General features: G+C 41.1%; 1 protein-coding gene across 1 annotated transcript; it reads right to left on the bottom strand.

Annotated features, from left to right (window-relative positions):
- Window positions 1-28,505: 28,505 nt before the first annotated feature.
- On the bottom strand, window positions 28,506-103,321 carry pcdh1a (protocadherin 1a). The gene is made up of 4 exons (XM_061086502.1): window positions 102,518-103,321; window positions 99,457-101,643; window positions 49,321-49,540; window positions 28,506-28,879 (listed from the first exon to the last, which is right to left on the bottom strand). Exons 1-4 carry the CDS (start codon window positions 103,310-103,312, stop codon window positions 28,506-28,508), a joined length of 3,576 nt encoding a protein of 1,191 aa, XP_060942485.1. The 5' UTR covers window positions 103,313-103,321.
- Window positions 103,322-144,179: the final 40,858 nt, after the last annotated feature.

A 144,179-nucleotide genomic window follows, 5' to 3' on the forward strand; every position in this document is an offset into this window, starting at 1 on the left:
GCTCAAGGACACTTGGACACACGGAATGGAGAAGACTGGTATTGAACCACAGCCGCCGACTGTGCCACCAACTGTTTTTCGACAAACGTTCCATTACACCCAGTTATCCTTGGTGAAATAGGGGGCACAAATACACACTAAGCAGCATCTTAACTCGGGTTCATTAGGCAGCGCAGAATAAAGACGTCCTCAAGGTTCCATAAATCCTGTGGGAGGTAAAGTAAAGTTACATTTCTTTGCTGTTAGACTACATCACCTTCCCGAGATGCTTCTGGCTCAGTGGGAGATAAACAGCTAGAGGATGTGAGCAGGTGCTTAACCTTACATCCTCCATCCACTATAGCCACAGCCAGTGTTGGGAAGGATACTTTCAAAACGTATTCTGTTACAGAATACAGAATACATGCCCAAAAATGTAATCTGTAACGTATTCCATTACATTAACTAATCTGAGTAACGTATTCTGAATACTTGGAATACTTCCGGTTTGTATTGCATTTTTTAAGTGTATGATTGCGGCGTTGTTATAGTCAGTGGAGCAGCAGCAGTTTAAACTCTCTCTCCGGCGATGCTGCGGGCCCGCTGGATGTCCGGCTCCCATCCACTCTCATGTTAATCCTCTGTGCGGGTCCTACCGGAGGCTGAAGCCCCGCGCTGCGCCAAGGCTGCCTCCCGCCGTGCAGCGATCGTTTCGGCGTCGAGTCTATTTTTGTTTGCGCTTGACGCGAGCGTATCGCTCCAGGAAACACACTGAAAAATGATTTTAAACGATATTGCTGACACTTTATATGATATAAATGATAAAGTATGCATCCAATAGTTTGTATTCCCCTTCTGTTGTCCTGGAGTTTTAATTTGACCAATTTGACCAATCACATTATTAAATGCCCCCCTCTGACCATCCATACAGACACACAAGCAGTCATAAAGATAAAAAGAGAGGGGGGGGGGCTTGGCTTGAGTGGAGAATACGTAATTTACCCTCCACACCCGACATTGAACGGAGCAAACAGCGGAGAAGTTCTTGAAGATGGATGACATTAAATTGGGACGCTGTTGCAGTTAATGTTGGAGCAACAAGTGACCATATGCTTTTATACTACTGGGTCAATGGGTGATATTATTAGCGCTGCCCGGCGCTTCAGCGTTCGGTGTGAACCCGGCGTGCCACGCTGGTCTCCTGCAGAGCCATGACAGCGGAGCTCTGGAAGCGCAGGTCGGTCTTCTGTCACCAGGCGCAGGAAGGGCAGCTTGCGGATCAGCAGCTCCGTAGATTTCTGGTAGCGACGGAACTCTCTCAGAGCCACGGTCCCGGGCCTGTAACGGTCCCGGGCCGGTCGAGGTGAGGCTTCTTCAAGCCGGAGGGGGCCCGGGCGCTCTTACGGCAGCCCTGGTCTCCAGCTGCTTCCTGGGGGCTTTGCCGCCGGTGGATTTACGAGAGAGTGAAACAGAGAAGTACCTTCATGTAATCCACTGATTTCAACAATGTAACTGTATTCTGAATACCATCTATTTAATTTGTAACTGTAACGGAATACAGTTACTCATAAATTGTATTCTAAATACGTAACGCCGTTACATGTATTCCGTTACTCCCCAACACTGGCCACAGCCACCCACTAATATGCCCTCTACACGTGCAAAACATGAAGAACAAACCTCAAGGGATTGATGTCATCTCTCAAATAAACAAGTTAAAGTATGTCCCACCTGCAATAATGTCCTTCCGTTGCCTCCCAGGAGATTTAGCCACATGTTGACACTCCAAAATGTGACTCCAAAAAAGTCAGTAACCAAATAAGTGACACCAACGGCCTTGAGGACGACATCCAGGAGGTTAAATACCAGACAGTGTCCTCACCAGACAGTCTGAACTGTAGTAACCTTATCACATTTCAAATTTGAACCAAATATTAAGTGTCTTATAACCTTGGACTAGGGGCATTGCAACAGGGTAGGAAAGTACCAAGGGCCCAAGCTGAGCTGGGGCACCCAAGAACGGCTGATTATATTAATCTACAGCAACAACTATGTTGTTAGAGCCCCCTTAAATTGGATGATTGACCGTGTACAGGTGGCTGCACATGAGACGAGACAACACCAGGTCAGGAACCATCTGACTAGGCCCCACACGAGCTTTCTGCTAAAAGCGTCATAACAGCAAAGGTTTGCTTGAAGACTAGAACATCTAAATGTGCGTGTTTGAAGACCCTGGGATGGTGGTGGGAGTTCGCACTTTTAATTTACTGAGCTACTATAATTATTGTGTATGCACAGTATGAAATATATGTATAATTTTAATGATAAAACAACAATTTTAAGATTGGAAAAGATGTAGGATGTTGTCATATGTTGGTTTGATGCAAGGCCCAGATCCCCTCTGCCTGGGCCCCTATGACCCTTGAAACCCTCCCGCCTTGTACTATAAATTGTGTGTACAATTTCGCAACATGAAAAAAAAATACTTACTTCAATAGTTCAGCAATCGTGTTGCAGTAATATTAGCACATAACCTTTGAGTATGTAATTCACATATAATGTTAATTTCTCAAGATTAATATTTGATATCTTATTCTGTATTTTCCGTTTTTTGGCAGCCCTGTCTCAATAAATAAAAGAGTTAATAAACCGCAACACCAAATACTAAATGAAGATTAGATTCAATTTATTTTTGCATGATAAGGTGTTCATTTACATATTTGGCAAGGCACGAGATGCTGAATGAAGGTAAAATGTTTTCGCAGACAGCGCATTTGTATTCGACCAAATGCAATAATTAATATAACTGTTTCCTTTAGGATGAGTGCTTTAATATTTAACTATGAACTAAGTGGTGTGTCAGTTAGGGCAGATGAGTAAGGGTTTAATGTTTTCTAATCCATTATTTTAATTGGGAATACTTTGAAACATTAACACAATTGTCAAAAATACAAATTGAGTTCACTATTGAAACATCAGACAAGGCAAACTCACCTTGGTCATATTACACAGCCCAGGATGAGGATGAGGCCTCCACCATGCGACCAGCCTGGCCTCTCGGTTCAGGAAGAAGTGAGCCTGGCTTCCTGTATAGCTTGTGGAGGTGAGCTACAGGAGGAAGTGGTTGGTCCGATAAGGAAAGAAGGGGAAGTAGAGCGTGAATAGCAATATTCACCTTGTTGTTATTAATATGAAAAAGACTTCACAAACACAAAATATTTACATTTTAACTTACATTACAGTTTAATTTTACATTCATTCAAGTAATACAGAAATGTAATATCTCTCCACTTTCTAATACAGTTATATATATATAGATTACTACTGCAGTCTATCTATATATTATAAGTATAAATAACCTCAGTTCCATATTTACAATGACCTAATTTCAGGTTATGTAATATTGAAACAAATATTATTTAATCTATTTTTGCATGCCATACATTATTCAGTTATTTTATTTCTATTGAACCAAATCATAGGTTATGTCATTACACTTGCAGATTAATGTCCAGAGTTTATGATACAAATGTAACAGACTTGGGGTGAGTTGAAAGGAGAGAATTGGGGAGATAGGGGGACACTGGGGGTAACAGACAGTTTTTCAGTATTCCTTTGAGAGAGGATATCTCCGATGTTCATGGTATTCTCAATAACTATGGAGAAAATATGATATGATACCTAACTATTCCTCATCAGGCACATTTGTGTCCCATATGTCTCAACCAACTAAAGAGAGGACTCCTGAGAGGGAACCAGAGCCGTCTGCAGCAAACGAGGCGAGGAAATAGACGAGATGTTGAGATCTTAAACATCAGAAGGAATATAGGCATGATTCCAAAAAAACGCTTCAGAGTCGCAGGGAGGAAGGAAGCAAACAAGCGAGAGAGCCCTATTAGCCGGGAACTGAGGTGAGAGGTGGGCTGAAGGAGCAGAGAGAGCGCTGAAAGCCCAGGCACGGAGACAGTGATATTCAATTACCGATTTTCTAATTCACTAAAGACATGAATGTGGAGGGAGAGAGAGGTGAGTTTATTTAGTTTGGAGCAGATGGAAAAGGGAGAGAGTGAGACCTTTATTTGACGAGTACCCGACACATGAGGTGAGTGGAAGAATGAGAGACTTTAATTAGACAAGATCGACAGTGAGAGGTTGGGAAGTCTAATTAGGTATGTTTGGGGGAAAAAAAGCAGTTTTGAAAGTGAGATCACTCAACTGGATGAGAGACTTCATTAGAGCTGAAAAGAAGCAGAGGGGGCGAGAGAGGGATGGTTGTGTATATATTATGTTTTTTTTGATTCGCTGCGGGCAACATTTCAGATAACAAATGATAAGCTCTTTTGTCTGTTTCATTAGCGGAAAATGTCCCGTCAATCTGACTGCCGTGGTACTGAGCACCCTAATTTGGTACCAAAGCAGATCAAGCTCAGTGACCTTGTAAAGTGACAAGTCCCTTTGGACACAAGCAGGTGTTTTTCCTGCCTGCACCCTTTTGGTATAATTCCATGGCCCGCCGTGACATTAGCAGTTACAAAATAAGTGGGGGCGCACATTAAAAGGAAGTGTCAATACAAATTGGGCAATTTGGCATTGCACCCCGACGTCTCGGCACAATGGCTTCCATTTTGTGCTGTTTCTTCAGCCGGAGCTGGGGACGGCACAGCATTACACGGTGATGTGGAAATCGACTTCTCAGCTATTTCTGAACAAATTCTCCAAATAGCTGCCATATTCACTCAAACGTCAAACATGTTTTACACTGTTAGAATAATGTTATGTTCATCCATCCATCCTTTCATTATCCCTATAGGGTTGCCGGGGAGCTGCACGGAGCCAATCCCAGGTGATATTGGGCGAGAGCCAGTTTACACCCTGGACAGGTCGCTGGAATATTGTGGGGCTGACATATAGAGACAAACATCCATTCACGCTCAAATTCACATCTTTAAGCATGTCAGAGTCTCGGTGTCTCCTGCTTGTATTTTAACTGTGGGAGGAAGTCAGGGTGCCCAGAGAAAACCCACTCAGACACATAGAGAAATTGGAAACTCCACACAGGAAGGTTGCAGCTGGCAGGGTGATAATAGTATGCAATCTCCTAAACTGTTAATAATAAAGTTCTCCCGGCATAGCATACGGATCTGGGCCACTCCAGGCAATGATGTGGCACATCTGGCCTTCTTGTGGCCCAGATAAAATAAACGTGAGCCTCAAATTGCCCAAATGTTAATTAGCAAATTTGGCCTAAATATTCAAAAACAAACATGGGTCACTCTTGGCAAACATGTGGTGCTCTGTTGAAGCTGTAATCTGGATGTGAACCTGAAGCGGTCCATGGCCCAAAAATTAAATAGTCTGGTGCTGCATCAGGCTCTTTATCATTTTATATTAGCAATTAACCAACTATTGCCATTAGTGAATGTGCATCCATTTTAATCAAAAGTAATGTTATTTAATCACTGCCATGGTTTGCATTTCATTTGGACATGTGTAACAATAATAGGAACAAAAACACAGCGGTCCACGTGAGAACAACAACGGCAAGGACACCGTCCTCCACTCAAGAGGTTGTTATGGGCTAGTATCAACAAAAAAATCATTATTATTGACTTTAAAGGTACAATAGGAAACACACAATTGATTTGAATGGATGTTAGCAGCTAAGGGGCAGGACTCATCCAAGGCCATGCTATGCACTTGGCCTTGGATGATAAAGGTTGATAAAGAAGATTGAAACAGGCAGCCAATTATGTCTTTGGCCTCTTTGAGGCAGCTGACACAATTTGTGAACTGGAAATCCACATAGAGACTCTAATTTCAATTGATAAGGCGATTTATTTTAGGAACAACATTACCTTTTATTTGAAGCATTTCTCTAGCTTCCAGACGATCTTATGTCCAATATGGAGCCTCTTTTCTTTGGCCTCCCCAGATCTCGGGGGAATAATCTGTCTCTTAAGCTGCTAAATGCTCCCCTATGTCCACTAGCTGATTGGTCTGTCTACCATTTGATGTTTTGCACATTGTGTACAATGTTTTTTTTAGAAATCCTTACCCAAATCAGCTGCTTGCTGCAAACACAAACAACATGTAGTGAGAAGGAACCAAAACAGAAAGTTAATCACAAATGAAACCAATGAGCTTAGAGATGGTAAAAGAAGCTCTACAGAGACGGGGGAAACTGCAGTCACGTGATCATTCCCTGTGGTTTCATCACCACCAGCGACTCCTTTGACATTACAATGGCATTTGATCTATTGTTACTGATTATAGCCACGTTAAACTCATATCCAGCTGATCATAATGGCACTCTGACCTGTGCTGCCTCCTGTGGAGGTAACGCATTGACAGGATGGATTTCCTCACACAGAGAAACAGAGTATGGATATTTTGAATTCAAGGCCTCGCCAGCGAACAGAGATTCCACCCGAGTGGCCTCCTCGCTTTGGATCCTCTCTGAGATTGAGTCTAAATAGTTTTGAAGGAGTCTAACAGAAGTGGCTAATGATTTCAAAGTGACTGAGAGTCGTCGTTATCTCCCTTGAAACTATTTTGGAATTCTTATAAGTCAAAGCAATTATTATCTGTAATTGAAACATTGAAATCTTCCCCCCGTAGTGATTTCAAAGCAATTTGTTTTATAAAATTGCTCACAATAGGAGAGCAATATCAAGCCAATCAATATTTTCTCCTCACGCCGGAGCAACATTTACCCAATGGTACTTCATATTAGTAAATCTGGAGATCTACCTTTGCTGATTAACCAGCATTTTGTATTCTGGACAGATTTCCTCCAAGGGCGTCAAGGTATTGCTGCCGTATAGATCTCATATCTTTCCCACCAGAGACGTCAACCCCATCTCCAATCAATATGTAAGCAACTGTTTGCTTCTCTCTCTGCATTTACAGAGCTGACTCATCCTGCCATGATCCCACTCCGCTCCCATGGCTCCATTCAATAATTGCATGAGGGTGTCCTACTCAACCTGATTTTACAACCACAGCTCACTCTCTGCAGCAGAACTTCTCTCTGCTTTTCTATTTCACAGGCTCAACTGAAGGCACTTGAAGGCCCTCACACATTTATGGGACGACGCAGGCCCAGTTTCTGGCATGAGGTGACGCACAGATGTTCATTTACACTCTAGGATGACGCCCAAATATTTAGCACAACCACTGTTTCGCGCTCTGTTTGGTATTTACGACCAAGACGATGTTTCCCCTCACATCGAAAGAGCCCAAAGCCAATTAATAAAGTCGGGCAGAAAATGGCTGCGGTGCCGCAAATCCACCCCGGTGTCCTTGAAACCAGTCGTAAACCACTGACTGCAGCACCAGAAATACATTTCTGACCACGGGACCAGAAGTAAACAGCTGACTACACAGCTGGAAACAAACAGGCAGCAATGAGACCAGAAATAAATGACCGACCCACGGAGGTGGAACTAAACTGGTGATCACAGGAGAGTAGATGGATGACCAATTATCAAGCGATGAGCAGGCAAAGCTCTGAGGGTTTGACATGTCTCTGTGTGCGTGCGCCTCCCCTCCCCCGCCCAGCAAAAGCCAGTGCCCTTTCAGCTGCCTCTTAAAAGACTTGGTCTCCATGAATTTGCCGTCTGCATTGACTGTCCCCGAGGAGACAGGTCGGTTCCTCATAAAGGTTACGCTCTGTCACTTCAGGGAAGAGGGTCAGACGTTCACAAGGACTACAACCAGCTAGTGATTACTGTATAGTAGATGTGTGTGTGTGTGTGTGTGTGTATGTGTGTGTGTGTGTGTGTTTGTGTAGAGATTTCTCAGAGGGAGAGAGAGAGATAGGTAAATAAAAAAGTTTGTATTGGGAACTTTTAAAAGTTGAAATACTTAAAATATATTCAACCGTGTAAAATGCTTAATCATGATAGGAACAGCATCAATATTTTCCTTAGGGTGAAACTCTACTGCATTAAGTGTGCGAATATCATCTGAAGTGCTCTGAATAAACTGATAATCTACACTTTACCAGTGTCTTGTATTGATCCATAATGAAAGAGCTGCTCAGCACAGAAAGTACCAGTCGATAAATTATGGACTTTGTTGATAAAAATGTTCAGAAAGTGTAAAAACCCAGAGCCTCCAAGACTTACACAGCCCAGAATAATCATTGCTTACCGTTCAAGTTCGGACTTATGTTGAAGAAAATCAGCCGTATCTAAACATTGCAGTCAGCGGGTTATTTACGAGATCGGTGAGCACTCACAGATTAATTCGGCAATAAAACCCACCGGTGAAATAATAGGCAGCCGCAACCAAACAACGTCAAGTGTTACACAGAGAAAATATGCCGTTAGGATAATGAGCCAATCAATTATTTGGATCTGCTAAAGTGACAGTTGGCACTCACGGCTCGGCGAAGTTAACTCGCTGGCTGCGTAACGTCTCTGCAGGTGCCACTATCTTGCATGAGATTCTGCCGCCACTTAAGACCTAAATACCCCCCGAGAAAAGGGGGAAGCATAAAACAGAGAGCGAACTACAACGTCTCCCTCCCCGAAGAAAGTGAACCACAACCAATTATTCTATCACCCAGAGGCCTCTATAAAAGGTTGACGAATTGCATGAGGCAGGTGATTAGTTTTAAGTGTCAGATGATTGGGCTGTGAACTCTGCACTCTAAGAATTGTTACACACGCTAATTGAAGAAAGGCTAATATTCCTCAAAAACTCCCCTAACAAGCATTCGCTTACTTATTTTTTTTTTATTTTTAGTTTAAATATATATAATGAACCACTTCAAATGTTGGAACAGCTTCCTCTGTCAAACACTGGAAAGTCTTTTTTACACTGCAGTTGCTGCACCTGGCATGATGATGCCTGAGAGAACAGAATAAGTGCTATACCTTTATTGGGACAGTAAATTCTACTTTTTCTTTTTTCTTTACAATAAAACACATCCCAGCACAGCGGGCTTTACTCTGGGACACAGCGACATCTTCACCAAGGAAGATTCCGCTAATTAGACTTAATATTTAATTACAAATCACGGCCTGTAAAAGATAATACGCCAGGACTATCTCCCAACAACAGACTGTAATGTCCTCAGGCATTACAGTGTTCTACACATAGCTCTTGTTTAACATTTCATTTGCTGTGAGATTTCCTCTGTTCTTACAGATGGTTGTGGATGTGTCATGCTATTTCGCTCGCCCGTGAATGTTGAATCATAATGAATAATTACAGTCTGATACGGTGACCTATATGTGATTTGTTTTCTTCTGTTTTTTGAGCAATAAGGAAGCAGGCTTAAGACTCTTAATTCAAATCATACGGATAATATATATTTATTTACCTATTTTGTATCTTTATTGATATCTTGTTTTTGTTCTTTTCCTTAGGACTTCCTTCATTCTCTGCTTCTGTGATTCTTTGCAGCAGCTCATTTAATCGGTTGCTGGACTGAACTGGGGGTAACATCATTCTCAAAAATGTTCCCTTTTTTTTGGTATTTGCACTTGACAAACAAACCATTGGCCCAAGTAAATGTTTATTGACTGGTCTTCTTGCGGAGCGGCGCTGCTCCTCGGAGTGCAGTGCCACCGTCGCTGCTCAAGAGGCACGAGGTTCTGGCTCACACCCATCCCCACCCAGGTTGCAGAGTGTGTAAACGCCATGATCGATTTCAAATTTGGTGAGAGCTGCGAGGAATGCTGGTGGTGTTTCCCCCAAGCTTTCCCATATAGCCACGGAAGTTAAACTCCTCTCCCCCGCAGCATCGCACCGGGCAAGATACTTTTCACTCTGCATTGCTCACATATTCTCAGTCCCTCTGGCAACAGCAGCTACAAAAGGCAGAGAAAAAAAGAGTAGAATGTGTATTTGTGTTTGTAAGCGTGTGCAGCGTGTGGTCTTGTGAGCCTGCCTACTGTAGATTAGTTAACTTGTGCTTATCAATGTTATGTAGAAAGTTTTCAACCAAATTTGAACAAAACCATGAACATCATGTCAATTTTTTTCAACATAATTAGCTAGAGTTCTATCATCTCACTGAAAAATAGAAAAATATGCGACTCACTAACAAAGCAGTTTATGAAAAAGTCACAGAATTTAATGTATTGATTAAACAAATCTACATCCTTTTTATAGTGTTTTTTTTTCTTTCTTCAGGATTACCATAGAACGAGTTGCAAAGATTTGGTCCAAGCATCTTTTCTTGAACATTTTCGAGATAGGGCCTTTTTTGTTTACATTTTTCCCGATTTCACAGGGAATAATTCCTGCTTCTTAATGGAAAACACAGTCATATTTATGGGGCTGATGGGGACTGTTGTGCTTTCCTGAGAGCCATTATAGTTTGTTGGTTGGTTGTTTTATTTATAAGCAAAAAACGTGGTTCAGGATTCAGATCTGGTGGCAGATCCAAAAGATTTTAGAATGAGATGGAGCTTTTATTTTACATTCTCACTGATTTCCAGGGGATTTTGACGAAAAAAGAGTGTGAGAACTTTTGTGCAGCTGGATTGAATTTAAGGGGAATGTTGGGCATGCACTCTACTGGGTGCCATTCTATACGTCTATGTTTAATATCTTAGAGCACTTGGGATAGTTCAAAGAAAAATGAAAATTCAATCATTATCCACCCCCACTATGCCGATGGAGGAGTGGGTGAAGTGTTTGAGTCCACAAAGCACCTCTGGAGTTTCAGGGGTAAACAGAGTTACAGCTTAATACAATACAATTGAAGTCAATCGCGACTGCTTCTTAGACATAATAAAAAAACAATACAGCTTGTGTGATGTCATCCAAGTGTCCACAAGCCCCAACATTCCTATTCAAATGCCAACCATCAGTCAAATCAAATCAAACTCCTGTATGACTCCACTGAATGTGGCCCTTTTCAGGTGAAACACAATATATAAGTAAGTTGTGCCTGGCATCTTGGAAAAATGGAAACTTTGTGTCCCATCTAAACAAATTCATTAAATTTCCACGACTATTTCAAGAGCAGCTGTGAAGAGCGGGTTGAAATGCCACCGTGACCTCTGAAGTGAGGAGCCTTTATTAGTTGTCGCAGAGAGCAGCAGATATTGTAAATGCGCAGCTTAGGCCTCTAATGGAAACGGGAGAAGGGGAGAAAGTGTGAATGCAGCGCCGACATCTGAAGACATCTATGTGTACGCAGAATATATCTTATGCAAATGCACACTGTGTTAATCCATTTGGACCTTGTAGTGGCTGCTTATTAGATTACAGCTTAAATGTCATGTTTATCAGGTTTAGACATGTAAATGGAGAGCATTAAACATATCCTTTAAGGATACAAAGAGGTAGAAAGCCAGCGCTCCCTGCCTAACGGAGAGCTTGTGCAGAGTTCTGGAACAGAATTTGTGGCTGATTTAATCTAATACAGATCGTTACTTGCCCACAAGCCTTTGAGGATGTGGGTGGTTTGCATTAAACTAAATGAATATTTGGTGCTCCACTCGGCCCAGAAAGTATTTGGACAATGAAATACTGTTTGATTTTTTTTTTGGGCACCGCTCCCTGCCTACTCCAGCGGTTCAACCAGATAATTCTAATGAGGTTAGTTGGTTTAAATTTCAACGTGTCTTCACACTCTAAATTAATACTGAATGGAGCGCACGTTCCTTTCTTTTTTTGATTTTACAGTTAGAGCTGTCGTGTGAATGCGGCGCCCGGAGACATGAGTGTGCCCTCCCGGAACAAGGGGCTTGTTGTGAGGGGGGGCCAGCGAAGCACCGACGCACCCGCTCACCTGTTCGTTCCTGATGGCCAACTCCTCTCTGCTCTGCCCCTGCCAAACTACACCGTGACCAGCTGGTGGCAATCTTCAGTTACAACACCTGAGCCACATTAACTAGCCGGCGCCCCCGAACCCTGGAGGACAGCAGGTGGGTGAGGGAGAGGAGCAAAGGCTCGCTGGTACCCGTGGACAAGGCCTGGCTCATGTCAAAGGGAAAGGAGATTTGTTTTGCTGGTCGACTGTGGCATAGATTTTTGTTGTCCTTTTGTGGAAATTGGAGCTGTGCTTCCGAACAATGGAGCTACCTGCTTTAAAACGATGTGCCTGGGAAAATGCATCTGCAGAACAGACTGTTAATGTTTTACATTTCACATTAAAATCATAAACCGTGCATGAAATAGGACTTTACAGCTTATGGTGTAATAATAATCATAATTGCAGCATAACACAGTTCCCATTAACGTAATAGATGCTGCCTTCCAATGATGTGGCGAGTTTCATCCTGTCACTGTAGCAAATTAGATGTTATTGCCAAATTATGTATTTCCGTATTTTCATGAGTATGCAACTTAAAAAGCTAAAAGGTTTTTATGTGTATAAAACAGAAGTGACGCTGTCAAAAGACACAGGCGGCTTTAATATATTTGCGGATTTTGCACATTTGCATTTCAAACAGAGAAAGGGATGATTTTGTGGGATCAGACATATAAATCAGTCTGCTGTATGGTTTCGAGTATTGATGGGATTGTTTTGTAGGGAGAAAATCTTCAGGAAGAGCAGTCTGTTCTCTTTATATTACGAACCACTTTCAACTAACATGGAGCGAGAGTCAAAGAGCAATTCCCACAGGAGTCCTCGGGGAGAGCAACATGCCTGGGAAGAAAACAAGATGCTCAGTTTTACCAGCTGAGAACGTGCACAGGAGGATTTCTGACCTGTTATCCGACGAGTTATTTTTTGAAGCGATTAAAACGTAGCCACAGTGCACCGAAGAAATGGTCTTTTTTATATATTGATATCCTTGATTAAACTAAACCCTCTCTTCTTTAACCTCGCAAATAATTACAACCCTAAAATCCAGTCTCACTTTTGTGGCATCATCAAGTCCTCGATCTTGATGACAGCACGGCTCGTCGCTCGAATTAATTTTAAAACACTCTGCCGGTGGCCTCCATTTAAACAAAGATTTACTGAAGTGAAGATATGAACAGGGGAATGTGTTTTCTAGTATCTTCTTTTTTGCGGAGCTGAGAGTGACAGCCAAATTTGGCACTGTGGACGTTGAACAACGTTTATATTTGTAAGGTAGATTTGGCAGAGAGCGAGCGCGTCTGCTGTTATGTGATGGATTGATTCCGTTTATCTATAGCAACAGTTGCTGAAATGAGAGACATAACCCCCAAAAGATGGGTTTGGGTAAATTGTCTTTGAGATAGATGTGGAGTGTGTTTGCGGAGCTTGTTGCTGGATTACTGAAGGTCTGTCAATGCAAATGGATAGCTTGTAGGTAATTCAGTAATGACTGAGTGGGTGCTCAGGTGGGAGGTAATAGAGTGTTAAATGAGCGATGCAAAGACTCACTGGCACAGCTGAGTGGGGAGAGGTTGCCCCAGCTGCTTTAAAAGCAGCCTGATACACATACAGTCGTTTTTTTTGTCCCCCTTTTGTTTATGTTTGAGAGGTACCCCCGGAAAAGATCATAGTAGCAGTGACGCTGCACGTGAAATACTGTATGCTGAGTGCAGTCCTCAAGAGTACTTATTCACTTAAAGCAAATGTCCTGTGATGATGATTCACTTACATTGACTTCATCACTTTTAATGTGGCAATAATATCCTCGGTTAATCAAAGTCAAAAACCTGGGGTTATATAAATCGCTGAGTGTGATCAGACTTAAAGGCTTGTGACTGCCATTTGTTCCACCTACATTCCTGTTATCATTCATTTATATAGGAATGGCCTTGAATGAATGGATGAGCACAACAAACGCTCTGTGCCCCCCCCCCCCCCCCCTCAGGAGTACTTGAAACAATTGTGCCCGAGTGAATTGATCACTCTGGCCTTTTTTTCCCACTCCTGAGAACAAATTGCGACGATGTCTGGGATATAGTTGTTTCTTTTTGCGTATTTGAGCACAGAGACTTGAACAAGCATCACGAGCGACAAGGCGGCGTTCTGATCCGTGTTAGATTCGTATTCAAGGTGCTAAAAGACATGGATTTTTGAAGTCATTCATCGGTACAGCAGCGTACAGTGCAGGCTTTTAGAAGCATAGCTCCCAGGTGCATGCTTTATTATATAGAGAGCAGATGTAGCTCGAAGAAGCATTGCTATTTGAAAGTATTTAATTGGAGACTGCATTTCAAGACAGCCAGCCCTGCCGCTGGTTTTATTCTAATTGCCGGCAGCAATGCACTTAATGAAGCGAGCTGTGAAGAGTGTGGGTAAAAGAGTGAGAGTGACCAGGTTTCCTAGGCAACAGCAGCGGTAGCCGAGTAGTGTTTTCATCTTGAGGAAAAGGCTACAAGAGAGCAGTGTTTCCCCGCAGTGCTTCCTGCAGCTCTACAATGAATAGCTATACACTAATAGATATATACTCGGGGAAACGTTGCAGACCGGGGGAAATCGCACGCAAACCTGTAGAGTAAGGTCAGTGCAATCCAACCGGATGAACAGTTTTCCTCGAAACCTCAGGACCAGACATGAGTACTTCTTACATGAGCCAGTGAGAGAGCTCTGAAGCATTCTGTCGTCAGGTTGGAAAAAAGAAAATATATATTTAATCCGGCTTATCTCACAGCATTTTTACACATAGCAGTGCAACATCTTTGAATCCAGAAGGGGTCCATTTGCACTGTTTCCACCACAGATGCCCGTGATGGATCATCATTACTGTGCACTACACAATAAACCAAGCCCGGTGGCCCCAGAAAAGTATCACAAATAACAGGTCTGTGGGTTTTCAGCCTGGGGTTGTGTTAAGGTTTTTTTTTTATTTGTAAGATACCATTACAAAGAAATTGCCCCTTTTTTTCCCCCCCAGTGGTCTGAATCCACATGTGGCGTGTGTTTCAAGTAGGACACACTACGCCCAGCAGGAAAGGAGAAAGACAGGCCAAGCGTAGCTAATGCGTTGTATTTGCCTTACACTTAGTAATGGATACAATAAAGGAGAAGAAAATAAATAAATAAAACAAACTTGATACAGGGGAAGTCTAAAAATCCCCAATTATACAAGGAAGGATTCTTCAGTAGGTGCAATCTTGTGTGATCCAAGATTATGCGGGTAAATAGATGTGTCAAGTACAGCCGGGTAAGACGTGCAGACTTTAAACAAGCTGTGATCTACAGCAAGGACTGGGAAAATACAACAGCACGAATTTGTTATCAGACCTCCCTAAGCAACATTAAACAAACTACCTAATTAGTGTTTAGTTTAATTGATACAATAAAACAACATTTAAATTACATTTTAGACACATTTCAAGCAAGATGTTTGTTTTGTTGCTGCAGTGCTTTATACTGAGCAGAATTAGAACTGAAAAGTTGTGAAATGGGTCGAAGATTCTGTTGATTGTTATCAGACCCCAGAAGCAGTGGACATGCACTCTATGGAAACACAACACCAGTTGAGTCAATCATTCAAATCTGTGTATAAACCACACAAGTAAATAGAAATAAAAAACATTCACTCTCATTTTGTGGAAACACATTGACACTTCAAAATCTTCACTGCAGATAAACCTGAACACTAAGTTTTCAACTTCACTCTGCACCATAGACTGTTTATGAAAAGCTCTGCCAACAACAACCTGCACACAAATAATAGAAAGTGACAGTATATTGTGGACGTGTTTGAGGAGAACTCACTAATGACAAGGGATAATTATTGAGTATTAACGCAGGACAAGAGAAAAGTGCAGAATAGACTCTGTACTATTTTTACTATTTAGGCAACAGTGTGCGTTTTCCAATCGTGCATGCAGGTTTTAGATGTCAAAGCTTACACCCCAGACCGTCCACTCCGCTGTGTGTCAGCCAATCGGCTTGCTGCTCCCTCACTGCGAGAGACACCTAGCCACTCAACATAATCACAACTATTTTTCAGTTGACATCAGGACAGCAGAAAGTCAACACATCTTCCGCTGCAGACTAAAGACACATCTCTTCCGACTACACCTTGGATAAAAAAGTGTGCACTTATATGGCACTTACATGTAGCACTTTGTAGTTTGGCTTTTTTGAAGTAAATTGTACTCTCTTAGTTTTGGGTTTGTGCCCTCACGGTTGAATGCACTTATTGTAAGTCAATTTAGATAAAAGCATCAGCGAAATGAAATGTAATGTAATGTCAAAGATTAAGCATTAATTAAACAGAAATTATTTCATTAATCTATTTATAGTTTGTCTATTTTGTACATTGACAAAAAAGTTTTGTTTTTCATTTCATCATTGCTCTGATTTAAATTAGCTTTTTGTGACTCTTTGGTGATAGTCAACTTAAAAGACCCAGAACAAACTGGAACCAGAGACTGCTGTATCAATATATATATTCTTTAGTACTATGCATGAAATAAAATTCTCCATTCAATTAAAACCGTAATAGTAGGCCTGAAGGCAGAAAACAATACAGGAGGGATGGGGTAAATTGCACAAAACAAAATCTAATGTCATGTCATTATGAAACAGCAAATCCCCACAACAGTGTCGGGCCGCACTGTACCACCAGGAAGACTGGAGTAGGGTAAGACAAAGGTGAAAGTGTCAAAATGTGTAGGGTACACTCAAACCTTGAACAAAACAATGTAAAAATATTTAAAAGTGTTTCTTCAACATATTTGCTCATTTATTGAAAGCTAAGGTGACTAAAACCATGCAATACACATGGAATATGGTTTCTGTTCCCTGATAAAACCACCTGCAACAGGAAACAAGGTCCATTCAATAGATTAACTGAATGCATATGTCTTTGTTTAATAACAAAAAGAAACGGGGGATCATTAACACACATTAGAAAAGTTAACAAGCATTTTAAAACAAAAACAAAATCTGTGAATATACTCTGCTAAGCTGGAAGAAAGTTATTTTCCCCAAGTGACTATATGAATCCATATCTATATGAATTCCCATGGTATTAGGGACTAAAATCTATTTAAAAGAATTTCCAAACTGCTGAAGCTCACCATGTTATTTGGCTGATAAGCTTTAACAAGTCATTTAACATAATTAATTTTAATTTTAAAGTTTGGAGAATTAAACTTTAACTTAAAAGGAAAAAATAATGCCTGCCTAGATGTATTTCAAATGACCATCATTTTGCATAAATCTGTTTCCTATCGATCAAACGCTTTGCCATGGGGCCGATGTGACCGTGCAGGGGCTGAGGGGACAGCTCAATGATGGATAGATTAATAAAGAATATTTTTATTTAAATATTTAACACAGTCATTTTATATTTTGTATTTACCATTTGAAGTGTGGTGGAACCAGGCCTTGAATTTTGAATTATTACTATGTTTGGATTTTCTCTCCCTCTCTCTCTCTCTTTTGGTTCATCTTTCTCTTTCCCCTGCCTTCTCCTCCGCTGCTCTCTTCTCCTTCTCTCTCCTCCTCTGTGGCTCCCTTAGCTTTATCGTCCATCCCTAATCCGTCCTCCGTCTCTGTCTATGGAGGTAAACAAACACTCAATAATACATGAATTAATATATGGTGGTTATTTTTCTGAGACAGTTTGCCCGTCTCCAGCTCTTAAACGGCCGCTAACCAGCACCTGAGTGTCTGACGGAGACAAAGAGTTTCTGTCCCAGCTCTGTCATGGCACAGAAACATTTACGCCGTAAGCAGCGGCCACGTCCCTTTAGTCAGGGTTAGGGTTAGGTTTGATGTGAGGGGTATACGGAAAGGGAAGAGAGGAGAACTTGGTCATGTCTTTGCGACGCTGTTTACATCTGGTCAGTTTTGGAATGTGTCTACTCGACATCGATTGGTTTGGAGACGTGCGTGCGTCTGACATTGGCGAGTTGTCAATCCAGCTGCTGTATTTGCTCACTTTTTAGATTAAAGAGCAATAGAAAAGATAGAAATAGAAAAATCATCTTTGATTGTTTATTGATGTCTCAACCTTCTGCAGTTGGTCCAAAAGCTCAAACTGTGTTCACAATGCAAACAAATCAAATCACGGTTCAGTGTGATCCGGACAGAGACCACCACATTTGGTCGGACAACATTTTGGTCCACTGTTCCAAGGCACCTTTCCCACCTGTTATTTTGGTTTCAGCCAAAACTGAATAGTTTGAAAGTTGAGGACCAAACAAGGAGGGTGTGAGAGTCTCTTTAGAATACAGAGAGATTTTTCATGACTAACTACCCTTAATCTAATGTTCCATTATGAGGAGTGTCTTATATTTCAATCTGTGATTATGATGGATACTATACTATATCTACAGTCATTTGTTTTCAACAGCTGTTTTTTGTAATTATTAGTATTATCATGAGTATTGTGTTATTATTATTGCTATTATTAGTAGTATTATTAGTAGTAGTGTTATTATCAGTATCATTATTGTCATCATTCCTGATGGTACTAAAGGTGCAATTTAACGTATACAGTGATAAGATGCCGTCATCATGCCTCCATATAGTTGCAGGCTCTTGGCAGTTGTCCCCAGCAACGGAAATGACATCATCATGCAACTGACGTCAAGCCACAGCAACAGTTTAATCACAGTCACAGAATCAACTTAACTCGTATGTGTTGCAGTGATGCATGTTTGTAATGAGGCAGGACTATTACAGCAACCAGCAAATGAGCTATTATTTCTATTTGCCAATGTATATTTTTACTCTCATTTGGCGTATAGCAGGTGCTTTTTACACCCCCTCCACCGATCTAACATCTACGAGGTCAATTACATTCCTGTCTGCCAGAAACTCTGTTTATATACAATCAATTTATATCATTTATTTACAATGTATGTTTACAGTGCACATCCGCTTCAGTGCATGCTTCTCTGCAGCCTTGTTATTCTCAATGCATTTTTATAGAACATCATTATTGCCATTCAGAGCAAATAAGTGTAGTTTTAAGGACTGATGTGTATTACAGTCTCCTCTACCACCTCACAATGTGTTTGTGTGGATCATTAAAATCTATTTCCAGTGCAAATGAATGAACTACCAAAGATATACAACCTCTAACATGAATAAATATGAAAGTGGCGCAGCATTCTCTGCACCTTTGTTAATCACAGTATAACTTTCTAAGGACATCATCTTCCTCCCTGTGCACCAGTGTAACATTAATGACTGCCTGAGCAGTGGTCTCTGAAGCACTAAATCAAATTGAAAAATGTAATTGTACACTCCCATCCCTGGAAAAGTCGTCTGAACGTATTTAATACTAAGCGATGCTACCTGCCCACTCATGACTGACATTTGGTTCTGCCTCCTCCGCCAGCAGTAAAGCGGTCAACTAGCTGCTGTAGTTCAAAAACACTTATTTCAATTATATATGTTATGTAAGACCCGTAACTAGCATACATTCTTTTTGATGCTACATTCTACATTATCAAGCTTCAAAATAAAAGGTGTCACGGGGTGCGTGTTTCCAAGGCACAGCGTACTTATGGTTTAGCACCGGTCCTCAAACAACACGCCTCGCATTTCTTCCTGGTTTTCCTCTGATCATAAGCACTGTTCTTTAAAGTGGTTTGAACAAACAATAAGCAATTTCTTTATCCGTGAGGGAGATGATGGAAAGATGGTCTATTATCATTAGATAGTATTGTTTAATGACGTGAGTCACTTCTAGCTGCAATATGAGTTATTTTAATTATGTTTATGTAACTTACTGTATTTGGGCATTGGCAAATATAAGACATTGCTGTTTGCTGTGTTTTTAGTTTTACATAGTTTTGGGTGTTCCTAGATTAGATATTAGTTATTATTAATAAAGCATAATGTCAGGTCAGTCTCAAATCTTAGATTTGGTCATATTAGTCAGACTCATGGGCCAGTTTAGGGCCTCACTCCTACACCTCTGTTAGGGGGTACAAGCAGCTATTTTAAACCCGACAATAAAAAAAGGGAATATACTCCTTTGCCATTGCCAGTAGAGGATTCCACCCCCCACCCCCCCCTTGAAGAAACCAACACTGTCTTGCCAGAGTTGCATCTCAAGATTTAGGTGTTGCATGTTGTTCCCAAGATGTACAAAAAAAAAAAAAAAACAGCCATGGCTTGTTACATGCCAATGACCAAACGCTCAATGAAAGACATTGAATGACATCATGCTGTTAAAACTGCAGAGTCACTAAGGAAGAAGAAGAAAAAAGGACATAAACCCGGGTGTCATGTTTCCCTTACTGCCTATCGGAGCCATGGAGCTTATAAAAACTTTGAGTGAATGCAGATTGTATCCATTCTAATTGCAGACAATAGATGTTAATGGGTTTTTTGAGCAGTGGAAAAGTGACTTGATTTCAGTTCAAACCCTTGAACCGACTTTCTTTTTGGTTAAATCGAAATGCCTCAGTTAGTTGCACATTTTGTACACTTTTAAAACAAGCTTAAATGATACAACAGTTGATGGCAGCCTGCCACAGAGTAAAATAATATGAGCTCTAAAACTGAATTATAAGTCAGGCTGCTCATGAGATATGTATGGAGTTATTGACTCAATTTAACATCTTCAATTTATCATCCTCCTGGCTTCATCTTTATTGCGTTGTCAATTACCAAATGGTCTCGGGTCTCTCCCGCCCAATTGTGGGCGACTCCCCTGCATAGAGAGACACTTCCATGAGTCAAAAGGCAGATAATAACCATAATACTGAGACAGCACATCCCTCAAGTAAGAGGGTATCCGGCAGAACATAGACAAATTAATAATTGATAGACAGAAAGCCAGCACTACATTGCAATTCTGAGAAGGCCAGTGGCTGCCACAGGAGAAATTTCCAGCAGCAAATAGGTCTTGAAGGTGCCAGTTATGTCATCTTTCACTACAACAGTGAAGCGAAATGCCGAGTGGATCTAATAGACTAATAAATTACAAAATGGAGCCCCCTTGCCCTGAGTAACAATATTCTGTGGCGACCAGAAATAATGTAAAATCTCAGTTACTATTTCGCCTGTGTTACTAACAAATCACAAAAATAACAAATAGGAAAACAACTACCTTCAGACACGGGCAAAACTTAGTTAAAGTAACAGGTTTGTATTCAGGCAGATAGTTAGTAGCACATTCTGTAATATCTTGTTATTTCCATACTGGGTACAGTTGGTTAGTGGAAGATATGGAATCGCTGCAGCATGTTCTTCAGTTAATAGCATGAACTTGTTCCCCTGTTTCTATCACCGGAGTAGATGGTGATCTTTGCACAGCAAGCTGGCTGCTTCATGTCCGCATTTAAGGTTACATGTTATTGATAATATTGGCTTTCTCTCACTCGCCAGGAAGCAAGGCAGGCTAAAATTAGCAGCAAGTTAAGCATGGCATCGGAGCTGATAAAGTCAGTAAAGTTACTCATGCAAGTACCGAGGGGAGTATTGAACCCCCGAGGCAGACAGCTGTGTCTCTTTAGCTCTTGCACCTCCATACAAATGCCTGTGGATGTGTTAGCGCTTCAAAATTAAGGGTGCAATTGTGTGAGTAATGCAGCAGACGTATGAAGAATCAGTTTATCAAACCTGTGCAGTCAACTGTATTTTCTTAAGATTTTGGTCTGCATATATTTCAATTTTCAACAGCAGGATTATGCAAAAAAGTACTGGGCAGATTACCACAAAACTTGGAGGACATATGTGGTATGGGTCAGGGAAGAAACCCTTCAATTCTGGAATGGATTCGGATCAGTGAGCGAATCCGGGATTTCTTTAGCATTCCTTGACATTGTGGGCGACTTGATGAAAAGCCTGTTAAGAGGACTAATTCGTATGAATCCGTGCAATTTGGTGCAGATCCACATAAAAATCAGGATCTAGTGAATTCAAGGTTTCATTAGGGGCTGTTGGGCCTTGACAGAGGTATTCGCTCTCTGAGTACTCTACTCTTAAGGGACTCCACTGCACACCGCATCAGTCCAAATATTCTAAATGGTGTTAAAAAATAATTTAAAAAGATATATTGTTGCAGCTGATTCACAAGAATCGGTCCAGAAGGTGAGAGAATGGACCAGTGCTGTGCCATGATCAGGAAGAACCAATCTTCCTTACATAAGGAGAGTTATCCCAGTACCAGCATGGTCATTCAAGCTTTTCATTGACCAAGCTCCATCGCACAGGGGCAAAAACAGATATTGCAAAATGACTTGCACTTGTTATGTTTGTAAGTCGCAGGACCTAAATGTAGGTAGGTACAACAGGATACTTATAAGGGTCCAGCTTACAAGACGGGCACGAAAAATCAAGATACACAAAAAATAACTTGCAGAAAAAACATGGTAACATAGGAAATCAAGTTTGAGCTAAAGTGGAACTAAATGTGCAAACTGAACGATAAAGTGACAAAGACAGAGGGCAACGTTGAGACTACTGGGCACAGCTGTGACACTAAAGGACAGGCGCACACAGTCACAGGAGCAGGAAACAGGACAGAAAACAGGAAGTAAAAATGAATCCAAATATACACATTCAAGGAGATTGCATAAGCCAAAAAACCAAAGACAAATAGCAAAGAGGTCACTAAGTCAATAAATCCAAAATGAGTCCAACACAACGTTTCACAAAAATAAACCCATCAATAGTTCAAACCGGGGCAGAATCATGATAGTCATTCAACAGATGCATCACATTGCAGCAGCTCTCTGCTATTTTGTCAGAGAAGCTGGTAGAGGGGCTTGGCGTTTGCATTTCACAGGCTTGTGTAAGGGATCTTTGCTTTTAAATGCCAGGTGTCTCTGGATTTCTCTGAAGGAACTCTATTACATTAATCTGCATCAGCCCGTACTAAGAACTACCAGGGAGGCCGGCAGGAGCAAGAGGCCGAGCACGATACCCATATCCAGAGATAACGTGTGAAAAACAAGCATAATATTACTGACTGCTCAACTCTTTATATAACATTGCCATGCATTGACTGAAGTCTAAACCATAATGCTCACTGCCAGCTATGACGGAGGACGATGTGACTAATGACTGTAGATTAACCGGCTTATACAAGGGAGATTGTTGCCTTTATCTATTTCCAGACGAGTTAATACCTCCGGTTCTGTTGCTCAGCAGTCTCAGGGTGCGCATTGCACATGTTTGATCTCTGCAGCAAATGTAATATAGGTACAGTAAGCTGGTCCACTGGTACTAGGGTAGAGGCAATTCTAAAAGTCAAAATGCTGGCTGTTCTATACACTGTTGTTTTATTTGTGTTTAGACTTGCTAGCAGCATGGTTGAAGAGATGGTAATGTAATCCAAACAAAATCCATTTTGGACGCACTACCAAGCGGTTTGGAAAATATAATAACAATTTCAAAAGTCAAAATTATGGATTTACTATACTATTGAATTTTCAGTTTTGGGCTTACAATGGACATTCATTGTGTTCAGAGGATGCATCTAAATGAAAATGTTTGAAGTCAGTACTAAACCGTAGGGTTTGGTAAAGATAAATGAAGATTATATGAAGTTTATGAGCAATTACCTTGAAGGACTTTGACATTTCCATCAGACCAAGCTTTATTGTGTGCTTTGTGCTAATAAGCAAATCCCGTGCTCTAATATGCAAAACTAAGATGAGTGATAAATATTGTTGAAAACACTAATGTGTGAACAATCGTATCGTTCATATACATATATTTATAACATATATTTAGATCGTTTTGCATATTTGCTTACCCTCCATATGATAGAATAATAAGATCTCACACGTGACTGAACATGTCGACCTTTCCGCTAACAGCATTTTCAAATTAACTCATACCGCGATGCACATTTAGTTCACACTTGTATGCCCACAACACGATAAACCTCTCCCATGTACTGTATATACCAAAGACTTTTATTCTGACACATTACCCAGGCCACTACTTTTATTTCATCAACTTTCTAAAATTAAAAAAAAGTATAGTGTCATAGCAGATAGCATGGGTAGATTATAAAAGACATATTTTTCTTGCCCTTAAAATTCTTTGGAATTTCTTTATTTAGAAAAAAAATGTTCAAGGCTTATTCGTATGTAGCCTTATATTCTCTCTCATCATGTGAGATGCTATCTAGTAGGGCTACGATACTAATGAGTGTCTTAGATAATGTTTAGGAAATAGGCTGAAAATTCATCACTCGTTATATAACTGCAGTTCACAGATTGTTAAATAATATGGTATCTGTGCAACAATGATTAAGTCAATTAAACCCACAGCTTATGTGCTAATGATGAAACCGATAAATATGCAAGGAGTGTGAACATGGAGACGTAGAAAGAGCTCCCCTCTTTCATCGAAGGCTTTCAAGCGAAGCTCATTGTCCAGTGCACAATTTCCATTCTCTGACGTTGAGCAGAGGCACTTAGACGTATCAAAATTAACATCACAACACAACATTCTTGTAAGCTACGCGCTAAATGTGTAGCAACGGGCAGCTCATCAATGCTTTAAAGAAGTGTTTTTGTAGTAAGCTTAAGTGCATGATGGAGACTGTGTACTTCTGGCGCATTGTTTTTCTGAGTTGAAGTAGTGAACACAGGTCCTGGGACTCTACTACTTCAAGTCCTGGAATTCCGCCCTCTCAATATTCTGGAGCTCCCTGACTAAGAAATGAGGCGCTGTTCCCCCACATGACAAGAATCCTAGGTCCTCTTAATGAGCCTGGGTCCTAGACTGAGACCCATTTTACACCGTGTAGCTCCAAGGCTGCAAAGCCTCTTATGAAAATGTAACAACGAAAACCTTGTTTAAAGCTGAAAAGTGATGAATAGTAATAGAAAGCAAAGAAAAACACTGACAGCCTTCGTTTTTTTTTTTCCCTGAAGTGATTTTTATTACAAAGTTCATGAGGACTTACAGTATTACAAGAGAATTTGTCAACATGCGAAAACAGAACGAAGCAGAACACAGGAGTTTAACAAACTGGTAAGATAAGACGATCCACTGTTCACGATAAACATAAAAACTGATTAAGTCCTCAGGAGGTGGGAGCCGGTGAATGACTACAGTGCAGGCATAGAACAGCCACATTCACACTGACTCAGCAAAGGTCAATCCAACCAAGGCAAGATGTGCACATCTCAAGAAAAACATGTTACAATTTTTATATGCCATCGGCTTTTCTCAGAACTTTTAGAAAGCTTCACTTGTATGTACATAAAACTGTACAAAAACATGGCATCACAAGCATTTTTATCCTATATAAATATACCAACAATTAGGATAACAACTAGATTTCTTTCTTGCAAAGACATATTTTCAAGGCAATTGTCTTTGTTCTAGATGAACAGTGAAAAAAGATGAAATGTTCAGTTAATTTTTCAGTTCGTTTGGGAGAGGGCTTTTTGAATATGAACCAGCACTGACATTTCTGAGAGTGAAATCAAAAACTGGGGAGGAAAAAAACAGAAGAGTAAACAGTTTCTACCAATTATCTTTGGAATTCATGCTAAAATCATCGCCTGCCTGACAGCAGACAAATGGTTGTGGAGATCTATTTACACTACACCACCGACGGATTTCTTTATTTTTTCACACAACCAGTTTGCTAAGAGTCTTTGATAGGTACGGAAAATCAACAAAAAAAAATAACCCTTGCCAATTTCACTATAGTAATTTGTCCATCTGTCCACAGAAATGATCACCGTACGATACACACCACAGAGAGGGAAAATATACTCAAGTGAATTCAACACCAAATCAATGTTAAGTACAAATTAAACATTATTCAACATACTTTTTGAGAGTGTTTTAGGTGCTTCATGACGTCCTCCTGGTTTCGGTCAAGAAGGACCGATCTGTGTTTGAGAGAGAGAAGTAAACACAGTTCATTCAGCATGAGTTCGAAAGAAAGGTCAGACCCGGTGATATATTGTTCCAGGGGTGAGTAGCGGGAGGTCGTTACCGGCCGGATGAAAGAGTCCGACTCATCAAGAGAGAGCGAGGGGGGGCAGGGAGGCAGGGGGGATGGGGGGGTGGTGGGGAATAGGCTCAGGCTTGTTTTTGTTTTGCAGCGGACTTTTAAATCAGACTCCCGTCATTCCGTTCGGTGCAACAAACCGACGATTATGACTTATCTGCTGAGGAGTGAAGCTCGTTTTAATTAATGAACTGGTGATCAAAAAGACAAATCTGAAGATGCATCCCAGATTCACTAACACGATAAAGCGCGCAACAGGCTGGAATCAGGTTAAGACTTAACGCCGGAGATAAACCCCAGGATTGCGAGAGCGGTTGTGAATCCGAATGGAGTCAAAAGCCTTTAAATAGATAAAGTTATGATTGCGGCTACGTGACATTGGTTTTATCACTCGTCGCTATCTTTCTCACTTGTCATTAATTCCAGGTCAGCGGTCCTACCCGGTGCTGTCGGCTGGCGAAGCGGCTATTCTCAGCACTGAGAGGGGCGCTCGGGGGAGCCGTGGGGGGTTTAATCACAGTGTATCATGGCTGTTGTTTGAATTTTATTTCAGTCGCTAAATGGCTTTGAAAACGGCATAATGTTCTTTCTCCCCCTCAAGGCAGGATAATCGCCCACCTTATTTAATCATGGCCGTGTCTAGTAATTTCCATATGTTTTCACTTTAATTATTCTAAATGCAGTTTTCAATGGTGGCGTGATGAGGTAAGTGCTGATAAAAATACCCCTTTTAACTGATTGTAGCTCTGCGGATGGATTTGCATTATCTGGTGGGTGCCTTGTCCTGGGGGTGCGCTCACACATGCCCCAGCTCAGGACTCATTACTCACCCTAATTAGAGAAATGTCCATTTTGGGCTCTTCCAGCCTCACTCAGAGCTGCAATCTCACTGTGGAAACACTCCGCAGAGGTGAAAGGTATCTACAAATCTAATCAAATCAATGTTTAATTCAAAGAGGGTGGCTGGGCTCCGCGATGTTGTACGGCAGCCTAGTGTAGCCATCATTAACATCCAATTACTGACTAATATATAGTGTCCTTCAGACGCATCCTTCACATTCGCCTGGAAAATCTTTGTAAAGGAAGGAAGCCCACAGGCATGCCCTATTTTTTTATTCTGTGTTCAGTAGCCAGGGGAGAAAAAAATGCCTGATAACTTATTAAGCATGTTGTCCTCAATACACGGATAATCACCATAACTGGAGTTGAGGTAAATCTGGCCTCAGTTCCGTTTTCCAAAGCTAAGTTTGGACTCAACATTTGTCTACTCTTGCGGAAAAATATTTACTGACACCAAACAAATATTTATTTTGAACTCCTTCACCTTATTGACATTAATTCTAAAAAAGTTCTTAAAACCTTCTATTGATAAAAAAAAAGCACATTATCGGCTAATCCAATTGTTCCAGTGAGTGCGTTGTGTGTTGAATTCACCTCTGAAGAAGTATATATTGTATATATATATATCGTGAGAAATTACACTTTGAAATACAACGACCTACTCCGAATGCAGAGCACTCGTCTAGGTTACACTAGCGTGATATCAACTTTTAGAAGTACTCCGTCTCTGCAGTGGCTCTCACCACTCAAGTGCCCTTTCATGTAAATAAGTCATGCATTCATCAGATCTACTGATGCACTTATAGATCACGAGGGGGAGAGGACTTTCGAGCTCGAGAGGGAAGGGGCCGCCAGCCGGCACGTGGAGCCCGTCTGATTGTCACAGTAGAGGAAAGCGCTCCGGAACCGACACACTGTCATGATTTAATCGACGGGGTGAGTCACAAGCTTTTATAAGAAACACCAATCAGAACGTGTCTGGTGAGCACCCTGCGTTTGGTCACTGTGACTCCGGGAGTGCTGTGGCCAAGTCAACCGTTTTCATGACGAACGATAGGTCACAGTGCTGAGAGTCAGCGGAAACACAATGTCAGCTGGAATGCTTCCACATAGCTTTCTCCACCAGTGGCAGAGCTCTACAGGGAGCAGAGGTAAAGGCCATTCTGCTATGATTAGGGGTCGAAGGTGTGTGTGATTGCAGGGAGCGGATAAATGCCTTCCACAATCTCGAGCTCCACCTCAGGAGACGGTTTCAATCAAGTTTAAACAGCAGCAGCAAAGAAAAGCTTAAATATGCTAGAATTCTGAGGCAAACTTTTTTTTTTTTTTTTTTTTTTTTTTTAAAGCCGGACAAAAATATATGTAGAACACACCATTCAAAGGTATTTACAGCACTGTACATTAAGAGAGACCGTTTCATTTGATTGTTAAGCCGTGCCTTTTGTTAGGGCCTGACTGGCTGTCTATGAAATAATAGCTAATAATGGCACAAGAGCACTGATCACAACTTTCAGATTTAAAGAGATCACTTCACAGAATGGGAATTGGCTAACTACAACAATAACCACTTAGTACTAAAGTAGCAATCACCATCTGCACTTCCTGTGGATCTGTTGAATTGTATCCTTCAAGATTTTGTATAAATAAATGAGTGAGTGAGTGAGTGAGTGCATCAATTAACTTTGTGGATTTCTTAATAAATATGCTTATAAATTAATAATTTAAGGAGGAAAATGACAAAAACAAGTTTTCATGCCAGTGATTGAATGAGTCACAGACTATAGTTTCCTACAAAAACGGGCATTGGCTTTAGTGGGCAGCCTGTTTCTCCTTCTGATAGTGGGCGTTTCTTTCCTCATTTGTGCACCAATCAGACGATGATTAATCTCACAGGTAAATTTCTCTTTTCGGAGTGTGGGCAGACGGGGAGGGGGTTGGGAACTCGGAGGCTGCGCTCAGGGGCATCTCCTCTAAGGGGCAGTCCTGACTGGCGTCGTGACCACTGTTGGAATAGGCACTGCGGGAGGGCGGAAGGCGCGACCGGTGCTGCTCCTCGCCACCCAGCCTGGCACTCCCGTTCGCCAGGCGACCCAGGCTTCCTCTCTCCTGGTAAGGCACGAAGGTGGAGAGTTTCGGGGGGTTCCTGGTCTTGCGCACGGGGGAGGGATGCCCGGGCATCCAGCAGGCGTCTGAGTGGCCCAGCTCGCTGCACTCTGGCGTGCAGTTTCCGGTCATCGCCACGTCGGGGAGGGAGCGGATATCTGTGTGAGAAAACAGCACCGTCAGGGCGAGCTTCGTCGCGGAGAAAGTCTGAGCAACAATCATGAAAGAAGAATTCATGAAAAAGGCATTTGTGAACAGAAATGGTGTCATCTAAAAAACCCCATGAAAGCCACCCCCCTCCTTGAGGTCTTTGCAGCTGTTGCTAAGCAGTCAGCAGCAGTTGCTATGTAGCTGTTGCTATGCACTGTGTAATGAGCACTACTGTGTGTGTGTGTGTGTTTATGTGTGTAGTCCACTAGCCGATGTGATACATTCAGGAGATAGCATGCTGTGTCTATGTCATTTACAAGTATCTAAGAGCACTTTGTCTGCTGCTTTTTTATAAAGTATACCTCTGTATTGTTAATGTGTTCTGCAGCAACATATTGATTTATATTATGTGTGATTTGTAAGCAGTGAATGGTGCACGGAACATGTGTCAACGTGAAATAATGACTGCAGGAATAGACCAAACACCACACACACGCACACCCACATACACACTCTGTAGACATGCAAAATTTGGTTACAAAGAGAATGGCTAAGTCCCTTTGGGCAAAACCATTGCTGAATGAGTTATTGATTGACAGAGCTGAAATGAGTTCCCTGCCCTTGATTATCATCCATTTTTTATTCAGCGGCTCCTAATTAAATAAATGGGTCCACGACCCAGTGACCTCATTTTAATGTACAATCTGGTAAAGCTCCAAAATAAGTTTGCTCTAACCATCACTCAAGTACATCACACTGTGTCTGAGAGTAAACTTGTGCCAGAGGAACCCAGCATAATTTGTTTACCAGAAACGTTAAGCTGTCAAAAAATGGACTTGTTAAGCAGCCCACCTGTTGACAATCTAAACATAAAGCCAAGATTAAATGGGAATACCAGCAGTCACTTCATCTTTCTTACGCCTTCAGTCTCAGACAGCGGCAGACAATTCTATGTCTGTGAAGAGAGGAACAGACGACTGACAATCTTTGATGTGCCCGACATGTAAAGTTTGGATTCCTCTGATAAACTGTAGTGTCACAATGAAAGAAGGCGTCCATCACGGAATGCTCGGCGTCTCGTCTCGCAGCTGCAGGATGAGAGTCCGAGCGAGAGCAAATGTATTCACCGCTGCACATGAGACGAGCACAAAGACGTTGCTGCATGCGAATGATACAACCGCAAGAGATGACGTATCAGAGGTGGCGGCGGCGGCGAGAGTTCGCAGCTCACAGAGAAAGGCCAGCTTGACAGTAAGCCTGTGAGACGCACCATCAGTATTGTGCTCATGACCACTGGCAAGATAATTATCCCACATAATGTCAGACCTCTGAGGCTGGAGAAAGAAAAAAAAGAAAACCTGCATCTGGCCCACCAAGGCTTCAATCTATCAGAAGGCAAAGTGAGACAGCTCGTGTGTGTGTGTGTCCTCGGCGCGACTCTAGATATTAAACTACTTAATAAAAATGAATGGAGGTTTCATTATTCTACATATTTATGTCTCAAATATTAATTTCTCCTGGATAATCCCCTACACAACTGTCCCATTGTTTCGATAAATAATAATAATTGGAAAAGAAGAATGCACTGCGTGATCTATTGTTGCAGTTAATCTCATTGTTCCTGTAATCCTAACTAGCTAGATGTTTAGGCTATTTAATACATTTACTTCACAATTGAGCAATGTTCTGCCTTATTCATGCTTGATTATTTCATTATGCTTAAGTGGCAAAATCTTCTCTCTGTTTACGAGGTCGATGAATGAACTACATTTTTACGCCTGATTAAGGGAGAAGAAACTGAATTTGGAGCTCTATGAAACGACGGGCAACCGAGTCAAGTGTGTGTGTTTCTGTGTGTATGTGTGTGTGTGCGTGTGTCTGCACTGCCTGATGCACAATAACTGGAGTTTCATTTTCTCGGCTCCGCTAAGAGCATTGTCTGTATGCATCACTGCGGTGAAATGGACTCTCGCTACCAAACATGTTCACGGGGGAGAGCGGTTTGAGGAGTGCGCTCCTCAGCAGAAGCACAGTCGTGGAGGCATCTACTCCGACAGGATTTCACACTTGATTAAAACCTCTCCACAGCTTCCAGGAGGTTTACGCCACACCAAGCGGGCCTCGTGTAAAAAATTTGGCGTTGCTACACAAATAAAAACCAGTGTGTCGGAAACGAAACAAAAAAAAGGTACGCTTACACAGGTTTTCTAAAACGCTTCACATGTCACAAATGGGGCCTATTTCCTTCTGTATGAAATAGAAATGGCCATAAAGTGTGTGCATGTCATAGGGTTCGGTGTGAACCCATGCACAGAAAACTCCCAGTTATCCACATAAATTGACAAATGCTCACATTTGCCTATTTAACGCGTAATGCAAGCATAGACTCATTCAGGCTTGCAGACAGGAGATAAAAAGACATAAAGGTTAACGCTGAGTGTCACATCTTTGCTGTCACTTAGGTTGTTAATTTACTTTGGGGAGACTGTGTTTTTTAGAAAACGTAATTATACTTATTTTATGGAATGCCAAGCGAAAGAAAACATGCAATGTAACGTGATACCAAGCACTGGTGACAGGTCTTAAAGCACATTCTGAACCTCGCTCATCATCATCAAGGGCCAGAAAATCAGCATTGACAGCTAAATGCGCCGTCTGGCCTGCCAAAGTCTGCCATTTTTCTTCCAGCGCCGCCAACGCACATAGTCGCGCGTCATCAAGAGAAAGAACATAGACGCTCTCATGCCAGTTATTTTAGTAGGCCATTACCTTGTCTGTTAATGTTTCATCTAAATTTCATGAGCTTTTATTTATGAACTACCTTTGGCATTTTATCTATATCTACCAGGAAATGTTGCAAACGAGAGGCCTAGATTCAAATGTAGCCCGTCACATCAGAGTCATTGTTGCTACACGCTATCATTAGCATAATAGTGAATACAACTTTCAATCACGCAGGTCAGATCACCAGTTATCTACATGTAATTCAAATAAAGTTCATCTGTGTTACGACAGCATGCTATGATAAGAGTCCAGTTTGTTCATTTACATGCACTGACCTTTCTGTCCCGCTCAAATCTATATCTACAAAGAAGAACTCAATAGTCAATACTGATTCTTGTACTTTTGTGTCTGCCTCTTATTGTGGCCATTAGCCAACTGTAGCTGCAGTGCCCATGTACATTGGAGCAGAATACTGTCTGAGAAAAAAAAACACGCTCACGCCTCACTGCAACAATCGACGCCTGAATATTTGATGGACACGGGCGAAGCAAATGAGTCAACCGTGAGGTGAAGGAGGAGCCAAAGGCACAGTGGGGAAATTGGTATTTTCTCGCCCTCTCAAAGCTGTTTTCTGCTGTACCCAGGACCTGAAATAAATCTGCTCGCACTCTGGAAAAAAAAACTCCTTTAGAGTTTATAGTCTTGCATGTCATGGATGGAGGGCTAAGGTGGACAGTGGAGAACAGATGGGCAAACCACAGCACTATTATGCCAGTGGCTGGAACAGGTTGACTGGATTTAGAGAGCTTGTGATTTGGTTTTGAAGAGCAATGACTCAATGACATGTCCACTTCCTCCCTGCACACCACATTTCTTTTCCTCCAGTCTTGGGGGGAAAGATTGCACCTGCAGCTTTCTCCTTCTATACTGAGACAGTTCCATATGCTTGCTTAAAGCAATATCATGAAAAAAAATGAAAAAATGAAAAAGCAAAATAGTAATTTCCACCTTCTACCACCTTCGGTACCACATCAGTAGCTCTCAGTGACGCTTAGAGAAGCTTTGCAAAGCACCTCCAATAGCAGTAGCATAGCATGCACTCCACAGTGCACTTACAGAGTGGAGGTACACATAGAGCTTAACCCCCCGGCTGGCAGATACATGTGAGGGGTGGGTTTGCATGCAGCTTGCATCAGGGTGCCAATGGGAGGTGCTGAGTGTCTGAGGCAGGCTTCCTCATCGTCTGATCCCCTGCCCACGGGCATGGGGGAAGCTGCCTCTTCCTGAGATTTCACACTGCTCCTCTCTGTTTGATTGCAGCCTCTCCCCACCGGCTGCTTTCCAGTGTGCGCGCCACACTGCTATGATCGATGGCGAACAAATATGAGAGACCCACAGCTCGTGGAGGGATAACAGGGAAGAGCAGGGACTATCGTTTGGGAGTGCATGTGCGATATTAATGGTGTATTTGTGGTCCCTGCAAACAGTTTATGTGGTAAATTACTTAAAAGTTCAGGGAAACTAAAATAAATAGAAGAAATAACCCCACATCTCTGCACACATTAGAGGCTGGTGTTGGTTCTCAGTATAATAATTGTGCGAATGCATTCTGTGGTTGTCATCCTCCATGAGGAAAAACAACAAGAAACCAGGGTTTTGTATTTCTTTAGCTATGACATGTCAAGTCTTGTTATTCAGGAGCTCAGAGCTCTTTCTCACAGTAAGCAGAAGCATCCAAAAAACAATCCTTTCTTTATCCGGAGGTGCTTTTTTTTTTTTAAGGGTAAAACTTGCCATGAGCACACAAACACAGTGTTGACATGCACATTTCCCTTGCTCGTCGTAATGGAATACAAACCATAGACATGCACTTTCACATCACACCAGCAAAATTACAATGTGTAGGCTTGAAGGCTTTATCACTTTCTCTTTGCAGAAAGTAAGATGTGAGATAAAGCTGCAGTTAACCCGCGTAACAATAGTGCGGTGGTATTCTGCAGGTAATTGATATGCATTTATTCCAAAGCATGTTCTGTGGACCACAGTTCACCTGCCTCCCTTGGATGAGGTTATTTATAATCCTATCATAAATGCATTGCTAATGGATATTGCCATGTTTTTTCATTGTGTGCCAAAACTAAAAGGCACGTTGATAATTCGTAACGTTAATCGAGTGGCGGGAACAACTTAAATCGCGGAGTTAAACTGTCGACAGAACGTGACGCCCAGGTGAGAATCGATGTTGAAGTGTGAGACATGTATCAACGTCTCATTCACAGATTTGGTAAGGCCCCGAATTCACGGCTTCTTCTCCAGCAGGCGAGCCCTCTTGCTGACAACGGCTGATGAGTGGACATGTCGGCCAGCGGCCCGTCAGGAGGAGCCGCTGTAGATGGTTCAGTGGGTGATGGTACACCTCCTGTCAGCTATCTCACCATTTTGTCTCGGAGTTCCTTTATTTGAAGACTGCCTTTTGCATCACTGCATTTGACAAAGCCTTAGCACCTGCTGACAGATCACACCATGCACCAGCTCCTCCAATTGAGAAGTTGATATGCGGTGTGATATGTCAACCAATTCTAAGGCTTTGTCAAACTGTGACACGCGTGAGGCGTTGTAGGATCAAATAGATTCGAGAAACCTGGCTGAGGAATGCGAGGAAACTGGACTAAATGATTACATAGTCACTTTTGTAAGTAATATAATTGTTTCTCTGCTGGTTCGCGGAGGTGTTTGTGTGGAGCTTGTGTGGAGAACGGCTTCATGCCTCTGCCCACAGCAATATGTCAGGGTTGCTGGCCAATTACTGACTGGAAATTGCATTTTGAACTTTACAACAGAATATTGATCTCCTGCAAATGCAATAATACAAAAAATATGAGTCATAAACATAAGAGACTGAGGTTTATGATTATCATGTAAACAATACATTTTTTTTGCAATTAACAAAATGGAGCTGCAGGGAAACACCAAATACACTAAATGTGTTAATACTAATATTGTTATAAAAACGAATAAACAACCTATCCACCCGACCTACAGTGTCATTTGCCTTGTCCTTAGGTATATTGTTAAAAGTACCTTTGCCTTGAGAAGAATAGATGGCCACATCATCTTGCCTGAATCTTTAATCAGAAGAGTCAGCTTGGATAACAAACAGCATTTCTCTATATGCTGTGTTCTATCTCATATTCATGTAGAGAGGGCTTCGGGGACACTCTCAGTAGAATGTGCATGTTGAGTCTAAAACGCATTAGTCAGACATCAGTACCTAAATTTAGAAATTTGCATTTGTTCCTTGGGCCAGGACAGGTATTTTATTAATGCTGCTCATTTAAATCTTTATTTTGGGCCAGGCCACAATTGATCCAGAATAAAATCTACCAAGCAGAATTTAAATGGGGTATTAGTACAGTTAATACTTGATGTATATGTTTATGTGTCTATTAAGATGATTATGGACATATTGTTTAGTGCAATATTAATAATCTATCATATGACATGAAAAATGTATCATAATTTGTACTATATCAACATGTAATTGATCTAATTTATTTCCAGAGAATACAATTCAATGGTTTTATGGCGGTAAAGACTCAGGTGTGGAAACTGCCATAGTGAAGTTTAGACAGCGTTAAGTTTGAGCGCCGCTGGCGTCCATTCACCGGGCCAATCTCCGTCAACAAACTGGAGGAACTGGTGCTCATCAGGACAAACTCTGACTTTTCACGCTCGGCTGCCTTGTGCTTCACTGAAAGCTGCCTCGGCGAGTCCAGCCCAGACAGCTCATTACAGCTGCCTGGTTCTCATCTCCACTGAGTGGACTGCACAACAGAGCAAAAGGTGGAAAAGAGTAAAGGTGGGATCTGCTTTTACATTAATAAAGGTCGGTGTGGAGATGTAACTATGTTGAGAAAATAAGACGAGGAATTCAAACTTAGAAACTCTCATCATGAACTGTTAACCGTCTTATCCTCCACGGTTCCTGCAGGTGTTTACCTCAAACACTCTTGGGCCTGTGTGAGTGAGGCTGTGCAACGCTTGGCTGACCTGATAACTAGCATGGGACATAAACATGCAGACCGCAAAATCAAGTATTAATTTTTCCTGTTAACAAAAATGACAGGGAAAGTAACATTAATAAAAACATCAACAAACGAAACTACAGTCTTCTTCTGACTAAATAATTATGATTAATAAAAGGCGTTTGTCAGGCAATAGGATAACATTTCGCTTTTAAACTCGTTAATAAAAAGTTTAAACCATATTTTTGTAATGGATGCTAGAATCCTGCGCACAGGTATATACGTGTATATGTAACATCTGACCGAGGCGAGTTCGCATTGTCTCCGTTACGATGTCACACGTGACTCCTCCTCCTCACATGCACGTGTCCTGCTGCCCTGGAGAGCAGGTCCGCTGCAACAAATACTGAAGGTAGTTTTTTTTTCGGGCTGTTACGGGTGAAGTTCTCCCGAACTTTTTACTTTCTGGTGCGCGATGCTGCTGCAGCGGAGGCCGGCATTGCTCCGTGTTTTGACGCTATTGCACATGCGCGACTTTCAGAGATAGGAAGGGAGCGAGATGGCTCACTCCTCAGCTGCTTTCATCAGCACCTCCGGTAAAACGACGTTTAGTTCAACTGCACGGCACGAAAAACACTTGCTATGACGTAACCAACGAATCATCGACTAGTAAATTCGTCGGCGACTATTCTTGTCATCGATTTTTGTCGACGACGTCGACTAATCGTTGCACCCCTATTCGGGACTCCAATCTATTTTTCATTCATGTTCTCCTGACTCACACAGAGAATCAAACCAACAAATCCTGCGGCAGAGACTGTGAGGAGATGGATCAACAAGGCGAAGCTGGAGCTACAGGCCTGCGTTGACTCACTCACACTGACAATTTTTGTGACAACATAAACTCCAGCTTACAGCTAAACGCATGCAGGTAAGTCACCGAGGAGGCCTACAGAAGTGACAACTAAAATGAATAATGAACTTTATTTATAGTGCACTTTTCAAAACAAAGTTACTAAGTGCTTTACACAGTTCAAACTAAATAAAATAGCACAGAACAGAGGGAAATAAAGCAGTAAATAAAACATAATTAAAATCAATTAAAACAATATCAACAATAATTTGGGATTTATAGTAAAGTGAAACAGATAGGATCTATTAAAAGAACAACGGTGAACTGGAATTTATAAGTAGGTTTCCTGAAAAGATGCGTTTTGAGAAGGGATTTAAAAGGAGGCCAGAGACACAGAGACTCTGTTCTTACCAGGCATTAAAATGCTTCTTGGGTCCCAGCACCCAATCACAAGTGGACAGGTCTTCCTACACAAGTTCACATGTAGCATTAGAATGCATCTCCACATGTGTCTTGACTGACAACTTGTGATGCGATCTTGGATTTCTTTCCCCACTCTATATGCAAATAAACACATCATTTCCATTTGCGAGGACCAAATGCATTGCTGTTTTTAACCAGTGAAGGCAGGAATTAACTCACCATGCCTGGACTGTCAGAAATTAAAAAGACAAAGAAGCAGAAAGGAAAACAACACAGGCCCCGCTCTACACTTTGGTATGTTCCAGATAAACTAGGAATTATCAGGCAGATTACAGTTCAGTGTTCAAAACTATCATCACAGAAATCCCCCTCTCCAAACTCCCCCAGCTCACGGTGCTAGCCTCTAGCTGTCAGTGGATCTGCAGCCTCCTGACAGGACGCAGCAGGTGAGACTGGGGAAAATCACATCCCGAAGCTGGACAGCCTGCACCAGGTGCCCCCAGGGATCACTGCCTTCCCCACTGCACCTAACCAAACCTGTCTGTTAACCTTTTTAAATTTGCAGATGACAAAACAGTCATCAGACCTGTGCTTGACAGTGACGAGCCTGCATACGGACAGGAAGTGAGGGAGCTGGCCCTCTGACATGGTCACGATAACACGCTTTTTAGAACCGGTTATATGACTACGTAGCACTTTGTTATCTGTGGAATTTATCTGGTACCTGGAGATCCAAAGTAATCCAAAAATTATTATTAAGGGATGTGCTTGCACCATTGCAGCATTTCCACACTACAGTCACTTAGTAGGTTCTCTGTGCTTCCATTACTGTCTTTTGACTGGGCCACTAAACAAGACAAGTCAAGGCTACAATGGACAGTTAGCGCTGCAGGAAATGCCATTAGTACCTGTGCACCTCCAGAATCAGAAGTGTCCAAGAAGCACCACTGCAGAATTCTCACACCTTGGATTCCACCCGTTCTGACTCCTCCTGTGTGGTTGGTGTTGAAGATCGGTGAACAACAATACGGCCAGATGAAAGAACAGTTATATAAAAACAAATTATATCAGACACAATAACCCGGTATTATTAAAACATTCACTTATGCGATTAACTTTAAACTCACATTATCCAAAAGTACTTATTTAGTTGTTATCACTTAATAATCACTTAAATAGAAGTACAGTCTATTTATTGTACAAGCACTTTCTCAAACCTTATATCACCGTTTCCTACTGCTTGATTTGTTGATTGTATGTTGTGTCCATGGTCCGTTGTACTGGTTTCTAGATAATTGCCGTGTGCTTGTTTATTTACCTCAGCTCAGCTTTGTTGTTCTTGTTCTTACTGCATGTCAAAGTGTATCTCCCTTTACATTATTATCAGTATAATGTACTGTGTAATTACATTGAGAGCCACTGGAAACAATTTCCTTCTATGCACAAACACCCGGTCAACAAAGCATTCATTGTGTGTAGAAAAGGAAATATAAACTTAAATCCTGTCATGTTGAGTTGTGTGTGGTCGCTCAATTAATCTTTTTTGTTTGGACTCCATTGTTACTCCATTACAAATTCCGTACATCTAAAGGAAAAAACGTTTAAGAACTGGTGACGGCTCTGATGTTAGAAATTAGGACGGAGCTGTGAATACAAATTGAACAGCAAATATGTTTTTTGTCAAGTCTGTGACCAATTTATTGGTAAATGTTGTCCTGATAATTAAACAGCTTGTTTTATCACCCAGCCCTTCTCCGATTACTGCATGACATTTACTTGAGGAGTCACCAGTCTATTCTCGTCTCACACCCAAGCTTTCTATCTACTACATGAGCACAAAGGAGATGTTTTCTTTTGTAACAGCAGAAATGGTCCGACTGTTCATATTCATTGTATTTTAATCTGTTTAATTTTTCCTTACACTAAGAGTAATGGACTTTTCTACTCAGGGCCCAAAATGGTACAGTTTTTATCTTCGTTTCTCGGCCACATCCTGCCTCCATTCAAGCCCTTTCAGTGATTCAAGTATAACATGCTTTTTCTTTTGTTTTCACAACGAAGAAAGATGAATGAATTCAAAGGGAACTGACATTTGGACCGGACGTTAACGAAGCTCAGCGAAGGTTCAGTAAGGAATAATGTCTTCTTCCGTATGCCTCCTTAAGTCATGCCCAGTTCCCGAAAAAACTCTTAGTTCTACAAACTCATTCCCTCTTTTCATCCAATCACGACCTGACACTCTCGCCCTGAGTCAGTCACTTGTAAACTGTCAAACTTTAAAACGTTCTGCTCTCTCTCCTGTCATTCAGCTGTCAGTTCAGTACAGCAATCAATGAGTGACCCACCCTTTACCCCTGCACCCCCTCAACTCTGAATACCCAGGCATCTCCCTTTAAACTGTCCAACTAGAAACCTTCATGAGACTTCCCAACTTCCTGCTCCATTCCTCATTATGTCCATTGGGGTTCCAACCCGGGTGGGAACTCTCCTCTGTATCGGAAACACCTAATTCATAGCATTGCTACTATGGTGCTACTACTTCCTGCTTAGGCATCAGCACCACCGTCGATTCCTGTTGCTCATGATGAATAAGATGTTAGTCTTATTTACTCATTCTTATTTAAAAGGGAAAATCTGATTGATTTTGATTTATTTTTAAACTAACAGGGAATAATTGTATTTACACAGTAAAAAAAAAAAGTCTTTTCAATTGCATTTGCAAAACAGAATGAATTATTATTTTATTATTATTTTCCTACTTGGACTTCATTCCAATGCACCACTTCCTTGCTCACTATCTCATTGATGTTATTGACATGTAAAACGGATGTCTTCCATGATCTATGTGTTGCTCTTTCTCCCCTTTCGATCAAGACATTAGCTCTTCGCTAATTCTGCCTTTGATCTTCACAGGCTGCAGTGTGAGGCCTGGTTAACGGACACTAGCTGCTTATTATCTTTTACCTGCATAAACGTCCAAACAGAAACTTGAAATGATCAACACGGCTTCAGAGAGCTCCTCCACTCTGTATTGACAACATTCTCTGTATCTTGTGGGCTGCACAGCCTCGCCTACGGCCGTGTTTGTTCTAGCACAACTTATCATTTGATCATACATCGTATCTTTTAACACAGCTGTGCAGTTTGGATGCATTCCAGGCAAAATACATGCTTGCGTGATATGAAGAGATAGCAAAAGGTAATACACAGAGATTTAAATAATACAGTCACAGGAGGTGCATGGTTTTCATGCCAAGTGTGGCCAAACACCAATGTAATCTCACAAAATCCGATCTTTAGAATCATGTAAGCAGTCCATGCAGCGGCTAAATCATGACCCTGCAGAGGCAGAGCTTTATTTGACCGTCGTCTGTAGATAGAGTTGCTGCATGACTGACAATTCTCTGGTGGAGTCAGCATACTAAAGCAGTCAGATGGAAAAAAGCTCTCTTCCCACAATGCTCCGAACAATACAGCTATGCATTTGTAGCAGGACAATTCACATATACAACATGATGAATAATGAAAATTGCCATTTGTGTAGCAGAGAGGCCACCGTGGCAATCTGCCCATGCCGCTCTACCCATGTATATCCTGTGCCAGGCAATAGCTGTTCTGACAAGACTTTTGATTAAAGGAAGGGAAGAAAACATCACATGGAATCAAGAGCATGATTCAATGTACGGAATAATTATTAAGGGAAATCGCACATGTCCGTATTTAAATACCGACTTAAAGAGGAATGCAAAGCACAGAAGGCAGCAGGGGGTCATCATGTTGGCTTCTGAGGCCAGCGTGATTCCGCCGTTTCCTGTTGTTCTTCACTGATTTATTGCTTTCAGACGCTTGTATCTGATTGACTTTTAGAGGCTTTGGCTTGATGTAGAAAGAGTCTTGTTCTTTGAAGTTGTCAAAACCCACCGGCAGGATTAATCATCAGCACAATAACACCTTTGACCTGATATTTGTTTAGACGTGTGAGTGCGTGTGGGGGAGGGGACACTTTGGCATATCTGGGGGCCGCCTATTTTGGTTGATTGAATGAGGACCATACCTGCACTTAAGTGCCGTCTAGTGTATTAAAGGGGCATAGAATGGCAATATAAATGTTTTATCACTTTAAAATAACATCAATGGACAGGACATATACGTCATTATCATATAATAAAATGAAAATTTAATGAACTGATGGCTAAATGAGGTCATGCACACAGCGGAGTAGTCTGAGCATGTCTGCAGCCCTGGATGTGCATGTTTGGCAGAAAACAGATCTTTCAGTGATTTTCTTTTTTAACAAATTGGCTATATTCACTGTGCTTTTGTGCCATGTAAATGTGGCTGCTGATGAGCTACATCGGGGCAATCAAGTGCAAGGGAGCCATCGCAATAACAACAACAAAGTGGGGAGGCAGTAAGAGATGGAGAGCAAAAAATAAATACAGCAAATGCACATCAAGAGTAAACATTGCTGTCACTTTTTTTTTTAGGAAAGTGGCAGCTTGCGCCATCTGTTTTTTCAGGGCCTTCGGTGGCTGCATGTTTGGAGCAGTATCTAGCCTGAAGATGAGGTACACATGGAAGTGGACACTTCATCAAGATGAGTGACAAGTGCTGGGGCCTTGCAACATGACCATCTGAAACAGAGTAACCCAAAGGTGAAGGGAAAATATGAAAAAACATATGATTGCTTTAGGTAAAACGGTGACCAAGGATTCGCCCGATGATTGATGTCTGTGGTTGCCGCTCTGTATTCTCAAAGTGACAAGGAAATCTCAAAAATGAAAGTTACATTTTCACAATGGAGTCAAGCTCGCTCTCTAATTAGAGCACAAATGCAGAAACAAGCCACATCATCATGCAGTATTCTGTCAGAATTACTCTCCTTTTGGCTTGAGAACAAGGGCTCTCTTGAGACGCCTCGCACCAGAAAGTAGCTTTAAAAGTGAGCGTGGAAAGCCAGGAATTTTTAGAAGTTGGGAGATAATTATCAAGATGTGGTTTTAAAAGAAAAAAAAAGCTGTCATGTCCTTGTAAAAATGTGTCTTTGTCTAGAAGTGAAGAAAAAAATCCTCTTCTGTCACCTAAAATGAGTAACACTTGGCCGTGAGGTTAAGCATGACAGAATCCAGTGATTTTCTCTTGGCTGAAGGCACGCAGGTTATTGACTGCATGATATACCATGTTAACACAACATTGCAAATTAAGAGTTGATCCTCTCACCAGGAGGATATGTTCATTTCTAAACAAACGGGGGAAATGCAAACACAAGCAAACAAACCCAAAAGTATCGCTGCACTCTATTTGGTGTTGGGAGGTAATGTCCACTTTAACAGGATGTATTCCTCACTGAGTTTGTAAAGTCCTTAAACGGCAACAAATTCTAAGATATCCTCAACTGACTGTGAGAAAGCCTTAAAGCTAGAGCGGCTCCATTCCTCTGTGACTCACTGGAAATAAGGAAATGCATGTCAGACCCATACAGTACAATTCCAGTCCCTCAAGTGCCATCCATCATTGAAGGGCAGAACACTAGTTAGAGGGAGGTTCAGCAGCTCTCGGTCCCCATCACACTATGATGGAGGGATGACCCCCGGGGCCTTTCTCTGATGCCGGCTTCAGCTGCCCGACCAACTGAGGCTAAAGTGGATCTGGCCCCCAGCCAGCATCCCCTGCCCAACGCACATCGCTCTACCTGCTCTACGAATCACGTCTGGGGTGAGACTGGGTAAGACCCACTGAGAGAGACAGAGCCCCACCGCCACTTTCTATTTCTGCCTCCATTAAAGTTTCAGCTCGGGATCTTGTGGACCTTTACGAGTGGACACTGTTAAAAGGAGTGTCTTTTATGGCTGTGACTGACACCGGGCTAATTAAGAAATTTTTCTTCTGCGGTGTCTTTATAAACTTGTACTTTCAAGCCGGAGTTTCTCCCATTACAACCTCCAAACCTGCTGCTTCAGCATGCTGTTGCCCAGACTCGCTGGCATGGCAAGAGAAGGCAGTGTACTATCCAATTTTTGCCTAAGTACAGAGAGCCATCCACTTTTGTTAGAGTAATACATGAGCACATCTAAAGCTTAGGGATCCTGGCTTAGGCACACTGGCTCGCTCATTCATTTTACAAGCTTAGTGCTAAAACTGGAGATTGTGGCAGCAATGGCGTTAAAAGCACTATTTATGGAACCTAATGTGCGCTTATATGTGTGTACTTTACTTTTTGGGCATGACTCAGAACACTCATATGGGTTTTCGTACATGCAAATTGAACAGAGTGGGTTTTGTAGACCTCAATTAGAGTGGAGAGCAAAAGGGAATCTGTGCTGAGGAAATCTTCCCCCAAATCTCTTATGATTTTTGCTTTTCTCTTTTTCAAAAATTATTTAATACATTTAAATTTCTCTTTTAATATTTAACATTGGAACTTTTTTTCTGTGATATAAAATACCCAAATGTAAACCATACATTAACACGGCAGGTACCCAGGCTCAAGTACACAGCAGGTCCTGATAAAATCATGCTATTACCAGTGAAGATTTCGACTCAGATGGTCACAATGATGAAAGTGCAGAGAAATCATCTTTATGTGCAAAAGGCCGTGATATGGACTTGAATGTAAGAGGTGGATTCATGGAGAAAATAGGATTTCTGCTCTGGCTCCATCCAGATTTCACATGTAACTGCGCAATAAGAGACAATAAGCAAACTCCTTTCTTTGCGGCAGTTAATGGTTTGAGCTGTGATACCATGTCTTTTCTTTCATCTAGCCCTGTTCAAATGTCTGGCCCGGCTGAGATCCTTTGACAAAAGCCGTAATGTGCACCCAAAGTTTTGGGATGTCGGTCGTATTGTTAGTGACCACACAAGCGAAAGCACATTTTCAGATTCACATTGGGTGATGGGAAATCCATGCACGTTAAAATCTGTGACAAGTTGACATTTCATCAGTTCCATTTTGGATTAAGCTGGATTGTCCTACAAAGCCACCACTGCTACAGTAAACCATTGTTCATGGTGTGAAAGCCGTATTCAGGTTAGAGAGTTTAATTCTGCTCCAGTAAGGCTCGTCCATTGACCTATTTGTTCCAAAATAAAAATTACAAACAATCTCGGTGATGGGGAGGCAAACAACGGCAGCTGATGTTAGCGTGTGCAACAATAAGCTCGGGATATAGGCGGATTACTCATGACAACTTGCCTCGAGGGAGCACTTGTTGGGACTCTTTCCCACAGAAGCGTCCACAAAACTGCCAGTCCCTTGACCTTTCACTTTTACGGGTTGCAGCGGCTCCATCAGTAGCTGGCACATCGGCCGGTCTGCTGGTGCGGGACTGGCATGGTCTGCTCCACTCAAAAGTACAAACAGACAGGGACTCTGACAGGGAACATTGACATCTGCTTGAGGAAACCCACACCCTTGCATCAGTATTGGTGCCCGGGCAAGGGCCCAAGCCGCCACTCATGGGACAAACAAGCCCCATTAGGCTGATGCTACGACTCTCAGTTTCTGCAAATGCGTTCCTCACATCTTTTTCTTTGTTTGAAATATTTCTCTCGCTGGAACCTCATTATATTATAGCAGTGATGGCTAAAAATGGTGGTCCCATGTTGGATAGCGATATGGCACAAGCTGAAAGCAGAGGGGACCCTTGACTTCAGTTCCAAAGAATAAATACACAACATTACATGCATCGTCAAGACGATCTAAGGCCGGAAATACAAGCATTAATAAAGAACTTCATTATAATCTAAATGCACATTTATTCAATTTTATCTCAGCCTTCTCAATAGCCCATATGGCGGCGAGTCCGTGCAGAGGGAGACGCAGGCGGACCTCACACTGGGCAACCGGCCACATCAAAATTCCTCCATCTGTGGCCAGTTGAGTATGTGTGTGTGGGAATGTGTATGTGTCTGTGTTTGCACGCTGGTACCTGTCTTCAATCCACCTGTGTCCTATCAGAGCTGGCCCTCATATCACAGCCAAGATGCCTAACAACTGATCCCCAGAAGAGTGATTATTATGTGGGTTGGACTGGACATGACAGGATTGCTGGTCAAACTTGTGTCCCAAGAAAAGAGGGGAGGCCTATCATAGGTCCCGGATGAATCATACCCAGGGTTCTGGGGCAGCTGGAGGTTAAACCGTTTCTGAGCGCTGGAGCTCAAAAATACACACAGTGGCTTGGGCAAATATTGATTAAAAAGTATGTGGAATATAAGTTTTTATCAGTTGTTGTGAAATATTGACTGCTGGCATCGATTGAATAATAATAGTTTCTTTAACTTAAGCCTCCCTAAGTTCCATACTTATGTTTCACCTCGTGGGGCGACATCCCTTCTTCCCTACCCTCTGATTGGTTGAAATATACCTGCAGCCTGATGAAGCCCTGCAAACACTGCAGGAAAAAAAAGTCACACTTTTAAATATCAGTCTATTGGCTATCCTATGACTGTAAATTAGCCTCCAGGGGCAAGAGCCAATATTTTGGGGCTTCTGGTGCAGACAGCAAATATCCAGGGCAGTTTTGTTTATCACACTCGTCAAACGTATCTCCACACAAAACAAAAACAGCGATACCTGCTATAGGTGTTTTTGGTCCAGATAACACTTTGGCTGATCTTTTTCAACAGCTATCTGCATATGAATGCAGATCAATATAAAAGCCGATAACTGATGCTTTTTGTTCAATGTGTTGTGCCTCTTGGTCAAACCACAAATGCTAGATACATTTAAATATATAAATGCAGGATACAGCATCTATTTAGAGTGCTATGTTGATTTAATAGCCATGAATGGGACTAGTGACAAACACTCAAATTACTTTGACACGGCCACTATTTGCAATCTGATCTGCAGAGTCTGAGACACAGAGGATGGACAGATTGGACAAACCAGCCTCCTTCTGATTTCACTGAGGACGACTAATCATGCATCTTGACGGCGAGCAGACATACAAGATAAGCAGTTTTCATGCTGTCTACAGCAATCAATTTAAAGAGAATTACAGAGCTCAGTGATTATGATGAGAGTCTATTAAAGTAAAATAGCACTGTAATCAAAATGATTTAGCGATTCGGGGTGCGGTGCAACACCAACCAATAGGAAGAAAATACACGCACGCATGAACGCACGCATAAGCACAGGCATATATGCACGCACTCACGCACACACATACGCACACACACAGAGTCATGTCCATGTTTTCAAAGGACAGTATTGACTTAAGTTAATTTCTTAGAGATTAATCTAACATTAACCATAACTACTACTTGCTTAACCACAATTAACATAAACCTCTTTCAATAAGGACACGCACACATGTCCCAATACTGTGAGTGTACGAACAGATTTAGGTCCCCACAACATAAGTAATACGCAGACCACACACACAATCCTGGAAGCACATAATGTGAGCACACACACACACACACATACACACATGCACGTGCCCCTGATGAATAAACATTACCGATGAGATGAACCAACAGTTGAGCAATGCAACACGCGTGAACATGAGAGTGGAAAATACACATGGGGATACTGAAATGGAGTGCACTCTAACACTAAGCCTGAAGATAGGAATTAAAATTAAAAAAAAAGCAGAGGGTGGGAAAAGCAGCCACTCAGGCGTACGGGAAAAAAGGAAGTCCAGAAATTAATTGCTACAGATCCGGCAGCATACATGTCATATATTAGAAATTTCATTACGGTTGTTTGAAACTACTCTTAATTCCAAAGCCAGCCACCATAGGGGATTTCTACATCAGTGAACCGGAAAGTCTGATAGAGGCCAAACACACTTTTTTTTCTTTCAGCAAAAGTATAATAAGGAATATATACTGTATATAAATCAATAAAGCCCTCTATCATCTATACTGTTTATACTTTAAGAGTTACTGGGGTTGCGGTAGCAAATCCCAATTCACACTGGACAAGCCGCCAACATCCAATATGGATCTGTCTTTGGACTGTGGGGGGAATTGGAACCAAGAACATTTCATTTATATACTAGTCTATAACTTTTACATTTGAACATCTTGTATAAAGATATTGCATATAAGGGGATGCCCTTCCAGTGGGTGGTCCAGACTCATGCCCGTACAGCAGTTGACCTCATTGCAGACAAGGAAGGTCTGACTGATGCCATATTTTCACCAGGCGACGAAACTAAAATGGATCACAATCTATACATCACGCTCTGCTGTAGGCCTTTGACACTCACTCAACATGCAGATTCAGCGCTGTCAACCCACAACAAAACACACGTCCACGTCAATATTTCTCGGGCCAAGCGATGCAAAGACTGACAGTCTGAGGTTCATATATTGAGTTTTATCCAACTTAAACGGAATGACACATCATGCTCACCTCCCCATTTTTCGCCTGTCACTCATCTGCAACTGCAATGAATAAAGCTCCGCACCAGTACATCCTGTCACCCTGTCACTCAAACCCCTAAAAAAAAAAAGACGTTGCGTCACTGTTCAGGTGGAGCCGGGAGAGAGTCCTCTGTTGGGTTTGATTTTTCTGTCTAATCCCTCATTTTATGCAGGCTCTCTGTTATCTCCCTGACGTCGGAATCACATTTTAATTAGGTTTACCTTCAGTTAGTGGCTCATCTTATGCATCTCCCTGCCCTACGTGCTCATCCTATGGGCTTTGCCTCCTTGTCGGAGTCTCTGAGTCCCCGCTCGCTCTCGCAATCTTACATCTCCCCCCCATCTTGTGCCATCTTTTCATCCTCTAACTGCTCCATCTTCACTCACAATCTTGCTCTCGTGCTGCTGACAACAAAGATCACCTCGTCTGACAGAAACCTGTGTTCGGCAGATAGCAAGAAAAGCACAATAAATACTTACAACAATAGAAAAACGTGGGGGGGAAAAGAAGAAAATGCATATCTGACACACGTTGTCGGGAAGAAATGCGGTCGACAGCTGGCTTCTGGGCTATAAACATAAAACTATTCATTAAATGGGATGTTAAGAAATCTCTGACCTCTGCAGAGCCGGAGGGAACATTGACAGGACCTACACACCCACCACCCCCGCCTGCATTTGAAATATGGTGTCACTAATTGACATTCGCGAATAAACAGTAAACATTTGCAATAGAGATGAATAAGCCAGCTAATGAGACCCAGCACACTTGTCGAGGGAAGAGGCAATGCATCACAATGCAAGACACCACTAATAATAGAACTTTGTCGTCTGCTGTTTTGGCGTGACAGTGACACATTTTAGCCTTTGATACCGCAACACTTTGCTACTGGGAGTGCTTGAGACTGAAATAGGATTTTTTTTTTTCCCCTTCTCTCATCACTTTCAAAAAAAAAAAGCCAGAAAATCTTTCCGAACTTGGAACACACAGTCCCATTGACAAAAGATAAATCTGTGTCTCTTTCACTCGGACAGTGACAAAGTAACTGTCAGTGTTGATCAACAGCTCTATCAAGTCCATGCTGATACATGCCGCGTTTTGCACAGGGCAGTGAGCGCCTTGTTACGCACCTCCAAAATCCATACCCTATGCTCGTGGAAAAAAAGCAAGAGTATGCATTAATAGAGCAAACTAACACACTAGACAAATATAGGAAGAAAGATGAAAGGTGAGCAGCGAAACATCACCATGTAAAAGTGTCTAATCCAGAGAGCCGGGCGATGCAAAAAATACTATAATAACTGGAAATGCACCATGTGAATCACTTATCATAGTGTGTTACAAGGCAGGTAATGAATTATGTTTGGCAGCTTAAGGCGGCAGGAATGGCTGGCAGTTGCCTGGCAGCTACGGCGTTGGCTATGAATTTTTTTTTTTTTTTTTTTCTTTCTCACCCTAATATGGACCTGTGCTGAGACCATCAGTGGTCACCCCATGGATTGATGGCTGCTGCACACCTAAGTTGCAGAACAACTCGGGTCCGACTGGAGGTGAGGTGACGCTTGGAGTAAACACAGCGTTGTCTGCACAGATGTCATGGTTCAGATTTATTTAGAGGGCAAACGCTCCATTAGTTGGGCTTTTTTAATTAGCACACTTGTGAGGGAGGGTCATTAAGGATGTCTGACAGAGGACCTGCTGATGAGGAGGATGAAGGCACTGCTAATTCTTGCTAGCCCTTGATACCACACACACACACACACACACACACACACACACACATGCACCTACACACATGCACACACAAAGCACCTAGCCAAGCACAGGTCTGCTTAAAAACCAATAGCCCCTCACACAGTCATCAACAAACACAGCGAGACAACGTCACAGGCTTCCACTCCAAAAATACAGAGCACAAACAAACCTCACAGAGGCATCGCACGACAACACCGCCGCGGACACACAACAGGACGACAGCCAATTAAAAGCCATTGACACTCAAATACATATTCATGGAGAACACGGCTGGGATTGTCGTCGTACCATTTTCCGGGTGTTCGGTCTCTCCGATGCTGCCATCTGGAGTGGTTCTCTCGTAGTGGTCCTCGGGCAGGGTCAGGGGTCCGATGCGGGGACCAGACGACGACTTGCTGCTGGGAGTCTCAGATTCCTCCAAGCCGCTGTCATAGTAGCTGTGCTGGGAGGCGTCCTGCAGGTCCTGCACGGGGTTGGCGGTGGAGAAGGTCACTCGCCGATGGGGATGCTGGACGAAAAGAACGAAATGTGACAACCTATTAATGTCTTTAGAACGAGGGAAGTATCGTTTCAACTACACTTTCTGTCTATCTTTGTTTTATTGACTGATGGCTTCACTGTGCGCGTGTGGCAACAGGTGCACCTCGGAAGTCCACAATTTAAAGCTGCCGTCTGAGCATGTTCTGGCCTCCAAAAGTTCACTCTTTAAAGTTTGAAAACAGTATTAAATATTCAACACTCTTAAATATTAAATAGCCCTTTTGCACTATCATTATTCTGAAGATTATATAAGGTGGAACTATATGAACAGAGCGAGGCTATGGACTCCAATAATAGGAGTGCGCAAATTATCCGCAGCAGAAATTGAATAAATTGAGACAAAACACACACACAAGCACACAATTAAAAGTTAATATACCACAATGTAAATATCTCAAAATGGGGCATGTGTTTGAATGTTCTGTATGATTCTGTCCTGCATGTGTAAAGGATGATTCCAATTTGTATTTTATTATTTGTATGCGTGGTGTACAAAATAAACACTATGAGTTTATACATTAATGTCTTTACAAAAATGTGTATTTTTGTAAAGACCTTAATCTGAATCCTGGCACGTTGATACATTATCTAATATACTAAATTAGCAGGTGTTGATCCACGGCACAGAATGCAAAGACATGAATGTATGTTATTCATTTTCCATCTTATCATGAGCTCCAGCTGGAAGTGGCGTGGATAATGTATTGGAAAAAAGAACACCCCATTTTTCAGTAATTTCCTCAATAACATTTGTTTGGATAGAGGCAGAGTCTGTATATAGATGTATAAACAGATTTCTATCTCCTGAGGCAATGAATAATTACATGTGTGCAGACGTGGAAGTAAACACTATAGGTACATATCGAAGGGAGTCTTACAGTGTTGTTAAAAAACACTTTTCTTGCTGTTATTACCATGATTATACAGACAAAAGTTTCATTTCCTAAATCCGCCACTGCCAAATGAATTCTGATGACAATGATTGGTACACTAATCAGTTGCCCCACTGAGCTACTTCCTATCTCCATATTTTAATATTTCCCTTTTCCACAGCTTTTGATGTTTAACCGAGCAGAAAGCTAGACAGTATTTATGCAATTTAACTATGAACGAATCCCAAGGAGATCTAAATAAGGGTAACTGAATGAAGAGAGGAGGGAGACCAAAAAAAAACAGAGCACTGGAATTATGGTTTGTGACAGTCGCTGTTTTGCAAACATTAGAATATATCATTGGATCTGCTTTCGCTGTTGCACACTGATGAGATCTGATGAAAGAATGAAAGGGCAAATGAATGAATAGAAGCACTGATGAAATCCAGAATCGGATAGCTTGAAGACCCAGAAACAGTGCGGCATTATAATAAATCATTCAAGATCGCACCCTTTATCAAATTGAATGGCTTGTAAATACAGTTAGGAGACCATTAAATTTCCTCTTCCGAAGATCAGTTTACTAATGGCTACTTACCACCGATCCACAACAGAAAGAAGACTCCTCGCGGTGCACATGCGACTGCACCCCCCCCCCCCCCACCCTCCCCCTGACACCCCCGCACGTCAGCAACCTCTTGTAAAAGTCAGGAAAGCACTGATACAGCAGAATGGGGGGCCTGCCTCTGCTGCACGAGCCCATCCGGATCGATACCGCGGGTCCGTGCTTTCCACCGTTCAACCACTTTTCTGGCAAACAAATCCATGCTAGAAATCATTGGAACCATCAGCCTTTTAGTACAGACACACCAGATATTGAGAAATGCTTTTAGAGCTTAGGTTAGAGCTCTATGGGTAAGAGCTTTCAACACTGTGGTCTTAATACCATTAATAGGCTTCAGAATGGCTCCAGAAACCCATTCATCTCTTCATCAGCTAAGTCGTGTTTCTTGTCTTTCTTTTTTTTACAGGAAAGATGCATTTCAGGGACTTTCATCTTAATAATGGAATCTTAAGATCTGGGCTGCTTCATGTGTTATTGTTCTTCCCGCGGTGATTCTACTTTAGTCATAATGAAATACTGTCTTGGGTTTCTTAGACATGTAAGGAACTTGTGTCCAAACTTCGAGGAGCGCATCCCGCTCAGGCCCTCTTTGACATGGTCCCATTTTAGTTTAAATTTAAGTATATTAGGTCTAAGTTTAAGTTTTGATAAAAGCAACGGAAAGCATCTTGGACTTAAAAATCCTTGTTTGCATAACAGGAAGGTGCCTGCTTCGCGGCATCTTTTTCTTTTTAATGGGAAACACTTGCTACCTTTTAGTAAATGGATATAAAGCAGCGCTCACAACATGGCGCAGATGGAATGCTCATTTGGTTTAATTTGAATCTTGGAATATTTGAACTGTTTCCACTCTTCATATTGGATTGGATTTAAAGACGTTGACTTGGAAAAGAGAAACCCCATCCCTTCTACCGTTACCCATAAGTCAAAAAAAGAAAACCAATATCTGCTGCCTGAAATTAACAATTACAAACACGGGCTGCATATTAACTTTAGCTTCTGCAATGGTTGCCACTAGAATGAGAAAAGAAGGAGATTTTTTTAGGAAATATGCTCTTTGATTGGTGCATCTCGACTCGGTTACAGTGGGAATGTGTTTATCAGCTACGTGCTACGCTGAAAATACTAAATAATAACTAAACATGTATCTTTCATTCAAGGATTTACAACAGACTAATTGATATATTTGAAGTGTCACAGTCTGAGAGAAAGTCTGAGCAACTCCTCCATCAAAAGGAAATAACACAGACTATGAGTTGTTGCTCAGTCGCTTTCGTGTTGTTTCAATAAAGTTGCCTTTGACTCATGCGGCTGGATATTTCAATGGTGCATTATTAAACATATGATCGCAGGCTTCTGAGGCTCCGCCACTATTTCAATGTGAGAGGGGGGGGGGGGGATTTAGTTGTTTAAATATGGATTCTTGCTTAAACTTCTCCTCAAGGCATCACTCCAGAGAGTCAGCATGTTTCCTGGGTATGATAACTAGCTGGGGCTGCAGAGATGGGAAATAGATTCTCCTCTTAGTCGGAGCACAAATCCTTTGCCAGGCCTTGGGGGGCTGCAGAGATGCGGCAAGACGGACGGTTGCAAAAGGGGAAGCTGAGCGAGGAGTGGGGAGTTGGTCAGGCAGACACGGACGGCGCTTTGGCTGGAGGGGACAAGCAGAAGGATTAGATTCTGGGAGACTGGAGGCGGGGAGAGCGGGATTGTTTGGGCATTGTGGGTAGGAGTAAGAAGCTACAGGGCGAGGAATGAAAGAGGGGACAACTACGGTGACATCTGAATTCACAACCCCATTTAGATCGGGCAAAAGTGGCCTAATTTATACGCCTAATAGTGCAATGCTAAAGCAGATACAGCCGGATTCTGTCTTCACAATGGGACCAAGACATATTTTAAAGTGAAAAAAATTGCAATCATCCACTGCCCACCTAAAGTTCCCGCAGCACTTTGGAATCCGGATTTTTCTCTTGGACTCCCGGAGAAATAAAACTCCAGCTGCACATGCTGAGAGCTGAATATTTCAATCGATTGTAGCAAAAAAAAAAAAAAAAAAAGCCAGAAAAAGCAGCTACTGATTTGAAATGGATGTCTTCTTTCTGGAAATTAATAACTATTCACTGTATGAAGAGCATCTCATGGTCAAGTGTAATATGAAAAGTAATCAAGTTGGCTGTAATACGAATTGGGTCAATTGTGTCCCCTTTTTATACAACAACAAACCATCTATCCTCCACTGCATTAACTTATTAAAAATAGCAGCGTCCCCTTAGAGCTAGGATTGTGCTTCTTTTACTCCCTTGAACATAATGCACTTGAAAAAAATAGCACACGTACTTTACATCCACTCTGAACATGGGTTCTCTGCCTTTATTCCCCCGTCTGCAAACTTTTGTGCGGAATTGTGATGCTTCAAAAACCTTGGGTCAGTACCTGAACCAGTCAAAATAGTAATTACATGAGCCGTCTGCACAAAAGCAAGTTCATCTCATTTCCTGTATTTGAATATAACAATAAACGGATGAAGTAGATATATTTGTTTTTCATGGATCAAAGAAAATCGTCTCGATGTCACCACCGTTAAATCTTCTTTTGAAACCATTGAAGCTTTGGTAACTTCTGCAGCAACCTGCACACGGAGAGGCCAAAGTGTTGATGGTGATAGATATTTCCTTCTACATGTGGACACAGCGACTTGCATACATACCCTTAAATTTCGCCCTATTAGTGCTGTCGCCTCTTCTGCATTTTTAGGTGACAAAACATGAAATTAAAAAGCCGTCACGGAAAACAAATATTCTTTAGGCACTCTCAGGCACAGCGAGGAGGAAAGGAAAATAACGGCGCATTAAAAGCCTTTTGATGTGCTCCCGTTTGAGGTTGTTATGTAAGATGAGGGGAGTCTTTGTTAATTAACGGAGCTATTGATGTAATATAAAAATAAAAGACATTTGACTTCATAAGAGCTGGACCTTCTCACCCTCTCATCCTTCAATTGATTTCTACAAGTCAACATAAAATATAGGCGCACGCATACAGTGCACATGCGGAGGGGGGGGGATTATAAAACGCACTGCAGTTATTAGTTTCTGCTTGAGAGTTGCCACATCAGATATAGAAACCACAGGGTAGCTAAGGCTAACAACTGGTTATGGTTAAAGTGATAAGGAGGTAATCAGAAGTGATGATCTGAGTGAATTAAGTTTAAGGCATGAGGGGAAAAAAAGAGACTTAAGAGTGCAGTTAAGGTAATGTAGAGACCGACGATCAGATTTTTGGCCTGCTGAGACAGAATGAATATTTCATTTATCAAATCAGATTAAAAAGAAGAAGAAGAAGAAAAAAAAACATTCATGGGTTGGTTTTATATCAGATTAAAAAAAAAATTGGCTTCCGTACTGCCCTTTACATCAATTGGAAGCTGACATATTTGGTTAAAGTCGTGTCCAGAGAGCTGTTGGCCCCGTTAGCTGGCTGCTGCTGCTGCTGCAGAAAAACATGTTTCAACCGCCTCTGTCACTAATGTTGTCTGCTGTGATGGAGGACTTCTGCACCCAGACTAGATATTGCTATGGTGTGAAGAGTACGAGGATACATCTCCATTATTCACCCAGGCCCGCGACTCGCCGCTTTGTGTCTGTATTGGAAAATATGTGAATTTGTCGTTTCCACAGCAACTGACACAGATGGGTTATTGTTAACGGTTATATCTAATCACTTTCGGATAACGGCGTGGACAGTCTGTCCTAAAGATTGGATTTGAAATCAGAAAATAATGCATTTGCCTCAAGCTTGAATGAAGGCATAAAGAGGGGTTCCCGGGGCGGATGGCTGTGCAGAAGCAACAAGGGCAGAGCGTTTCGGTGACTGTGGAGCATCTCTGTTGCCTCTGCTGATTTGCACCGCTGACTCCTGATGGGACAGCGAACCCCGTGCTACGCCTCCCGCAGCAACCAGACTTCCCCTCCGGTCCATTGTGAAAGCCCCGGGGCTACCTGACACCACTCTGCCGTCAGGTGCCCTGTCATCAAGCCAAGCCTCACTGATTGCCAGTGCACACGGCTGCTGGTACTTATGCAGATGGGAAAGCTTTTCCATCTCCTCTGCCACTTTCTGATCCGACTCCTAGCAGAGTCGCAGGCAAGTTAGATTTGGTATTTGAATTTCTGCCTCCTGCTTCCAAGCCATTTTTTAAAAATATACCTCAGAAGATAATTGTAATACTCAGACCACTACTACTGCTACTACTAAAAATAATAATAATATAGCACATTTTTCAGATCTAACTCAGAGGATGATTCTATTATTACAATTATACTTCTACTACTCATAACACTAATCATTTCAATAATATGAATACAACTGCCAGTTAGTACAGGCTACTACTACTGCTTATAATAATAATACTCGTAAAAATAATAATAAAAATGGTTATTCTACTCTCAACCTCTATTTGATATGAATTTTAAAGAACACTACATTGTTTATTACCTCTCAACTTCAAACTAAAAACGAGTGATTCCATATTTCTGCCAATCTGTTTGCGTCTCCAGTTATGCTTCCCTGACAGCTTGCTAAAATATATCTAGGTCAAAGTCAAACTGCATCGTTTTTTGTGAAATAATCACTAAATAATCCCTTTTAATCAATCCACTTATCCATTTTCTTCTGATGACAAATACAGACATGTGGTAGATCAGTGCAGAGCGGTAAAAAATGGATGATGTGCTACTTCGAAAACTAATCTAAAACTAATCTCCACTCTATTTCATTGTTATGTTAAAATGTAATTTTTCCCAAAGCTGAAATAATCAGCAAGTACCCTCGCGCTGCATCTAAGTTATATTTCATTTTGTTTTCCAGTCGGTAACAAGCAATTTGTCACAGTTAGTTTGGAGCCAAATGGTTTTACTTAAATCTTTTATTACACAGAGGTATTGTTTAAGCTGAGTCACTGTGGCCGAGCGAAACATGCTGAATATTCAGAAAAATTCTGTTGGGTTAGCAAAGCACGACGGCTGGGTGTCACAACTTTGAAGAAGACACATGAATGGGGGATAAAATAGGATGAGCTAGGGGTGCAGGCAGGGTGGCCTATCTTTTCCTCTAATGACTATAAAGTGGTGAAATGTTAGGCTGCAGAAAGGGAAGGATAAAGTGTGTATGAGTGGAGACAAAGGAATCTCGAAGGAATCAAACCCGAGCTGCTTTTTAGTTAGTTTATGAGGGAGTGTTTTTCACCGGTTGGGAAGCCAAACTACTCTGTGGGAGTGCCCCCAACTTTCAAAGCAGAAGGAATCCTATGTGGCCCTGTTTATCAATCTTTGAGCTGAGGTATATCGTTTGTGTACTGGAGCTGGAAGCCAGACTTTTTCCTATTGAATCACAGTTATGTGTCTCTCAGATATTATGAAATGGGTTTTCTGCCCATGTTAAAGGAAACGGCTGATGTCTCAGTGCCCCTGTGATATGAAAAATTCAATTTAAAAGGATGAGAGAAAGAATGGTGCACGGCCTATTTTCATTCCCCCACACTGAGAGATATGAGAATGATGTTCTATTGTGTGGAGGAAATGATGCCAATCGTACTGCGGAGAAATTCCTTCATAATTCAATTCAATTTCGTCTAAATCCCAGTGGCAAGCTCCTCTGCCAAAGAGCGGCGGAGTGACGGAGACGAGGAGGGAGGGCTCGAGACCAAGATGGAAGGAGAGCGACTAAAGATTGAGACTGAAACACTGGGGGGAAAATAGAGGGAGTCGGCTAGACACGCTGAAAGGTAAGAGTAGGAGACGGTGATACAAAGTGGAGGGGAAGCAGATGGAAGAAAAATGTTTTAGTAATGATTTTTTTGATCACGGTGGCATTTTAAGTACAGCCAACTAATTTTCTCTAATTACTTCACCGCAGTGTCTGACAGGAGAAGAGAAAAAAAGCATTTTTTCATTGAAATCCAACAGGACAAAGTGTTGATATGAGTTGATCGGTGTTCAACCTGCCACACCAGTGTACGGTAGATGGTAAATCTATAATATATCCATCTTCCTGTTTTTTAAATTGCAGCGTTAGTTACAAAATGAGCATCTTTGACAGCCCCGAGAATTCCCCCAGTGTGGGACCTAGAATTTCCATTTAGTTACAGCGCTTGCAAGTACATCCTGTCTCTGGCATTTTGGGGCGTGTACGCAGGAATCAATGAACTGCTGCCTCTGAAGGCACAGAAAAAATGAGCTGCACCAACAAATATGACAATGAAGAAGTGCACCTCTCAGTGTATGCAGCAAGCATAAAACCATACAGACTAAGGCAGTCGCAGGGGAAATGCATATGGAACTGATTTTTATTTTCCATTCCTCTATTATGTCCTCCATTCTTATCCCATCTCCTGCTCTCTCGCTCTCTCCGTGTCTCTCTCCACACGCACACACACACACACACCCACACCCACACCCACACCCACACACACAGTTGTTTTTGTAGGTGCAATAGCTCCAAGGCAAGCAGCGTGGAATTGGAGTCTTCAAAGAGTCTTGGATTATCAAAGAGACACAGCTACCAGAAAACTAGGGGACACGCTGGAGAGGGGGAGGGAAGAACATAAGCGAGAGGCGGGGAGGAGGGAGAGAGTGCAGAGGAGTCAGCATGGGTTTGGGTGGAGGATGAAGTGATCAGACAGGGGAGGGGTGGTGGGGGGCGAGAGGGGTGGATAAAGACCAGGAGTCCCTTTTGTTCGCGTCCTGCTAATGGAGAGAGAGAGAGGGAAAGAGGCTGGAGCAAATGCATGAAAAAAACAATCACACAGCCCTTAATGGTCTTGATGGGCGAGAATGGATTTACATTCTTCAGCGTCTGCGTTGCCGCACATTGTGGAGTTTCCTCCCCGGAGGACTTTTCATTTCACTGGGAGCACAGGCCCTGAAATATACGTTGTCACAGTAAAAACCAAGTATTACTGCAGCAGGACCCGCCATGTGTGAATATAGCTGCCACATCCAATGACAAATCTGACCGTTCACGCCATTCCATAAGACAGGATGTGGGAGTGCTGGTGTGAATGCATCACCCTCTGACAAAAATCTCTCCGTCAGCCCCTCTGTCCCACAATGAGCTATTGATGTCTCTCTTTTTTTCTTTTTTCATTACAAGAGAGTATATGAAACAGCTTTCTGGTCCGCTGTTAGCTGGGGGGCATCATCCAGCTGTGCCACTCCCACAGGTGCCACACACACACCTCCCGCCCAACTGGTTTGACCTAAGCTGCACTCATTTAGCGTCTGATGAGAGTGGGGAAGCGCGGCTAACACACAACAACACAAAATATAAATCAAAAAGTCTGAAAAAGCAATCTTGGATCTGCACAGCTCTTATTGTGAAAGGTGGGTATTTGTGTGGACTAAAGTGTCCCCGCTGCCTCCACCAGCTTGGTAATACTCTGGCATGCCATGACTTCATTTGTTCTGACACAGGCAGTGGAGAGTTGTGTCTACGCTGCATAAATTGTTGAACTCTTTTCTGTGTTATTTTAATGGCAGCGGTTAGTGAAAGCACGCAAGGACAGGGAAATAGACAAAACCCAAAACCACATTCACGGAAAAAAACGACTTGACTGCTGTTTCAAGGCCACAGCTTAATGTACCTGACACAATAATACCTTTTGTAAGTTCCACAGCTTGCTTGCTTAATATTTAATGATCAAATAATTGTTGTGTGTATGACCCTCAGTTGAATTACAATGAATGAATTAATTAACAAAACATACTTGACTTTGAAAGGATGTCAAGAAGGTATATCAAGTCAGAGATGATTGATCAGATTGATAGGAACAGATGATAATTAGTGACATGATGATGATTGGTTAATTATAGGGAATAAGTAGGAAACATTCCAACTACATTTGGCTCGGTCTCCTCTCATGTCTTTTTAGCAGACATTAATCTAAGTTACTGTTTGTTCCATCTAATATTATAAACGTTTTTCTTCCTAGCCCTGGTGATTGGCAAATCTGGTGGGAACAACTTCCACATCTGATCCACCGCTCCCTCTCTTTTGTTGTCGTAAATCATGTTGATGATTTTTTTGGGGGAGATTATGAGAATAAAATCATAATTTATAGAGGGCACATCAGAAGATCAGCCTGTCGCCTGCGTCGGAATGAGGAATGAGCATCTTGTTGTTCTTTAGTATTGGTTTAAAAAATAATGTGCTTAAAATGTCAGCGCATCAGCAACGCATTAGACTATCGCTTGTATCAGGATCTTGAAAAGATAAGAAACTGTCTATTCTGAAGAAAGAACCACACAGACTTGAAGGATTTTGTCTCTTCTGTGGAGGAGGAAATGTTTTGGCTTTAGTCGAGAAACAATGAGAAGAGGTTCTCCTTGCTGCTTATTTCCTAAAGAAATGTTTTTAAGATTTTTATAGTATCAGGACTTTATTCTTGTAAAAATAAGACTTACTTCTTGAAATCGTAATATTTGAACTTATTTCTCATAATATTAGGTCCTTTATTTTTTTCATTTTACAATTTTTACTTTTTTTAGAATTATTTTCTTCAACATGGTTTTAATAATCTTTTGTAGTCTAATTCTAATGGGAACCCCAAATTTTCCCAAACAGCTGATACGAAAGAAGCAAGCACATCCCCGTGTGCATCCTTTGCACTAACTGCAGCTTTGCGCTAGGCTTAGCATGGCATGTTGCAAACCCAGCTCCAAGGGTATAGTTGGACCATAGCATCATTAATTCCGTTAGCATTAATACTTCGAGTAGCAAACTTTTAGGCTAAAAACATGATGTAAATGATGCTCTTTCTAGTCGATTTAAATTTTTCAGTGAACTATCCCTTTAAGGTGTTGCTGCTGTGAAGTTTGGCTTCACATCGCGTTCATCGATCTTCAGGCTGTACTGCATATTCTCCCATTCAGCAAACCAGTATACCAGCAATGTCAGTATACCATGATGGTTTACCATGATGTATCATTACACTCGAGCAAATTAGCATTTTTCTAAAATAAAGAAACAAGATGATGGAAGGTGGAAAAACACAAATGTAATTTTCTTTGGTGTCAAGAGAAATTTGGAGAGGGGGGGATGAGGTTTAGAGAAGCCAGAGAAAGGATCAGTGGTAGAATTTAATTGGGAAGGGCACAGGATTAAAACTTTGATTGGTTTAGGGTTTAGATAGTTGTGTCTCTACAGACACTCTCATTGTCTTAAGCTGAGGGGACTAAATATGCTAATATGAATGAGCTCACAGGACCAAAAGAAACCTTAAAGGATGAACACGATCTTTAGAGTTTGGGGTTTACAAGCAGAGTGGCACTCTGGGAAGAAACCAGTGCACCGAACAAGAGGAAAACAAGAAGCAGAGAAAAAAGAAATAGAGGATACAATATAGGGGAAGATACCACTTATTGGTAGAAAAGATAGTTACAAAGAAGGGTGTGAAAACAGCCAGAGAGTGACAGTTGGTTGAATACCTGTTTAATTCTACCATTTTCATCCATTCAGCATCAAGCTTTATAATCGTTATTTGAGCTTAAATATCGTCTCAAATTATTGCATTTTCCCCACAGTAAAAGGGTCCAAGTTCAGGCTGACCCATTCCCATTCAAAGTTTCATTTTTTCCTCTTTGAGTGATTAAACTCTGTGAAAACTCTGGTTTCTTTTGCTTAATCCTCTGCCCTAACATTAACACTCCCTCGGAGGCCAAAGAACATTTTCAGCCGGATTTTTTTCAAGCAACGACCACAATGGTTACATTTGGAAGAGAAGTGTTGTGAATTAGAGTGACTACATCTTGGACCTTGGCCAGGAGGATGCAGGGTAAGTGAGAAGCAGCTCAAGGGAGCTAGAAGTGTCTTTCATTTTTCAATCTTGTTTCACTTTCATATATAACGAATACAATATCGTATTAACGATCACATGTTATATACAGCAACATGCAATCTGCTTGCACAATGGAACCACTGCAGTGAAACGTATATGTATGTTTTTAAGACTCATTGCCTCCCACTGTAACTCTTGATCACATAAAAACATGGTGACAGTGACTCTAATACTTGCAGAGATTTGGCTTCAGCTTACAAACTGATACATTCGACCGCGGCAGGATATTTTAGGTGGCATATATTTGCACTTTGTGACTTGGCACCTCTGAAACGAGAACATCCTACAAACACTCCCTCTTTGGTGAAGTCCATCTGGTGAGAGACAATCAGTGCTTCACTGGTTGGTGGAGAGAATACACTGGTTACAGCAGGAGGAGCTGCGTTTATATGCTATGATAGCAGGCAACCTTTACCACAACCATGAAATATAATTTACATGAATCAGACCTCTATTACTCTGCTGCAGGTAAAAAAAAAATACCCCAAATGATCCAACACTCTCAACCTGTGCCAGAATCCGGGCTTGAAGTTGAGAGGCCCTAATGTTCTATGCCAAAAGGTAGGAAAACCAAATTTTTACATAAATGTCTGGAATGGGCCCCAAAGTTAGTCAGATCACATCTGCTGAACAGACGCTTTGGCAGCTTTGCAAATTGCGATATCTCTGTATGTTTGGCGTATGGGTTCAAAGCCCACTAATGGTCAACTGCAGTTATGTATTTTTTTTTCATATCTCAATAAAGTCCCGAGGGCAAGTTTCCAATTTAATCACCGAGAGCCGTGGCGCTAAACAAAACTGAATTAAATGCGAGCGCAGTTTAAAGGCAGAACAGATTTAAAGGAAATGCATGACAAAGAATAAAGTCAATGGTGCGATTTCAACACACTTGTCTCTGAAATAAATAGAGTTGTTTTTTTACCCTAAAACACTTTTTTGGTATCAATTGAGAGCCTTGTTTCACATGGAGTAAAGCTACAATTTACAATACTGTCTCTACTTGTTCTTGCTTGCAAGATGCAGTTGCTTCGAGATCTGTGAAAACATCAATATTTAGTGTTTTTAAGCCCAGAGCAGAAGTTGCACAGTCACCACACCTTAATAGCTGTCTGTGGGCCAGTATACACTTTGTCAGTGTAGTCATGTCAGCAAAGAAGGGTAAGCTCAATTGAGTAAGGTTTATGTCAAGTACCCACTTAGATGCTCTGATACTCCATGAAGTGTATATCCATTGCAGATTGTCAGCTCGCGGCTTCAATGCATTTTCATTCTCCGTTTCTTATGATATACTGTAACATAAGCGTCTTCCAAACTGTCTCCCTGAAAGACGTATCAGGAGTTAATAACACCAGAAGGGAAGGATAGACAGAGAGGAAGATGGGTAGATGGGGGAAGTAAAGAATCAGACATGAGAGAAATTAATCCTCAATATCCACTCCCTGCTGGGTACCTTATTGCCTCTCAAACTTCCCATCTTCAGAGTTAATATCTCTATTGCTGCAGCATCTGGCTGAGAAGCATGCATATACTTCCATTTGTTTGAACTGGAGCATAATTGGATTGGGGAGAGGGATGAAAAAGCCTTCAACCCTACTTAAAACTTTTTTTTTTTCTGGCTGTCCTCTAGTGTGTGCATGAGAGCGTGCAATCCTGTGTTTCAGTGTGCGTGCTCATGTGTGCGCTGGCTATTAATAGCATCTTTCACGGTCCTGCTTGTCTCGATTTGTTACCCCGCGTCCGAGATGTACCGATTGCCAATAGATTCCCGAGAGCTAAGCAATTTCAGAAATGTGTTTGCATCTCATTGTTGCGCCCAAAGTAATCCAGTGGATGCAAGTGGATGGGGAGCTCTCATGCTTATCAAGGAACTGAAAAAAAAAAAATCATGCTTAATTAGATTCACAGTGACCTTTTTCATCTCTGGCTACAAGTGCCCAGCCACTGCCGAGGCAAGATGTGTTCTCGACATTGATCTTTCTGCAGACCCGGAGATGGAGGAGAGCCCGGCGCAGTGAAACGAGGCAGAAAAACAACATATCAAAAATCATCAGATGAAGAGATTACTCTGTTTGAGTGAGCTGCTCTGTGTGTTGAGGCCTTTAAGATTTAGTGTGGTTTTTTTTAGCGAGGAGAGCTCCATAATCCACCTACTGCTTCTCAATGATAGTGCAAACAAACTCACACACAAGTATCGAGTCCTTCCCTCCCTGCCATCGCCCATTTGCCAAACATGCGCGCGTAATCCGCCCGCATCTCTCGTTCCTACCTCCGGTCGTATCTCCCATTTGAATCCCACTACCCCTGCTCCCTCCCTCCTGCAACCGCGGTCTGCAACTGAGCGATGATCTTCCTGCAGGCTTCAAACAAAAGATGACTTACAACTCCCATCCAGAAGAAAAAAAGAAAAAAAAAATAGATTCCCTGCTGATAAAGTCAGAACATACTGATCTGCCATTTCCAGGCAAAGGGGAGTGCATGGCTGTTTACAAACAATTTCAAGGTACATGATGTGCGTGCATCTGCAGCATCGCATTTTAAATTCCATATCGCTAAAAAGAGAGTTATTAAGAAATCTTAATTAAACCGTCGCAACTATAAAAACATAGGGAACATGAGCAGATTTGGGTTTGTCACAGTCTCTCTGCAGCTTTGGTTTTACCGTGGGGGAACACAGTAGACACAGTTGACACAGATATGGTATGATATTGATGACAGATTTGATTAGTCCAATGATGAAATTTTTGGTGGGGCGCCCCACAATGGGCTTTAGACAGAGCCCAAAAGCAGAATATCTCGTATGAAACGTCTATTGCCATCTCCTTTCAGAGCTCATTTGAGTCACATCTGACATATTTATGGCTCATCATGTCATATCGTAGCCATCAGAGTACAAGCACCATGAACCATTTAAATACTGTGGGCCATGCTGTCATCTCCCGTTAGCAACATATGTCTGATGGATGCATAAGAAGAGGCACTCAGCTTGATTCTTTCATAGTGCCGCAGAGAGGCTTGAGCCCAGAGTCGGTGAATTTACTGGCAGGAGTGATTTTTTTTTTTTTTTTGCGAGGCGGCCTATTTATTTGAATAAAAAAATTGACTGCTTTATATTAAAGGGAATGCATGAGGGAGAGAGATACTGGATGCCGTTGGAAAACACTACAAATAGAGGCCCTATCTGTGTGTGGCACAATATATATTTAAAGAAGTTAAAAGTTGCACCCAAGAAATCTATAATGATCCTTTGTGTGCACCTGAACAGAGTTGCCTGGCAACCGAACGGGAGCTCGGCAGTGAATTAAAGTGTCAAATGAAATACATTTGTAATCCACGGGCAACATGGATTACATTTGAGACAGTAGGAGTGCCTCTTAGAAGAGATTTCAATAGCAAAGGTGGGCAAAGTGAATTGGAAGAAAGGCAAACAATTTCCCCTGCGCCTTGGTAACTTTCAGAGCGGCGGTTCGTACCTGAATGTGGATGGTTGAATGAGCACCGAATAAGCACAACTAATTAACTGCGCCCGTTTATAAATGGGCTGTCTAAACGGATGCAGTTATTCATCTGCCCCCAGCTGATATCTATGAAATATCACGAGGGTGGACAAGAGAAAGATAAATCATCAGAGCGCACCGTACATCAGTGTCTTACCTTTGTCCTCTGAATTATTGATGAACACACACGCAGCGATGCCGTTTGAAAACACACACCCGTCTTTGCGATTTCGACTCTAAAATCTTAAAAAAAAAAATAGCTTGCTTGTGTAAGCTATGCTTCTCATGTGCTTTATGTACGGACGAGACGCAAGTAGCCCGCCCCTCTGTCTCAGATGCCGCACACACTCGGTAATAAATAAACTGTTGTATGAGTGGACTTCTTGGTTTCTGCTAAACAATGTTAAGCATTTACACAAAGGGACTCGAATGAGCCTCTGATTGCAGATAGAATCAGTGCCCAAGCAACCCATCACAGCTCCACTCAATCCCACATATGCATGATTAATACATCAAACAACATCAATTCTCCCTGCTCTTCCGCTCGTCAATGAGAGCAGACGCACACACACACACACACACACACACACACACACACACACACACACACAGAGTTGTGTCTCCCCTGACTTCAGAGGACATTACATGGATTTACATCCATTTCCTGGAGCATACATCTAGCGTTAATTGTGACTACTACTTGCAGAGCCATAAACCTTTTGCTTACCTTAAAACAAGTCTCCTTAAAATTAAACGATTCGCCACAAGGATGTCCCCATAATGTGGCTGTACCCACACACACACACACACACACAGACACGCACACACAAAATGTACCCAAATCCTTGCAGGACTTGCCCATGAACACACAGACGTTGCCCCCTCCATCATGGTTAATACATCAAACAGCATTAGCTTCCTGGATTCCTGAAGCTTAGACAGACACGGTTCTGACAGCCCCATGATTCCTTGCCGTCTGCCTCCCCCTCCAGCTTCCCCACTTTTCTTTATTCCCTATGAAGTCTGTTTGGGTGGTTACAGAACATGCTGCCAAAATAGATTCACTTACGTATTACCTTTTGCTTTTTGTACGCTTGTATAATGTCATGTTAGAAAGCCATCTCTACAATAAGATGACACAGCCGGGGCTTTGGAGGCTCAGGGGGGGGGGGAATGCAACAATAGTAACCGCAAGCCCTCATCAACAAACTCTTTCTTTCGTGAGATTTCCATATTCTTCTGACATCAGCTGGTATTTATAACCACGCATTTCCATCCGTCACTTTTTGTACCAGGGGGCAGTCACACTACAACATCGATGATTCCTCCGTGCACGAAGAGAGCAGGAGGCTTATTGGATCGCGGTCTAATAAAATGGATATTCATTAGTAAATGTTTGGCATAAAGTGATTTGCAAATTACCATGAGAGGCCTGCAACCTCACAACGCAATCCTGCATATGATCTCGATTGATCTCCATTTGATTTGACTGTGCTTTCAGTGGGATATTGATTTGAACTTGACTTTAGAGATCCAAGCTTTTGTCTTCACTTAAAGTAGTAGACAAGAATCTCTGACTTTTCTGTAATTATACTCAACCACAAAGGAAGTATTAGTTGTAGTATCCCTCCCCTAATGCGACCAACACACTGCAAGTTTTATTTTTGCTTCCAGCATCAAATTAATAAGCATACTGTTCCCTGTAGTCTCCATCTGTTTTTATAAAACCTTGTATTATTACAAACCACCACAGCAGCTCTAAAATATCTGGAAAGGATATGCAATTCAATGCCCAATATACGTGTGTTATTCCCATGCAATCCACACCATGCTGTTATCTACAACATGGTGTGGTGTCTCATATGATCTAATCTTATATTAGAGCGAGCAAGTGATTTACGAATGAGCTTCTTTGGCACCAAAGACAGATGAAGCACTCTTCCACAATACTTCCCCTCGCCTAAAGTAGTAACGTAAAGGCACTTAGCAGATTGTTTCATGATTTTGAATGATATGGCAAAAAAACTGAAAAGAGGTTGTGTATGTGTGTGTGTGTGTGAGAGAGAGAGTGTGTCTGTATGTGTGTATGTTTTATGGGTAGCCTACTGGGCTGCTGATAGTGTAGCTTAAGTGCACGGCGAACCGCATGTGATCTGCAATACTGCAAATCCTCAAAAAGAGGATAAAGAAGCTTTAAAATCACATTTACAGCACAAGAGCAGCATCCCGCTGATAAATACAGATCATGGTATTTGACCCTGTCCATCAGCGCATTGAAAGCCTTGTGGCTGCTGCAGTATAGAGTCACAAACCAACCTTTGTCGCTAACAGATAGAGGGCTACACTCCAATAACCCCAAATAATAGCGCCGGTTTGTGTGGCCCCCGGGAGCAACTGGGGGGCAGGTCAACTATGACTTCTCAATTTTCTCGATTTTCGCTCAGTTATTTGACCTTTTATTCGATCTATAAATGAAAACATGCTCCCAGTCTTTGAAAAAGTCTGAATGCAGAGTTGTTGTCAAGCGCGTTGTATGTCACACTGATCGATAGGCTCCCTAAAAACCAGCGCGCCATATTTGTTCGCTCATGAGATTCGACAACAACCTTAAATGTCAATGCTGATCACCATCTGCTAGACATTTTCAGAACTACCTTCAAGGTATTAACTTCCCAGGATTACAGGAAACCGATGGCAGCACAGGCACGGATTTTGCTCCTCTAGCCATGGGCATATTGTTGCTGGAGAAGCCAATAACTCACGGTATGTTTCTGAGGCATTCCTACGGTAATATGAAACCTGTGACCTTTATTCGATCAATGTGACACGGCGGGCTTCTAAGTTAATAATATAAACAAGAGAACAACTGGGTAGATGAGCCGAGTCTTTACACAGGAAGAAAGAAAAAAACCTGCTGTTCAATACTATCTGGCAGAAGATGATCAATTAAATGGATTGATATTCATCCCTACAAAGGGTTTCCTCAAAGTAAACAGCTGCTTCACAATTCATAGTTCTGCTTTCTTGGAGAGATAATGCTCTCTCATCTTAATGAAAGTAATGAATGGATAGGGAAGTGATTGCTAAGGGTGAATTTGTGCTTTATATCAGACTTGAAGTGCCATTAATTGGGCTTATTATTGTCCCTGTGCAATGGAAGACTGTGCATTGTCTCATTACTGTTTAAATGTCTATTATGCACATTAATTGATCTGATTTGTTTTGCAAAGTCTTTTCAAAATAGCTGGTCTGACGATAGGACACACTTTTAAGTTCTTTCCATATGAGGAAACAGCTCCTTATCACGGAGACTGACATTAGCTTTTCAGGTGGGAATTAAATAATTAAAGTGGATGTGAAAACATCATACATGAGTTGACGTCTCATGTTTATTCATCTCTTCTATGTGACAGATACACAGAATACAAAATTCACTGAACATAAGTGTCACGCACTGTACCATTTACAAGCTACAGTTGCGACTCCTGTCCTTACTGTAGCAAACTGTTACAGTACCTAATGCACGCTATTACAGATAACAATCAAAGTAACAAAAAGTTATCTACATTAAATTCTAGGAGGAGCTGTGTAATTATGCTTCAGTGCTAAATAAGCGTTTAACTGGTCCGAGGAGTGAGCCTTTTGTGAACTCTGAAGTAAAGAGTTCCACATATTGATCTGCCGAATTGAGAAAAATTCCTTGAGTAACTGAGCCAGAAAACCCTGAGAGGTTTCACGGTGTCACTGAGCACAAGCAGTGGCTGGAAAAACATTTAGAGATACAGTAGGTTTAGCATTGCGGAGTCGATGAAAGTTGTTGTGCTTAATGTCTTGAGAACGTATGAATAATGAGGTTGTATCGACTTGCCATCCAAAATCTTTGTAGCATGTAGTGACCTGCTGACTGCTGATTCTATAGGAGGCTTAATCGCTTTGATTGTGGTGGAGGGTGCTTGAAGTAATCCACTTTCATAACTATTCCAAAGCTAAAAAGAACCAAACAATTAATAAAATTGCTTTCCTGAATAATTCATTAACATTTGATAGTTGTTCATGGAATCCTTGTGAGTACGTTTTCCAATCTTGCTTCCAATTGCGGTGTTTTTCTCAATAAAGAGTGTCAACCAATATATTTTATTTCATGACATCTTTCTCAATGCCAGTAGAGAAACATGCCTTTCTGCTGTTGTTGTGTTTTTCCCCCTGTGGGTCATGTTCGTCACTAAAGCACCAAAAACTTAAACGCTCCTTCATCTGGTTGTCTACCTAAATGAACACGTTTACCTGGTGTCTCGTTTGCCACGCTGCCAAATGAAACCTGTGTCTACTGCAGAGTTGTTTGACCTGGAGTCAATGCAGATTGCTTCCGTTCCCATTGCAGCCAAAAGCCAGAGGTCAGTGGGTATTAGTGTGTATTTGACCAGTGGAAAAATTGCCTTTTACAAGCCTGTTTTGCAGCTTGTCCTTTAAAATTCAAGTTGGATTCCTTCACCTCTAGATGACGATCCCATTAACATAAACTCCTGATGTTCAGTATTAGAAGTGAGGTTTTGACTTGCTGCTATTGATTGCAAAAGCTGCTACAGTGGGACACAACTACATAACTTCTGTCGTTAAATAAATCTTCTGTGACACTGACAGTAAAGCCTCAGCTTTCCTTAGTTTCAATCTGAACTCATTTATGGCCTTTGAAATTCAAGACTGTGGATCATGAGATAGACTCGGCTTGATAGCCGTGTTATTTGATGGAGATAATGAACAACCACTCGAGGAATTCAGATGTGTGTTCATCTAGCAGACATTAGAAAAAAAATAGCTCTATTTCCCTGTTGGCATTTCAGTGACATTTTGATGTGATGCGTCTCTGGTGAGTTGGGCAGGAAATCTAGTCTATACATGTTCAAATAAAAAAAAATTCCACCTAGTGTAATCTGTCTCGGATCGATTTCTAAATCTAAAGTCCAGATGACCGCGTTAAATCAATATGAGGAAATTAAATGTGTTTCTTTATCTCATTTTCACAAGGTGTATGTCATAAGTTAGGCTTTCACGCTAGCTCCTGGGGCTGTTGGAGGCAGGCAAGTTCCGTTTTACAGTAAATACACCCACGGCAGTTTTTTTTCACCGGAGTTGAAAGTGGTTTGTCATGGTTTTTCCACCCCTTTCCAAAACTGAATGAGAACAGACCTGGATGACTCATTGGCACTACAGTAGTAGGTTCTTTCTTTATTTATGAGGGCTGGTGGTTTTCTCCTGCGTGTCTCGTACGCCCAGTGATTCATGAATGGACTAGACAGACGGAGCCTGCAATTGTAGAGGTGCACTGGGAGCAGTGGATATTGAGGATTAATTTCTTCCGTGTCAGACTGTTATTCCCAGCCCCCATCAAATCCATCTCTCTTGCTCTCTATCTTCAATGACTTTCCCATTTCTTAGTTTAATAGCGTGAAGCACAATTATTTGTCTACTGGCTGACAAATGGCCTGAATATTACGATAGAGCGACCCTCTGATATACTGGAGTATATATTATGTTGTTGTTGGTGGTAATGATTTAGACACCACCAGTCGAATCCGGGCTTGTTCTCTAAGCACATACAGGGATTCATTGCTTGTATATTGGACCGGAGCAGATTGAAAATGGGCCTATTAGCCTGCGAGGTGACGCCATTGAAAGTTGGCGGAGGGAGCGAAACATTGCTTCCTCAGTCTGGCTCAATGACATCCTGGCCATGGCATGATTTTCTTGCATATTGATATTGATGAAACTTTATTGTCCCGATGATCGAATTGGGAATGCCAACCCCGGTTTGATTGGCTGACATGACGAAAATCACGCCCCGCCCTGTCACAGTTGGAGCTGTTAGGCAGTTATCTTGAAATCTAGCCTGAGTCTCCGGTTTCACTGACACAGAAGGTTTCCAGAGGAATCTTTGAAATAGATGAATATGTCCTGGTTTCAACAGTATGCGTCCCCAGATATGCAGTTTGGCAGATTGTTAAATATTCCTTTCTAAGTAATGTGCCTTCTGCATCCTGACCCACAAAAACCCAACCAGAGAACAAACAGCGTTAACCCCATGCGGGGTTACTTCTGCAGCTGTTGGTCGTTGCTTGGCTGCTGACGTGCCAGTCAATCACAACGGAAATAGTTTCAGCCGTCCTCCTGACATCGATTCTGAAGCAACTCCTGCTGTCTGGCAGGAGAGATTGCTGACATTTTGCATCTGCACCTAACCACGGACAAATTGTTCAACAAAGACCTCCAGCTAGAATTCTTCATCATACTAATGATATTCAGCGCATCAAATTCAGAAACAAAGGTTGTGTTTGTGTATCTCTGTAACAAACAGAGGGGATTTTGACCTATTTAGAAAGTACGGTCGGTCTGTGCAATACCACTTTATTTGTTTGTTTGAAATTTAACCTGTCATAGGTAATAGAAAAATAGTTGCTCTAACTTTTCCCGACAGGTATCTGATATGAAATATATGCTGGAATCAACCAGAGATCTCTGCAGAACAATTATTTCAAAGGGCCCAAAAATGTATTTGCATTAACCACTTTAATAAAGAAACAGGTGCTGCAGACTTCCAAAGACTGGTGGTGCTATTTTCTAATCGCTCTTTCGGTTGTTATTAGATAGCTTCCTGGCTGATCAATGTGTTAATTTGATTTATAAAGAACAAGATGTATTGAGTTTAGCAATTACTCAGGATTGTAAAGAATAGCTGCAGAGAAGCGCTGTGAGCACCCACAGAAACCCATTTAGTGCCACAGTGTGGCTTTGATCCTCGAGAAAACAGATGAAGATCTGTACACATCCTTTGCTTTCTAATCCTATTTCTGAGTATAATCTGTTCTCTCTTATTTCGGCAGTCATTGTGGAAAATCTCTATTTTGACTCGTGAGCGTGACATATCGTGAGACTATCGCAAAATTTCAGCAGATCAAAGAAGTGCAGCTCAGCTTCACGTTATCCTTCGCAACAATGTCAGAAGGTTCCTGGAAATTTCCTTGGAAAATGTCCTGGAAATTTTGTAATACACATCTCTGACACTGTCAATGTTACAAGATACACATCTGGTGTAGAGGAAGCTGGAGCTAACAAAAAACCCATGTGTTTTGTTGCTTATGTTATCAGGGTAAAAAAAAAAGATCTAGAATTTTCCTAAATCATGGGCTATCATTTACACATAGGGGCCACTTATATATACATGCACAATTCCTGATTCAGTAAGATGAATATTTATGCCATTCCTTGTTTACTGTTAGCTCTATAACTTTGAACAAAGCCACAGAACATTGATATATCTTGAAAAACGGTCCTTGTTAAAGCACATTGTGTGCTTTACATTGTCTTCATTATTGTTAATATTCTGACTAGTTTATTCAAAAATTGACTATTGACAGAACAGGTACACTTTTGGGGCCAAAATCAGATTTCAGCAGGGGTCATTGTCCCTCCCGGCTCCATCCCTGGATACGCCCCTGCATGGTGGCTTTTGCCATTTTACGCAACATAAATACCTTTTTCACCAGCAACAGCACTGTGGCTGGACCACTTGACCTTGTGATCATTTCTTCATTACACAGAAATATTTGATGGGACAGGTTACATTTTCCCTGTGACAAAAAACACTGGAGTAATAGTCTGTGTCTGGACAACTTCAACAGACAATATTGCTAACAGACGGAGAGACTTTATAGAAAGAAATCTGACTTGTAGTTGCCAAACGTTTCTATCTTTGATTAGATGTAGATGTAATTATTTTGACTGGTGATAAGTGGTGTCACAATAAGACATTGTCATTATATTTAATGAAATAGAGATTATATATGTTGTATTAATAGGTGTTTAAGTCTCACATTTTGTTGTACATCTATTTATTCATTTAGTATATATATATTCCTTGGGTGTCTAGAAAGCCAGTGGCATAATAATGTTTTATCACTACCATTATTGCTATAATTATTTTAAAAAAGATATATTTCCTCAGATATTGACTGACATGTAACTATTGCAGCTCTGCTAAAATGAATCTCAGATTAACCGCAAATCTCTAAAAATCTTCTCGATTTTTGAAAAGATAACTCCCACCGGAAAGAATAGAACAGTTTCCCTCAGTCGGCAGTCAGACCTAACTAAATAGCCAGGAGGGCTATGATGAGAACAAACCCAACAGGACTCCAATAGCCCTGGAGGTAACAGTGGGTTTATCATAAGATAAATATTAGAAGAAAGAGATGGAATAATTCCAAGTAGCTTGACGGCAGCAGAACAACGTGACCCAACAACTCTTTCTCATCATGACATCTTCTTCGCTACACCCAAGCAAATAATAAGACAGAATTTTCCTTTCTTTTCCTTCCCATGTCTCACTCTGTTGCCCCAGTGCTCCGTCACTCACAGTCTGCGGTCTGCTGGGTGTAAGAGCATGTCTGACACATTTCCATTAGTGGGGAGACTATTCAATTACCATAGCTCAAGATATTTAAACCTTGCCAATTACCGAACATCTCCCCTTTAAATTATGCATACACAGAGCTGATAAGGTTGTGTGTAGTGATTTCTCCTTTTGACATGTTGCAGAGTGGTCTGCTGGGTCAGACTTGACTCGTCAAAGAGAGAGAGAGGACAAAGTATTTGTTTCATTTTTATCTATTCAACCCGTGGATTTCAAAGTCATGCTTGACATCTTTAGCCTTTTTTCCACAAGTGGCGTAGCCTCAAAGTTGTAGGCAACCATTGAAACCATTTTAAATGTAAGGAGAGTCAAATTTGTCAGGCTTTAGAATATACAGTACATGTTTTTGGGTGGTTATCTGCTGGTTTCGCAGTGGTCCTTCACAGAATTGCTAAAGGCTTGTTAGTTTTCTTGAATAAGTAATAATCACTGGCTCTAATTTCCGTGCGGCCAAATCCAGTCGACAAATTGTGTGTGTGTGTGCTCTCCACAAGCATCTGATCTCTTCCCTTGTATCCTAGCAACCCCCCTCCATTTCAAACGATACAGGAGCGTTCACACATCTTCCTACTCGCCAAGCCCACATACTTCTCCCTTGCCCTCTGTCTCTGCTATCTGCACCTGACCCAATCCCAAAGGGGGAGCAGCCACAGCCTATCTCCTGCTGGAGTTTTTCTTCACCTTCACCCCAACCCACTCATTGCTGTGCTTTTTTTTTTCCTTTCCTGTAGCGACATAAATGAAATAATAAACACAAACATCGATGCTCCTCTGTTTTTGTCTCTGTGTGCGATAAGTAAACTGTATAGTCTGGATTTAGATGCTGATTCCACTTTGACACATACAGTGCAGTGTGGTATTGTTGCCTTCACCCCACAGTGGTTTCACTTAAGTAAACTCTCACTTCAACAGGTTGAACATTGCAATCCTTTCTTTTATTCTTATTCGTCTTGTCCTTAAATGAGATGGTGGAAAAGGTTGAAAAATACTGGTTTATATGAGATTCTTCATATTGAGTGGACACAAGTTCAAGAGAGAGTGTACTTTATGTTCTGTGGAGAAGAAAGACAAAGTTAAAATACTAATGTATAAAGGACCGACAGTTTATGGCCTAATTCTAAATGATGTGTTTGCATATCTAGATCTTCATGTTCTCTTCTATTATGATATGATATGTTTATATATAATTATATACATATATTTGTGCTCAACAGCCAACAGAAATGGAGGGAGATCACTTTTCAGGTAATTATTTCTTGACCCATATGCTTCTCTGAGATCCCTAAATCTCCTGGAGCTCTGGGTATAAGCTTTGACCTAACTGCTGAAAACATTACACAAACCCTTAATTATCAAAGAGAAAGCCCAAGGAAGGACTGGGATCCGTGCTGAAAGGCTCAAGGCAGCGGAACAATTAAGACTTTGCAGAGTTCTTTTGCAATAAAGAGACGCTCATTACCATAACTGTGAAAGGTGCGAGGGCACTGCACTGATATCATCTGACCTCTTATCTTCTCCTGGAGAAAATAACATACCAAAGGACCATTTGATAAGAAGAGGAGACAGATTTAAAGGAGGTGAGAGACTGTGCCCATGGAATTTTTTGCATTTCATCAAAGCGCCGCTCCTTAAAATATATTCTGTTGGTAAGGGATTCTTGACATAACATCAAATGTCATCAAGATCTAGATTAGAGGTGTCAAGTTGTCGGGAGTGGGGTTGGGGCACTTATTGAATACATGTCAAATCGGAACTAAATGTGTGAGGCACCTTCTCTTTCGCAAACCCATTCAATCATCACTATTGTGACTGGCAGAAGAAAAACACAGAGGAACACATACAAACGTTTAGAGCGTGCTTATTTTTCCGCCCCGCTGTCCACTGGACAATTTGATGAACAACGTGAGGTCTCACTGCAAACTCATAAATCATCCCCAATGAGTGGAGAAGATTAAGGACTTTCATGGAACAGCGTCTCCAAGAAAGCAGAGAAAATAGAGGCCAACAGCAATGGCGTTCTCTAGTGAAAACCTTACGTCTTTCATAGGAATTGGGGAAAAGGAACTCTGTTCTGCATTATTACTTGTGAAATGAAGGAAATTAATTGAATTATTTTCAAGTCACAAGGGTAATTGTTTCTGAGTCAATGGCTTTTTTTCCGGCAGGGATGCAGACAAGCTGAAAGACACAAACTAGTTTCTAACTGGAGAGAAACATGCAACAATTCACAGAAATTAGTTAATTGCAAATAATCTATACGGTATTCTGACAGTACTAAAAATATTCATGTGTGTTACATGTGTGGTTATGATATTGCTGTGCAATCTAACAATATCACTTGATATTATGCTCCATCATTTATTCTGTTGTACCACAAACCACAAATCCAATTGTAACGGCGGTCCTTTTGACTTTGCTTTGTTTTCATCCACTCACAACAGATGCAGGCAGGAAATTTGCATGAAGGCAACACAAACAAACAAGGAGGACAGTGAACTTGACACAGTTTGGAATAATGCCAAACAGAGGAAGGACCAGTCAAGACAAAACAAGGAGCTGGTACCTAAGACAGGGGCCAGTTCTGTGACACGAATAGATTACATGAAGTCTACAAATGAGAGCCACATAAGTACACTTGAGTTCTCAAAAAAAATCCCTGATGTCTTCTGCCAATGGTTCCCAATATGCTGACTGAAGACGATAATGGATTCCAATTGCATTTTAAATTCTGAAAAGATATTGCCCTAAGTTCCATGGTCAAGAAAAGGTGATATCAAATTCCAGTGAGATCGCACCGTCCTTCACTCATTTGTGAATAAAGTGGACATTTTGGCTTGGAAAGATATGGGTACTTGAAAATCTAGAATGGCACTCAGGGACAGTGCCTACCCTCCCGAATATATAATAAAAATGGCAAAAAACTAAAATATCAAAAGGAATATTGCAGTGTTAAAGAAAGTGATAAGACATTCCTGGATCTGCCATCTGATCTGGATCCAAACCAAAATGTGATTGGTTATTTCCTCGCATCCTTCCACCAAGTTTTGAGCCCATTCATCCGGTAGGTTTTGCACTGTTATTAAAACAATTTAACAAAAGGAAATAACAAGTTTACAGTTTTCAAAGCTAAGCTATGGGTGGGGCTCAAATGCAAATAAAAACTAAATAAATAAAGATGAATCACAAGTCACATATTATACATACCAGTATCACTTGCCTGCTTCGGGAATACTTTGATCAGATACAATGTGGTAGGGGGAATACAAATTCTCTTGCGTACAAAACCAAAATCCTACTTTCCGATTGATACCAAGTTCCTGCATAGCACAAATAGAAGTCGTGCAATGAGATACTCGGTTCTCGCCAAACAATCTATAAGCCTAAAACATTTACAAAGACTTCGGATCAAGGAGTGTTAGCATTGCTGTTAAATTCACTGAGACCACGAGATCAAAGACATGGGCTTTGTGGAGGGGCTACAGTCAAAAGTAAGGCTTATCACACATTTGCAGCATATTGATTTAGGACATATGCTTATCAAGTACATACAGAAACACGCGTAGACTCCTTCTAACATATTCGTGGGTCGGGGGTTTCACAAACAGGCTCCGGAATGTTCAGGTTTGCGATATTTTGTATTTAAGCTTATCCATCTCTGCAGGCTGTCTGGTACTCAGCTAACAAGGTGGAAATAGCCAAAGGAAGCACATAACTGAGAGAGAGGATATAAGAAGCTTCTTTCAGATTACCAATATACTGTGGTGGGGGTGTATTCTTGACAAGGGCATATCACTTCTGCGAATCAAGTAATCAGTTTTCTTTTCCTTTTTTTTTTTTTTTGTTCAGCAGCTCGAAAGTAGATTACTTCATATACTTCATATCCTAGGTAAGCATTTCTGGTTTCAACAAGCCACAGGGGGAGAAGGGCAATAGCTGCTTATGTTTTCTCCTCCAGATAGTGGAACCTTATAATAACTTTTTGTAATCATCAATTTCATGAAACTGCCCCTGGTGGGGCACTGTTTCCTAACAGCTGGAGATACCTGCAAAATGAATGATTCACATAGCTGTAAAGGTAAAATGAGTAATTGGCTTCCAGTGTTGTATGGCAAACACATTTAACACTTCCTAAATTGTGTATGTCGTGTTCTGTTGTCAATTTTCAATGGATATACTCCCTGAAACAAAACAGCTTTTACTCCAGAAGTTGAGATGTAGCAGATATTTAAACACAAGCCTTGGTCGGAAATTTAACTGTATTGGTGAAATGTAAATATTGTGTCACTGGAAACAGTTAAAAAAGGGAAATATCCGTAAACTTTTTTAGACAAAGAAAAATGTGGGTCATGTGTAAGAAATTGTTACTGTTGTGTTTTACCAAAAAAAAGGAAAATAACTTGAACGACATTAGTAACTACTTTGCGACCACCAATAACATTTAATTTCTTAATTAATGATATTTGGGGTAATATATTTTTATATATTGTATTAGCGAATTTGGTTACTTTAGGTAGAGTCGCCATAGGAATTTTTTCTACATTGCACTCAAACAAATACATACCCATACATTTATGCTGATGGATCTGCCATGCAAGGTGTTGACCTGCTCTACCAACCGAGTTACCGTCAGCCCACAAGCAGTGAATCATCATACATGTAAACCATGGCGACTACCAGCATTCAGTATATATCCACAAGTGTGAATCCATCTTAAACAGATACATCATCTGCCTCTGGCACCGTATTCTCTCGGCAGGATGCAAGAATTTGCCACTGCACATTTTTGTCCTAGAACAATAAAGGAAGGCACTTATCACTCTCCACTCCATTACCAAACTGTCAATGTGTTTTAAGTGCATAAAGGAGACGATATGATCGGCCACAGACCTATTATTTTGTCAAAATTGATTCGAGCAAATTCAACCCATGGGCACTAAGGAGCTCCGGGTCACAAAAATATGTTCATGGTGTCACCGCTCTCTGTGTACAATACATTCTTCATATTCACTTCTGATAAGACACAATCAGGAAGTGGCCTTCTGTCTCATAATTTCTAAAAGTGTCCGTCCTTTCCTCTCCAGATTAAAAAACACAACCCTGGAGAGAAAAAAACTGAAAAAGGACCAGCGGTCTCCAAAAATCTCATTGTGGGGCTTGAAACCCTGGAGTACTTTGGTTGGCAAACAAACACAAAGCATTTTTAAACTAACATGTGAATTGACAGCGAAATATGCTCGTGCTAAAACTATAAAAAGACAACAAGCCAGGCAAATGTACCTGAAAACTGTAGGAGACGGAACATTAAATGCCAAAGGTACTGTTGTACTGTTAAAATAATTAACACATCTATCCATAAGTGCAGCAGATTTTTTTCCCTCTGCTGTTTTTCTACACTCGGCTTTAAAAAGTGTTTCAGGATTTTCACTTCACTTTATGAACAACGTGGGTTTAAAGCCACCTTTTTACTGCAGCATTAAGAAACGAAGCAGCGAACTGCTGCCGTTGAAAAAATTGTTTGTGGTTAAAATGTATTTTTTCCTTATTCCAGTTTCCATTCAACTCAAGTGTCTGGAATAAAGGATGCTCTGTGATCGTGAATACATCTGGCTTGTCTTCTGAAGTTAAAAACAGTAACAGTATGCTTACCATGTAAGACACTTGACACACACACACATATTCAAACACACAATAAACACATTGGCCTGAAATGTGAGGGGAATCTCAGGTTGACAATATGAGATGCAAATTTCACTGATTATGGTGGAATTATTCACGAGTGGTCGACTACGCAGCAGTGGATGCAGCTGCAGTGGATGCATATTGTTTGAACTGAAGTGGAAGCTGGACAATTGTCCTACTGTAGGATGCCCTGGAGCTGAAACTGTGCAGCCTTGGAAATATCAACGTGCCGAGGAAAATAGATGCCTTAGTTGCAAACCCGCTCCAGCTGTGCCGCCGAACCTCTCGGCAGCTGGAACACCAAACATGGACTTTTGGCAGGCAGAGCCGCAATAACTCAAGTCTTGAGCTGTACGCTTTGGATGGAAAAACAAACAAACTGAAAAAGTAAGAAAGAAAAAAACTAGATCTTCAGTTGATTTTCCGTCTATGAGCTAACACGCATTTAGAATATAACACGTATTATTATTAGCTGATGAGTGCATTGTGATCAGGCCACTTTTTTCACACCCATTTGCAAAGAGCAACTGTGAGAAAAAGGAAAAGGAGCGTTTTTGCTTTATTATTGCGAGCAAACTAATTAATTTGAACTGCGACAGCGAACACGCAGTTACAAAGGGGCTAATAAACTCAGAAATGAAAAAAGATACTAATCTGATTTCTCTTGTGAAGAGATTGAGAGTGGAAGTTAATGTAACAAGGAAACTGTAGATGTTTTTTTATTAATGTTATTATTATTAGTTTTTTATACACCCCCATTAAAAACATTATAAAATTAGTTTAATTAATTGCTATTTTGGCAAAATGTTATTAAAGTCATGTTAATTATTTATGTTTATCATCACACCAGAGGGGAAAAACACAAATACACATTAAAACGTTGGTCAATATCTTTACATGAAACAATGCAGAGCTTAAAAATAACAATAAAGGCATCTGCTTGGATAAGTGATATCAATTCTGTTTCAACAGTTTACAACTTCCTGGCCAGTGACACAGCAAAATCAGTTTAATAGTATATAAAGGCTGCCAGTTATTCTGACCTCGAGACAGCCCGAGCCCGCAATAATTCTTGTGGCAAATAATTAGTTTTATCGCACAATGACATGGGTCATCCGCGAGGGCTTGATTATAACAAGAGAACAATATAAGAAAATGTGCGGTTCAGTGGAGCCCTCAGAGGGGATTGCTTCTTCATATCTTGTCAAATTCCAGATGACATTTCGTAAGACTGCGAACCAGAAACAATCCCTCCCCATATGAGCTGCCGCAGCCTCTGAGAGTCATTAAGTTGAGAGCTGAAATTCCACACTGCGATGCTTTAGTCTTCACTCTAAGTGCTTTGTTTGTACTGACACTCGACGGAGAGCAAGACGAGATGGATATCACGTTTTTTAAATCGACGCTGTCTGTGGGGATTTTTTTGTTTTGTAAAATATGCAAATATTATATAAATATGTAATAATAAATATTGAAATTGTATAGAGGGAATGAGGACCGCCTTGTTTACTATTAATCTTTACCTCTACCTGATTAACAGTATTTATTTGAGCTTCTATTATTCATAACACTTTCCATTACCGTGGTGAGGTGCTCTCTTAATGGCACTGCACAGTGTGCCTACCCAAAGGAAATGGTGTCGCAAACATGCACATTTAGCTTTTTTCTACCCTGACTCCAATCTGTATGGTATTGACCATATGTTGAATAATATAGCCCACTATTTGTTATTCCAATTACATTCGGTACACAGTTTTTTTCTACTCTGCCTGATGGATTTGCACTCATCTAATGTGTGCAGTGTACTGCTGCTTAACAGACTCAGAATTTGCATTATAATGATTTAGAACACCAATGCATTTTTAATGCTCATAAACAAGAGTGTGTGCTGGGGCTTTTCTTCACAGAATTTGTTTACTCCACCATTTAACTGTGTATATGGTCGTGACATTTCCAGCAGCTCCTTGGTATGAATTTGCGTCTGCTGTAATCATGATGAAAATGTGGCTAAGCAGAAAAACCCAGATGGACACTTAACCAGGATTTGAGCCTCAGCGGTCAGATGCAGCATGAAAATCATACTGACTTACTGTCATAGACGTGGGGCAGCTGTGTTCTGGGTGTAGTATCAGCTCGCCTGTGGGAGAAATTTCTAATTGATAGTGCGAGTCTTATCGTAGTGTAGAAGACCTGCTGCTTTAATGCTGATCGGCTATTGACAAAACCTCAGGGAATTAGGCAGGTCTCTGCTGGCTTTTCGTGTTTTTTAAAAATTACACTGATTAGCTAAAGGCGGAGCGCTGCACTATTCATTCATTCATTCCTCCAAGCATCCCAAACGATTTCTCAGACATCACTGACTGAATGTTTACTGAATGATGCATGTCAATTCGGCACTTGAGCATGTTTTAGATGTGGACAAATGGGCCTATGCGTTCCTTTTGATTATCCGCAGATAAATAATCTGTCACCGAAGGCTGCACAAGGACACAGCATATATCATACATTTATCCTGCTATTATTTTGCCCGCTCCTTCCTACATCAACATACATAAAATCAAATTTATGCTGGCCGCTGAGCAGAAAAACAGGAAAAAAACCACACAACCCAACCAGTCATATTATAATAGTATTGTTATAGGACTGTGCACACGCACATAGTCCTGCTATTTGCATTTAGTGTCTGTTGTGCTACCAGTTATTCTGTCTGTTTGGAAAAAACAGAGTGGCGTTGTATCTTCTGTGACAGTCACAATATTATATTATTTTAACTCATGCTAAGGAGTTTACTGCTTACATTGCTTGATATTAAATTTAAGTATTTAGTATCCAACTGCAACTAATGGTTATTTTTAATATGGATTAAATTGTGGATTATTTCCTCTATCCATTTATTGTTTGTCTGGTTTGTATTAATTCTGAAAATAGTGACAAATGGACCATGTCTGAACTTTTCAACTCTCAAACATTCTCACTTATGTCAACCCCCTGAGTCCTCGGAGTTTACAGTGTTTCTTTATGAGGTCAGACCGAGGTCAGTGTGCGTCTGTCTGTGCGTCAGAGGTGAGGGACCAACACTCTACAGGAGCTGTGACATAGAAAATAATGCAATAGTTCATTAAGTGACTGAATAAATGTTCAAACGTTTTTTTCTTCTTCTCAGGGATGAAAGTTATATCCGATGCCTATACTCCTTTGACAGTCACTGCACTTATTGCAAACCGGATATCCGTCCTGCAGGGACACCCATTTCTTTGGGAATATCCAGAATAATCCCACATTGCTGGTTTTAACATATTTTTCATGGAATAAAGATTGGTGATTTCCTCTCTCTGCCATGTCCTCTGCTGCAGGTGTGTGTGTGCATGGTGCTGACAGGTAGTTGAGGAGGTAACGAGATGCACACGCACAGATCTTCTGTTGCCTTTTTTACCCACGACCGATTGGCAAACACGTATATGAAATAATAACCCTTAAATTGTCAAACCATATACAGTGCAATCATAATACCCCTGCAAATCTACCGGCAAGGCATAAGAAGTTTCCTCGGGCATGATAAATACCAACACATGAAATACTTAAAGCAAACAAAGCACCCACAATATTTGTAACAGTCATAGACATGTCTCTCAAGGTATTAGGGTGGCCCTAAGCCCTTATCTTATCAGGTTTCAGTCAAATACACAGGGGGATGGGGCAGGGACAAAAGCAAGCCAAGCAATTAATTGTGTTCTCTACTTGGCATCTCATTTCAGCACCCCAGAAGGTCTTTTACAGGAGCAAGGCAGTCATTAAACCTCAACAATAATCACTGCTGAGCTATGCCTTCATCCTCTGTGCTACTTCAGTGTCTGCTGCTTAATGGCACCCGGCTATGACAAGTCCACTCAAACGCAATAAAGTTTTGATACATCCGAGACCATTTATAGCATTTAAATGCCATGTTAGTCACATCGCTGACATGAAACAGAAGCAGAGAAGTAATTATTGTCCACTAGAATCAGAAACGGACTAACTGATCTACTGTAATAACTATATTAGAAAATGCAGCAGGAACCTCTTCAGATGCAAAACACCAGCAATACTTCTTAAACAGCAGAAGAAAAAAGAGAAATGGAAAGCTAATGGTGGTAGGCAGATAAATAAAGGGCGTTGCAGGAAGAACAAAAGGAAAACCAAAATATGTAGGACAAGGGAAAGTGAGACAGTAAAAGAGGTTGCTAGGTGAGAACGAAGTAGAAAAGGGGTGGAGGGCGCTCAGGAAGAAAATGGTGGGGAATAGGGAAGGGACAGAGGGTGAGGGAGGAGGTTGAGAGGCAGAACACTGGCAGTTGGGGAAGAGGAGATGGTTCATTTGTCACTGTCAGATCAGTTTGCTTCTCCTTCATAACTGCGAGGGCAAGATTTGGCCCACAACCCAGCCCCCGATCCTCCCCATTCTTAAGCCAACCACCCATCACCATCTATCCTCCAACCTCTGCTAGCACCTGCCCTCTCCCCTATCGCCGGAGATGAGGATGCAACCCGAGCCCCGGTGCACTCTCCGCACACACAATTTTGTCTGCCTGCATGGACATGCTCACTGAACTTAATCGAATGTATGGCCCAGTAACAGTAGCAGCTTATAGCCTGCAGTAAAATCATCTCCCTTGGATAGATGCCTGAATGATATTAGCATTTTGCCCAGAAGCTAAATTTATAAGCGGGAAAGAGTATCCGCGCAATTGTAGCATTTACAAACCTTGGGTTCAAACTACAAGATGAATGTTTGCCTTCTACTCAGGATACAAATACAAGATAGTTGCCTATAGCTCAGCTGGACCATGGCCCCTCTTTCTTCTCTGAATGTACCTCCTGCAAAGAAGCAGAGGCATCATGCTGATACAGCACTCCTGGATGCATCACAGGCAGAATTCAACAAACTTTTATTTGGCTCGGTGTCTACCCAAAACGTGGGCCCAGTAATGACTACTGTGGTGTTGCTTCCTCACTAAAAAATCTATCAGTTGGAGGTTAAAGAACACGTTCCTTGGCTCAGGATGTGTGGAGTAGTTGGCAACCCTATTGCATGTTGAGTGCCTTGAGGGTAGAGTTTCTGCGCATTCCTTCACCGGACGTAATAACCTGAATTGTCTTTGCGCTGTGCGTAGGTAAGTCTGGAATTACTGCCACGAACTGCGAGATGTTTCTGCTGCTTTTGCAGTTATCTGACAAGCAAGTTCCCGTACGTTAAGAATGGTTTCCGTGCGGATGCTATTTCTTTTTTTCAAGTCTTTCTTCTCATTGTCTGCAACTGTTTTCCCTGCCAAGCCAGTTCGCCTCACGACAGCTGGATTGTTAATTATTTTCTTTCCTTCACCATATTATCCCCCCCCCCCCCCATTTCCTTTATTTGTTGTGTTGACTTCTTTTCATCATGCATCCACATAGTTGATGGATGATTCCCTCATCTCTCATTATCTTTTATTTTCTACCCAAACCACATTGCTATGTATATTTTACATATAGAACAGACTGAGATTGCTGCAGCCACAGTATAACAAAAAACGCAGGGATTTACTCAAATTTGTCAGAGGGCATTGTGCGTGCTATGCAAACGTGTTTTTGTTGAGGCCGTGTATGCTGAATGGGGAGGGTAAAACTAATTCTTTGTGCTGGAGAAAAAAAACTGAGAGGTGGCTTGATTTAAAATGGAAAAAAAGGAAAGCTGGCAACGGGAATAAAGTGCTAATCAACAATCACTGGACAAGTGCTTGTGTGACAGATGCTCATCGCCAAGCTAATCAAACAGCTGATTGGACATTTCTCTATTTTGTCGTCTCGAGATGCCAGTTGTAACCATTGACATCGGATGAGCAATTTGCAAGCCCTCAGGAAGCTGACGCCCAACAAACAATAAATCAAGCACAAACTTTTATTTAGGAATAATTCTTGGCAGCTGGCAGAGAGAGGAAAACATCTAGCCCAGCCTATGTAACAAGATATTGCTAACGTAGCTAACTTCAAAATGCAATTGAGATTTTGTTTCTCTCACATATAGTAAGCAGAAGGTACTGTTAGGTAAGAGGCTAGTTTTGCTACCGACTAATACAAATCCAAACACCAACCAAAACCTCTTTGGACCTGTCCAGTTTTACTCCATTAATTAAAACATGTCATATATTTCACTCTGCTCTGATTCAAACATCATTCATTAATTTTTCCCATCTTATCCATTTTCAATTTTACTATAGGAGATGACAGGTGTTGTTGGTCCTCTTGTGATTACTAGTCATTATATTAACCTCTGACTTGGAGATTAGCAGTTTAACTTCTGGTTATGGAGAATATTTACACACTGTGTGTATTTCCACATATTCCACAAAAATAACCTAAAATTCCTTAACCTTCACCCACCACCAACCCCCCCAGAACCCAGACAGCACCTAAGCCCTTGACAAACCTAGCAAAATACCCTTCTTGTTATTAGATACTGATGCAACACATCCAGGAGATGTCAGCCGGGTAACTGTGGAGGTGTTCAGCTGTCATGCCGAGGAAATCCCACAAGGAAGGGAACCTGAAGCGCAAACATCAAAGGATAAACCAGCAGCCCAGACAGAACAGGCCTATAAGCCAGTTGAAGACTCTCACACCCTGCCTCACAAGACGGCGCTGCCGGGTCGTGTGGAGCCACAGGACTCTTTTTCTATCGCCCTCAGGAACCTGGAAACAAAACGCTCTTAAATGAGGAAAATACAAATATTCTCACCTTGTAACACACCAGGTTGGGTTATAAGCTTGCAGGCAAATTAGGTGGAAGGTGGACTGTGTTACAATTTGGCTAAATAGCCTAATGTTTAGCGAAGTAAACCAAAAATAATCTTTGGTAGATGCTTAGCCTAGCTTAGCTAGAGCTATAGGGGAAAGAGCTAAAACATAGTTATGTCGAACCAAAGACTACAAAACTATCTTATTAAGGCTTTTTATCTGGTCAGCTGCATGCAAGACAGTCACCATTACATCAAATTATCAACTTGCTGTTCTCTGTAAGATTAACTACCAGGAAAATAGCTGATTATAACATCCTAAACTACCGATATGGTCCTCTAAGTTTTTTACAGGTGAGTAGTCTGTTTTCATGTAAACAGCTCCAACACCTTTTTACAAGTTTAAGAGTAATACAATTTATTCAAGGATAGTGCAGTTGTATCTAAATGTAAAATGAACTGAGCCTAATTGCTGAATAGCTGTGGAAAGAGCCGGCCATGTCACAACATTCTGCAGCTAAATGGAAATTTGACAGAACAGTAATAGTCATACAATGTCACGGCTGCTAATACAAATTTCAGCACTTCCACTAATAAAGTGAGAGATTCTATTGAAACTACTCGGATGCAACATTTAAAATGTTAAGAATGTCCAAATTAATGAGATTATTTCCTTCTGAATCTTTTCTTTTTCTTCCTCTATCTTTTCTCCCTTTTTGTTAAGACGTCTCTACTCAGAAGTGTAAATGGCACGCTCACATTACTGTGGTCTTAGCCACTCTCATCTGTCTTTCTCTGGTTTTACAATGCATTTCAACAGCTCATTGACGGCAAAAAAATACTTGCCTGTTGGGTTGGATATGGGTACAAAGTCAAACTGGACATCAACCATAAAATGGAACAATTCTTCACTTTTATTCTGTTCCAACATCTTACTTTGATTGCTAGGGCCAGGACCATATCACGGTTTATTTTTTGCTTATAAGCTGATTGATTTTTTACTTTTTTCATTTTTTGCTCATAACTGACTGATGTATTTCAAGCCTTTTGTGAATTCCCAGATATGCAATGTTGCACATTCAATTACATATTTTTTCTTGACTGATATATTCAAGCAATTAAAAGGTTCACAAGTGACATTATCTGTCTGCAAATGACACGGTAAGAGACGTTACTGGTGTAAAGAGGAGAAAGAGATAAAATAATAAATAAAAAATACCGGAGGAATGAAGAGAGCACAACGACTTGTAATGGGAAAGAGTAAATTGCAGAGTGGATCACTTAAGGCAACGTGTTTCAAGTGGTTTCCATTCTTCCAAAGTTCATCTCTCTTTTTTTCTTCATTTGAAAGCTGAATACATTCAATTTCTCACCCTTAGACTAAATTTTCTTTCTGTTACAGGATTATGAACGGATCTTTGTGCCGTGTAACCCTTTAGGGGCAAACATTAGAAAATCTTAAATGTCTTTGTCCCTGAAGCACATAGAGCACAGTCCTACAGGACAAGTTCACAGCTCTCTTCAGAGCAGCAGTCATGCAAAGGAAAACTGAAGCACTTGAAGTGAATTGCATTTCCATTGCAGAAGAATAAGTTATATAGTCCTATAATGTGTATATAAAGCATCATTAAAAAAAATATATACTCTAGTTTTGAAAGGATTGCATTTCAAAAGGATGACTTAAGAAAAAGAAAATGTGGATTGTGAGTGTGTTTGTTGTAGAAAAATGGAATACATGAAATTAATCATAGCCCCACAACAGTTTGTCACAAAGAGAGGCTAATTAAATGCCATTCATTCGGAAGTGCTCCAAGAGGGAGCGAGGCAAACTTTTAGTTTAATAAGAGAATGCGACACATCAAACTGCTTTAAAATTCACTATACACATACACTGGTAGCCGTTTTAACAATGTTTATTAAATGTCACGGAAAAATCCTCCAAAAGACCAACATTGGTGGATGTTCCCCAGTGAAACGCACCAGAAATAGCAATATACGGCCAAGTCAGGGATTCACCTTTGACTTGATCTAGGATTTAGAATTTCAAACTCGCTATGAGAAATGTGTCTGCCTCGGGAAGATATGGGTCAGGCTCATCAAGCGTAATAAGCGGCGCTCTAATCACATGAGAAGCAGTATGCTGAAGCCGCACAGCTGTCTGCAATTGTTCCGACCGAGGGAGGGCGAAAGAGCCTGTTCAGGCAGAGTACAATCTCAGAGGGGACCTGTTTTAGCTCAATAATGCTCATGCTAATTCATATTTATTGGGGTAATGTACATTATGCATTGGTCTGCTGAGCAGAAAAAAATTATGGAATGACTGTACTGTATTTGTAAAACAGCTGGCAGGGATGAATACGATTTAGTAACATGTGACTTATCGCAATTACATGTCCGAAATATGAGGCAGAAACGCTTGAACAACTGCTTGTTCTGTAATCATATCCGACAAAGAGCTCCGAACGAATGTCCTCAGGGACAGAAATGGCAATTCAGTGACCAATCAAATAAGTTTTACACCATCTGTAACAGTGCACCTTTGTTGCTTGCTGATTTTAAAGGTGTTTGTGGGCCAGAGCACTTCCCTAATGGACCTTAATGGGTTTTATGGTGCACTGCCGGATTCTAATGGGGTAGTATGTCTAAAGGGGATAGTGCTCCCTGGTCCTCCTGGGCCGTGTCTAGGTTCCTGAATTGACCCGAGGAGGAGACTGCATAACGTATCAGTGTTTCTCCAAGTCAGAGGTTAATATAATTAAAGAAAGTGGAGAATTTCAGTGAGTGGAAAAAGGGAAATGTGAGGTTTTGGGAATGTGTAAGAGCAAAATACAGGAAGAGAGAAGCCCAGGAGTTAAAGCAGCAGGAAAAAAAAATAAAAAATACCATGGCATATTATTGAGGGACACTTTGGTGCTAAGCTGCTTATTGATAAAAGCACTAATCTGCCTGGCAGAAGGTAAGAAGGCTGGGATGTGTGGAGATATAATATCTCAGCTAAAGGCAATGCCATCATGGAGCTGAGCCTCGACACAGCTTTACTTTAAGGAGTTACTCATTTTATTTTATTTTTTATATAAAAAACGGAATCTGACCATGTGCCAAACGCATACATATGAGCCCTAGGAGAAAAAAATGAGAGCGGATCATTTTGAACCACGGGCTTTTCATCAGACATTTCATCAGACTTGATCGATAGGCAGAGACCATCACTTTTTAATACCTATATAGATCACTAGCAACACTTTAATTATTTTCCCTCTACATCAAAGCGCCAGTCAGCATTGCTGGGCATTTTGGTTACATCAAGAGGACCCGTGGCTGGCAGTCAGGGGCGAGCCGGACAGAAACATCTCGCCATTCATCAAGAATACTTTAGGCATGGGTCCTTTTTTTGCGATTAGATCAATACATGATCACATTATTAAAATAAGTTTAATTTATAACTTTTAAATTAAAAGTGCATATGATGAATCGGGCGGTATTCATGAAAAGTGGTCATTATCTGTTTAAAATCTTGGAGACAGTCGCTATCAGCCTGCTGTTGAATTGTTGGCATACTAATGGTGTTTAATACCAATATAAATTGTTTCACACTATCTTAATGTCCCCATGCATCAACTTCAACAGCAAGACCACTGGTGTCACACTTTGCTGGTACATTTACTAAGATTTGTTGATGATTTGCGAAAATCAAAGAAAGACAAATTCCCCTGGTCTCTGCAGGTGGCAAATTTAAGCCTTTTACTGAGATCACAGTGGACAAAATATATATTTAGTATACACATATTTTACACTACATATTGAAAAGTTCACTGCTCCTTCCTGCACACGGTCTTATCCCATTATCTACAGGCATCAGCCCAGCCACACCAAGACATGAGATTGGACAAACCAGTCTCAGAGGACCAGCTCTGATCGTTCACTCTGAGAGTGAGGTGCAAATGAAATCAATCCCTGTGTCCTAGTTCAAAGAACGCTTCGCCCATTAGGCCAAGTCTGCTAATTGAAGTAATTTGCCTCTGTGCTGTCTCTGTTGGCCTCCCCATGTTGATCATACCTCTGGTTTAAGGCTCCTTTATTGGGACATTTTTGACTCAATACCTCTCTGGTACCTATAGTAGGTAACATTTTAATATTAGCTGTGCACTAAAGTGATAATAATATATTTCTCTTACACACATTCCAACCAATTTATGTAAGTTTAGTAAATGTTATACAATTCATATTATAGTTTCTCAAATAAATCAGACAAAATAAGAGAAAATACGTATGGGAACAAAGTAAGTAAGACCTTATATTATAATGTATATGTACCGTATATGCTTTTCAGTGCATTTATTTGTTTCAATCAGTGGCATATGTTATTCCTATGGCAATTTTAATCTATTATTCGTAAATTATGTAGTAATTGGATAACTTTTGCATGCAAGACCAATTAGAAGTTGTTCACTCTAGCCCTGTGTGAAGCAGCCTCCTGCCAGATGTGCACTTGAGGTGCTGAATACGTGAAAACCCAAGCATGTCCAACTTCATGACTTGATCCACGCATTCTGACTTTTGGCTCAGTCAATATTTAATCCTCTCCTCCTCAGCTACCCGGAGCCTGCCAATAAGTCTGGCACTTCTGTTGGTCTGCTGTTCCTGAGCCAGAAAACTTCGTACTAATGAGCATCGCATGCATCAAATGGGATTTTACTTAAAGAATCTGTGTCGACTGGCTTCAGAATAATTAGGATGTTTCCTGATATGTCCGCGGTCCAGTGAACATGAAACAAGACAGCATCAGAGGGGCCACGTGGAAGGTGCCAGGACGTTGTAAATGTGCAGAGTGTAGCAGGCGACGTGTGCATCCAGCGTTTCCCTCATAAGCCTTGATTATTGAGCAGTGCCATCTTTTATATCGTGCGGAGCCAGATCGCACGTCTGACATCCGTCTCAGTCGACTGTAACTCAAGGTAAGGCACATCCTCTCCACCCTGGCAAGATACTTCAAAGGATGTCTAGGGATGTCATGCGGATATTTTTGGCCTCTTTATCTCCACCTGCCTAGTTCAGGTTTTAATGGGCAATGAGCAGACGCACCACAGAAGATATGAGGGAGTGGAGTTTTAAGTTTTTTTTAGGACTATAGCTTACTAGACATCTACAGTCAAATTACTATAAAAAATATTATAAAGAAAAGCACGATCAGTATTTAATGGTTCTATAAATTTCATTAGCTTGAATTAGAAGGTTTAGATACGATCCACTTTGTGTCTACTGCAGTGTTATCTCGTGTCTCAGGTTTTACGCAGAACTATGTTACAATGTTACACCCAGTATCTCTCAGGGAAGGAAATGGTGCCTTTGCAATAAAAAAAGTTGGTTTGCTATTATACTGGTTAGTGGCTATGAATATAAAATGAATATTAACATCCATCCATATATATATATATATATATATATATATACATATATATATCACCACTCTCATCATTCTTCCCGTTCGAGAGCTACTGAGGGCTGCGAGACCACATAATAATACCTTGTGTAATCGGCCACAATGTATGAGCACAAACTGCACTTCTGTCTGAGAAAATCAGACCGACGCATATGTCTCCAGAAACTCAGGGAGTTTAAACGAAACTGGTTTTGTCACAATGTCCGTCTCTGGAAATGCCCAGAATAAACCAAGATCACCACTTTGGGAGTCAAAGTAATGAACTATTGACGAACCTTCTCGTTTGCCTCACACCTCTGAGAGCATAACTCTAAGCACTTAACTTTTTTCACAGACAACAGAACTACTTGGTGTTATCAGAACATCCGCTTCTAACCCCTCCTGGTACTCCTGTTACCATAGTAACCCTGCTTCTCCTTAAAGGAGCAGGTAACAGTGCAAAGCACTTCACATCAAAATATTCCGCCAACGGAACCCTTTATGAAATCAACAGGCTTTGGTGAATTGTGTCTGTAAAGTGTCCACTACACATGCCTGCCTGCTCAGCTTCTGGAGCTGTAACACCAGCTCCAACACATGGGTCAGGGACAAAGCCTTCATTTTCAGGGTGAAGATCTAAATCAAAAGTATTAAACAGCAGAGAGTATATTTGAAACCCTGAATGAATGTTCCACTTGAGCGTTTGTTGCTCTGTGTGGCAAACTGTGCGAAACAAAACTCACAGATTTCGGAGGTATTTGTCTGCAGGTAACACCAAAATAAAAACACCTTTGATAATAATACTCTTAATACAATTAATATCTCTCATTAAGACTTTAATACCCACCTGATCTTGTTTTGAGGTAAAAAAAATATATCCAAACCCATCCAGCTGTCTTCCTGGGTGATAGGATAAAGCCGACAATGAAAGAAAATACACTCGACACAGTTCTATTACTGTGTTTACTTCCAGGGTCTCTTTGTCTTTCCTGTTGTGCTTCTTCCTGAAGCCAACACTGCGGTGGATTAGTTGCTATTGACAGGTTGACACCGAATCAAAACAGGTATCCAGCGTAGTTGCGTGTCAAAAGATTTTCTAACTTTTCCCTTTTGATATCAGCGAGACCTGAGATTTCTTTATAAATGACAGCCTTTTTGAAAGCCTTGCAAATAACATGGGTGTCGTCAAATGTTGGCATGTGGTCATTTTATTTTAGCAAATATCTGATTGCCGGTGATTAAACAATGTTTGTAGTCTGTCGATAATGCCCAAATTTAGTATTAGATAGTTGTCATGATGAACAACAAGAGGGAGTCGCTTGTCAGAGGAGAGCAGCTGCTTTTAGTGTCTCGTCTTTTGATAGATTGTTCAACTTTTTCAGATTCTTTTTGTATCTATCTGGTGTGAAACTTCCTGATAATACTTCTATGTAAGGAATCATTTCAGGATGTGAACAAATACTTCATTACGCTGTTATTCATTTATTGTCCCGAGGAAGAGAAGGGAAATTGCCAGGTCGGTATTGCTGCTCAGCCATCCTCAACAAAATTAAATTAGAAGCACTCAGTATTTAAAGGCAGGAGAGTAGCAGGCGTCCCAGCGCCTTCCTCACAGCCTTCTTCCCTTTTCCCTTCAGCATCCCACAGTCATATTCCAGACACAGCCTCAGCTTTGTCTTGTCTCGTGTATTCAGGAATATTACTGCCTCTCTCCTTTCTCCTCTGTCTGCTGTTTGACCCACCTCATCCTATCACCTGTCGACTGAGCTCATCAGCTATTAGTCTGAGTATTTGTAGGACTGCTCACCGCCAGGTTCCTCTCCTGCTTCTGCTTTTCACCCTCTCCTCTTGTTATAATATATCTGTCTGATGCAGTACCTTCCTAAAATCTCCATGATTTGCCCTTTACTCCTGCAACTTGCCTGACTACCAGGTATTGATATCCTGCCTGTCTGACAGTTCTGCTGTGTTTGACTGACCCGCACTTGCTGTTGCAGGTAATGAAATTGCTTTACTCATTGTTGTCTGTGTTTGCCTCCAACTTTCGATTAGTTGAACGTGACAGCATGATCTGGCCTCACTACACTCCAATAGCCGACCGAATTATCCTGAAAGAGGGGGGAAATAGGGAAATGAGGTATGAAGCGCTATAATGTCCACTATGCACATTATTTTACACCCGCTGTGCTTTCTGCTATAGTGCATGATTTCAAATTAATATTTACTCAAACCTAAGAGAGCATTTCCTGCCGAGAATCTACTCTTATCATCTATATGGCTTTGTTTGATCCGGCCATGCCTTGGTTCAATCAGGTATGGATCAAAGTACCATACATTCATCCCTGGCTTCTGCTCTTTCAGGCTTCAGCAGCCTTTCAGTGCTTGTTTCTGGGTCAGAATGGTCACCTCATCAAAGCCAAAATATTATCCTTTTCTTCAAACATGATCAAAAACTAAATTACGTGACTCATGCAGTGAATCATCAATCTACTTTTTCATAAAACTGCATTTTGTCTGGGAGGATTTGATATATGAACTCTTAAAATATACTAGAGAAACTAACAAGACACTTGAATGCTAACCAATCCACTCCTCCAACCCCTGCCTCCTTCTCCTGTGTTCCACTCTGACTAGCCCTTTGCGTCCATCCTTTTGGTCTGGACTAATGCAGCCATCTGGATGTTGCTAGCCCCTGACCCAGCCGGAGTGGTCTCCTCCAGCATATAGCCTGAAGCCTTTGTGTGAGAACATGAAGAAAACAGAACCATGTTCACATAAGCATTGACAGCCGTGAGCCTATGTGTATTTCCAGCCCAAATAAACTGATAATTTGGAACTCACAAATACACATGATGTTTTATTTATATAGATAAATTGAGTACTAGGTGTGCCATAAGATGAAGATGAATCAGGATTAAATAGTTTTTTTATTCCATAAAATAGGGAGAAAAACATGTGGTACAAGTAAAAGCAAATTATTCCTGCATCAACAATACCTTTCACCTCACTCTCCCCCGAGCCTTCTTTTTCTGGGTAATCAACCAGGGCAAATAGGTGGTGCACAAAGAGCTGTGTATGTCTGTGTGTGTCTCGCCTAGACGGCAGATTGGAAACTGAGATAGGAAATATAGGGGGAATCAGTCTACTGCACTCCTTACTCTCTGAACTGTCCGCTGAAATGCAGATGACAAATTTGTGATGCCTAAAGTTCACAAAGTGTGGGGCTTGCTTAACAAATAAGCAGGTTAATTAAGTCTAGCACTGACTCACCATTCCCACTTTCCTGCTCAGAGAATCCACGGGACTGCTTTTAGGTAACCGCTCACTGGAAGGGCGATAAACAAACAGCCCACGGGGGACAACATTTTGGATTCAAAAATGGATTTTAAGTGTGGATGCACAAGACTTTCAAGTCGTAATTTCTGTGTAACACAGGAGTGGTCCTCACCGCTCGCTCGCTGTTTCCATCCAATGTAAGATTCTGAGGAAGTGTGGTGTGAAAGAAAGGTGCCAGCTTCTAGACCCAACAGGGCTAATTAACAGCTCTAATGGCTTATGTAAGTCACTGGTTTCTCCAGCAACCATCATGAAAATATCACACATTCAAAGGTGACAAGGGAAAAGGAAGTAAACAAGAAACAAACCTAGAAAAATAATGTTGGAAGGTGCAAAGACCTCCATCTGGTTTGAGATAAGTAAAGCTCACTATGTCATGCCTAGATACAACTGTGCAGCAGCAGCAGCTTGACAATGTGGTAAGACACTAATATTTAATGAGGATTAGGACTGTATCTATGATTTAACTGAACAACATACAAGTTTAAATGAACAAATCACTCATGTATTTCTACAATGACTCCATCACACTAATTTTGAATGAGTAAATGTTTGTGCGTGTTTTTAGTTTATATAAATATATTATAATACAGAGTTATTTTTCAATCATAATTCAGGAACAACATCTGCAATGTCTACTCAGATTCTCCACACTGCACATGACATGCTGTGCATCATGCATTTTAACTGTGCAGGCTATTGCCACATTGACAATAATTCCTTTGAAATATGCACATTTTGCTGCTTGTAATTGCCTACCCAGGCTCAAATGCAAAATTGTGACATACACCAGAGGATAGTGTAACTTGCCAAGACCCTGAGGAAAATTCCCAATGTCCCCACTTTAATTACAATACTACCCAAACAGGTGCAAGCAGTGTGAAAGCAATTGTTACTTCAATTCAGCACATGGATGCTAAAGCCCTCATATCACCAGTGGGCTCATCGGGTTTGTTTAAATCTATTATAGAAATATTTTGGCTTTGTACGATAATACATTTGCACTTGCTATGGCTTATTTTTTTCTTGCCAAAAATGGTTATCTTATCGGTAATAGAAGAAAACAAATGATAAACTACCAGTTAATAAGGCTCTTTATAAACCGAATTGAATTGAATTGAATTTAAAAAGCATTTCATATATTCAAATGTGTTTGTGGTATCATTTAAAGGGCGTTGACAAAGGTCCAGAATGAAAAGGAGTCCATTTCTATCAGCCTCACTCGGGCCTATCATCTTTCTCCATCTGCACAGAGGCTGTGGAACAGTTGGCAGCAAAAAGCTCTGTCCATGGTTCTGAATTTCATTGGTTCAAGACACATACTATATATGACAAGCCTCGGTTACAGCTGTGGTTCAGGATTTGGATTTTCAAGCCTGTTTCTGGCATTATTTCTACTTCATATTGCAAAAAAACATTATAGTATTATTTAGAATTTTCTATGAAGCAATAGACATTTTTTGCTCAACTTCCTCCAGCTGTGTTTAGATTCCATAATATGCAATATCCCAGAAACTGCATTTCAGGAATTCTGTGCCAAAGTGGGTTAATCTAAAGCAATTAGAGGGCTGCAGATTTCTCTTCTAAGTCTTGGGAGAAGATGAAAACGTCTCTGAATTGATAACAGCGCTATCTCCTTGTGTAGAAAACAAAACAAATATGGCTTCACACATATAGCTGGCAAGTGCTGAGATAATACTGCAATCTAATTAGGACATCTAAAACATCTGTTGGGGTTTGGCACCCTCAACAAGCCATTCTTCAGTGAACAGCATTTAAACCTTCCACTATCCACTCCCGAGCTGTTCTCAAGGCTGACATTAATAAATATAGACTTTTCTATAAAATGTAAATGTATACTTTGAATAAAACATACAATTCTAACAGACAAATCAACCGATGACTGTAAAGTTAGTCTAAAGTGAAGGTGGTGCAGCAAACAAGGCTTAATCCAAATAAATATTTGAGCCCTGTGCCCCACCCATAATAATGCATGTGTACGACTGCTCTTCTGTTTTATGTTGAAATATGATCTATACACCCCTGACTGATAACACAATCTACTGCAAACATGTCGTCATGTATGGCCTCCTTGGATTTTGTGAGCCCTGGAATGATGCTTTCACTAGTCCTGAGGCGCTAACTGAGCCCTTATGATGACCTAAAACTACTTGTAACCTTAACTCTTAAAGTTTCAGTGTTTTTTAGTGAAATCCAGTGGTGAAGTTGCATGTTGGAGCTGAATACCCCTCCCCTCACCCTCCCCTTCCAAACATGAAAGATAACCTGTGGTAGGTCAGTTTGGGCTACTGAAAAAAAGATAGCGGCCTCCGTAGAGAGGACCCGCACCCGATGTTCATATAAAGTATTTAAATATAAAGGGCCCATTTAAGGGTAAAGAAAACAACAATTTGTAGAATTTAGATGAAACACACTTGTGAAAACATCACTAGTAGTATTTTAGGCTCAATACCTGCCTGTAGATTCCTTTCACCTAATCTCACACAATGAACTTTTAAGTTCCTTTTCCACTGGTCAAAAAACCTACGAACATCCACCGACATTGGGCTTTTTTCTGCAATGGGAATGGATTCAATCGGTATTCACTCCTGGGTCAAATGACTCAGAGATAGACACAGGTTTTTATCAGCTCCAGCTCCAATTGGCATGATGATGGAAATGAGACACCCGAGTGAACGTGTGACTTTGGCAAGACAGCGAGGTGAGAGAGCGCCTCCATTTTTGTTGCATTTGTGACGGTGAACATGACGCACCGGTGGAAAAAGACAGAGGAGCAAACTCGTCTCGTAGCAATGGGAAAGAATTTTTTTTTTCTGGTATATACCTGGTAATTCTTTAAAAGAATATCATCATGTTTTAGACATGCCCTTACCTTAAATATCTAAAGCTCAAAGTGGTCCTGTTACAGTTTCTAGATCCGCTTGCTTTAGTTTATCGAAAAGTGACACAGACTTCACCCAACAGTAGAGTCGTGTTCATAAGTGAATTGTGTTAAATTAAAGCCCAAAGGGCGCTGGAGAAAAAGACTGATATTACTGCATATCGTTACAGAGCTAAATTGTGTTTGTGGTACGACTCTTCAAATTATTTCGAAACAGTGTTGTAATATCAGTTTAACTAAACGAAGCTCATTACCATTCATAGGCTCACAATCTGTTTCGAAGCAGAATTGAATTTCCGACGTAATGTACAGAAGTTTTGCATAAATCCAGACACCTGACCACATTCCCACTGAAGTCATTGTTGTGAGTGGCACAGTTAATTAAAGCAAGGGCACCACTCTACATCTGTCACATCACTTGGCAGTTACTTTAATTATATATTTTGGTCAATCTGTTCTTCCTGATGTGAGAGGGGATGCCATACATGAGACAACATCTGCGGAGGTATGTCACATGAGCTTCAGCAGCTGTCCGTGTTTTTACAAGGCCTGTCAATCATTCGAGTCATGTCTCATCCGCATTCATGTTCTCATATTGAGGAGCCGAGAACAATGTCAAGCGCTGAGTGCCTACATCTGCGCCGCAGTTACAATTAACACTCTCACAATAAGGTGCAAATCTACACTCGTATACGGAGATTGGCACGACACACACACAAATACCCAGACACACCCTGTGGCTTGTAGTCATTTCTGTCCCTTATGTTGTCCATCAAGGAGACAATGGTGACTGTTCTCCAGAATGACTCCACCCACAAAGGCCTATGATCACCTCAGCTGTCAGCGAGCATCTGTTGAAACTACCAACCAGCCAACTGTGTGACTGGCTCTGAAGTTGTCTCCATAGAAAATGTGTCACCTGCTCTCGTTCAGAACTCAGCGGCATCTTTTTTTTCCACTTTTACTTTCGCTAATTTTTGCGTGGCAAAATGTGTCTGCAAAGAACCTGTCAAACTCTTTTGTTTGGATGGCACTGCAATGTAATTTATGGAAACATCTTGAAAGCCCACGCCGACTTGTTGTGAATTAAAATAAATTGTACGCATCATGGTCATATTTTCAGTACAAACTATCTGTGATATATCTTTTGAATACAACTGTAGCAACATGAATATTGCATTTATAAAGCTGGTTCCTATTTGTGTGATTACACATATCTGTCCTACTAATTGTCACTGTTCAGTTAAGTTATGGTGCTGATCATTGGTGTACTGTGTTTGTTTGAGAGGGTATTTCCCTGTAGGAGGCAGTCTTTGGATTTGGGGGTACTTAAAAATTGTGTTGTATTGTTTTTGCTTCCTACAGATTCTAGGCCGTTTGTCTTTCACACTGAATAAGTAGAGTCATAACTTTGAAAAAAGAGATGCATCAAAATAGACTTTGTATATCTGTCTGTATAAACTGATGGGATCAAGATATCCGTACATTTTGTAATACTATACAGAATGTTGTACTATTTAAGGATTATAGTAGTCTGCTTGATCCTCCTGCCCACACAAAAATACACATGTACATTTGTTTAGTCCAAGACGCACATTCACACACTTGCAGATGACACAGAAACCTAGAGACACACTACTTTCCTGTCCCTAGACAATTTTTCTGCTCGTAATCCCCTGTGTGTCTATTAATGTTTCTGTTTCCATGGCGATTCAAACCTTGCCAAATGTTCTTAAGATAACAGGAGATAAGAGCATAAGGAGTGGGGAGATAAGACCAAGTGACCCGCAGAGATCAGAGCACTAGAGGTCAGGCAGAAGAGCTGAAATAAGTCACTGAGAAATGGACTTTGCTCAACTCCACTACCAACCTCACAAAAAAAGGGCCATCTGGGTTTGAATTTCATACCTGGAGCAACTTTTTGTGTATCCAATTTCACCCTCCAGAGTGGAAGCTAATCTAATACTAAGACAGCAAGTCACTGCATTAAAGTGATTAATTGATACTTTAACATATCTATGAGTCCCTACATCATTCCCAGAGCATATTTGTGTTGTCAATGTGACGATAGCAACAAAAAAGGAAGGTAATGCAATTTTTCTAAGTTAAAATAACTTGGGAGATGAAAGACATTTTGTCTCTTCTTATTGCATCATCTCATCACATTAAATATTTAAGTATCATTTCATGCTTTTACAATCTGGTCTGAATGCACAACAATAACATGTTTTTGAAATTTGGTATTGAACTACTCTCTTTTAGGTTTATTATGGCAGTATTACTGGAGCTGAAAACACAGTCCTACATGAGAGCTCAATAAGAATACCATCTATTAGGGGATCTAAAATTAAACTGTCCTTCTTCAATGCCCTGAAACAATTTGACAAATCAACCATCCACTCCTCTGACAGACCATTCAGGCAGCAGATTATGGAAGGCATGACTTTACCTGTTTGTTGTTGTACTTCGGTTGGCTGGTCTTGTAGCTGTAATCTGAGTACTGGTCTGATCCGGTAGAGTTGTCATCTCCTCCCGTTCCTACAAAGGTGTTGGCAGCAGGAAGGTCCTGGACAGCCTGATGCTTCTGTGAGGCAGAGGGCGATTGGGCCTGCAGCTGGATGGAAGGTAAGGGGGAGTTGGAGCGGTAGTGCCTGCCTATATCTGGGCTTCCTGGTGAATATGTTAAGGGCAGGTGTATCCTGGGGCTATCATTGACTCCATCAAGGTTGAACTTGAGACTCTTTTGGAGGCTGACTTCCTCGTCTTCTCCAAGTGGTTTCGGGGACTTTTGGGGTTTTCCTTTCCTCCCTCGTTTGCCTTTGGTATTCTTTGGTACCTGTTTAGGTGCATATAAGTCCTTTGTTTCTTTTTTGCCAGCCTGATACCCACTTTTAGTTTCTCTCTGGATGCGGTGTCGAATAAATACCACCACCAAGATCAACATGACGACACCTGCCACACCGGCAAGGCTTCCAAATAAAATGTTACTACGCTGTGCTGCAAAGCCACTGTCAGGATCACCAGCAATGTCCCTGTCCAGTGGAGTGTAAAGACTGTGTCCTACTAGGGCCTCCACTAAGCTGACATTTGAAATGGTTTCATTGACATAGATGTGGACCAGGGCAGTTGCGTGACGAGCAGGTTTACCCCTATCACTCACTCGCACCACTAGGCGATGCAGTCCACCATGTTTGCTGGTCATCTCCTTTGCGAGAGTGATCTCCCCACTGGAAGGGGAGATGCGAAATAGCTGGTAAGGGTTTCCACCAGCAATACCGAAGACCAGTTCTGCGTTAGGCCCACTGTCCAGATCTTCAGCTTCCACTATTTCTACATGGCTGTCCGGGGAAGCCAGAGGAGACAAACGCCTGAAGGAGGAATTGGAGGGCTTAGTAACAACAGGGTCATTGTCATTTTCATCCAGTACATTGATAGTTACAGCCACATATGAAGACCTGGGTGGCTCTCCTCTGTCCACTGCTTTTAGACGGAAGGTGTAGCTGCTTTCTTTCTCCCTGTCGAATGAGATGCTTGAGAGAATGGTGCCTGTTCCATTTTGAACGACAAACTTCCCTCCATCAGGCTCTACAGAGAGTTGAACATGAGCATTCTCACCTTTATCCACATCCAAGACTGTCACCATACCAACTGGACTGAGGGGCGGCATATTTTCCAAAACTGAAAAGCTGTAGCCACTGAGCATAAACTTGGGGTCATTGTCGTTGCGGTCAAGGACGTTTATCACAACAGTCGCTGATCCTTTATGAACAGGTGAACCTTTATCTGCTGCTGTGACACGGAACTCATATCTTTCTTTATGTTCACGATCAAGTGGGCTTCGGGCTCTGACTTCACCTGTATTTGGGTCAATCTCAAAGAGACCTTTGATGGATGAGTCGGCCACTATATTATAGAGGAGTTCAGCATTTGTGCCGCTGTCAGCATCCGACGCTATAACATCCAATACCTTTTCCCCTGGTTGGTTTTCTTCCGCAAAATCCACCTCAAACAAGGTTGGGGAGAATATTGGAGAGTTATCGTTCACGTCAGTCACCTGCACCTTCAATGAATTTGTACTTGAGAGTGCTGGATTTCCAGAGTCCACTGCCACAATCTCGACTCGGTAATCCCTAACCCTTTCGTAGTCAAGAGGAGTGGTGGTCTGTAGAAAATACTTCCTCTTGTTGTCACTGGACGAGTCACTGGCAGGGCGAAGCTGGAAGGGCACATCTCCTGCAACCACACAAGTTACCACAGCATTCTCTCCCTCATCGTTGTCAGACACTTGCACCAAAGCTACGGCTGTTCCCACTGGCATGTCTTCAGAAATGTTCGCCACTCCCTCACTGTGTGTCACAAGACCAATTCCACGGATCTCCACAGCTGGTGCGTTGTCATTTTGGTCTGTCACCTCAATGGTTACAAATGTCTTTGAGCTTTTAGGTTGAGGACCCTTATCCTTTGCCATCACATAGAAGGACAGGCTGCTGATTTCCTCCCTGTCCAGTGACCCTTTGACATAGATAACACCAGTGGACCGATCAATTCGCAAGAGTTTCGGCACTGGGTCTACCGCCTGATGAAGGGTGTACTCAATTTCTCCATTAGGGCCCATGTCCGAGTCATTTGCTCTGACCTGCAATTAAAGGAATTCCATGGTTAAAGGCATGAATAATGTGCAACAATTTAGTGTTATAATTAAAAGGAAGCCGGAGAAAGAGCTTCTCTACTAATGATTGACCAGTGAATAAATACATTAATCAATGAACCTTGATGCTTTAATTGCATTGCATGTTAACATCTTTATTTAGGTATATTTCATTTTCCTCTTCCCATCTGCTTCAGATGGTTATGTCACTGAGCTGTTCTCTCCTGTTCTTGTTTCTTTTATGGCCCAGAGAAAATGTGCAAATGAAAACATGATGAAATATTAGGGCTGCTTTTTTCTCTCATGACAGTCAGTGCAATGTCACAGCAGTAGGCAGAGCAAATCCTACAAAGAGCATCTTACTCCCACACTCTGGCATTGTCTATCTCTAGCTCTATATCTTTAAGTAGAGTAGCAACACAAATGCAATAAGCAGCTTAATTACCTGTACAGGCATAATGTCCTAATGCACATATTTTCAAAATGCACATTAGAGCAATTTGAGGGGATCAAATTTACACATATGAAGACATGTGATTCAACAATAACCAACCAGGGCCTTGTTTTCCAAGAGTCCTGGTGGTTATATTTTGAATAAAGACTTATTTCTAAAACAACACAAGAGTAAAATGAATTTGGTTTGTTTTCATACATTAAAACTTTATCAAGGGAATACACCCAGTGCAAAAGGAATCTTTTTCTACATCATATTGATAAATTGGCAGATATTTGCTCTCTCTGAGCAGCTGAACATAAAATTCACAGCAGTACGTCAAGGTTCTTTGAATAATTTTGGTTGCAGTTCAACTGTGCACTTCAGATGGAAATTATGACTCAAAATTAGTTATTGAACAGATCTTACCTGCAATACAGAGTGCCCCACTGGGCTATTTTCAGAAACCTCTGCCTCATACGTGGACTTTTCAAACTTGGGGGAGTTATCATTGGCATCGGTGACCACGACTCTAAGCAGAGCACTGCTGTAGCGCTGAGGGTTTCCTCCATCCACTGCCTTGATGGTGAGGTCATAGGAATCCTTTAACTCACGATCGAGGTTGCCCAGGACAATCAGCTGTGGGAGCTTCCCTCCCCTGTCGTCGGCCACTTGTAAACCAAACAGGGTTGCTGCATCTGGCCCGGCCGTGAGCGCGTAATCAGCTACCCCATTCCTGTCTGAGTCCCTGTCTGTGGCTAAGGGTATGGAGAACAGCGCCCCCATGATGGTGTTCTCGGGGACAGAGATGGTGAGCACAGAAGAGGGGAACTGTGGGGTATTGTCATTGATGTCCTGTACCTCAATACGTCCTTCAATAAGTCTTGGGCTTTGATTTTGGTTCAGATCTGTGACTGATACTTCAAATTCCAGGTAGCAGGGTTTACCCTTACCCAGCGTTCGACAGTCCCTCAGGGTCTCTCTGTCTATGGGGATCTCTGTGGTGTAAATGTCCCCCGTCTTTCCATCGACACGGAGGTAAGGGGCACCCACCTCTAGCTTGTAGAGGTGACCCGTGTCAGGCAGTCCCTGGTCGGCTGCCAGGCTACCAATAAGGGTGTTGGGAGGCTGCTCCTCCTGGACGCGGTACAGGATACTGCCGTTAGCAGAACCACAGCACAGCACCAGGACCCAAAAAAGCACTACGTGTGAATTCAGTTCCATTAGGTCATCAGAAGAAGGGCCTGTAAACGACAAAGAGAGCAGGTGTCAAAATGTAATCAGGATGTCAGATTCATACATTTAGACCAACATATGCGACCTGTAAAAAAGCTCAATAGGCAGAAACTTAACTGTAATTTGAACAGGAGCCACATCAACAAAACAGAACAGAAAAAAACAAACATCATTGTATTGTTCTTTCTATTATATTGTCAACATGTTGTACTGAAACAACAATACGCCTGCAAGCACAATGTAATCATCAGACCACAACGAAGAGAAAATAAGGATTTTTGTAATGCAATCATAACTATATTCCAACGTGTTTCCTTCAATTGCTTCCAAAAATGACTCAACTTTATGAATTCCGCGAGGAAGTTAATGTATGGAAAAAAGAAGGTATATATTTAATGAGCTACGCGCAAAAAAAATGTGAGGCCCAGGGTGGATTATTTCAGATTTGTAATCAAATTAAAAAGAAATGCAACACTCAGCGATTCAAGATAATAATTATTTCAGAATTACACTCCATGATATTGAGAGTTGAAGCAATGTAGCTCAAACGCTATGAAACCACCCTCAGAAAATAGATCCTTGTGAACTTGCCATGTGACGTTGCTTATTGACAAAGCTAAACTGCTCCATCTATTTCATTACCAGTCAGGCCTCTAACAACATGGTGTTGCACACTAAGGGTCACAGAGGCAGGGAGATCAATTCTCCTCATGCAGATTATGCAACTTGGCCATTAGCTTCAAATGCGGCTTGCAACAATCCACAATGCAAGAAACCCCCCCCCCCCCCATGCTCCTTTGCTACTGGCGAGCTCAAACACTGCAATCATTGTTTGATTTTGAACTTTTCAACTATGTAATTACGACCCATTATTTTAGTGTCTTCTTTGATCCGTATTCCCTCTAGCTAAAGAATTCTGGCTTTTTTTCATGCTGCAGTGATTTTAGACTATAATTATTTCCGATTTGTGTGTGTGTGTGTGTGTATGGTGTTCTATTTGGTAATTGAAATGGGAGCAGTCATGAGGTTAAGTATCAAGGTCCAGTGCTCTGCAAAACTTAGTGGTGGCAGCATTTTACCAGTTTAGTGTGTGTGCCGCATCTGTGAGTGCCTGCTCACTAATCATGTAGAGTTCATTCCTGTGCCTGTGTCCACTGCTGCCTAGACCAGTTCCTATTAAATAATGTTCCTATGTCGCAGTCTTAACAAAATTGCAACAATACAATTTACTCAACTTTCTTGAATCATAAGATTTCCACAAGCCTTCAAATAATATTATGCTCATCACATCTTAGCTTTTTATTTTAGCAAGTAACATTTTGTTGGAGCGTAATGTTTCAGAGGAATGATCCACTCACTTTAACACAGAAAACTGAAAAATAAAATAATGCACAGGCACTGGATCTAATGCTGGCCAAAACCAGTGTAGGGATTGGAGAGTAAGCAGTGGGGTCACTGTAACCTTACTTTGTGTGGGTTTGAGAGAGATAGAAATATACATGAGTGTGAGTAGCCAGTGTTATTCAGAGTTCAAATCTGAATTTTGCATTCTGCATGTCCTCACATGAAAAAATAATCCAGAGAGGGGCAAAGTAAATGTGTATTAAGCCAGACAGCAAAACACAAACATACAGAAATCCGATGAGAAATTCAATTCCCTTTGAATACATTAAATTTGGTAGTGCAGGTTATTGATGTACTAATTGCGCAGATATCGATTGTGTCCCTCTTTACATTTTCAGGGGAGCCTCTAGTCGATGTGGCGTGAACAGCCGGGTTGTTTTCTCTTGGTACATGTGTTGCAAACGGAGGGAAAAAAAGCAAATGGGAGCAAAAAACGAGATCAGAGGTTTCACATGAAGAAACGTTTCTTATACCTAACTGACGCTAAACAGCCAAACATCATCAGTCGTGATGTCAGTTAAGAAGTGTGTGGAGGGATTTCTACATGAAACTGTAACATCTTCAACACTGCTGTCCCGGCTTAAAGATCAACATGCAGTTAGTCTATTAAATACAGGCATTTAGATTCGGAGTCACTCAAATTGACATTTGTTGTATTGAGATCTGAAGAATCTAACAAAAAAACAATTTATTGTATGATATGGCCACATGTAAATAATCATATTTAACACCTGCATCACTTTTTCCCTCCTTCAATATTCACTGTGTATTTTAGGTTACAAGTAAAGAGAGGATCCGGCAGTTGGACTTTAATTAATTAGTTTAGATATAAGTATTCCTCTGCTATTACAGCCGCCTCTAGAATGAATAGGCATCCTTTGATAGTGACATGATTGTTATGGTTGATGACACTCATGACTTAATGTCTTCCAGTTGGCCTAATGCCTGTCTTCCAGATGGCACTGTGCCTGGCAGCCACAGCGAATTGGTGTTCCTTTTTCCTTTGTTTACATTTACATTAAAATTCATGTTGTTCATAAAATATGGGTTTTGCCATCACTCAGTGCAAATCTCTTATCGCTTAAATATTATTGACACCATGCCTATATTTTTTTTTTATCTCACATTTCTCAGCTATCTCCCATTTCTTTTCATCAAAAGCTTGAGAGGATGGTTTTAGTTTTTTCCTCATTTCTGACAAAGGGGATTTTTCTCACCACTGGAGGATGTGAGTCTCCTTGAGCAGCTCCGCGTCTCACCAAAGTTCACTACCTGAGCAGCAAAAATGGGTGAATTAAAACTGCTGAACACAACTAGGAGTGACGTTTCCTGCATCTCAGCGCTTTTGCTCTGAAAAACTTGGTTATCATCTGCCATCCCAGATGGTGTGGTAGACCCACAAGACTACACGCTGATGCAGGGAGATCGTGATACATAACTCAGCATAAAAACCAAGGGAGGAACAAGAGGTTACTTTTCCACTATATTAGTATATGTCTTATTAGAGTCCCCAGCCAACCAGTCTTAATAAAACTGTTTTTTTTGTTGTTGTTTCCAGGATTAAGGTGTTGGAGTCTGTAAGGACTGAATTATACAATAAGAGGGCCAAAAAGTGAGGCATATATTACAAACTGGATACGGCATTGCAACACAAATCTTCGGGACGTGTGAGGGTGAGAAATTGAAATCCTTTTGGCTATGAAAAGTCGCCCTAATAACTCCTGAACACTGTAGCTCACTTTAAGCAGTGATTACAGATTATAACTAGAAAATGGCAAGCTACACTACAGTTCTCTGCAGTAGCTTCACCTCAAGACAACTTGGACCGGACTAATTCTTCGGTGACCACAACTGTACTGCAAGTTTTATGAGAGTAGCCTACATTCTACCTCCTTCATGCAGAGCTATTTGAGTTCTACAGACCTAACAGAGCTCATGGTATAATTTCTGTATGCACTGTATGCTGCAAGAAACATCAAGCACACTCAGTCAGACACTTACGGAGGTGCTCTGGAGCAACAAATAATATTCCGAAGAAATATCTTTCCAAATAGAATCAAAGCGTTTCACTGTCTGAGTGAGGAGAGGACATAAATTCCACCAGTGAAAAAGCATGCAGCACATAGGTTCATGCTGTGATCATGCAATAGTCCAGATGGTTCCAGCACAGAGAAAAACAGTCAAGGCAGCCTGTACCACAGTATGGTAGTGGACCTTCAAAGACAGTCTAAAACTGGGTCCACTGCTATCTACATCTCATGCAAAGATGTTCAACTTTGCAGCGAAGGAATGAAGTCAAGGCAAAATTGTTTAGCAGTGGAAATTGAGGCTTTAAAAAATACATCACAGAAGTCCGCCTGCCACTGCGGGACCGAAAACCAGCTGATTAAGACCAAGAGGGGTGCCAAGTATAAGAGGCACAACACTGGACTGGAGAGTTGGTGTTTCATGACTCATGCTCAGCGTGGCCGTCAGCCCTCAGACTCACATGCGGCAGGAGAAGCTCACCCGAGCATCCCCCTTCACCTGCCAATGACCTCTTCAGATAAGAGTGTCCCCAAGAGACAGTGGGTCTCACTCCTGCCCACCCTGTCACCTCAGAGTGTGTTGTCACTGGGGGTCGGCGATTCTGTCAAATGCAGGAGGGATTTGATGGATGAAGGACGTATGGATGCTCTACTCTCTACTGTTAAATATAGACTTGCAAATAAACAGCAAATACATAGCTAGATAGATAGATAGCTAGATATATGAATAGATCGATCAATAGATAGATAGATAGATATCATCATACACTATAAAAACTAAAAAAGTGCATTTGATTTTTTTAGAAATCAAAATAAAGATGTGCAAAAACCTCTAAAAGAAAAGGTAGAAGAACTGAATTGTAATAACGGGTAGGCGGATATCTCCTCACATTAAGCCAATTTTCCTGTTCTTCCTGATCTCTTCCTTATCTCACGGGTCTGCCAATTTCCTCCAGTTCCATTTTGAATGACAGTGGACACCCAAATTCTTCCTAGCAACTGCCGGCAATCCTCTAGTCTCACATCTCCCCTAAAGGCTCCAAACCCAGTGCCAGTGCTGAGGTGAAAGACTCCTGCGGCAGCTCAGCATCAGTCAAACTGCAAGGTCTGATTGAGACTTGCCTGGAGCCCTCACATAGTGCTCCACCCAGCTGACCCCATTGTTCAAGAGAAGATTTAAACTTATACATGTCTACAATTAGCATCCCTTCCTGTGTCAAACTGCGCACAGTTGGCCTTGTTCCCGAGAGGGATACAATCCTCTGCTTTAATGATGGCAGGGGTCCTCAACCCCATGCTAAGACCCTGTTCATTCAGCCGGTCTTCTAAAACGGCGACGGTGTGTTTCCTTTCCACCACAGGCAGTTGTCAAACTGTCTGCAGGAATGTTGACATTTAATAGACTAGAGGAGTGAATAGTATAAGGTTAATTGGTGCATTGTAATCTCAGTGTCGGGCACAAAGCATCTGTATTAAATGAATCCTACTGCAGTTTCTGTGCTTAGCAAATAAATACATATATATTGGCTTGGACCAATTTGGATATTATAGAATTTGCTCATGTTAATTATTATTGAGGTAGATAAAGGGTAGAAAATATAGAAGTAAATCTGAATAGGAGATTTATATGAAAAAAATTACATTTATAAAAGCAGCAATTAATCTATCATCAGTATTTCCTCAGAATGTATTGAAGGAGATTTATGGGATTTTTTTAAGATTTAAATGTCAGTTTTTATCCTAAAGCAGAAGAGCTAGAAAAACATGTGGAAGTTTGTGTCTGTATACTTTATTTGCCGTTATAACACATAATTAAGAAAAACTGTCACGTGTTTCAAAAAGTCAGGAATTTAGAACATGAACAATATAATTGTGTTGCTGAGCATGTGCCCCTGTCCTGGTTACCATAGAGACAGACTATCTACTGTGTCAACTCAGGGACTGACTGGGTGACATTTGCTCTTTAAGTTGGCCGCTACACAGGTCCAGCAGAAATGACGCAAGCATAGAATTAACCGAAGCATAATTGTGAAATTACCGATGTGTCAACGGGTTGTAGCTCCAAGAGAAACAATTTCAGGTAAATAAAATAAATGGTCTGTTTTCTACAAATTGCTTGTTTTGGTTTGGCAGTGACTGAAGGGGAGCCTCTGATTCAGGAGTAGAAACAGTCGGCTGCCTCCTCTGCAGGACCAGAGTTTTCACCTGTTACCTGGTACAAATCATGCCCGAGAATTTCTGCTGAGGGATGTGCTCTCGTCGGCTCCGCCACAGTGTGGAAAGATAACGGATAATTTAATGATTTTCTCAACTGATGTGATTTGATGTATTGGCTGACTCTGCGCCTTTAGCTAGTATAACAGGTGAAATCCATTTCCCTCCCACTAGCTTGATTTATGACGGGAGGTATCACAGCTCTGGGTCTTCTTACAGCTAATCTACCGATAGAATTTACTGCAAAATCTTACCCTGCACACTTCTAGTGGCTGTAAACCCCGGCTATTGGTAATGAGAAAGTAATGGCCTTTGGTTGAAAACACTTGTTATGGGTATGGGTAGTTGATTTAGCTATTCATGTAGGTTTCTCCACACACACAGAACCACTGATGGAGGGAAACTAGTACCACATAAAAACACCCATGAATGCACCTCTATCAAAAAGGCTACACTGCCTGTGTGTTTAAATGGAGATATGAACTCAGTCACAGGTCATACACTTTGAATTTTTTTTGTAGCTTTGTGTGTGTTACTAAAAAGCAGAGGTTTGGTCAGATTTCCTCACAGGGTTATTTGTCTGCTTTGGTGTTAGTTTGTGAAGGCCAGTGCTCTCAAGTAGCAGTCAGGGCAGTGGTGTCAGAAAAACCCATTCAAGCCTTTTCTGTGATAGGATCTTTACCAAATGGCAAACAGTTATAGCCCATTACATGACACTAGATGGATAGATAGATGGATGAATAGAAAGATGGATAGACAGACAGACAGACAGACAGACAGACAGACAGACAGACAGACAGACAGACAGACAGACAGACAGACAGACAGACAGACAGACAGACAGACAGACAGACAGACAGACAGACAGACAGACAGACAGACAGACAGACAGATAGATAGATAGATAGATAGATATAGCTCAGGTCATCCCATTCATCGGGTCCATGTCTCGCAGGCAGTTTGTCATATATGGGCTATACTAGTGGGTCACAGCCCTGTTCTGATCCGCTCTGTTGTGACGGTCTTCAGTGTGTGTGGGAACTTCCGACATCTCTATGTAGAGCAGACCATTATAATGTGCCTGGTGGTCGGTGGAGTGGCAAAAAGCAACACCCCAGACCCACACTGGAGGAGAGAGGAGATTACCCGTGCGGATGCGCTGATGAAAGATTTCTTCTTCTTTTCTTTTTTTTCTATTCTATCCGTTCTCCAATTATATGCACCAATCCCTTCCATAGGAAAACTGTCGATAGGTTATTAACGCCGGCAGGCTATACTTCAAAATTAGGGCTATTTGCGCAGAAATCGTTACTCGTGAGTAAACAGAGCTCCAAATAAAGATCCACTGATACAGACAATTAGTATGATGATGTTTGCAGTAAGTATAAAAAGGAGATGGGGGCGAGATGGAGGCGGTTGGATACGAATGGATCAGATTATCTGCTCCACGGAATCACAGAGGAGGAAATATAACAAATGAAATGCAATTACGCGATCGCCGGTCCAGATCACATTGCAGTGCGTGCATTCATACTGTAGCTGAAGTGCAATGGTACGCGGACCTAGGGCTATTACGCACGGTGGCTCGACCTCCAGTCCAGTCGGATGCGTTTTAATTGCGCCCGGTCGGTTTTTTTTTTAACAATCGCATGGCGAGTCATTATCGCTTGAGACACATCTGGACTGTTGCCTCCCGCATCAACCTGTAATACCGAGCAGCTGCCGCCTGTTTCGGCTTCTCTTATTGCAAAGTGCACCGCGGACAACTTGTTGTAATAACGGTCCCTCGGGACCACGCACGGTCTGCGCAGTCACTCCATTCAAGTCAGACGCGTTTTCCGAAGAAACTTCATTCACATCGCCACACACATTGCCCACAGAATGGGACTAACTTTCTCTGGGCATTCTGCGGGTGTCGTTTCAGTACCTTGATCCAGAGAGTTCTCGTTGTGCGCCTGTCGCGTAACCGTCCGCAGCTGATGCGTCCGCCACCGGTGCTCCCAGTGCTCCCAGAGGCAGGTGTCTACAACCCTCAAACCTCCATCAGATCACTTCAAAAATCCATGAACTTTACGCGTGGAAAAAAAATGTAAGGATCCCGTGTTTTAGTCGTCCTGTGGAAACGTCGGGATCGGATCTGTCCGTAAGTTCTGAGCGGGTTTTGCGTGGCTATTTCAAGACAGGGGCTGGAAAAGGAGCAGTCTCATTCCATAAGGAGAGCCCACCGTGTGTCATCCTTCATTCAGTCCTCCAATTGATCCCCGCCGAGATTAGAATAACGCACACGTTGGCGCATCCCTTTGGTCCCAAGTTTCTTCCAAAGCGCGTCCCCCCCCCCTGATGCCTCAGAGCGCACTCCTCGGACGCACCGGATGTCTGAGCGATGGCAGCGCAAATGGCATTTTTTTTTTATTCTGCAAACAGCTGAGCGGTCCTGAAGAAGAAGCCCCTCTGAAGCTTTTTCCAGAGAGCAAGTGGTGAGATGCTGTTAGTTACTCTCCCCCTCTCTCTCTCTCTCTCTCTCTCTCTCTCTCTCTCTCTCTCTCTCCCTCCCTCCCCCTCTCTCGCTCTCGCTCTCTCTCTCTGTACTCATCAGAGCGTGGGAGGAGGTGGGGCTCCCATCCACCGCACCACACACTAACTTCACCCTCCAACACCGCTGCTTACCAGGGAAATACTGTGATTCCTACAGCTTTACGGAGATCTCATCAAACTGGGTCAGCATAAACATGAGGGGAGGACGATGCTTCATCTTTTTTATTTATTTCCCCCCCCCCTTCAAAAGAGCGTCTCATGTTATCACAGTGCGCATCCTTCACTCCTTTTTTTTTACGCCTGCTCCAAATAACCATCGCGTTTATGTAAAAAAAAAAATCCAACTTGTCCGAATGTGATGTAACAGGTAGCCGGCACTGACAGTTTACTTGTTGATATGCATTCCATGTAGGAGAAGGCCTAAAATGGAAGCAGCCCCGGCCACTATTTATTCATTTGGCGCCACCCTCAGGCGGTTATAATAAAGAGAGGGGAAGTATCACACACTTGTGCATTAGCTGGGGGGGGGGGGGGAAATCAGGGGGAATGGGATCTTAACACTGCCTGGTGTTGGAGTGATGCGCATGTGGAAATGTTAAGTGGAGACAGCCCCCTATCAATTGCACAGGGAAAGAAAGAGGCAATGCTCTTGGTGTGTGGAATAAACTCGTTAGGTCTGGCAGCATCTATTAAAACTGCAGCAGGGTAATTACCAACTTAAAAAAAAAAAAAAAAAACTGCTCTTGCTCAGGGTTATGAATCAGTGTGGCTCAGCAAGGGGTGAAATCCATCCCACGCCACGGTTGCTCTCTCTCTCCCCTTTCTCCCCCAAACCCTGATGCCATGTGAGCATAACTGCTTTGAGCACCGAGCCGGCAACAATGAGTCAAACACGGGTTTTGTCACAAAGGAAAGCCTTAAGCAATGTCCTCTGGAGAAAACTTGATTTCCTATCTTCCCCAGCCATTCCCCAGCAAGGAGTTTATCAGAGTGTTTCCAGTCTGTGATCCTTTACTCCTCCCCCATCTCTCATTAGCTGCAAACACACAGCTGTTGGGTTACCTCTCCAGGGCTCCCATTAAGAGCTGCCACTCTGGCTCGACGCGTCCCTGAGCCAATCATGTGAGAGCTCCCGCCCACGCACTGCCATGCTATGCTGCTCTTCACCAGCCATACTAATAACATTTAAGTATTTTCACAGGTGGCCCATAAGTCTAAGAAGAAGAGGGCAGATAGAAAGAGAGGAGGTGGTGGTGGTGGTGGTGGTGGTGAGGAAACACATCAACAGACGTTACCACTTAGAGGAATCAAATAAACAGGGCGTTCCGGTGCTGAGTGACCAGCCGTCTGAGTCAAATAATTACATTTCAAATCAACATGTTCAAAAGCCTCATTTAGAATAGTTGGTTACGTGATTGCAAACAATTTAAATTCATCATCTTTTCAGTTAGCAGAAATTGAGTTTGGCGATCTTGAGCCGTTTAATTGAATATTTTCTCTCAAACTGTTTAGCCGTGTGTTTTGGGCAACTAATCACATTAAAGAAAATGAGAAACCAAGGCAATGTTTTAATATAATCACACTTCAGGTCTTTGCAAACCAAATCCCTGTACTTCCCGTGTGTGTTTAACAATCCGTCATCCAATAAACCTTTCACACTGAGTCAGAGGAGCATCATTATTCTATTTGTTCCAAAAAGTCACGGTAGGAGATAAAATGAGCAAGGAGGATGATTTTGTGATCCTCTCACTTCTTTAAAAAAGAAGAAGAACACTGGGAGTACTCGTTCTTGAGGAGCCGTCAGGAACAAGAAGAATTTCATCTTCTGATCAAGAGCTGCAACAGTTCACTTCCAGGTCTATTTCAGGATGTCAGTAGTCCAGGTAGATTCGCTAACCGGAACTGAGACGCCAAGAAAAAGAAAAAGAACATTTCTGTGATCCAATGGATCCTGAACAGCTCAGACAACTCCCTGAAACTCCTCTGCAAAAATCACAGCATGAAAATTGCGTGAAAATTAATAAACACAGCGCGAGGATGAAAAAATACAGACTTGGTTTGCTAAGACCTTTATCTTTATGTGGTAATAATTGAAGTCATCGCCTTTTTTTAACCACACAATAGCTCTGTCAATTCAGTTATACAGTATAAGAGTGTCTGGATACTATGTCATGTGATGCCTTTATTTGTCACCTCAAAGAACGTCTGTTTGTTTCCCTCTCACCTGGTTCTCGGTGGCCATATTTGAGTATGAGAGAGGTAAACCAAGGACAAGGCGAAGGGAATCTGTGCATCAGGGACAAAGAGAGAGAGAGAGAGAATGCCCCCAAACTCTCCCTGAATCCCCGGAAGAGTCTGCCCACCATGCGAGACGCTGGCCAGCACATCGTCCACACCAAGCTCTGCCTTTTTTTTCTTTTTTACAAATCTGTCTTAGTCATACAAACAAACATAATCATCCCTTAAGTGTTTTGCATTTTTTTACCCATCTGCATTTTAGTCGAGCGATGCCGGCAACTTTGAAGCTCAGTGCTCTCGAAGAGAGGCAGACGGAATGGCAGAATTCCAAGTTCATGGTTTGAATGCCATTGCGGTGCGCAGTAACACGGTGTGTGAATGTGATCTGTATACATTTACATCTATTCTCTTATCACATACCACACCTTGAGGACGAGCCCCCCCCCCCCTACGTGCACAAACTCAGACACAGACACATCACACACACACCTATCACCCCACATACACACACGCACACATTTTTGCAGGTGTACACGAAGGAAAGACAAATAGACTTCACAACAGACTGATGCAAAGATACACCCACACACATATATTCAGGTATATAATGCAAATATCTATATAATACTTAAACAGAGAAAAAAATAGGTAAAATAAAAGCTGCAGCAGAATTTGAAGACTACATCCACGCTGAATGAGAATGGGCAAATATCTGCCGCTGCTGATCTGCTCTCTATAGATACAAATAGTCAAGGATGCTGTACCCTCTGGTCACATCAGTCAGCGATGCCCGATGCAGATGTTGTGCCTCCGACAGGTGATTGAAAACATCATGGGGAAGCAAGGCTAGACGTTTTAAGCCCACAGGCACCGGCACAGCAGCAGTTTTCCACCATAATGTGATTCGGTGTGGATTTACTCTTTAAATGTCACCACAAAAAAAAAGAGAAAATATCCAGTCAGGGGGGATATTTCATCCTCAGCTATGGAGAGAAACATCCTTTACCTGCCTCACATTTTCTTTTCTCTACTCAGGCAGACAGCGGGTAAAAGGACGTGTTGGATTTGTAGCACATCCACTTGTGGAGCAGGAGCAGTCACAGATGGGTTGGCCGAGGGATTGAAGGAGCAGTGATGCGAAAAGGAACTTTATGATTCTTGAACAGTTCAGCAGAGACTGAAAGCCCAGCAATACAGAGTCATCATTTTAGTGGGGGGGAGGAGGAATCAATAAAGTGCCTTAAATCTGATTTACGAAATGCGTTCATCCTAACTGAAGTAATTTTTTTTCCGTTTTTTGTGAATTAATACATGAAAAAAAAAATAATATATATATATAATTATGGAAAATCTCCAAACCTAGGCCTTTCATTCCGTAATGGGGTATGCACATCCATTCATCTTCTTCAGTTTTAATTCCTTGTTTAATTAGTACTTCTTCAGCTGTAACAGTTTGATCATAAAAGCCAGTCTCTTCTGTAGCCCAATTCCAGTAAAATTTCCTCCATGACTAATTTCGGCTTTGGTTTGATATTCTGCTGCACAAATGATGTAATAACATAATCGGGCATGGTCCAATAAGCTGAGGAAATATTTTTTTTGTAATATCAGAATAGGACAGAAATTTTTTTTGGGCATCTCCAATTCATGTTTTTGTTCTCACGTGTACGGTGGCCGAGACATCCCACACAAGTTCATTATGGAAAACACAAATGCAAATGCTACACAATGGAAATATGTTCCTTGCTGCGGTCTAGCCGTTGTTTGTGAAAACGTGGACAAGCCAGTCTACTCTAGTGTGATGCTTGTTTATTGGAGCCACTACGGTTCAGGTGTGTTCTTCCTTTGTGGCTGCTCCATGCACCTGTATCCCCTCAAATACACAAGCATCAAATTCGATTGACTTGTCCAGGGTTTCCGAAACTACAGCTCACATGAACGCAGTAAAAAAGAAAAAGAAAATTACCTAACAGCAGTAAGTAACTCCACTCATTGTCAACATTGCGGCTGCGTTTTCCGTTGTATTGCTTTTGTGGCTTTTTCGAGTCACGTTGTCACTATCGCATTTGTGTTGTGGCCCTTTCATGTTTTCCATTGATTCTCGCGCGAGATGTGTCAGCCACCGTACACCCGAGTCAAATTCTGTAGATTATATCACAAATCTCTTGTCAGGAGAAAGAAAGAGAGGAAGACTATTTTTCTGAGGGCAGGTGTAAGCTTTCAACGGAAACGTGTTGACAACTGATTTCTTAATGGCACACTGGCATTTTTAAGGAGATTTAAAAGAGGTGTTTACAAAGCTGTCAGCACCACATTAACAACTCACGGTCTGCCCTGTCATGGTTTAGCCTTCAGTTTGTGTGTGTGTGTGTGTATGTGTGTGTGTGTGTGTGTGTGTAAGGGGGGGACAAGGCAGGTACTTTTGTTCAGATAGAATAAATAAAGATAAAGGTTTAGGGTTAGGGGTTGTGCTAAACCTTGTATGAGTAGAAAGATAAGGCTTGGTGATGGTCATGGGTTAACACCGTTCTTACACCCAGTCCCTTTCTTCTTCCTGAGTGAGATCTGACCCTCGGCTTCCCTCACAGCATCAAACACGCAGGTGTAAGTTCACAGAGATTCCACGCGCAGCCTCCGTCTCTTAGCTATCATTTACTGGGAGAATATACAGTGAACTTAAATCAAAACAAGCGAGAGCATTTGGACTTATTTTTGGCCCCGTGTGGTTTGGTTAATTAACAGAATGGGCTCTCTATCAAGCAGAGAGTATTAAGAGGGGGAAGAATCTGCATCACTCCCCTCTCTCCTGTAAGGAAAAAAAGGCAATGTGTGAATTTGAGAAAAACGAGGGGCTTTTTGGAAACAGCTCTCTCCATTGTTCACCAAGCCCAGACTTCCAAACTAGAAACCAACGAGAATGAGTTCAAATTAATTTTCTACAACAGGGTGCGCAATGAGTTTACTGTGCACTGTAGGGATGAGTAATCCTGTTACTGTCATGTAAATACGTTTGACTGTCTTAGACTCTCTTTATCTTGTTCCGTGCGTATATTCCAGGTTCCATGTAGCAGGGTTGGATGTCAGTTTGTGTCTCTTATAGGGGGTTGAGGGGGATGGGGGGGGGGGGGGGGGGGGGGTTGCTGCTGCGCCAGTGTGTCTTAACACGCCAGGAGCTACACTACTTTGCATTTGCTTCCCCTCGCTCATTGTTTATGTTTGCCACTGGGCTGGGATTATAACCCCACGACAGTCAGGCATGCAATGGCAGCAACAATAACATTTCAGATACTCGAACAGAGGGCTTCAAGAACTCCTGCAGTCATTTTCCGCACGGCCCGACTGCTAACCCTAAAGAAAGAGAGGGAGAGAGAGGGAGGGAGCAAATTAAGATGCATACTGTTTTGGTCTTGTGCTTTTTAAAAAGATTAATTTATGTACAAATTCATGCATAAATAATACAGATTGGAATAGGTTGGCCCAATAGCATTCATCTAGTTTAGCAGGCTGAATTAGGGGATCAACTAATTGGGTGGTGGATGGAATTATTTTGCTTTATTTTCCAAACTTCTCGGTTTTAATTTTTTTGTATTAGTATTTACTGTGTATTGTGCCAAACAATTCAGCTGATTACACTCGCGCTCTAATGGGGCTGGGAGGGTTTGAGGATTGTTATGCTCGAGTTGAAGTAATTGCAGGAAAATAGCACAGTTCTGTAAGCTCTTAGCCACGAGCTTTAATATGGGCACAGTATCATCCACTTGGATAAACTCTCACTGGGTTACATCTGGAATGAAAAACAAAAAAGCATGGAGATAGCCATCTGCTTTTTGTTTGCTCATACTCATGTCCAAACCCAAATTAGCAAAGTAGTTAATAAAACAACAACATAATAGATAACAGGCTGGGATCAAGCATATTAACATTTTCATTGATTTAGAGATACATATTGAAGTTGATATTGTAAAATCTTAATAGTGATGCCGTTCCAGATTAATATCTGCATTATTTACTATGGTGAGGACGAAGTCGCATGAGAGGACACTTGTGTTTAGTCCAATTAGTAAAAAGACCTGCTTGCTATTTTCTATGATGCCTGTTACCAGTTTAGTTGTAGATCAGGTTCAGCTCCAAAGTTTGAAGCAACTGAGCACACTAAAGTAAAAGCCCCCCTTTTCACCATATTTTTAGATACAAATGTATTTTTAAATTTTAAATTCATTATCATGACTGGTTTTGATATTAAAGCTTTCATTTTGACCTGGCACCAAATCCAATATAATACTAAAGATGTGTTTGAGGAAATACATGGGTTTGCCAGGGGAATGACTTCGGAGAGCTATAGCTCCCTCTGTATTGACTGCATTGTTATTTTCATTATTAGATGTTAGCAAAATGAGATCTCATGACTGTAATAATGTTCAAAATCAGATTCAGGCCTCTGAAGAAATCAAGGCGAGGGCTGAAGCAGGATATCACTTTGGTTTATTATTTTCAAATTATAATGCACATGAAATAATAACAATAAAAAAAACGGTGTTTGTGCATGCATAACAATAACAAGATGGCAGTGAATGTCTGTTTGTGAATTGCCTTTTCAGTCAGTCTGACACACAAGTCCAGTCGCATGCTATGAAGTAGTAATACGTTTATTTTACTCTCCAATTTATATTGGTTGAATTAAATGTAGGTAAGGCATAGGTGCAAAATGTACGTCAAGCCCTGGTGACGTAGACCACTGTTGGCCAACTGTGATTGGTCAGCTCGGTAGTTTATCTCGTCCATGTCCCTCAGTGGCCTGACGAGAACAATCCACTCGCTTTCTACCTTATAGATAGCAGGATTTAGTAAAAAATTATTGGAGAGATAACAGCAAAGTTCAGTGGAATCCGGATCAGGCGGTGTATCTTTTCTTTATCTTCAACATGGTGAAATGGGACGTGTTTAAACATTTTTGTGGATTTCTCAAAAGATAATTCACCAATCTTGCATCAGGCTGATATATATGATTGTTTAAATGTGGTTTCCTAATTCCTTGGTGGAGGTATGGACTATTTGAGTGCCCTTATCTTTAATAGCACACACTGATTTTAAAGATCATTTGGTTTAGTTTAGATATTTATCTCTTTGAGTCTACTTGAAATCCCAAACTAAGTATATTGTAGAGATGAGGACATTTAATCATTCATATGACAATGACATCCGACAGATTCAAACAGCCTGTAGCTAATTAGCCATACAAAGAACAGTGTCATCAGAGTACATCATTCCCACAGACAGTAAGCCTACACACAATGTAAAATATTTAATTTCCTCCTAATTCTTTTGCCCGCAATTTTAGAGTTTCATTAGCATCTAAAAGGCAGCTTGCCAAGGCAGTGTGTCAGTGTGTGTAGACGTAGCAGTAGAGTTCGATGGACTACCTGGCATAAATTGAAGATGTGCAGCATCTTTGTTCTCAATGAAATGTGCCTACACAGCGACAGCCCAGGCAGGTCCGTCGTGTTGGATGGGCTTACTCGCTACCGAAATGCCAGGGAATCATCACTGTCTGGTGTAACATTGGACTGTATTCATATCTATATATGAAATGAGGGAGAGTGCCGTGGTTATCGTCGAGGCAGACCCCTGAGAACTAAACAGCAACATCTACAGGCAACACACCTCTGCTTATTTTTCATCTCTACTGGTGATTTCAGTCATGCACACACAACCAAATTTCTGCGAATATTTCAGGTTTGGACCCTGTTGATTTTACTACTCTCACCCTTAAATGTAGAGTGTGCCATTTTAATTCAGTCCACTTTTTCTCAAATTGTGCTAATATGTCCTAATCGTCCGCTGGCTGTGTGTTTTGTGTGTATGCTTTCAAATTATATTTTAATTACACAGCCCTGGCTCTGTATTTGGTGAAAGATTGATTGCTAGATTACCTGAACACCACAACACTGTTCCACCCAATCAGCAACCAGGGTATCTGTGCACAAGAGATACATTCATAAACGGTATATCCTAAAGGTACAATGATCCATCACCTGTGACTTTAAACTGAGACAATGCAATCATGCCTCTGTCGTCTGCTAATGAGGGCCTCAGATAACACACACCACCACTACTGTTTCAGAACAACTACTGTTAGCAGCTGGAAAGGCTAACACGGCTATCTCACAGGATGTTACACTGACAATCATGTTCAAAGTAGCGGCCAACACGCTGAGAGCTGAAACACCACAGAGTACAGCTAACCTAATTAAAATGAGAAAATATAGTGACACAGTGGTATGTAACGTTCTCAGAGCAGGCAGCAGCCAGTCACTCACACTGATGGTGCAGCGGTTAACGCTATTATTATTTTATTGAAATTATATATTGAATGTTATTATTATCATTGTAGCCCATTTTCACTATCTCCACCTTTAATACTCTTTTGTCTTTGTTCGTCTCATCCCTGTAGCACCAAGGTCCCAGAGGAACCACTCACCTTCCGACCCGTTCTATATCAATCTGTTCTAAGTTGAAAATCCATGTCTTTGATAATACCAATTCAGTCATATTTACGACGTATTTTTCCATTCAATACCCGTGCTGCTTGGGTTGGTTCCAGACAAAGCACCGTGCAAGTAATCATTATCTGCACCTCATTGTGAATATACAGACACAAGTTCAAGAGGTGCATGCCCTACAGTTTTCCATGTGTCAGACCTGGTGAGACTACTGAATAAAGTATTCGGAAGCCGCGTGGGTTAAGTCCTCAGCAATTTGCAATGCTATTCAAGCTTCAAAGTCCTGTGTTACATTCCAATGAGTTGATTTTCTTTTATTACATTTTTCAGTGCAATTCAAATTAAATTTGAATGGAACTCCTCGCAGAGAAAAACACCACTGTGGTCTAATTTGGTGTATTAAGTTAATCTGTTCTGCAATTCTGAAGCTCTGCTTGTTCCGTGTTACAACCCGGTACAAACTGTGAGGGGCTGAGTCATAGTACAAACTTCCAAACAGCAAAACGGACGTGTTTCAAAGCGTTTTTTCAAACCTGAAAGTGCAAAGTCTGATCCAAGATTCATGTCTTTGCTATATCTTATACATTTGATCATGTTGATTGGATTTTCAATGCAATTTATAAGCAGCCTAAAGACTTGTACAAAATACACATGTCGCTTCATCATCAACTACATGGGCTGAACCTAACTTTACTTTTATTGGTTTGTAAATGCTGTGTTTTTTTGCGGGGGGCGGGTAGTAGTCTTTTGTTTTTAATGTTAAAAATGTATAAACCGGTTCATTTCCTTGCTAATGTAATTATTATGATATTACCAATAGCATCACCAACCTTCAGCGCTGTACCTGACAATGAATTTGCCGAAAGACATTCTCTTTACAATTGCCTTGTTTTCGTTTGAGCTTATACTATAAGGCTTTTGTTTGTAGTAATGCAGTATATGGTTTTATGTTTTATAAGACATTTCTATTATTCTGTCTCTAACCTGTACATAAAGTGTTTTGAGGGTGGTAAGAAAAACCTGTGGTAGAAGCAATGGGTTTACGTTTTGATTCTGGGAAAATTATTACTTTCATGGAAAAACAACTGTAAATAAAGATATATTCACTCTCACATCATTTATGTGGATGTTTAGAGTCTGAAGAGGGAATTATTTTATCAACAACTAAAGCTTCAGAGACTGGTAAGAATACGGTGGGTGGTTTTCCTGCTCAAACTTATTGTGATGAGCATTATCATGGGTTTATAAAAGCGGAAAAAGTCATAAATAATAGCTCTGTCTACTATATCTCACTGCTCAGCGAACCAAAGCTTTGGTGTGCTGTCTGGTGTCAGTAATAGTCATATACCAAAGAAATGAAATGATCTTCTCAGTAGAAGCCAATATGGCAGTTATCCAAAGGAAGAGGAACAAATTAAGTGTTTCCACTGGAGTTCACCATATTGGTCAGAAGGAAAGTTACACGAGAGCAGGCCTTTAACGGTGCACACCCTCGTGGTCTTACAAGGCATTTTGGATGAAAAACATTCAGCAAATGACATCTATAAAGGAATAGCCACTGGCTGGAAATGAAAGATTTTTTTCTTGCTTTATTGTGCATCCAAATAGCTTCTTGAAAAATACAGAGGCTGGAGGCTGCCAATAGAATACTTTGGGGAAATAGAGAAAGCAGAACATCTGGCCTCAAATTTCTAATTAGATTTACCATTGGGATTTCTTTCATTTTAGAGACAGTTTTTTTTTTTTCATTTCCTTGAGGAATTGTTGACATCAAAATGCGAAAAAATAAATAATTAAATATGTATATATAAAATAGCCGCTTAAAGTGGAGTGCCATTTATTTTGGGAATTCATATTCATTTATAATTTGACTGTCAAAACAGCCTAAAATAGCAGCTCCAAAGATCTCAGCATGCTATAATAAATTATGCTGCAAGGACTTGAGTGCGTCTTTGTACCAAAACTACAGACTACGACTTGGATTTAGGGCATGATCGCAATGTCTGAAGCTACTATGTAAACAAGCAAAGTTATTTTGTCAGTTTGTTTGTTTGATTTGAGGTTTTATACGCTCAAATTAGACTGGTTCAATTGATGTGCAACCGGCACTGAAGCAGAAAATGCTCTGTTATCTATTGAAAGTACCCTGGAGAGAGTTTACATCACACAGGGAGGGGAAACTGCCGCCTCGCTGCTCTAAACGGGTGCAAAGTTGGGGGCATTAATCTTTCCTCAAGCATTGTTTGAGCAGTCACAATTTTACTTTGTATTTCAGGACTGGTCATCCGTGCCTTTGCATAAGCTTGAGCAGCTCATACCTTTATTTACTAAAAGGGGGAGTATTTCATAAGCCTTTTCCATTATTCGGGCATGATATGCAGCTCTGTAATGCAAAGCTATGTGAGCTATTTTTCTGCTGACTTGAGCTTTGACACACAGTGAAAAACATCTTATTTTCTCTGTTCCCTGTGGGTGCTGAAAGACTTAAAACTTTAGTAACTGGTTATATGAGTGTGTCTCAAGGTCTCTTATTTTACACATTTATACAGTACTTTCTGTGAGTATCTGTACCTCTTCTCTTATTGTACAACTGTTTTCTTAGAGATGCACAGCCAGGCCAACCACAGGTAACAGATTGTGACCTTATACTGTTTCTTGGAAAATACTCACCTATGAGTTCAAACGGCCTTGGTTTGCCAATTCTGAAATGAGCCCAACAGGCAACATGATTAACTAAAATGCACGCACATTTTAGAAATAACAGTGGTCATATTGGTCAATTGGTCTTGAATATTTATTTCACTGGGAAGACTGTGAAGGACAAGGTGCATTCTTGAGCTATCGCGTTGATGAGAACAGGACGAGCAGACAGGAAATGTGATGCCTCGGGCCGCTTGCTTTCACCAGTGTGGAGGCATAAATAAAGGTTGAATGATGGAAACATAGACCATATATACATTTGTAGTTTAAGGTCGTTCTTATCACACTGGTGTTTGTTCAAGTGTTCTGTTTGTTTCTGTAAGCTTAGTTTTTGTTACTTATTAATGCTATATAAAAAAACTGGTGAAATGTCAGGGTTGACAGCTAAGACTGACTCCCAGTTAGTGCATGTTTTCCATCTTTATATACAGTCTGCTGGTGGGAACAGGTGGGCCATGTGACATCACAACATTAAGGAAGTCCTGATGGCTCATTTCAAGGCACAGTCTCTACATACAGGCATTCCTCCATAACTCTAGAGCTTTGATTCACACAGCTTTAACTTGACTGTAGGACCTAAACTTGTTTTATCACAAAAACACATCTAATTTTCTTCAGTATAAGACCTTTAAAGCACTTAATAGGACTGTGAATCATGAATGTATCAAAGATGCTTTAATTTAACTTTTGAAGTTTCATAAAAAAAGATACATTTGAGTATGGCAGGCAGTAGAACACTTTGTAATATCCTCACAATTCAACACAATCAGCTGGAGGGGGCAACGTGTTTAGCCTAATTGCTAATTGCCTAATCGGCTAATGGCATCTGTAATTTGAGCACTCCATACATTACTACGTGTCGTGATTTGAATCACAGGGTAATGAAGTCCCACCATTACTCATCGCTCTGAGCTCTCACAGTCTGGATATGTTCCAACACCTGGCTGCAGCCACTCCATATGTGGGCCGGACACCAAATAGCACTGAGAGCACAGGGACTGCCAGTGACTAAGCAGGTGTTTAAGTAGCATGAATGAAAAGGATTATGGGACATTTTGTGGTAGGAATCAGTGCAAATACTTGCAAGCAAGGATAAGAAGCTTCCACTTCAAGGATGGGTGCTAAAAACAGTTTCTTCTAATTAATGATGGAAATATTGTAATGTTGCAGATGCATTCAGCTCCATGCTAACCCTCACATGTGGCTCTCTCTGAGGCTTCTGTGTTTTTTCCTCCTGTTTATATTTCTTCTTTTGGTAGTTTTGCCTTAGTCTTTTTGAGGGTTGAGGACAGAGGATGTTGCACCTTGTTAAGCCTTACGAGACACATTTTGATCGCTGAATATTGTCTATACAAAAGAAGGTACTAGGTTCAAGAACATGTTCCGGTCAGCAGTCAACAACTGAAGTTGACAAATCAATATCCTTTCAAATGACAGCTCAGCTGCCATAGGACCTGGAGCTTGGATATTACAACCAAAAATAAAATTGGGGCACAAGTTAAGCTCGTATTCATCTGCACAAGAACTTAGAGTTAACATTTTAAGCTGGACTTAAACAACCTGCATTTTTTCCCATTTATAGGAATTTCTCTTTTTACTCTCTCTCTACTCCCTCTAATCCTACAATTTTACAAAAATAATTCTGGTTGAAAAGGTGTTGGTAAATGTTCTGCCATTGACCTTGCAGAACGATAACAAAGATTGTTTGTTGGATTTGACAGATTAAGTTAAGCCTATATGTTGCATTAATCAATAAAAATGATTTGATACTTTCCTCAATTAAAAAGAGTTCTAAATCAGATAAACAATTTTTTTAATTCTTGTTTTATTACATTATTTTATCTTCTATGTTCCATGCTTTTTTATTTATGTTTGTAAGCAAGATTACACAAAAACAATTGAATGGATCTCGATGAAAATTCGAGGATGGATGCCAAATTGATCACAGGAAGAACCCATTTAAGTTTGTTGTAGATCCAGGAATTTATTTTCACTCTCTTTAACATTGCAAGACACGGCCTTTTTTTTACCATTTACCCAGTGAATAGTTCAAGGGCCTTGATGAAAAAAAATCAGGCACATTTTGGGGCGTATGTTAACACTGAGTGCTATTCTAGTTAAAGAGTTAATTTGTAATTGATTCACAGATACAGCTATATTATTTTTCTGTATCTTTAGTAAATTAATTCAATTTTCAGAAATTAAATTCCAAATGTGACATATTTCCCAGAGGATTACATGATACTAATTAAATAATATAAGTATGAGATCAGAAGTGCTTTGACTCCTCTAATATAATCTCCCCAGGTAGGATGTTCTTGAAGCCTAAGGGCCAAGGAAGCGGAGTCTGAACTGCCTTTGGTCTTGAGTGTAGACTGCAGAATGGCCGGGGGGGGGGGGGGGTTCTGAACTTGTCAAGATACATACTTGCTAAGGTTAAAAGATCAGAGGTAGCTTCACTCAGACATACTGGAGTGTTACAGGTCATCAGTACAACATACAATCCCAAACTCGAACAGAGACAACCAGGCCGGAGAAGCTCTATGGTCTGATGCATGTGTTGTCTTCTTGAATTGTCTGACAGCAGGTTTGGTACAGCTGGAGCCATGTCTCACTCGATTGCGTTGCAGTTGTCAGGGTGAGGTATTTCAACCCGATACAACCTCACCGCAAACTCATATTTGATTAATCTGAAGTGGGTTGCTGCTGCGGTTGAAAAGTTTGGCCTCCATCACAGCCAACCTCCGCCTTTATAGTTTAGAGTCTTAACCAGACTCAAGTGTTTAAAATCGCTACAAAATCGTACTTAATATCTTGCTTTTTGCTCACACCAAGATTCACATATTTGCAATGAATGGTTTAATCGTGACGTGTTTTTTGTTCATTTTTAACCCCATTATGATGTCTATATTTTACAGTACATGGATGAAGTCCCAAAAGTTGAGGTGAACATTAGTAAAATACTTGCAAGCAAAAAGCCCAGGATCCTGGCCACTTTGAATGGTTCATGTGCAAATCTACATCTACGTCCTGAAGTGAAGTCATGTAATCTATGTCCACTTAATTCCAGATTGGATTGAGGCTCAAAAAGAGATGTCTTTGGGCCAAACAAGTCTCCGCAGGTAAAGCTTCGGGACGTAGGCCATCCAGAACAGAATGCACTCCGTGGAATTGGTATCTGAAAGAATTATTAATTATTTGTTTCTTAATTATTAATTAAGAAACAAAAATTATTGAGTCTGGTCTGAGAGGCTGCACAAAGGGCCAGTATCAGATTAACGGTATTTGAGGTTCAAATGGTAAATGCTTAATAACCCAGTGGAGTTCCACAATAAAGCAATAAAAACTGAAAAAGTGCACGTCCCCGTTAAGTCTCCCAAATTAAACCAAACAATTTCATGACTATACCTTTTATGCAAACTGTGAGTTTACTTGGCACTCTCATAATATCTGATATTGCCATGGAACAGTCAATGGTGTTTTGTTTTGACTAATCTTTAACTGTTCCTGTCAGCTTACTTACAGTATTGTGAAAAATGTGTCATGCTTTTATTTTTCTCTTTGTTTATGCAGATGAGGCATTTCCATTTATAGTGTGGATGTTTGTAAAATTACCACGTATGTGCCAAATTGACCTGATGAAATATGTCTAAATGAAGTACAACAGATTAATGCATGATGATATATGGAACACAATGTTTATGTTATAATTATTAAGGCATATGTGCAGATCTACACTGTGAATATGATGCATTTTGAAAAATAAAAGTAGACGTTCTCATATGAAAGATTTTGTTTTGTTCTGTGTCAAGCAACATGACAAGTTTATCAGTGTAGTCACTTGTTTGAGAAAGGCACTGTTGTTTTCTGACAGCTCTCTAACCTTGAAATGGGACAATATCTGATCACCGTAGAATTCAAATTTAGAAAACTGTGTTCAGGAAGTGCAAGAATCGCAGGACACATTATTGTTCCATGAGCAACAAGATGCTTCTTGGTAATTTTCTATATGTTCTGTAAATAATTTTCAAAGATAATGCCAACATTCTTCCTGCATTACAATAAAAAACACACAACGCAAGTTCATTGGATCCTATTTTAGTTGTTTCTCGGGCTGTAACCATCTGTTGATGTTTTTTTAATCTTATCTTATTCTATTGTTATTTTATTGAACAGCACTTTGGTCAATGCTGGTTGTTTTTGAATGTGCTTTATAAATAAACTTGATTTGATTTGACTTCTTTCTTGTTTTTTAGTAGTCTCCTTTCTTGTATATTGTTCGCTTCCAGAAAATCAATGCAGGCCCCATCACATCTCTGTTGTACTGTCAGATTTATACCTTTTTTTGTCTTTTCTTGACAACTTTCACAAGTGCAAATGGTGTGCAAAGGATGTTTGCTGTCTAGTATCCTAATGAAAACACCTACAATAAATATGTTGTGTTCGTCACATGCAGCCTTCAACACTTTTGGTGTGAAGAGAAACTAAGGCCTGTGATGTACACCTTGCCTTATAAGACATTTTCAAAGGTTTTTTTTTTCTACAGTGAGAAAACTGGTCTATTAATGTTAAGCCAAAGGAGTCAGAAGATGCTTGTAGTGCCGACCGGAGCCGATTTTCATCCATCTCTGCAATCCCTCTTCGGATCATTATTTCTTATTCTCAGCATACAAATTTACTGTTTAGTTTATTCTTACAGATTCTACATTCCACATACTGTTTCCAGCAGATGGTTGTTCATAGCGAAATAAGCTTTGATAAGTACATAATACACTACCTGTGTACACTTTATAATAGACAACACTTTATCTTGACAACACCATAAAGGAGACACACGTCACATTATAACCTTGTTATTGTTCTACACCAAAAACAGTTTAATAGTAGCTCGTGAATAAGCAGTAAGTTGAGAACAAAAATGTGTCTCTTGTTTAGCTTTTTCCTATCAAGGGTTGGATAAAATTGTGTAATGTCCTTTGAGGGCCATATTCCTATAAAAATACTGAAAACCTACGGTATATCACTCAGTCCTCTCTAACGCTGTGGCTGGAACTGCCTCTCTTTGGCGAAGCTGCTTCGCAAAGGTCTGGGTCGGTCAGTCTCGAGCAAGACTCTTTGCAAGTGGCCATTCTGAAAAGGAATTGCTCACAGCAGTAGGTGGCCCCAAACAGGTGCAAACTTCAGTGTCTGATCAGAATGTGGAAAATCCTCAAATACAGCTCACGGAGCCCGAGCAGAGGGCGGTTGTTGAGCCGAGCTCCGAGCCTGTTGTTTCTTCGCAGCTCAACGATTTCGTGCTGTAGGTTGTCAGGCACACATCAGCTGGCTCCACATTAAATAGCATGCAAATATGTTCTGTTCCTTTTGTTTACTTTCCGTGTCCCTAAACCTCCCGCCAAAAGCCTGAAGAAATCTTTAACACTCACCAGGTTATTCAGATTTCTTGTTCTTGCAGAGTAGGAGTATGCAAAGTGTTTTGCACACAATGTTAAATTTTACTTTGACCGGCAGCGCTGCAGCAGCAGCAACACTTGTTCACAAATTCCTCTTCTGAGTGAGGTTTCTCAGCTATTAACTCGCTCACTATGAAACTTGCACAACCAGACTCCTGGAAGAGCATTAACTTTTGCATTAAGGTAAAATTACCACATCACATTTTTAACTTAAATAAAAGTAAGTTAGTAAATAAGTACTTGCTAAGTTTACTTAACTAATTCAAAATATAAGCACTTGCCTAGTGTAGCTTAGTGTGTAATGCAACAGTCTACAACATCCTACATTATTATGGCTTCGTCTCGGCTGTGGCCTCTTCAGAATCCATTTTATATCTTTCACTTCAACAAAAATATAATAATTTTCATATCTCTCTCTGAAAGCGCGATATTCCTCATCCACTTTTCTTTTTGGACCGTCAATGATGTCTGTCAGAGAGCAAAAGACACAAAACAAAAGATTAGTCTAAAATTCTATGTTATTTTCTTTTATTGCAAAACAAAAAAACTATGGCTGCAGTATTTTCCTTTTTTTTGTACCTCGAAGTTGCTTTTTGTGAAACGATGTCTAGGCCAGATCAAATTGACTCATTTACGGCCCAGAGGATGGAGGTTTCCCACCCCTGTGCTCGAAATGAATCAAGAAAAGAAAAATGTGCCTTTGATAACCCAAAATGGAAACTGCCCACGCCATGAACAGGAGCCAGAAAATTGGGTTTGTGATAGATGATATGAGAGAGGAAAATGAAAGTCAAATTCCGTTCTAATGGTTACACCGGAGGAAGAGTCATTGAAGCTAACGGAATATCTGTGTGTTTACAAATAAAATCTCTGATTTTGATTGTAATTAGAAGGGGCAGCACAGAGAACCGTGGTACATTGTAATTCTTATGTAGTTTACAAGTTTGACAATTTTCACATCACATAAGATGAGCTGTGTTGACAAGCTCTAATAAAAGGCTTTACAGAGATGTTTCCTTTTGTGTGTATTAGATTAATGCAAAAGGACATTTTTCAAAGGTGATTTTGAGGAGAGGATGGCAAAATTGAAAACGCTGGTTTGCATATAAATACAGAGTATAGTCATGTGGAAATGAGTCGTACTTAATGCTGTAAATTCGAAAAAAAAAGTGTGCTTGCTGAAAACCAGACCATCTTTCTGCCAGTGTGCCATATGGGCTCTACAACAGTAGCTCTACATGATTTACGTGCAACAGACAAACAGAAGTAGGATGGTTTCAAGAGGCTTGTCTTTGAAAAGATGTTGGTGCTTCAGCTTTTGACTGAGAATGAATAATTGTGACTTCCAGAGCAATCCTGGGTTACCGGGGGGATACAGATCAGCAGTTTTTTGCGAGCAGCAGGCCTTTGTAATCCACTGCTGGAGTCCTCAGCCTCCCATTGTGGTGCTGCGCACCACGGTTTAAAGAGCCGGGCGGCACCGCAGGGTCAAAACAGGGAAGGGTTCACAGACAGTTATTTTCAATATTCTCCAAAAAAAAATAACCTTACAAACCGAAAAAATATTTTTTTGGATTATTCAGGAATTGGACAAAATTGTGTTTTGAGGCATAACACATCACCATGGAAATGTCCATCACCATGATAACTGTCACTGTGTGCTGTTTTGAAGTAGACGCAATGATACTGAGGAAATGAGAAGCTTTTCATGTTTAATTAATAATGCTAATGAAACTTAATTAGAGCAGCTTATGAAAAATGCATTCAAATGAGAGATGAGCTTTATCCTTAAATAACAAGCCTCCTGTGCTGGATTTGGTTTCCTATTACATGATAATTAGACTCCACTGGGGACTGTTAATGAGCATAGATCATTTCAATCTTTGGCACAGTGGGACCCACACCCACCCCTTATGACCATATATTTAGAAATCTCCGTCCTTATGTTTGCATATGGTAAGACTGGTTCATTGTATGCAATGTTAGTCGGACCAATATCTAGGCTGGCGTAATCATTCACTGGAGTAAACTCAAGGTTAATTATTAAATTACCTAAACTTGTTAGATACAAATACAATGTGCGTATATACACGTGTATGTGTTGCCAGCATTATATTTGAAAAATATTTAAAATAGATTTTATATGCATTTCAAATCAAAACTGTAATATCATTCACTGGCTGTTTTAGTGTCCAAAGATATGTGATCACCAATGATTAAGAAAACAATATTATTTGCATATTTTTTTACCAGACCCAAATGCAATAATAATTTTTTTTTTTCTTTTCATAAAGACACTTGAAGAAAAAATATGATGTAGAATAACTTGACTCCCTTTTGTATTTCTTTTATACAATCTTTTGAAACAGATACCATTGTAGTTATAAGTATTTACATTTGCTGCCCTGAAAGCAAAGTCGAGACTGTCAAGTGCACCATGCTTTGCCTCGGAGTATCTTGGCATTCAACAATCCTTGGGGAGTGTCTATTAAAAAGACCTTGCTGACTGCAGGCTATCAGTTCAAAATATATATATTTATATCTTCAAACAAGCTCGCACAGTTCATTTGCCGTGCTCTGAAAACCATCCAAAGGTACATTTTCAGATGCACTACCTTGTTTTTTTTCCCATTCTATTTTTTCATTTTCGTCATATCAATTATCCAAATTTGGCTCTGTGCTCTTTCATCTCAACGCAAAATGTCAAAAATAATAGATTTCTAATTTTGCACAGTGCATGTGTCGATGCATGCTGTGTGCTGAAACGTACAGAGCTGGTCTCTATGTGGAGAGACAGTGGTGAACTGTCACAGTGTGTGTCATCTCCAGCCTTCTAACAGCTTACTAACAGCACAGTTCACTTGCTGAAAATGCCTCTGTACCCTGCAGGTAAGGGTCTATTAAATCCTCCTACACTGTGATCCTGCTTCTTCGCCCGATTCTATCTCAACCCGTGAGGCTTTCGGTCAGCACCACCTATTGCAATTTAATTCTCCCAAGTTTTAACAATTTAACCCTTAAAAACGCGGGACAATTCATAGCAGATGATAAATGATGACAATGAGGCGTATGTATAAACTAATTAACTATATAACTGGAGTCTCTGTGCTGGAGCGAGAGAGGGGGTTGGATGAATGGGTGGATGTGTGCGCTCTGTTTTACACTGTCAATTTGGCAGATGCCTGCAGGGGCTGGTGTGTTGCCATGGTGATATGAGCACGGCATGAAAGAGCAGCAAGGTTTTCCTAACAGGACCAGTCTCATAAGGAGTGATAAAATGAGAACCTTTCTTTAAGACTCTCACAAACACTATATGTCTATTCAACACAGCCCTAAGTGTCCATCTAAAGCAAAACACCATTTATTATAGGATTGAATCACACAATGAAGTTTAGTATTTAAATGTTTTTGGAAGAACTTAAAACGTGTTAATATTCACATATTTATAGTTCTGGCCTAGATTTGTCTTAAGCTCATGTATTTTGACACTTATTGTTAAGTATTTATATAATATAGGCTTTTATCTGCTGCAGTGTAACCACTCTGATTGGCTAAGGACAGATTGACTCACAAGGAGTCTTGGGATCAGATTATTATTTTGCTACTGACGTTAATTTGCAACAGGCTTAGTAAACATTTTAGAGAGTGCAGCCATGCTACCTCTGCCATCTCCTTGAGAAACAGCCTTGGAGTTCACTTGATCCTGATTTATATTTGGATCTGCACCAGATTGCACACACACATAAATTTCAGTCCACAAAATGTGTCAGATTTGTTTCATCAAGATCCATTAATAATTTTCTTGCAAAATCAGTGAAAATGGCAAAGAAAACGATAACGCTGACATCCTATCTCACAATGTTTAACAAAATTATCTGGATCGTTACCAAAATGAAAATATTCTTCCTTGGGTCATGGCCCACCCCTCCACAAAATGTCATGGAAATCAGTTGAGTGTTTTTTGCATAATCCTGCTAACTAATAAACAAATGCAGACTTAAAATCTTACTGATGTTTAGCAGGCAGAACAATTAGCATGCTTGTCATCTTAGTTCATAATGTTGACATGCTAATATGAGCAATTATCACTAAACACAAAGTTTAGCTGAGGCTGATGGGAATGTCATTAGTTTTCAGGTATATGGTCGTAAATCGCAGTTTGACATGAATGAAAATCGATGTAATAAGTGTCGTGACATTTCACAAAAAAAAATGCTTATGTGCAGCTCCCAGTGACCCTGGAGGAAAAGGCTGGGGGGGCAACTAAGTCAGAAGTCCCTACAATGATACCTACTGTGCGTTGGAACTCAATTAGAGAACGGGACTCAGCAGAGTGTATACCTCCACCAAACAGTCCCCTTATGAAACCACATTTAAATTCATTTGGATCTGCACCAAACTGCTCATACACATAAATACCAGTGCCCCAAATAAGCCTAATATCTTGTATCAAGATCAATGAATGATTCTCTTATGCCCTTTTTCAATGTTGAAGAAAATTGTGAAGACACCAAAATTAAATTAGATTTAATGGGATTCTTCCATGACCCATGCTCTCATCCGGTGTTTTTTAAATGAACAGGGATGAAAACACAACATCTTTAGCTGAGGTGTAAGTTTAAAAAAAACAAAACAATCTCCCTCAACTCCAGTTGCAGATTCTCTGATTAAGACTCTGGTGGGATAACCTCTGACCTTGCGGAGGGCCGGCTAGACAGGTGGGAAGCCAGCGAGAGGTCACATTTCCTCCACCGCTCTCGTGACTCCTTCTGGTCGAACCGAGTTGCGTCGTCGGGGTTGAGCGCCGTTGCTGTGACGCTTCGTGTGGATCGCGCCCTCCCAGTCGAGCGCGTCACAGTCTGATGAGAGGAAGCAGCTGATGTGACCCCGGGCCTGCATGGCTGTCCTAATCCTCCACAGGCCAGCACAGGGTCAAGGAACAGATGGCACAGTAAATAAGTAACTCCATTTTGGGAGAGAAAAGAGGAAAACATTTTTCACATAGGGACATAACATGGTAATGCAAACACAAATACAATAATAATAATGGTCTTTACTGGATTTGTGGTTATATTGTGGCTATTTCAAAACTGGTCAATATGATTTTGTGCTAAGAAAAGATCAAGTAAATATCGATGCACAATTTCTTTCTCTGTCTTTTTAATAAGACCCACAAGTATTGGACCATGCCAACTTGTATTGCCTTTTTCCTCTCAGATGCTGGGAACAGATAATTTTAGCTTTGGCCTTTATTTTTATTTTCAAAGATTTCCACCTCTCCGTTTTAATTCCTGTTTGTTTCTAATTATATGAATTTTCAAACGCCAACCTTCAATACTTCATTAACCCTTCATTAATCCTAATTTCAATACTTTCCTTTGTGTGTGTGTGTGTGTGTGTGTGTGTGTGTGTGTGTGTGTTGTTTCTCATGGTGTCAGTCCCTGCTGATTGTTTCTCTACTTTTTATAATGTTTCAAAAAAATTGCCCGTTGGGAGTGTGAAGCGATTTCGACAAGTCATTAACCATCACTAATTGTCGTGGTGAGGTCTTCTGCTCTTTCGTTTTCATTTAATTTTCTGCACGACACAGTGCATTGTCAACTCTGTGGATTTTTCACTGTGTAAATTGCTCCGTAATAGTCTTAACCTGATGTTTCTCACCATTTTCAGACTGTATTACCTCATGGCCACACTATTGGACAATTGACTGTTTACTGTTCTCATTAGTGATCTGCAACGCTCCAGTCATTATTCCAGCTGACAGGTCAGCATACCCTTTGGGTGAGCCTGACTCGCTTTCATGCGTGAGCCAAATCATTAATTCAACCAGCAGACGTGGCCCACAGCTTTCCAGAGGACAGCGCAGTGGGTACTTTGCGCTGCTTCCCTGCAACCTCACAGAGACATAATTAAGAAGTTCTAAGCGAAAGAGACACATTAAAGTGGTCTGATATAGTCAGAGCTGATCAAATCTGATAACATGGCCAAAACGGGTTTATAGTCTCGTATAGCCTCTCGCTGTGTATGAAACATTAAAGTCCACTCGCATTATCAGCAAGAAGAAGAGGCTTATATTGGACAGTGTGGTAAATATATATTGATGCACAGGTGCATTCAAAATTATGGCTTCATCATCCTCAGCACATACAGTAACAATCCCTGCGAGAGCAAAGGAAGTTTAGGCGGTGAAATAATCTGAGCGTGTTTCAGCTGCTGACAAAGAAAGCTCCGACGTCCTGGAGAAGGAGCGGTGTCGCACTCAAACCGCCTCCTGTGTGCGTGTCGGCTATTTTCAGCTTCTTAACAGAAAAGCTGTCACCTAAGTGGAAGACATTGTTTCATAAGAAGTGACTCACCCAAGGGTTTCACGTGATCCATATGTTTTTTTATTAGAAAAAAGGGAGTGAACACAGTGCCAATGTCTCACCCTTAAGTCATTTCTCACTCTAATTACAAGGGTTGGGTTCTAAAAGCCAGTGGCAATCAGGCACCAGTTCCTACATGGCCAGTACCTACTGGACTGAATCACAACCCAGATTCCAGTGGCTCATTTCGGTGCCTGAGCTCTAAGCTGAAATAGCTGCTCTGCTATCATAAACTTCATCAGAATATGTTAACTATACTTTTAATTTAGGCATATAACTTCCAATTTCCTTTAGAAATAAAAATGCTGTTCTTATAGTTGACTGTTAATTTTACCATTATATAAATAAGGATCTGGTGCCATTTAGGCACTGGTGCAGTTTTGAAAGTATTGATTTAGCACCGGTATCAGAAAAAACTCAAATGATACTAATCCTTTTCGACAGCTCCTCCCAGTGTGTTCAGTGACAGGTTCTGATAGATTTACATGAGGTCAAGGGAACAGACTTGACAATAAAGCAGTGGCTTCACAGATACACAGATTTTCACTAACACAAGGTTACAATTCAGAAAATTATACAGCATGAGAAGTAATGCAGATAAAAAACAAATGACATTGGCATTTCAACATCCTATTATGACTGTGTTATGTCGTATAGACGTATATTACACCTATAAAAAGCTTATCGAAGCACAATGTGTGAGCTTACCTTTATCCACCTCTCTTCTTTAAAGCCTTTCAGACTCTAAACTCACAATCTTACAGATGTGCCCTTGTGCTTCTTTTAAATTGCATTTGTTGTTGACTCAGTAATAATGCCCTTTACGCTTTTTCTAACTTTTGCTTTGTACTTTCTCACCGTTCAATTTTCTTTCTCTGTCCCATTGAATTTCCCACATGCTTTCACTTGTTTTCCCCTCTAATTTTTACATTTTGTGATTCACATTCGCTTGTTTGTCTCCACTTCTCCCACCTCCTCTTATTGTAATATTCTGCTGTTACGCCACTTTACCTTTTTTTTTAATTCCTGCTTTTGTCCCCTCTACTGTCTGCCCCTGTTTCATTCTCCACTTTGTTCCTTTCCTCTCTCGTAATTCTCTCCTCCACCCTCTCCTCTGCTTTTGTGTTTCTCCGTTCCTCTCATTTATTCCTGTCCTCCAGCTCTCTTTGTGTTCATTACTATGCTCCTAATCCTGCGCTTTCCTATGCTTGTCCGCTCAACTCTTTAAATCTCTTCTTTATAATCTTCTACCCTTAACTTAACACAGCGAAATCTAAGCAATAACAGTGTAACAGTTGCAAGCATTCGTGTTGGAAGTTTATGGCCGGTTGCTGCTGCAGGTGAGGTTCGCCCGTCAATTCAAACACGTGTTCGCTAATATTAGAAGCAGCTTCTCTGTCTGAATCTGAGCAAATTCGTGATATGAGAAATGTGTAACAAAAGATTTTGGTGGACTGGCTCCAGCTAGACCCACACAGCCTCACATCCGGCTGAGTCTTGTCTGACTGACAGTCTCTGGTAATCTGACAGAAACAAACGAGCGAGCGCTGGTTCTGACAGTACTTACTGTAAAACCTGGGATGTAACACGATGACACTTCAAGGTCACATCCAATGGATTTTCTTCCGCTCTCACCCGGAGTTTGCATGTAGGGGGGGCACAAATTGAAAAAAATTGCCCGGTGCAATGTGCAGCTTTGAAGATAGCGGGCAAAGAAATGTTACAACACGGTCCAATCTAAAGTTCCAAAATTCCCTTGCAGCTCAAACGTACAGATTACATAGCAAAGATTAACAATCACAATGTGACTCAATCTCTGTACAAATTTAATCTGTCCATACAAATCTTCATATCAATAAAAAAAACGATATGTGCAGGCTTGATGGTTCTATCACCAAATAGCATGTGTGGCTGACAGGTACTGAATGTGTTGCTTAGATGAATGATGCGTTTGTTTTTTGAGTGACATTTTACTATCATCAAAAGAACTAGATGGAGAACAGGAATAAAACTGTCCCCTGTCTTTAAGAGACACATCTCAAAACTGTCTGATTCTGTTGTCTGCTTACACTCACCGGTCACTTTATTAGGAACGCTGGAACTCCCCTTGCTGTCAAAACAGCCCTGAGTTCATTGTGTTTTTTGGAAGATGTTAGACTCTTATTTTTATTTATTTTTTAAGATTCTGCTTTATGTTGGCATGATTGAATGACAGAATCTCTGCAGAATTGTCAGCTGCACATTCTTGCTGCCAATCTCCTGTTCTATCACATCCCAGATGTGTTCAATGGGATCCAGATGTGGTGACTGGGGAGGTCATCGATGTTACCTCCACCTAGGATGCTGCTCGTTTGTTTGTTTGTTTGTAAGCAAGATTACAGTAAAACAACCGGATGGATATCCAGGAAGCTTTGTGGAAAGATGTGGTATGGGTCAGGGAAGAAGCCTGTATATGTTGGTGCAGTTATGGACCCTTTCTTACTTTCTTTAGCATTGTAATATTTGGCATTTTTCAAATTTTTCCCCAGACACATTTATGGAACTGATTCATATGTTCTAAGTGTGTGAACTTTGGTGCAGCATGGTTGAATTTAAGGGAACTGTTGGGTCCTGTTGGAGACATTTGTCATATTGAGTGCCATTCTAGGTTTATTTATCAAACCAGTATTGCTTTGTGACATGGTGCTTTATCATGTTAGGAGTAAAAATTACAACATGGTATACGATACAAACATGGAAAGCACCAATATTCAAGGAGGCTGTGGGACTCAAACAGTGATTGATTGGTGTCAAGGCGACAAAGGTTTACCAATAAGTTATTCCCCACACCAATCCTCCACCACCAGCAGGCTGGACTGTTGACATCTCAGGTTGAAGTCATGCTGCTGACGTCAAATTCTGACAACACTCTGCAGCCTCAGTAGAAATCCATATTCATCGGACCAGGCTGCATGTCTCCAGTCTTTTACTGTCCAGTAATTGTTGAGCCTGTGTCCACTGCACCTTCAGAACAGTGGATCTGAGGCAGCAGTGGATACAGGCTCATGTTTGGGTTAAGCTCACGGAATTCAACATTGTTTCCTCATTCAAACTGAAGCTCCACAAATAGGCATGAATACAGGTATTCCTAATAAAGTGCTCCTTAACTGTATTTCCTATACATAAAAGGGACAATTCGTCACATTCCTCTACTGAGTCTAATTTCATGTAGTACTGAATTGTGTTTTTTAGGGGATATTGAAACAAATTGACTCATTTTCATCTGCAACTTATTTACACACATGTACATTATCACATTGCAGATAACAAAACTTTCATATAAATATATATTCGTATTGTATTAGCATGATTTTTCCCCCTGAAAGTCTCTCTGTTTCAGGGGAGCCTAGGCTGTGTTGCCACTCTTGAAAATAAAACAGATCTACTCTATGCTACGATATGGTAATCAGTGCTTATGTTTCTGTATATAGGATAAATTATTGAAAATGTCTCTAGGCACTCATTTAATGTGATACTGAGGCTAATAGACTGAGCTGACCTTATGAGTCTCCAATTTGTGTTTTATTGATAAAGAAAATAAAACCACTGGGAGGTAAAAAATCAGGGCCAAAGAGTTTTGCTTTTATGTGCTTTTATAACACTTTGAAAAGAGACATATTACAGTTTTTCACTTTTTACCTTTTCTCAAGTGTGCTATTTAGGTGATGCTCTGTATGTTAATGCACTGCAAAGTTGAAAAGCCCAAAGTCTGCGGTAAAGGGAGCGGCTCTCCCTCACAGAAAACACTGGTCCTGAAATGTCTCGTCAGCAGTCTGACACCATGGTGTCTGGGATACATTTTTATAATGTGCCCCTAGCGGCTAGTTAGGCATGCCCCCAAACAAAGTCAGGTAGTGCGAGAATTAAGGCCAACATTTTATACAAGCGTTGGACCAATCACAACAGTGTGGACCAGTTGGCCATCATAGCAGACTGGGCTTTATCAGGAAGGGGGCCTTCAAGAGACAGGAGCGAAAACCAGGCAATGTATATACACAATACGAGTGTAAACCTTTCCAAGTATTTACACAAATTAAATTTATGAACCTTAATATGGCTATAAGATGTCTTTTTCAGAGACGCAGGACACTTACATTTTTCAACCGAGCAACAATGATTAATTCCAAACAAGATTCTGTATAAGGTTAGAGTGTCAATCAGCAAAGCACACACCTCCTCCAAAGCTAAAGGTTAGCCTAAACATGTCTGATTCTATTAAGATCTGTACTTTCCGAGAAATTGATGGAAATGTTGCTTGCAATATTATGGGAATTTATAGAAAAAAACTCCTGGATCTGCCTCTTAAACCGGACTGACTTTAAAATGAAATTGGTTCTTCTCTGGTCTATAAGGTTAGGGTCATCCTTCTGTTACCTTTGGTGCAAATCGGTTGAAAACTCCTGATGACAAACCAACATACCCAGGAGGAAACATATTACTCCTTGGCAGAGATAACAAATAGTGAAAAGACTGTAACATATAAAAGCCATCGTTTGAAGTGACAAACCATCAAAGAATTAGTAGCCCTTCCCCATGTCCACAGAACATTTTGACATTTTAAACTTATTGTTTTCCTTTCACAGCACTCAGCCTCAATGTTTTTGTTCAGTTTCCCTTGACCCTGATGTTACCAGACGCAGCAGGCAGCTATTTCTATGATAAACCCACTGTACACAACACCAAACAACAAAAGGACAGATTTAGTGACTGCTTGGACATCTAGCAGCTAAAAAGACAGATTGTTCTCTCCTGAGTTGGAAAAGATCGAACCTAGCGAGTGAATATTGGATTTACATCTGCCTAGTGTCCATAAACTGGATTTGAATGAATACCATGTCTGCTGGTTGGAAATTCTACAGATCAACTTAAAAAGGCATTGACATCTCCATGTTGTGTATGTAGCTTTTTGCACTGGCCCCAGGTGACTAAAAAAATCATTGCAGGGTTCAATTCAGTTATTTCCAGCTTGTGCAGCCAGTCAATGCTTTAACCCAACCTACCACTTGATTTCTCTTCTATCAGCTTGCTGATACACTCTGGTGGACTGACTAGAGCAACCAGGAATATAAATCGGCAGCGTTAGAGCGGAAATGGACAATTTTCCACGCATGTCACTTATTTGACACGCATGCATGCACACAAAATCAACAGGAAAACCCTCCCACGTGTGAGCTCTTGACTGGCAGCTTAATTAATCGGTTTTTAATCTCTTTTGTTGTATTAGTTTTGGATCAGGTAAATGTGTGCCCTTTTTTACTTTCCTACACTTTGAGGTAAATAAAGCTGAATTATAGAGGTTCATTCAATTAATAAATCTAATGCATGGCAAAGATTTAACAAAAATATACAAAAACAGCAACATTTTAGTTTTCTTCATTTAACATTGAAAATTCAAATAAAAAATGTAAATGTGAGTATAAATCTTTTTATTTTAGTAATTTCAAATATATTTGTTACAGGTCCAGTGTGTAGGATTTAGGTGAAAGGGATCTATTGAGAGAAATGTTATATAAAATAATCCTAATGCTGTTTTCAAGAGTGTGTTTCATCTAAATTATACAAATTGTTGTTTTATTTACCCATTCATGTTAAAATACTTTATATTTACATCAGGGGGCTCTTCATTATGGAGGCTGCTTGTTTGTTGTAGTAGCCCAGACTAGACAAACTTTACACCCTTTGAGTTTTTATGAATACTTAAGGTTACCACAGGTCCTCTTTCATGTTTGGAAGGGGAGGATGAGGTGAGGGTAGTTCAGGTGCCACATGCAACTTCACTACTTTATGTCACTTGATTCTACACACTGCAACTTTAAGTTTACTGTTTCCAAATGAGTCTATTTCAAGTCCATGTTTTGGTGAGCTGTCACTGTGGAGTAGAAACACTTTCACACTGTATTTAATTCCCACAACAAATGGTAATTGATGTGGAAATTATAATCTAATGAAGTTACATCATCCAACAAAGTAGGCAATGGATCCCCAATATATATTGGCACTGCTGTCATTGCATTTTTCAGTCATTTTTTACTCAAAGGTATTCACCATTGGGAAAAAATATTTACAGCTGTTCCTGACAAAAGGCGCCAAGCACTGTAGAGTATACATGTAATCCCCTTCTCCACAACATCTGTCTTCTGTCTGCAAAGGGATTGGATACAATCTGCATTGACTCCATCGGCAGTGATGGAAACCTGACACCTGGGTAAGAGCAAATATCTAATTGTTCTTGTCTATTTTTCAGAAACTGACACTGCAGTTTTCTTGCGCGAACGTTCAGGCGTTCAGGTAGGTACTCACTGTTTTTACTTCTTTGGAAGAACAGTGATTTTTAAACTTGTTTTCGAGCTGTGCAAAAGGCAGCACAAGCAAGGCAGTGGGGTGAGAGAGCTTCTCCCTTTCCAGCACCTTTGTGATGTCAAATATGACTCAACAGGGGGAAAAGATATAAGCAAACACCTCTGATGGCAATGAGAAAGGCGTTATACGCCTTTTTAAGCGGGTTTTAACCGGTGGTCCAAACTCTTGAGAGCTTTCACTTTATACAAATGTACAAATAGGAAGATGTTGCAAGTAGGTGAATTAACTCGACAAATACAGCAGGTCACCACTGCCCTGAAATCTGAGGTTTGACCATTGTTTTCTAATAAAGATAATCAATTTTAAAAAGTTAGGAAAATGTGAAAGATGTCTTTGTATTTTGTTGCAGAGGTATCTACTGAGGGTAGCATGCTAACCAGCTAACTCTGGCCTGCTCTACCCCTGAAATAGCACGTTGTGGCTCAAGAAGCAATAGTGAGTCAGATGTGGTTAATGTGAGTAGGATATGAACTCCTCTACTTGGGCCACCTTTACATCTTCCCTGTCTCTCTGACTGGGCAGCTGGACTGGATAATTGTAGCTGTCCCTGGTACAATAACCAATGGAAACAGCCAGTGATTTAAATGATCTAACTGCAAGGCAAACCTGTCTGGAAAAGATATCTCTTTTTGCACTAGTATGACGTTACATTTATTCAAGCTCATGATAAAGATGTATAATACATTTTAATTGGCCAGTGAGCCAAGAACCCACATGCAGCACAATCTCATTACACCAGGGTTGGGCAATGATAAGTGAATAGCCGGTATCCTAGGTTTCTTGAAAGTAACAACCGTGTCCATTATATTTCTCCAAGGCTCTAATATCATGTATCGTAGGGAAATTTAGTGGAATGTTTAACATTTTCATAAATTGGATAGGGCCTAACCTTGATGCACATCCTGAATGATGTATAAACAGAGAAGGCCGAAAGATTGCACATGAGCTACTGATGTACATCGCCAATTATTTTGATAACTACTAAAAAATAGCCTTTGAAGCACTGACTGGTCTGTAAGATGGAAGCCCCCCACTAAATACAATCTTTGGAGAAAAGAGAACAAGAAAACAGCACAACACAACAACCAATCCAACAGCAACACACCGAACAAATAAAAATAACACAACTATGTACGAGAGCTTCCTTATCACTTTGAGTTAAACTAACTACGCAGACAACAGGAGCGATGTGCCTCAGGGCCTCAGCCCTACAAGCAAACCAGTGAATGTCTGATAACATAACAGCAGATAATAGCCTGCGTTTCTGTTGTGGCTTTAAGCGTCCCACTCTGTCTGGAGGGGAGGTGAGCGTAACAGCTGTGGTGCCAGCTAACAAGCCTGTAAGTAATTGGTGGCAGCGCTGTGGAACAATCCATACACACAAGAGCAAACAATCAGATCTGATAAGCAGAATTTGTTTGTCCTCACTGTGGTTTCCGGCCATGAAGCAAACTTTCATTCAGCGCCTCGGAGAGATGCCTCGTATGATCCATTCAACCTCCGGCCATTTTCCATTTTCAGATGCACAGTAATTTCCCCTGCAGCATGACGACTTGCTTCTCTGACCCATGCAGTTAAATCTTTGTTGAATATAAGGTTGCCATATCACTGGTATTTCTATTTTATATTAAAACATACAATAGATAAAACAATATATTGTGCATTTCTAAAGCTTTGTACTTGCAGTTTGCCATATCCCCGTAATTCCCATTAATTACCTACACTGTTGTGCAATTATTTTCTCTCAACAGTTTCATAATGAACCAAAAACATTTTTTACACACTCATGATAACATTTGTGGTCTCTTACTTTGTGTTTTGTGTTGTTACCTCGCTCACTCTTGCCCTTTTCCTCTGTGCCTCTGTCTCTCTCCCACCCTCTCTCCATCTGCAGCACCAGGAAAGTACTGCAGAGTCCTGGGCCAACAACACATTCATAAAGTTTTGACCATGCTTGCAGGCCAGACAGAAATCATCATATTGATCGTCTTAGATAAAGGTTTGAAACATGCAAAGACAAATGTGTGTTCTCATGTGCAACATACAAATGCTGAATCCTGACCAAATTTCAAAATCTGTAAGAATTATTATTTTACGGACACAGATTTTTAAAGGAATATCAAACATAAATAATAATGACATAGGTCATCCTGAAGCCAGCTTGTCTGAAAACGATGTCTGACTGGTGATTGTCGTTGTCTAGGTTCCAAAAAAGGTCTGAACAAGAACACTGATGGCGGGAAGTAGGGCATGCTTACACAACACATCTGAGGGTTTTTGAAAGCAGGTGAGGGGGACAAAGAAACAGTCTGTTGTCAAAACCTCCCAATTTGCAGAAGATTTCCCTCATCAAGCAGGACAAGGTAGAGCACACAGTGGCAAGAACCACCACCTGTCTTTTTGTTACCTTTTAATTAAAGGAAAGCCAACTGAATATGCGCCTACTTTACTAAAAATGTCCTGCTTCACACTCACACGCCTGTCACACATTCACAGACGATGGTTGCCAAGTACAACGGAAGCCTGGTGGCTGGTGAGAAACGAGGATGTGGCTCTCAAACCTGGACTTTAATCCTTACTTCAACACAACACGCCTGACTTGCACCAAGAAAACACACTGCTTGTTCTTGTGTACACACATGGGTTGAGACCTAAGCTATGAGGATATTTGGCTAGTCGAGATGCTTATGGGTACATTCCCATTCCCCTAATTGTTTCGCTCACTCAAGTATTTTCCTCACACTGAAGATCTAAGGGGAGCTGCAGAGGAAAGGTAGAAAGGAAAACGATTTTTCTTCGAGACATGAGCCATTCTTTCATCCAAACCATTATCTGAAGCAACATCAGTGTTTGATGACACTGGCTTCAACAGCTCAGGAGCTATGTATTAAATTGTCCATAGTTATCTATAGGTATAATATACATACATTATACAACTACACTTATGCCTGTCGCAAAGATATTCGTCAACGTATTTGACTGAATAGAAATAACCAGACAATTAAAACATGACTGCTGAG

This window comes from Limanda limanda, chromosome 14 (assembly GCF_963576545.1).
Source record: "Limanda limanda chromosome 14, fLimLim1.1, whole genome shotgun sequence".
NCBI classification, from domain to species: Eukaryota; Metazoa; Chordata; class Actinopteri; order Pleuronectiformes; family Pleuronectidae; genus Limanda; species Limanda limanda.

Excerpts from the sequence above, each read along its gene's own strand:
- pcdh1a (XM_061086502.1), bottom strand. The coding sequence starts at position 103,312 with ATGGAACTGAATTCACACGTAGTGCTTTTTTGGGTCCTGGTGCTGTGC. Across the intron at positions 101,644-102,517 it reads TGGGGCACTCTGTATTGCAG|GTCAGAGCAAATGACTCGGA; the intron begins GTAAGATCTGTT and ends CTTTAATTGCAG. Across the intron at positions 28,880-49,320 it reads GACCGAACACCCGGAAAATG|ATATCCGCTCCCTCCCCGAC; the intron begins GTACGACGACAA and ends TTTCTCACACAG.